The 144,179-nt window shown below is 41.2% G+C and overlaps 1 protein-coding gene across 1 annotated transcript; it reads right to left on the bottom strand.

The window, feature by feature from the left end:
• Nucleotides 1-46,485: 46,485 nt before the first annotated feature.
• Rab2a (RAB2A, member RAS oncogene family) lies at nt 46,486-126,133 on the bottom strand. The gene is made up of 8 exons (XM_004653331.3): nt 125,983-126,133; nt 94,210-94,281; nt 86,113-86,180; nt 77,479-77,561; nt 76,977-77,069; nt 73,769-73,880; nt 49,907-49,975; nt 46,486-47,792 (listed from the first exon to the last, which is right to left on the bottom strand). Exons 1-8 carry the CDS (start codon nt 126,026-126,028, stop codon nt 47,697-47,699), a joined length of 639 nt encoding a protein of 212 aa, XP_004653388.1. The 5' UTR covers nt 126,029-126,133; the 3' UTR covers nt 46,486-47,696.
• Between the last annotated feature and the right edge of the window lie 18,046 nt (nt 126,134-144,179).

Here is a 144,179-nt window from a genome sequence, read left to right as displayed (position 1 = left end):
CCATGGCAAACAGGATCATGGGAGGTGGAAAAATGGCCTGAGAGGAGAGAAATACAGCAGTCCAAATACAAGGGACACAGTACGCAAACCTGAGTCTCATGAGGTAATGATGTGACCTTTACCTGGGTGGGGGAATGCAGTGGTGTTTCGTTGACTTCATGTATAGACCACTAGCACATACCTAAACGAATTAAGAAGCTTAGAAGAGTTATAGCAACAGTAAGTCATCACAATAAAAACAGAAGCTGAATTGGGACCTAGGGGAACATATAACATGTCTATCCAAAGGGTTGACCAGTTAGTGAGCATCAAAACTATAGCATCTTCAAGTTAAAAGGGAAACTATACATACAGAGCCCTCACTGTGAATTTTTCAAGGAAATGTAGCATAGGAATACACTTGGGAACAGCACGTTGTGGGTGTCAGCAGGATCATGCTACAGAGTATCTTGCCTGGAGGTGTGCCATGACACAGGTGCATACTGATCTATCAAAGTTCTTGAGTGAATGAGCATCATGTCTCCAAGGCAATTTGCCCAAATTGCTCTCTCAGCTGGGAGTTCCCTATGTTGCTGGTTTCTCGCCGATGCCATTTGTTATGATGGCCCGAGAGCCCATGCTAGCAGGCCAGAACCCATGGGGCTTGGCATTCTACACTGCTGTTCCATGGGGAGTCGCATCCCAGGAACTGGAAAAATGAGCACAAGTGCAAATACCCTCCGGTAAACATCAAGAAAGCTAGCAGCCAGTGTTGTGCCAGGATGGCAACTTCACTACCCCTTGGTCTCCCCTGAGACAGAGCAAGCGTTATTCTCACAGAACAGTTCGGGGTTTATCACAGCTCTTGAGTTGGATGGCTCATCTGACTCTCAGTATTTCTATTGGTCGAAATATGGTAAGGAAGTTGTTTTCCATTTCTATTTAAAAAACCTGGGCTGGAGAAATGGATTAGTGATTAAGGTGCTTGCCTATGAAGCATAAGGACCCAGGTTCAATTCCCTAGGACCCACATAAGCCATATTCATAAGGTGGCTCATGTGTCTGGAGTTTGCAGTGGCTAGAGGTCATGGCGTACCCATTCTTTACATATATCTGCCTCTCTATATCAGCCTCTTTCTCTCTCTCTCTCTTGCAAATAAATAAAATATGTCTTTTAAAAAATCTAATGCTGTGGCTGGAGAGATAGCTTGGCAGTTAAGGTGTTTGCCTGCAAAGCCAAAGGATCCCAGTTCCACTCTACAGGACCCACTTAAGCCAGATGCACAAGAGGACACATGCACCTGGAATTTGTTTGCAGTGATTGAAGGCCCTAGAGCACCCATTCTCTCTCTCTCTCTCTCTCAAATAACTAAATAAATAAATAAAATATATTTTAAGCCAGGTGTGGTGGCGCACGCCTTTAATCCCAGCACTTGGAAGGCAGAGGTAGGAGGATCACCATGAGTTCGAGGCCACCATGAGGCTACACAGTGAATTCCAGGTCAGCCTGGGCTAGAGTGAGACCCTACTTAAAAAAACAAAACAAAACAAAACAAAAATATATATATATAATATAATATATATTAAATAATGTATAATATATATTATATGACATATAATATATATTAAATCTTATATAATATATATTATATTACATAATATATATTAAATACACACACACACACACACACACACACACACATATATATATATATATATATATATATATATATTTTTTTTTTAATCTAATGCTGAGCAACCAGATCCATGGAGACAGGTAGGTTGGAACTAAACTGGGTTGGTTTAGTCTCAGTAGCTTGCACATTCTTCAAGCAAAGGCTAGCCAGTGAAGGTTCATGAGCGAGGAAGTTCACAAAATGACCTCCAAGATACAATGGGTGATTTTACAAGTGGTGGTTTTCAGGCTGTAACAGGCTCTGAGATGTTATTGTCACATACTAGAGCTTGTACTAGAATTGTGGGTGTGAGAATCCACAGAATAGGAGGCTGAAACTCTACAAAGACAGGTCTTCACAGTTGAGCATTGGAGTATCAAGCATGGTGTCACAACCTAAGACTCAGTTACTTGAGAGGCTAAGGAAAGATGAGCCTGGAAATTCAAGATCAGCCTGAGCAACGTAGCAAGACCCCATGTCTAAAATAAAAAGAATATTGGAGTGAGGAAAAGTGGAATGCAACTGAGACTTGAGATCCAAGTGATTTAAAAAGATTAAAGAAATATAAAAACAGGAGGGAGTGTTTGATGGGATAAACAATTAAATGCAAATGAATAAGTAAATAATAAATTTCATACATGTGACTTTCACATGATGACTGAATATTTAGAAGTTAGCTACAGATAAAATAATCACTGGGTGCTGGGCATGGTGGTGCACACCTTTAATCCCAGCACTCAGGAGGCAGGGGTAGGAGGATTACCATGAGTTCGAGGCTACGCTGAGACCACATAGTGAATTCCAGGTCAGTCTGGACTAAAATGAGACCCTACTTCAAAAAACAAACAAACAAGCCGGGCATGGTGGCACATGCCTTTAGTCCCAGCACTAAGGAAGCAGAGGTAGGAGGATCACTGTGAATTCAAGGCCACCTGAGACAACATAGTGAATTCCAGGTCAGCCTGAACTAGAGACCCTACCTCGAAAACAAACAAGCAAACAAACAAAAAAATCGCTGTGTGTGGTGGCACACACCTTTAATTCTGGCACTTGGAAGGCAAAGGTGGAAGGACTGCTATGAGTTTGAGGCCAGCCTGAGAGGCTACATAGTGAATTCCAGGTCAGGTTAGCCTGGGCTAGAGTGAGATCCTATCTTGTAAAAGTAAACAAACAAACAAACAAATAATCAAACTGAGCTGGACATGGTGGTGCACAGCAGAGTTAAAGGCAGAAGGATCACAACTTCAAGGCCAGCCTGTGTCACATAATGAGACCTAGCCTAAAGAATCGATCTGAACACCAGCTGGATAAATGAGAATTCCAGTGTCAATGGCCCATTCAATCCCATAAGTATTACCTTACCTATGAAGTTGTCTTGCCATAAAAGGAAACTTAGATCAGGTGCTTTGATGTCACTCCCACTTTAGTGGCTACCATGAGGGACAAACAGCAGGGTGGGGCCTGGATCAGCTGAGTGTAGAATGTGAGTTTGTTCACAGGAAGAGGACTTGGGTACTGTCAACAGAATGATGGCAAAGAGAGCAGGGGCAGAACCTGGAGAGGAAATGAACCTGGAATAGCCACATCAGCCAGTGGCATCTGTGGAATTTATTTGAACCCTAATCTCAAGAAACTCAGCTAGGGGCTGGAGAGATGGCTTAGCAGTTAAGGCACTTGCCTGCAAAGCCAAAGGACTCAGGTTTGATTCCCCAGGACCCACGTAAGCTAGATGCACAAGGTGGTGCTTGAGTCTGGAGTTCATTTGTAGAGGCTGGAGGCCCTGGTATTCCCACTCTCTCTCTCTTTGTCCCCCCTCTCAAATAAATAACTGAAAAGAAAATATTTTCTTAAAAAAGAAACTCAGCTAGGAAATATCTGCTCGTGTTAAATTCTTTTTAGTGTTTTAGGCATACTAATGCTTTTTAGAGTAAAAGCCTATTTTTAAATTTTTTTATTAACTTTATTTCAGAGAAAGAGAGAGAGAAAAAAGTTGGTATGCCAGGGCCTTAAGCCACCATAAACAAACACCAGATGCATGCTCCACTTTGTGAATCTGGCTTATATGGGTCTTGAAGAATTGAAGCTGAATCCTTTGGCTTTGCAGGTAAATGCTTTAACCCCTAAGCCATCTCTCCAGCCCCAAGCATGTTTTGTTTAAATATTTTATTTTTATTTATTTATTTGAGAGAGAGGGAGAAAGAGGCAGAGAGAGACAGAAAAGGCTACTCCAGGGCCTCCAGCAGCTGCAAATGAACTCCAGATACATGTGCCACCTTGTGCATCTGGTTTATATGAGTTCTGGGGAATTGAACCTGGGGCATTTGGTTTTTCAGGCTAGTACGTTAACCACTAAGCCATCTCTCCAGCCCAAGTAAAAACGTTCTAACATGTGTTTTTAAGGTATATACTCAAGGGCAGTCATGCACTGCTTGGCCACCAGGATGCATCCTTAACAGCTCATCATTGGGCAATTCTGTCATCGGGTGAACACAGCACAAAGGTGCAGTGACTTAGAAGGTCTCAGCCAGTCACTCAACATGACCTCCTGATGCAATCTCCAGGTACAGCCCACATTCATGGGAGGCTGCCGCCAGCTCCACCAGACATGTTGTTTCACAGAAGCTCTGTTCAGGAAGTAGGGCAACACTTCCTAAACCAGCAGCATAGCAAATACATGAACCAGTAACACAGTTCATTATCAAGTACTGTGCTGTACACAATTATATGTACTGGAGTCTTTTTGGACTTTTGTTTTTGCATGTCTGTGTGTTGTGCATGCATGCATGTAAGTGTATGCATGTTTATGTGTGTGTGAGCATGTGGTTGCACATGTATGTGCACATGCATGTGAAGGTCAGCAGGTACCCTCAGGTGTCTTTCCTCAGGAATCCCATCCATTATCTTTGAGACAGACCTGGAGTTCACCAGTTAGGCTAGATTGCTTCCAGAGAGCCCTCTCCACCTCCCCAGCACTGGGAACACAGGTGTGCATCACCATCTCTGGCATTTTTACATAGGTTCTAGGGGTTATATTCATGTTCTCAAGCTTAAAAGGCAAGCGCTTTACTGACTAAGCTATCTCCGTTTATTTTTGATTTTGATTTTATTTTTTGAGAGGTGGTCTTCCTTTGAAGCCTCAGCAGGTCTTGAACTTGAGACCTCCTGCCTTAGTGCTGGGATTATAGGCAAATAACATCACTCCTAGTTACCTCCCCTCCTTCTCCCTTTCCCTTTTCTTCTCTCCCTCCCTCCCTGTCTTCTTTTCTTTTCCTTCCTTTCCTTTCCTCCTTCCCTTCTTCCTTCCTTCCTTCCTTCCCTCTTTCTTTCTTTCTTTCCTTCTTTCTTTCCCTCTTTCTTTCTCTCTTTCTTTCTCTCTCTCTCTCTCTCTCTCTTTCTCTCTCTTTCTTTCTTTCTTTCTTTCTTTCTTTCTTTCTTTCTTTCTTTCTTTCTTTCTTTCTTTCTTTCTTTCTTTCTTTCTTTCCTCTTCAGTGCAGGTGATCAAAGCCAGGATCTCGCACATGCTAGGAAAGTACTCTTCCACTGACATACGTTCCCTGTCCATGCTGTTTATTTTCCTATGACTGGCAGTGAAGTGCCTGTGCTTGTACCAGCATTGCTGCAAACATAGGTAAGACATTGTGCTATGATATTAGGATAGCAGGGACCTTTCCGCTCCATTGTAACCTCAGGGGATGACCCTTGTATTTGTATATGTATATGTAGTCTGTCACTGACTGGGCCATCATTATGCCACTCGTGAGTGTACTTACAGTTGAATTGTTAGGATTTCTGGGATTTGCTTCAAAATAACCCAGTGGGGTTAGGGAAGTGGAATGATGGGGCACAGATGAAACAAGAGTGGCCACAAATTGATGTTTGTTGGGTGTGTGTTATGTCACCTAGGAAGTGGTGTCATAATTACATAGTTCTTTCTACTTCTGTGTATATTTAAAATGTTGAACTCTAAAAAGACAAAGGAACCAAGCACTTCCTGTGAAAGTAAAATATGTGAAGGTGGGCGAGCAGGTAGCCTAGAGGTGAATCCTCAGACTCATACTTGAGTAAACTGTGTGGAGACAGGCCATCGGGTAGCCCAGAGGTGAATCCCAAGAAAGCCTCAGATTTAAGAAGTCACAGAAACCACCATTTTCGGGAAGAGAAGCAGTGTTCTCTATAGGAGAAAGAACTCGCTGTGCCGAGATTCTGTACCCCTGGGTTTGCGTCTGGCTAGTACTCACTCGCTTTATCTTGTCCAGTGTGTCACTTACCTGCACACCTCCAAGCCTCAGTGGTCTTACCTGGGAAGATGGGAGAGGGACTGCTTCCCCTTTGTTAAATGCATTAGAAGGATTAAATGAAGCCAAGCATACAGATCACTCTGCCTGATGCAAAATAAGTGCTCATTAAACATTCACTATTGGTATTGTGTTTCATTCCCGAATACAATGGTCACAAGAAGTAAGGACAGCTAGGGTATGTAGTGTGACAGAAGGCAAGAGAAAACTGTGATGAAAGGGGCAGCGGTAGTGGTGTCATGCTAGAATCAAGGAATGGGATGCTTTCATCAGATTAGGTCATTTGGAGGTCAATGATGACATCATATTGCAGAGTGCAATCAGATGACAAAGAATTAAACTAGAGGTGGTGCTGGGGCAATGGGAGCAATGGGTCCTATGTGTTTCCTTATTTGGTGATGAAAGGACCAGGGCAATGAAGACAAGAGAGCCCTTTTTCCAAGTCTGGGAGCTCTCCAGAGTCTGCAGGACGGGAATCAGTTTGCTGAGCGATGGAAGCTGAGGGCCAGGAAGTGTGTCCTCAGCCAAGAGGGGGGGCTCTGCTAGAGAACCCCAGAAGTTGATGTACAGTGGAGTAGACTTCACAAATAAAAACGGGACAAAACCAAGAAAGCAATCTGGATTTCTGAGTACACAGTGGAAGGGTTTGTGAGGGAGGAAAAATACTAGAAGGAGAAATGATTGAGAGAGAGGACAGAGGCAACCGAGAGGCATTGTGGGTGAGAAGTGGACATAGGATTTGATGGTGGGCTCGTGGCTGAGGGTGGCAAGGGTAGGGAGCAGAGACGAGTCCGAATAGGTCCTGTTGGGTAGGGTCACATCGTGTCAGACAGCCAAACAGGTGGCAGCTTGCCCTCTGCCCTGGTGAGGAGACTGTCCGGCGACCTTTGAAATCACCCCCTGACACCCATGAATTAATCTGCCTGCACACTGGCCCGTGGTGGAATAGAGCCCCCTAGCAGCTTGGGGTGGAACTGCAGATGCCCCATTCAGCACAGAGAAGGATGGGCCACACAGGACAAAGCAAATCCAACAAGTGAGATTCAGGGGTCATAATAGAGTGTTAGAATGTCTAATATCTTTTATAGAGGGTCTTCTGTAGATCATTGTCTCTTAAAACTTTATACTTAACTGAGAATGACTTTAAACTTCCTTTTTCCCCCTTAAAACTTCTGATCCAGAGTATGCCTGGTTTTATGCGGTGCTGGGGATGAAGCCCAGGGCTTTGTGCATACTAGGCAAGCACGCTTGACAACTAAGCTACATCTCCAGCCGCGTGGAATTTCTGTGTGATCGCTGAGCCCTTCACTCAGCTTATGTCCTTGGCTCCATTATTCCTCACCCATCTCCAAAGCTCATCCTACTGTTTTCAGAGTGTTGGCTGAGGCAGGGGAAACATACATTTGGACCCTTAGTCACTTGCTTGATGTAAAATCTACTTGATCCAGAAGTCATGACCTGACAAGGGTAACAGTTGGAAGAATACATCAAAAAATCTAGATTTAACTAGTTATGATTTTCATTTTTATTCCTCTCCTTTCCCTCCTCCTCCCCCTCTGCCTTGGTTAACCTTCTGAGGAGCTGGGGTTACAGGCCTGCATCACCATGGTCAGTTTTAGATATCTTTTTAAAAGAAGACATGGTCCATCATGTTTTTATTCCGGAGTAGCCCTGGCTACTCAACTTTTGGGATAAGAGAATGCCTGGCTAGACATAGGGCTCTCCAAAATAAGGACGGCGTACCTCAGCCTCCCCCAGCAAGGTGGGGCTCAAGTTTACCCAGTGAAATGCAAGAAAAATTAATGATGGTACACTTGGGGGAAACTTTCTTTCTTTTTTTTGGGGGGGGGGAAACTTTCTAGAAAGGTAACTGGTGCGTATATACTACCCTCTCCTTTAGCCTTTCTTCATTTGTGGTATCTGGAATCTGAGTTTAGCTTACATCTTGGGCCAGCAAGACAGTGGCACAGCCTTGGAATGAGTAAGTGAGGCTGGAAGAGGGCTGGTTATGACATGGAGCAGAGACGTATCTGAGCAACACTGTCTGTCCTGGAACTTGTATAGAACTGGAATAAAACTTCTATTTTTCCAAGGTGTTGTGGCCTATGCCCAGTGATTTGGAAGGCTGAAGCAGAAGGATCACTTGAGCACAAAAGTTTGAGACTAGTCTGGGCAACATAATGAGACCACATTTCATAAAAATATTTTATTTTATTATTTAAAATATTCACTTATTTATTTGAGAGAGGGAGAGAACACAAGAGAATGGGTGCACCAGGGCCTCTGGCCACCACAAACGAATTTCAGACCCGTGTATCACCTTGTGACTCTGGCTTTATGTGGGTACTGGAGAGCTGAACATGGGCCATCAGGCTTTGAAAGCCAGTGCCTTTAATCTGAGCCATCTCTCTAGCCCCTCTATTTTATTTATGCTAATGTTATTTCAGTATTTTTGGTTACTTGCAGCCTAACCTAATTCTAATTGATATACTAAATATTAAATTAACCAGTCACAGTGGGGTGTTGGTGGGGCTTAAAAGGTAATAATTTGGTACTTATAAGAAAATAATAAAATCAAAGAACCAGAATTGGTAGCTAAATTGTAATTAGCTAGACCAAATCTATAAAAGTGTCTTCTTGAAAATATATTCAACCAACATTTATTGCATGGGTCTTGTGTCAAAGTCTAGAGATGTCAAAATAAATAATAAGCCACAGTCCATCACAGATGGTCAGTGTGCTACTGTGCTGTAGAATTTCATCTCATCCCAAGGTTAACATTTCACTGTGTGGACATAGTCCATCTTGTGCATCCATTCATCCATTGGTGAACATTAGGTTTTGTTCACATTTGAAGGCTATGAAGTCTTTGCCTGCCTATGATACAGGCTTAATTACAGTGAACAAGAGTGAGGGTTGAAGGGAAGCTAGCAGGGCAAGGGAGAACCTCAGAGCCATCCACCTCCTTCATGTACAAATGTGGAAAATGAAGTCTGTAGAAGGCATAACTGGCTCAAAGACACAGAGAACTTAAGTCTTCTGACCTTCAATATTACTCTTGCTTCTAGTGCCCGTGTTCATCCCATGCTGGTCTGAGTTCAGCTGAATTCCTCAACAGACAGGGATAAGGGTAAAACTAGACTCTATAAGTCAGAGTGGGGACTCTACAATATGATGTTCCCAGTGGAACAGAAATGGAGTGGGTAAGAGATTTTTTTCAAGTGATACTAATTGTCCTTGGTCACCTCTCTTTGTTGCTGAGTTTTTTCACATCCACACCACTGATGCTGGTTGCTTCATTACATACTTGCCTTATTCTGTTTAATGGCCTCAACAGGGTATGAACAATCTTTGCTGAGCAGGTAAAAAGATTGCATTATGTGTTAGACATCTACACTTCTCCTAGGAAGATTTGTATTTAATTTTTAAAAATATTTTATTTATTTATTTGAGAGAGGCAGATAGGGAGAGAAAATGCACACAGCAGGGCCTTAGTCACAGCAAGCAAACACCAGATGCATGTGCTACCTTGTACATCTGGTTTAGATGGGTACTGGGAATCAAACCTCAGTCCTTAGGCTTCGCAGGCAAGCACCTTAATAGCTAAGCCATCTCTCCAGCCTCAGAAGATCTGTATTTTACAGGCAACTTTAGATAACTGAAAATGTTAAAATGAGACTATAATGATAGTGGCAGAAGGTGAAGGCGATGGCTGGATTCAGGCATAGGCTCTCTTCTGCTGCTTGCTGGAAAAGCTTGTTAGAGGTGCAAAAAAAAAAGTACCTGGGACTTCCTACCCAGCTCTCCTTCCCTTGCAAAGAATGGAAGCTCAATACTAAGCTGGGTGGTGGGTGTCTATGTTCCCAGCCCTGTGGGGCACAGACAGGAGGAACAGGAGGCCTCCCAAGGGTAATATCACAAGTTTGAGGACAGCCTGGACCATAACAAGATCCTGTCTTAAAAGAAACAAATAAAATAGAATTAATATGGAATGACAAAATAGACAATTTAAAAATGGGTGGGTACTGACAAATGTGTTAGGGCTTAAGTTTTCCTTTTTTCCCCTCATTCTTTTTACCATGTGATTTTAGTTTCCTTGAAAAAGTACAATCTTATATTTGCTTTGGTAGCCATACAGCATCAAACCACAGGACTTTGCACATCACAAGTTATCAGTCAAAATGCTGAGGGTGGTGAGCTGCTGGCCAAATGCTTTAAACTTGGTTGGAAGCATAAAGGGTCATAGAAGGAGCTCGCTCTGCCCCCTCCCTCCGCCATCCCTCAAGTTTACATGAGTCAAAGCAGCCAGCGGACACCGTCAGTGATGATATCCTCCTGTCTTAACCCTTGACAGTGAATGCTGAATGTGATACTTCATTAAGTATTTTTCTCAAGTATCCATTCTGTTAGTTTCCTCTTCATTCACAAATATCTACTTGCTCTTGTAGAATACTTACAACATCACAAAATCAAGAACGGATTCTATGTAAATTTACTGAAAATGATTATTTTGAGGGGTAGAGGACTTCCATTTCACTAACATCAGTTATTATCTATGAGTAATTGCAAGTACATATAAATACCCTTAGAGAATCAGAGCTTGTGAAAGGGTAATTTATTTCCTCAGAGTATGTTCTCCATTGCTTGTATTAAACATGACATATGTACAGTCATCTATCATTTGATGACAGCAAACATTGTGCAAAGTACCTTGTTGAATAATTCCATCCTGATGTGAATAGCGCACAGTGTGCTGACACAGACTAAGACGGCTACACCTACATTGTAGGTGACACAATCCACAGAACTACCACTGGATATATGGTTCCTTGTTGACCAAAACGTCGTCATGTGATGAATAACTGCGCATGTGTGTTAGTTATTTTTATTGTTTCTGCGAAAACGAAATGTCCCCAGGTCCAAAGTGGAGTATGTAGAAGAGTATCAGTAACTGCAATTTGTCCAGGATGTTAAGGTGTACAATATCCATTACCCTCACTTGATGCTTATGTCAGCACTGTGTGGTGGTCAGAACAGTAGCAACTTTCCCAGTTTATAAAGGTGGGAACCAAGTCTTGGGTATGGCTGGTAGGAAGGACAAAGCTGCCTGATTCAACCGGAGTCTTTCAGTTCCACATCCTGCCCATCTTTATCTCCCCTAGATTGGCACCTTCTTTTAAATGCCCAATTAATTGAACCCTTGGCTAAAGCCAACGTATGTAGCAAATGGTAACCTTGGATGTCATCTGCACTGTGTGCCTCATGCAAGTGCCACGTTACCAGGCTTGACAGGCTTCAGCAAGGCTGCTGTGTATTTTCATTGCGCAATACTGGTCAGCATTGTAAAATAACTTTACAATAAAAACAAACATTAAAAAAATTCCTCATTCCAGTAAGTTTTAAAAAGTGAAAAAATGCTGTTAGCTAAAATATAACTAGAATGTATATTCTGTATGTCTCTTACAAAGCACAGTGTCTTAAATGTTTTCAAAACACAAAATTATGCAAGCCTACAGGCAAAAGAGAAGTCATCTCTTTAGCATTTATTTTTCTCTTATCATTTGTTTAAAGTAGACATTTGGCATGCTCTGTATGTAATCAGATACAACACATGCTTGTAGGATACTTTCTGTAGAAACAGCAAATAAATAAAATGCATAGCTCTTCTGCTTTAAATATTGTTTTCATTAAATTAACAAGGCCATAAATGATCATATGTTAATTTTAACACAAAAGCATGGAAACAAATTTCTAAATGTTCTTAGCCCAAAGTACATTATCGCTTAACTTTGTATCTCATTTATTCTGTTTGTTTTATTAAACAATCATTACTACTTTCCTTTTGATTTCTTTTTTTTTAATTTCTGTTTCTTAAATGAATTCTACTCCTTACCACCTACCTGTGACAAGATAAACAGTTGTACAGTCCCGAGAAAGCTACAAGAATCTTCAGAGAAAGGCTGAAGGAAACAATTGGCAGTGGTTAGGGCTTACTCACTGATCCTCCCCTCAAACTACATGCTTAAGGAAGAATTCCTGTTTAACATTATTGGGAAGTGCTTAGCCCACAGTCACGTGCCAGCAGTGCTAGCTGGGGGTAGCACAAGAAACGAGGGTTCCAATCTGTTAGCCTGACATGTCGTACAAAGGGACAGTAAGAGTGCCGGGTATTTCTTCCAAAGTCGGTGGCACAGGCAATTTCTTAGCATACTGATAATTGCTGCTCCGTGAAACAACAGCAACCCGGGAACTAGAATTCCCAGCTTGGTATTCTTCCACCCCTTCTCTCTGTCATTACTAGGCTCCAAGTTCCAGCTTAAAGTTTCAGAGTCTAGGGCTTAAAAATGAACATTTCCTATTTGTGCTGAACAGCAAGCTTCACTCTGAAATTCATCTTACAAACCACAAACATGATTGTTACTAAAAGAGATTTATAATTATGATAAAACATCGTATGATTTTTAAACCTGTATCATTTAAGAAAACAATAACTTACAGAAAAGTTTGTAACAGAGGAGGATTCAACATAGAAAATTGTAGCAGCATAAATACGATAATACCAGAGAAGTCTTGGCTACTCGTTCTTTGGTTTTCTGCACCCATCACTGTGCCTTCTAGACTGGTTGCTGGCCTTGAACCAGCACTGCCAAGGCCATCCTCAGAAATGGAAGCAGTGGTCAGCCTGGACAGGGTGGTGTGGGATGGAAACAGCTAGGCAAGAGGTTTGGCCACCACCGTACACTGTCTGGGGCTAAGAACAAGACTGCGTTGGGCAACCGTGTGTTGCAGAAGAAGGTGCAAGCACAGAAGGGAGCCATCACACAGGTCTGGGAGCCAGGGAAGAGCGGGTAGCAACAGCTGGAGACTCGCAGGGAGAGTGAACTGAAGGCAGTTCAGGTTGGCTGGAGCTAAGGGAAGAAGGCTAGGAATGACCAAGCTGGACTAAGAGGAAACAACATTGGATGGGGGTTATAAAGCGAATTTTAGAAGTTTATGCTGAGGACCACAGGGAGCCCATAAAAGCTTTGAACCGGGAACAGCGCGGGATTAGGAATAACGCTTCTATACTCTTGCTCTGTGGAGGAGGGGGCAGGGCATAGGCGCAGGCGAGAGCAGTGGGTAGCTCGCCACCCTCGTCCCGGTGGGAGACGCTGGGGCGCGCACGGGGCAGGCACAGCCTGGCGGGAGCCACAGCCAGACCAGCAGAAGTGACGATGTAAAACAGGTCTCCGGGCTGGGTGAACTGGGGTGGGGGCGGGGTGAGGAGACGAGCCGGTTGGAGAGACGCCCTTCTTTGCTGAACTAGGAAACACAGACGTGTAGAGGACACACGTGCGGAGCTCCGCTTAGAATGAGTAGGTTCTGAGATTTCTGGGGCCTCCAAGTGAAATATGCCTGGACTTTAGGACAGGGAAGCCGGAGGGCGCTTGGCGGGGGGGACGAGGTCACCCACTGAAAGGATGCACCGAGGAGAAAGTGGCCTGGCAGCCAGTTCCCCAGGGAACCCCGCCCCGGGCGGACGGCGATCAGCTTCTTCGGGTCTGCTGGGAATGTGCAGCGGTGCAGTGCATCGGCAGAGGGTCCACGAGTCAGCTTTTGCAGGGAGGGAAAATGAGACGGACACAGGCGTCTGCACTGTCACCTGACAGCGAATCTTGGCAGGAACCTAGGGCTGCCTACAAAGAAACTCACCGCATCCGATCGTTAACATGTTGTTATTTTTTCAAATTTCCCCTTGGTAAAGTAGATCACAGCAATGGAATTTATTGTTTAAATGCCTTTTGTTTCTGTTTCTCCCAATACCTATGTGTTGCATATTAAGTGAGAAACTTTCAATAAACATCACATTAAAATTAGCCACCCAAAACCCGATGGGGTGACAATTTTACTCCGCCCGCAAGTACAAACTTTCTCAATTCTCTATCTACACAAATACCCCGAGGAAGTCTACGGCGGATCGCTTGTGGACGCGGCCCGTCCGCCCCCGGTCTTCCCAGCTCCGGGACGTGCCAGCGCCCTCCTCGGCCGCACCACCTGCTCCCCGCGCTTCCGCCTTTTCGCGCGTGCGGGTTCTCACGCGCGGCCGCAGCCCGGCCCGCCGCTCCCGCCTCCTTCGCCGCCCAGAGGTGTCGAGGCGGAGCCCGAGCCAGGGCCGGTCCGCTACGCTGGGAGCGCAGCTCCAGGTCGCGCCTCCTCCCCCCCCACCCTGCCGCCCCGCGGAACCCCCCCGTGGCGTCCCCCTATCCACGCCTCCCTCCCCCCCCAGCAATACTTCAGGAGGCGGGCCCGTGACTCCTGGCAGTGATTGGCTGGCTCCGCGGATCCCCGCCCCTCCCCGGGCACGCGCAAGGAGGGATGGGGCGGGCCCGAGGCGGGTGCGCGCTGCGCCGTCCCGCGGGCTGAGTGTCCGTGACCCGCGTGCGGGCTAGGCGTCCTGGCCGGGGCGTCCTTGAAACCCGACCGTGACGATGGCTACCGGCCTCTCCAGGCTGGGAGCGCGTGGCCCCCTAGGGTTCCGTCTTGCTCAGTGGCGCTCCCCAACCATGCGAGCCGGGCATTCCGTGGCGACCGGGAACTGGCCGAGTGGTCGTCGCTAGCCCGGTAGCCCGGATGTCGCTGCCCCCCGCCGCGGGGCCGCCAACGCCGCTCCTCGGCCCTGGAGGAGGCTACTTTTAAAGGGACAGCGTCGAGTTCCATCCCCGCGCCACCCCAGCCCCGGGATCCCTGGGGCGCCCGCCCGCAGCCACTCCTCGGCCGGCCGGGTGCAGCGCGACGCCCCGGCCCGTGTGGCCGCAGCCGGCCGCCCCGAGGCCAGGCTCTCCTGGGCCGCAACGGTGGCCGGTGGCGCCGCGCGGGGCCGGGAGGCGGCGGACTGTGATTGGTCGAGGCCGTCGTGAATGCAGGACATTGTCTGGTCGTGGCCGTCCCCGTCCCTGCCCGGCCGCCCTTCGCGGATCAAAATGGTGCGGGGCGAGGGTCCTGCTGGGCCTGCGCGCCAAGGCCTTCCCCACAGGACCCCAAGGGGGAAAAGCGAACTTTTTCAGACGGATTCCGGGAAGGGCATCGAGCTGTCCCGCCGGCTTAAAATACAGACTCATCCTCAACAGGGGAAGAAAACCATTGTGTCTGACATAAAGATTTCCTTTGAAGTGAATAATATTAAGGAAATTGAAAAGACTAACTTGTAAAAAGAGCTTAGTTTAGCCTTTTAGAGTCCTTTAGTTAGAACCTGATGCAAGGACAGTACAAACTTTCCGGGTCTTATTGTCTACATGGGGTTAAAAAGAAGACACTAGTGAATAGAGTTTCACGTTTGCTTCCATTGTTAAAATTCATCGAGTTTGAGTCTAGACTTAAAATTTTAATATGAACCGGGCGTGGCGGCGCATGTCTTTAATCCCAGCTCTCGGGAGGCAGAGGTAGGAGGATCATTGTGAGTTGGAGGTCACCCTGAGACTAGTGAATTCCAGGTTAGCCTGGGCTAAAATGAAACCCTACCTTGAAAAGCCAAAAAAAAAAAAAAAAACACAAAACAACAACAACAACAACAACAAAAAACTTACATTTTGGATCACATCAGAAGTCTTTGGAATAGGTTACACCTTTTAAAGAGTCCTTGAGTAAATTATAGTCCTCAGATTGTCTTTGGAAATATTTAAATGGGCTTGGAATTATTAATTTTTTAGTAAAGGAAAATCAGAAACTAGAGAAGTTGGGAAGGTGGATCAATTATTTGTCAGTGTAAAGAGGGCTTAAAGAAGCCTTTTGGATAATGAACATTAAAATAATAACGTGGAGGGAGGGTCTTGAATAAGAGCAGAACATGCCACGTATGAAAATGACATCATGACACCCACTACTTTGTATGCTAGCTTTAAAAATAAAACAAGTAACTGGTTTTTCTATTTTGTTTCTAGTATCAAAGCAATGGTTTTTTTAAATAAGCAGAGGCATGGCAAAGAAGAGAAGATGTATGAAAAAAATCAGTGGTACACACATGGAAAATGTTCGAAAAGCTTTGAATAAAATTGGTATTTGCTCTAAAAAAAACTGAGAAAAATCATTGTAGAGTTAAAAGCAGACTTATTAATTTTTTTCAGTTTAAGTTAAATGCCTTTTTCAAAATTTAAAAAAGCACTGATCTCATTTACTTGAGTAATCTACAACAATTAAAGACTTGGAAATGACAAAGGCAGGAACAGAAGCATCCAGAAAAGATGAAGTTACTGACATGATTCATTGCAAGAGACATGACCTCATTTCTTATTAGAGGGATTCCTAGTAAACCAGATTTGATGTTAAGTAAATTGATCTTACAGACTTTCCTTAAATCTGTACTATTGCTTTGCTATGGAAAAGGGAAGAGATACAAGGGTAAAGTCTAAAATGTTGGGGCTTCCCCATCTTATAGTTGTTTGGGGCCCCTCACCCACCTCAGTGTAGGAATTAAAACAACAACAACCTGCAAAAATAGGCTGAGTGTGGTGCTTCAAACCTGGAAACCTTGCACTTGGGACACAGGCAATAGGATTGATGACAGTTCAAGGCCATATTTGGATGAAGATTAAGAACCTGTCTCAACAAAACAAGAAAACAAATGACAGAAATCATTAATATAAGGCTTTTAACTCATGGCTGGGCATGCCTGTAATCCTAGCACTGGGGTGGTTGAGGCAGGTAGATTGTGAACTTGAAAAAGAAAGCAACAATGCATGTACCTCTTCCTGGAAGTGAAGCATGAACAATTACGTGAACAAAATAAATTTTGTTTAATTAAAATATGTATGTCGGGCTGGGAAGATGCAGTTAAAGTGCATGCCACACAAATTTGAGGATATAAATTCAGATCCCCAGCACGTGGGTGTGGTGGCATGCACCTGTAATTCTAATTCTAGGGAGGTGTAGCCAGAAGGAGTCCTGGGCTTGCTGGCCAGCTAGTCAGTGAGTTCTAGGTTATGCGAGATTCTGTCTCAAAAATATGATGGAGAGCAATGGAGGAAGATATCTGAAGTCGACCCATTGCTTCCAAATGCACGTACACGCTCTCATGCACATACACTTGGGCATGCAACCCTGCAAACAGACATACATGCATTAACATGATACACATACACACTTTACCACACCCAGACACATACTCATGCAAAGCAAAGTCTAACATTTATATTGTTGATTTTTTGTTATTAAGCTGATTTTTTTTACGATTTTCCTTTATTTACTGACGATTTTTATGCATGTATATAATGGATTTTGATCTCACCTCCCTTTACTTTCTCTTATCCCCTCCCTCTTCAGCTTGACCTCTGCCCCCACCACTAGTACTCTTTCTGCTTTGGTGTCTGTTTTTCCTGTGATCATTGAGCTTAATTAGGGTTGCATGCATGAACGTGGGTGGAGAGTTATTTATCAGATTACAGGCAGCTTACCAATAGCTACACCAGTAGAGAAAATGTCTCCTCATTCTCCAGCAACCATTATGTGTCAATAACTCCTCAGGGAGGGATGGGAGCTGCATAGCCTCCTGTCCTGGATGGTGATTCATGACAGAAGGGTGGCCCATACTTTGCAGGTCTTACATGGGTAATGAGGGTTTCTGTGAGTGCCACAGTCATGTCATGTCCAGAAGCCAGTCACCTACAGCACACCCACCTCCCCATCCTCTAAATCTTACTTTCTTTCTGCCCCATTTTCCAAAGTATTCCCTGAACCTTAGCAGGGATGTCTCATTTGCCACTCAACAGCTACTTATTTTCACCACTTTGATATGAGTTTTTAAGAAAATATTTTATTGGTCTAGAGAGAGGGCTTAGCAATTAAGGCACTTGTCTGCCTTAATTGGCAAAGCCAATGGACCCAGGTTCAATTTCCCAGAACCCACGTAAGCCAGATGCACAAGCTGGTGCATGCATCTTTTGCACATCATTTGCAGTGACTGAAGGCTCTGGTGTACCTATTTCCCCCCCCCACCTCTCATTTTCTCTCTGTATCTGTCTCTCTCTCTCTCTCAGATAAATAAAAAATGAAAAAAGAAAGGGTATATGTTATGAAAATATTTTATTTATTTGCAAGCAATGAGAGAGAGAATGAGAACATGAATGGGCATGCCAGGGCCTCCAGCCATTGCAAATAAACTCCAGATACATGTGCCACTTTGTACATCTATCTTCATGTAGGGACTGGGGAATGGAACCTGAGCCATAGGCTTTGCAGGTAAGTATCTTAACCCCTAAGTCATCTCTCCAGCCCCTTTGATGAGTTTTACTCTCCCCAGTAGTCACTGCCCACTGAAAAAAGAAGCTTCTCTGACCAAAGGTGAGAGCAGCACTAATCTACGAGCACGCACATAAATATTTAGAGGGTAATTTGATGAAGTCTTCCTGTCTAAGTTTTAATTATGCATTATTGTATGCAGCATTAAAACTTGGAGGCTAAACTGAGTGAGATTAACTGTTGAAAATAGATACAGTGTGCATGCCATGATGCACAGGTGGAGGGCAGAGGACAACTTTTGCACAGATTACAGCGTAGTGCTCCCCCTCCCCAAGTAAGCCTGAGACTTTTGGTTAGGAGTTTCATCTTGGTACCTCATACCAAAGTATGAACACATCTATGTATGTATAGTGACACTATTTATAGAAGCCTTGGCATATGTCAAACAATGTTGTTAGTATCTCTTTAGGTATTCACAAAACTTCAAGTGTGTGGGTGTAATTCCTGAACCCATCAGAAATACTTGGAGGCAGAAGCTCTGGAGGCTGGGCATTTGGCCTTCAGCCCCACCATTGATGGATATAGAGCCAGAACTCCTCCCTTGGGTTTATGTGCTTGCCACCACAGAGTTGCATATTTTCAATCACTCACTAAGCATATATTTCTGTGGGTTTGAGGATTTATTTTCCAGTTGTATGGCAAAATTCCTCCACATGAAAGCAGTGAACAGCATTGCTGGCTTTATCATAAGCAACTGGGACAACTCGGGAGAAAAGGCCTGAAGAGGGTTGTCATACATCCACCTGAGATATCAGACAGCCCCTGTACCAGCTGTATGCAAATAATATACGAGATCTCTTGATCTCAAGGTAAAATAGAGTATATAAAGGGTATAAGATCAAGAAACAAAGAGCTCTACCCAGGTGGTTTCTCTGGAATCTTGGTGCTCTAGAAGTATCCTCACCCCGAGGCAGAGGGAATAGCATCCAATGGGGTACTCCCAGTATAGTGAGGCCCACTGAAGTGCTGCTCTGGGGTCTGCCTCCCCAATGCGGCTGTTGCAGATGTATGACACTACATGAGACCCTTAAACATCCATGTGATTTTTAACAGAAACACCTCCTCAAATTTGTATTCTGTCCTCTTGTAAACAGACTTTTGGCATGAACTGTGACACACGTGGTAGTCTTCTCATTATCTGCTTGCTTTCCCACCTACTTACACTCTTTTCCCTTTTTTCTATTTTTCTCCTCTCTTTGGGCTACTGCTCCTTGGAGCCTTCTTCCTGCTGACCATGTGGATGAATGGAGGGGCACCCTCACAGCTCACACCTACCCAGCCCTTCAAAAGATGAGGGAAGTAGGAGGAGCCAAGGTTACAAGACAAGAATTTTGGGTCCAGTAGGATAAGCTGAGGCTTATGCTTGTGAGCCTTTATTTTTAAAATATGGTCTTAGGGTCTTGCTGGATCTCAGGCAAGCCTAGAACTCAAGTAGTCCAGGTGGCCTACAATTTCTGATTCTTCTGTGTTATCTCTTGAATCCTGGAATTATAGATGCACTATCAGGCTTGCTGAGACCTTAAAAAATAGGTATTTATTTGAGAGAGAGAAAGAGAGGGTTTCCAGCCACTGCAGACAAACATGCACCCCTGTGCATCTGGCTTACATGGGTCCAGGGGAGCTGAACCTGGCTTGGTTGGCTTTGCAGGCAAGTGCCTCAACCACTAAACCATTTCTCCAGCCTGACTTTTTGCTTGTTTGTTTTGCTTTCTTTAGTCTGTTCCTTTGGCTAAGTGGCATAGGCTCACAGACAGCTGTAACTGCTTTTTCCATGCACTCCAGGCTCTGCTTATAAAGCAGGTACTAGTGTAGTGTTAATGTGCAGCTCTGCCAAAGGCTGAGCAAAAGAGCTAGTCAGTCTCAATCCATACTGGTGGCTGCGTGTTCACAGGGTAGAAGGAAGATTCAAAAGTTAACAAAAAAATATTCTGAAGGAGATCATTTGTGATTCATTAACTCATGAGTTTTATTATTTATTTATTTTTTGTTTTTTTTTTTTCAAGGTAAGGTCTCGCTTTAGCCCAGATTGATACGAAATTCACCATGTAAGCTTAGGGTGGCCCTGAACTCACAGCAATCCTCCTACTTCTGTCTCCCAAGTGCTGGATTAAAGACGTGCACCACCAAGTCCTTAACTCATGAATTTTTAGCAATTATTTTTATTTGTTTGCACATGTATTTGTGTGTGTGAATGAGTGTATGGGTATGCCAGGGTCTCTTGAGGCTGCAAATGAATGCCAGATGCATCTGGCTTTAGGCTTGGGACACCGTTTTGCATCTGGTTTCACATGGGTCCTGGAAAATTGAACCCTAGCTAGAAGACTTTGCAAGAAAGTCCCTTTAACCACTCAACCTTCTTCCCAGCCCACCTCCTGTGATTTCTGATATTCATTATCATGGGAAAATTAAGTGGTTACGTCTGTTTAACCTTAGTGATTAAACATTAGTGTCAGAATTTTATCTTATGAGGGCTGAAAGGGACAAAAGTGTTTTTTGTTCACTCACCAGCTTTTCTATCTGCACCTGTTGCTCACACTTTTCCTTCTTGCCCAAGTGGTTCACCAGGCCACATGAAACACCCCCAGAGGTGCACACAGAGTAGAGTATGTGTGTGTGTGTGTGTGTGTGTGTGTGTGTGTGTGTGTGTGTGTAGGGAGGGGGGGAGACAGGATCTGCAAGCCTGATCTATCAAACCACATGCTATGGGTGACCCATGCAGCTGCGTTCAGTGTCAATATTCAGGTGCACTTGGTGGCACACCCCCAAACAGAAAACTACCTGACCTCTGATTGACTAGTGGTTGTATCTTAAACAAAACACCACCACAACAGAAAAACCTAGTTCCATAAATAGGCTTTTACTATCCTATAGTTCTCAAGTCCAAATACATGCTCCTTGATTTATGATGGGGTCCATCCCACAACATCAAGATAGGATGAAAAAGCATAAGTGAAAATGATACTTAATTCACACAACTTAGTGAACATTATAGCTGAGCCTAGCCTCCCTTAAATATGTTTAGAAAACTTACAACAACCTACAGTGGTGGAAAGTCATCTAATATAAAGGCTGTTTTATAAAATACTCATATAATTTATTAAATACAATATTAAAAGTAAAAAACGGAATATTTACATGAGCATGATTTTTCTGCCATTATCCACTTGCAAATCATAAGTTGAACTGGTATGGTGGTGCATACCTTTCATCCTACCACTTGGGAGTCAGAGGTGGGAGGATCATTGTGAGTTTGAGGTCAGTTTGGGACTACAGAGTGAGTTCAAAGTTAGCCTAGGCTACAGTGAGACCATTTCTTGAGCAACCCCCCCCCCCCAAAATACCTTATAAGTTTAACCATGATAAGTTGATGATTATTTTAAAATATTTTACCAATGTATAGAGTTTTAAAATCTAATGGCCAGCACATAGTTTTACTTTTCTGTTTTCCTGTATTTTTTTTTTTTTTTTCTGTTTTAGTTTTTCCAAGGTAGGGCCTCTCTCTAGCTCAGGCTGACCTGGAATTCACTATGTAGTCTCAGGGTGGCCTCAAACTCATGGAAATTCTCCTACCTCTGTCTCCTGAGTGCTGGGATTAAAGGCATACGCCACCATGCCCAGCTGTATTTCTTTTCTTTTTTTTTTTTCAAGGTAGGGTCTCACTCTGGTCCAGGCTGACCTGGAATTAACTATGTAGCCTCAGGGTGGCCACCAACTCATGGCGATCCTCCTACCTCTGTTTCCCCAGTGCTGGGATTAAAGGTGTGCGCCACCATGCCTGGCTCTGCTGTATTTCTTAATACTCTATTTTTCCTTGATGCTAGCATAGGGTTAGATTCTGGAAATATTAACCCCTCAGGCTATGGATGAAAATGGCTAGTTCTATGTGCCTCCCGTTACCTGTTTCCTTATCTCTGACCACATTCTTAAAACTCTTCAAAAATCCCAAATGAATATGCATCCTCACCTGATACTTTGTGATGTTTAATCTTGATGGCCAACTTCACTGGATCTAGAATGACCTAAGAGACCAATCTACATGTCTGTGAAGGACTTTCTAGATTAGTTAGTCAATGTGAGGAGACCCACACTAACTATAGGTTAGGGTTGGGGTTCAGCATTCATCACTCTCTGCTTCCTGACTGCGGACGTGGTGTGCTCAGCTTCTTCCTGCTCCTGCTGCCAGGCCTGCTCCACTATAATGGGCTGTGTTCCCTGGAACTGTAAGTCAAAAATGAACCCTTCCTTCCTTCAGTTGCTTTTTGTCAATTATCTGATCACAGCATCAAGAAAAGTAACAAGGGCTGGAGAGATGGCTTAGCGGTTAAGCGCTTGACTGTGAAGCCTAAGGACCCCGGTTCGAGGCTCGGTTCCCCAGGTCCCACGTTAGCCAGATGCACAAGGGGGCGCACGCGTCTGGAGTTCGTTTGCAGAGGCTGGAAGCCCTGGCGTGCCCATTTTCTCTCTCTCCCTTTATCTGTCTTTCTCTCTGTGTCTGTCGCTCTCAAATAAATAAATAAATAAAAATAAAAAAACAAAAGAAAAGTAACAAACACATGCTTGAATTAGACATGTATCTTCATTTGGCCCTTTCCAGAACCTCCAGTTCAGTGTGAACGCTTCCCCTCTGCACCCTGTTCTCTAATACAGAAGACACCCTCCCTCTCTCAATGCCTTCCCCACACCCTCTGAATCTTGAGTGTGCTGTTCTTTCTGACAAAAAAAAAAAAAAAAAAAAAAAAAAAATCCATGAAGATTTCCTGGTGTTCCTTCTACAAGGACTCCCTCTGTTCCTATATTTAACATCTTGCATTTTATTGTTTTTGTATGAATTTCTTACTTCAGCACATCTTTTAGATTCTTAACTGTTTTTTTTTTTTTTAATTTGAGAGCGACAGACACAGAGAGAAGGACAGATAGAGGGAGAGAGAGAGAATGGGCGCGTCAGGGCTTCCAGCCTCTGCAAACGAACTCCAGACGCGTGCGCCCCCTTGTGCATCTGGCTAACGTGGGACCTGGGGAACCGAGCCTCGAACCGGGGTCCTTAGGCTTCACAGGCAAGCGCTTAACCGCTAAGCCATCTCTCCAGCCCTTATTTTACAACTTTGAGAACAGAAGTCATGTAAGAGCAAGTCAGATTGTGTTTTAATCTACTCTTTCCAAAACAGATGTTCCTTAAAAGCCAAAGATCATGTCTGTCCTGGTGACTTTTCTTAATGCTGTCACCAGGATACCTGACAGAAACAACCTAAGTGAGAGCATACCTGTTTGGGCTCATGGCATCAGGGGAGTTCCATTCTATTGTGACAGGGAAGGCAGGGTGGCTGGAATGGCTTCATCCAAAGTAGGTGGAATTTGAGGCAGCAGCTAGTTCACTTGGGGCACACAGGAAACAGAATGTGGGACAGAACTAGGAATGGGTAAAGTCTTCACAGGAGCCCCACTCCTGTCAGCCAGGCACACCATTTAAGGCCTCCAAAACCTTCCAAAACTCAGCCAGCAGCTGGGAACCAAGCGCTCCAGCACAAGGGCCTTGGCGGAGCTGTCACGCTCATTTCACACTATGTATCAACATCTTCCTTTCCTAGTACTGCCTCACATGCATTAGAACGCCAAAAAGTCATCATAATTGAATTTGAAAATCAAGTTTGCCTCGTCCACTGACTGTTTTTCTAGATATACTTTCTAGCTTTTCAAATTTAATAATTGTGGTGGTTTGATTCAGGTGTCTCCCATAAACTTAGGTGTTCTGAATGCCTAGACCCCATCTGGTGGTAATTTAACAGTTGAAGCTTCCTGAAGGTGTATTGTTGGGGGCAGGCTTATGGGTGTTATATCCAGCTTCCCTTTGCCAGTCTCCTGCTGCTGTTGTCCATCTGATGTTGGCCAGGAGGTGATGTCCACTCTCTGCTCATGCCATCATTTCCCCTTGCCATCATGGGACTTCCCCTCGAGTCTGTAAACCTAAATCAACCCTCTCCTCCCACAAGCTGCTCTCGGTCAGAAATATTCTGCCAGCAGTGCAAACCTGATTGCAACAATAGTCAAAATTGAAGAATCCTTTATTCTAGTCTTCTCAGTATTTATGTAAATAAAATTATATCCCTTAATCCATATTTACATGATTCATATGCTTTTTACTACACTGTATATAACAGATAATACTCCTAAAAGTTCAGTGAGTTAATATTTGTAATTTAAACATTTTAAAATTTAATGCAATTTCATTTTCCTATTGGTGACAAAGCTTTTTCTTTCTTTCTTTGTATAGCAAATAATTCTTTTAAGTTATTTGCTTAGGAAATACTTCTTCCCCCTTATTGCAGTCAGTTTAGCATTGCTGGCAGAAAACACTTGACCAAGAGCAGTTGTGGGAGGAGAGGGTTTATTTTGGCTTACAGACTTAAGGAGAAACTCCATGATGGCAGGAAAATGAGGGCATGAGCAGAGGGTCAACATCATGTCCTCACCAACATCAAGTGGAGAACAGCATTAGGAGAGGGTGCCAAACACTGGCAAGAGGAAGCTGGCAATATGGAGACTCCTGAAAAAGCTGACTATAGAAATACCAACAGACCCAGTTATACCCTTACTGGGCATCTACCCTAAAACCTTCAAACCACAGGCCAGAGAGATTTGCTCAACCATGTTTTAGCAGCTCAATTCGTAATAGCTAAAAGCTGGAATCAACCCAGATGTCCATCATTAGAAGAATGGATAACAAAGATGTGGTATATCTACACAGTGGAATTCTATATAGCAGTAAGAAAAACGACACAAAGAAATTTGAGGAAAAATGGTTGAACCTGGAACAGATCATTCTCAGCGAACTTACCCAATCACAGAAAAAAAATCGACACATAGTCTCACTCATCTACAACACCTAACCTGAATCTACCTAAGATACCTTACATACTCAGCAAGCACCTCATGGACTAGACAATAGGATGGATGGGGAGGGCGGGGAGGGCATCGAAGGGTGGAAAACAGTAATCTGGACCCAAACGGCAATGGTACCATAAAATTCTACTTCCTAAAAGACAGACCAAATGGCTGAACCTTCACTAGATCCTTACAGGAAACACCTGAACCACAAGACACTGGAGAGGGTAGAATCAAGACTGACCTAAATCTCCTACATCTTCCCTCCCTGCCTCTCCCCCCTCCCCTCTCTCCCTCTCCTCTCTAACTCTTGTATATTAGTTATGTTTTTCCTCAATTTCTTAGTGGGCACTGACCTGTAACCCCCACTTCCAGCTTGGGGCCACCATCCACAATGAGCTTTTGATCAGAGAAACCTACAAGGTTTCCCAAAACAATGACAGACTTCTGTCAGAGTACTTGATGACCCACCAAAGGCCAGTGGTAAGACCCTATTGCTGAAGACTCCATATGCAGCTGACACGTAAAATGGAATGACATGCCTGGAAGCCAGGAGAGAGTCAGTCCCCAGACAGTCAGCATGTCTAGTGCCAGAAGGTGCTACATGGGCGACTGGGGGTAATGACCAATATCTGTCCAAGCAACTCATTGTCTAACCTAATAAGCAACAAATAACCTGATGTGATGCCCACACAAGTGCAATAGTGGCACACAGCCATGGTGAGGAACCAACTGCTCTTGATTTGGCTAACTGATCACCTCAGTGGTACTAGACCCATAGCTGGAGCTGGGAAACAAATCAGAACCATACCCAAACACAAGCCCACTCTCCAATATCAAGCTACCATCAATCATGGGGTACAAGAGGGCCTACACCTATCAAACTCTCTATCAAAAAAGTAAGGGTTATCTCATTTGTTCTGGTGCTAACTTACTCTCCGTTGGAGAATCTGCTTCTCTTTTTCAGATAGATGCAGATCCTAAGGAGAGAGCCAGCCCATCATACCTCAAAAGAGCTGCGGTTGAAATTAAGAAAAACTGGCAAAACAAGCAAGGGTGCTGTTTTCCTGATAAACCAGATACCAGCACAAGGGAGAAAGAGACCAACACAGAGAAAAATCAACTCCTACCAAACCAGAGAGCCAGAGCCTCAGAGGCCCCCAACACCTCAGCACTGAAGCAGACCAAAAATGAACCCAACATGGCTCGGGGAAATTTTGCGGAAGAGGGGCCAGAAAGAATGTCAAAGTCACATGTTGGGTCATGATATGCAGAGACATTTATTGTACCAATAACTGTGGGCTAACTCCACAATGCACGACCCATTTACATCAACAAGGAGGGTCCAATGGGAGGGGGTAGATCATAGATGAGCCTAAACAATGGTACCAAACTGCCTGTATTTGCTGAAAAGAAAACTAATAAATTAAATTAAAAAATAAAAATAAAATAAAATTTTAAAAAGAGGAAGCTGGCTATGACACCCATAAGCCCGCCCTCAACAACAATACACTGCCTCAAGGAGGTGTTAATTCCCAACTTGCCAGAATATCTAAGTTTATGGGGGACACCTGAATCAAACCACCACACCACTGTATTAGATTTAACTAAAAAGTGACATAGGGGGCTGGGAAAATGGCTTAGCAATTAAGGTGTTTGTCTAAGAAGTCTAAGGACCCTGGTTTGATTCCCTAGGACCCACACAAGCCAGATGCACAAGGAGGTGCATGTGTCTGGAGTTCGTTTGCAGTGGCTGGTGGCCCTGGTGTGCCCATTCTCTCTCTCTGTCAAAAAAATGAATTAACTAAATATTTTAAAAAATTTAAGTGACATTGGGCTGGATAAATGGATTAGCAGTTAAGGCATTTGCCTGCAAAGCCAAATGACTGAGGTTTGATTCCCCAGGACCAATGGCAGACAGCTGCATGTGTCTGGAGTTTGATGGTAGCAGCTGAAGGCCCTGATGCACCCATTCTCTCTCTCGCAAATAAATAAAATAAATTCAAAAATCTTATGAGAAGATTTAACTAAGGAATAACTTTTTTCGTAAATTGAAAAATGAAATGAGGGCGAACAGTATTTTTCGGTTCTGTGAATTCACTGTCTATATTTTGAGCAGGGGAGAGGGAAGCCTTCTTCCCTTCCCTCCCTCATGTTACTCTAGCTCTCGCAGGGTGTTTTCTGAAATTGGCTTTCCACATTTGCCAAGATTCTGTTTCTTCTTAACATTCGATATGTTTAACAGAAGTCTTGTAATAGTTCCAGTAATAATAAAACCAGTCCCAAGAATAAAAATGATACACACACAACACACTGGGTTTTCTTTTTTGGGAAGGGGGGTAATGGCTTTGGTTCTGTCAAATTCTTTCAATATTTTTTAGTGTCAAATCATGTGGTAGAAATAAAAATGTTTTCTTAAGTAATAAAACCAAAGAGATGTACTTGTGCAGGGGGACAAGGAGGGCTGTCAGCACAGTAGACCTTGTTAAAGACACTCCCGGTGTGGCAAAGCCACCTAATATCTATAAGGGGACGGTCACATGACATCTTCCTGGATTCTAGACAAACAAGAGCGTATACATCTGATGTATCATATGAACTGATCTGAATCTGAGGAAATTCATTTCTCTCAAGGACAAAATATTAACACAGAAAGCAACATATGATTGTATTGTTCTCTTCCCACCATAACCTCTTAAAAGGTAGTCAATTGCCCCAACAATAAATTTCTTTGCTTTAGTAAGTGAATGACAAGTAAAAATAATATACTTCCATGAAAAATTCTATTTAATTTCAATATTATTATTAAAGCATTCTTAAGTGTTCAGGCATCTGGACTTAGAAGGCTTTAAAATCTCAGAGAGAGGTCAGTACCCATGTGCCCATATAAGCCAGATGCACAAGGTGGTGCATGCATCTGGAGTTTGTTTGTGGTGGCTGGAGGCACTGGTACACCCATTCTCTCTATCTGTCTCTTCCTCTCTCTCTCTCTTAAATAAATAAAATAACCTTGCATCTGTACTCAACATGCATAGTCTATTTCTTTTATTTTTCTGTAAACAATACTGTATAATTATTTATGTAGCTCTGACATTGTATTAGGAATTACAGGTCATCTAGAGATGATTTAGTGTATACAGGAGAATAAGAGCAGGTTGTATGCAAATACTTCAGCATTTTATTTTATTTATCTAATTTATTTTTTCAAGGTAGGGTCTCACTCTAGCCCAGGCTAACCTAGAATTCACTGTGTAGTCTCAGGCTGGCCTGGAAGGCACAGTGATCCTCCTGCCTCAGCCTCCTAAATGCTGGGATTAAAGGTATGAGCAGCAATACCCAGCAGCATTCAATATAAGGGGGTTGGCATATTGGTAGACAATTTGAGAAACTTTGGAGTCCTGGAACTAACCATCCCACTGAAAGACAATGTCCAGCAAGATGTTTGGTTGTTTTCTCTGTATGGGGGGAGTCTAGGCTTAAAAAAATATTTAACAACAGACTGGTCTCAAACTTGATATGTAGCTGACCTCGAACTTCTATTCCTTTTGTATCCACCATTGTTGGGCCTTCAAAGGCCCAGACGCGTGGCCTAGTGGAACTTCCTGAGCCTAGCTGAAGTTTGGCGAACTGCCTCCGGACAGCTATGACTCAGCAGGGCGCCAAATGGCCTCTGGCCTGCTACTTCATCATAGGAAGTTAGAGTTCCCGCCCATGCCTGCTTAGAACCAATCATCTCAAAAGTCGTGGTACGCTATTGGCCCTTACCCCTCCCCCATCCTAAAAATTCCCATCCTCATTCTCAACACTATATAGGCAACCAACTGTAACAATAAAATGAGTTCCTGCTTCCACAAGACTCCCAACTCAGTGTAGTTTCTCTTCTGTGACTAGGAGAGGTTCTGAGCCCTGGACACTCATCCTCCTCTTCAACCCCTTGGGAGGAACCAGCAGGCCTGGTCCTTCCTCAGCACTACCTGCTGGGGGAGCCCGGCACCTGGCGCCCAACATGGGGCGAGAGGAACCCAACAGGCTAGTGCCCCTTGAGAGGCATTCTCAGTGTGCGTGTGCAAGTGAGTGTACCCTCATAAGTTATGAGGCAGTCTTCATATTTTAATTTAATGTGCTAACTTTATTTAATTTATTATTTAATTTAATGTGCTAAACTTTGCTTCTCTAACCTGTGCTTGTTTGCCAACACACCTTGAGTGTTTGGGTTATAGGCCTGGACCACCATGCCTGGAATATGTGGTTGTGAGGATCCAAGCCACGCTTCATGCATCCAAGGAAACCAACTAAGCCATAATCCCAGACAAAGCCCAGGTCTCTGGAGTAAATGTGGGCACCACTGTGAGTTCCTGGTGTTCTTGCCTAGGGACATCTCAGGGCAGCTACATAGCCAGACCAGAGTTCCAGGGAGCTGATGAGCAGTGCTCCCTGGGCGAGCCCTTCCCGGTGTGTTGGAGTTGCCAGTGTCCTAAGGCACCTACAGCAGTGAGAGCATCTCATTAGCTCTTCATCTCCCTCCTGCCCTCCTCCAGTGTGCTTCCCCCAAATTCAGAGACTGTCTCATCCCCAAAATGACTTGTATCCAAAGCATATCAGTGTTAGTTGAGGAACCTCAACATCCAGGTAAATCTATCTCCTTTTATGTTTTCTGTAGTCAAAGTACTGCAGTTTTTATAAGTTAAAGGTTACTTATTATTAAAACGTAATTTACTGAAATGAGCATCCATTTACCTCCTTCCTAGCACCACAATAAATGACATCAAAGTAGTAAAGTGTATTAATACACAAATATAAAGAACATAACAAAACAGCTAACAATGCACTAGAGTGCAAGTGATTACTGGACTTAGCAGAGTGGAATGCTATTCAGTTCACAGGAGACAGTGTCAGAAATGGTGAGTTGGGGTATGACTTGGCCTTCGCGTCCATCTTATAATTGTGCAGCCAATGGGTCCCACCTCTGTTAATTCTTACACTATGGCTGGACCTGAGGTCAATGGTCATTGGCTTCAGACAAGTCATGTCAGGTCAGGAAAGGAGCAGGTAAGAAATGGGCTGATCTCTGAGGTCCAGGGACCATTGAAGAAGTGGCAGAAAGAATGTAAGAGTCAAAGGATGGGGAGGCTTGCTTTGGAGTGCTGTCTTCTGACACAAAGTGGCCTGTGGCATTCATGACCTCACAGTGGCTGTGGTTATCTGCACAAGACCTGCATAATACTGGGCTCATGAATATGTTGTTATGAGTGATGGAGGAGGGAAAAAGAAACATGATAATCAAATAGAAGAGGCACTAGTTAGAAAGAGGAGGGGTTTCAGTGAAGGTGGAAGAGGAGACAAAGAAGGAAGGGTGGTAGAAAGGGATTATGACTAGGGCACATTGTGTACATGTATTGAGGTCCTCACTTAATAAAAGTTAAATGGGTTGTGAATTCTAGGAAGCAAACTGTGACATGGGGAAGGTCAGAACAGGTGTTTTTTTTTTTTTTTTTTTTTTTTTTTCCCCAGGTGGGGTCTCACTCTAGCTCAGGCTGACCTGGAATTCACTATGTGGCCTCGAGCTCATGGCGATCTTCCTATCTCTGCTTCCTGAGTTCTGGGATTAAAAGTGCGTGCCACCACACCTGGCAAGTTTTTAAAAATTATAAGCCATAATTTAATTTAAGAACCATAAGCTTTTAAAAAACTGTGTATACATATATTTTCAATATAATTGCAAATATTATATTTAAGGCATGTTTTTGTTAAATTTTGAAAAATCGGAAGTAGATAGGTAAAAGAGAGACTGATTGAGAGGGTGAGGAGATATGATGGAGAATGAAATTACAAAGGGGAAAGTGAGGGGGACGGAATTTTCATAGTTTATTGTCTATAATTATGGAATTTGTCAATAAAAAAATAAAAATAAAAAGGTGTGGGTCCAGTTGTGGTGGTGTATGCTTTTAATCCCAGCACAGGGAGCAGAGGTAAAAGGATTGCTGAGAATTTATAGTGAGTTTCAGGTCAGTCTGGGCTATAGCAAGACCCTACCTTGAAAAAAATTGAACTTGTAACTTGGGCCTCTAGCTTGGCAGCTGGAGAAGGTGTCACCGGGGGTGATCTTGAGTCCAGCCCTGCTAGGTGTGTAGGGAGCAATTGGAGATCTGGTGGTTTTGTGGTGCTGGCTGTTTGGTGATTCTCTCTGCTATGATCTATGGAAAGGAGCTGGCTTCTTCCATAGTCGATGGCATTCTTGAATTTGTAAGCCTGAAATAAACTCCTTTCCTCCTGCCATCTGATTTTGGTCGGATGTTTGCCCAGCAACATGAAGCTGACTGCAACACCATGTGACACATTTTCACATTTCATTTTCATGTGCTCATGGCACGTGGCTCTCCAACCAGGCAATGCAAAGGAGACACCCCACCCTGGTCTTGTGACATGGAGAGGTTCCAATGGTCCAGGGCTGGGTGCCGAAGAGTCTCAAGCAAGGGGAGACATGCACAATTAGGAATGGAGTTGCCCCATGTGCTGAACTTCTGAGATTCAGTCAACACAGATAAAACCAAAGAACCTTCAAGAATGACAGTGTAGAAGGCTCTCTACACCTGCCTTGCTCAGGTGTCACCCAAATCCCTGCCTCATCCTAAATGCCAATCGAGCCATAGCCACATTTGATACGGGCTGAACAAGAAGCGGGCACAGACGAAATTCCATGTTCAAAATCTTCAGGACTAAACCCAAAAAACAAAACAAAACAAAACAAAAATCTGGTCATGGTGGCACACGCTTTTAATCCCAGCACTCAGGAGGCAGAGGTAGGAGGATTGCCATGAGTTTGAGGCCACCCTGAGACTCCATAGTGAATTCAAAGTCAGCCTGGGCTATATCTCCAGTCTCTGCCTTGGGATGGGGTGGAATGGTGTGGAATTTCCTCTGTCTTCACACTTGGACACCTTTCCCTACCCTTCCTGATTGGCGATGCTGATACTATAAAGGTAGCTGCTCTGTGGTGAGCCACACCCCCAAGCCCTTTGCTTGGTCATCTTCTTAGAAGGACAGACATTTTGAATTTGGGCCCTGCACTCTTCCAGTATGACCTCATCTAATGATGGCTGCAGTGATCCTGGTTCTATCCATAGCCAGATTCTGAGGTATTTTGGGGGCTAAAATTTCAACATAACTTTTTTTTTGGGGCAGGGGTAGGGAGAAGCAGAAGTCACAATTCAACCCATATCAAAGAGAAGAGGTAAGTTCACTTATGTCAGTTTTTAGGACAACTCACAAGGTAACATTCTTATCTGTGAAATGAAGATAAAAGTTTATTTACATGAAAATGCATAAACCACATAGGCATAGTTTCAAGAATTAGGCAGGAAATATTGACGTAAATCTCATTCAGGCCAGAAAAGAACATTGCTAGTACGTGAAAATGACCCAGTGTGGCCCTCCTAAATGGAAACTCCTCTTACCTGCTACAGGTCATGGCTAGCTTGACTTTTGGGATAATAATTTCTTTGTTTAACTTTAGAGTTAGGACTGCTGTGCTGGCCAAATTGACTCCATGGCCAAGCTGCCCTCCACAGTCAACTTCAGAGATTCTTTTTTAAAAATATTTTATTTTTATTTATTTATTTGAGAGAAAAAGGGAGAGAGAGAGAGATTGAGAGAGAGAGAGAGGGAGGGAGAGAGCGAATTGAGGAGAGAGAGAAGGAGAAAGGGCATTCCAGGCATCCAGCCACTGTAAACAAACTCCAGATGCATGCACTACCTGTGCATAGCTTACGAGGGTCCTGGGGAATCAAACCTAGGTCCTTTTGCTTTACAGGCAGGCACCTTAACCATTAAGCTATCTCTCCAGCCCTCAGAGGTTCTTTTGTTGATAAAGATTTTGTATGTATGTATGTGTGTGTGGGGGGGTGTAAAACCAATCCATCAGTTATTTAATTAATTTTTAGTACTGGGTACTGGGTATTAAATGTAGGGCCTTGAGCTTGTTAGTCAAGTGTTCTGTCACTAAATTATATCCCTAAACCATGTTTTACACTTTTTATTTTCAAAAAGGGTCTTACTAAGTTGCTTAGAAGGGCCTTGAACTCACCCCATAGCTCAAGTAGCCCTTAAAATGAAAATTCTCCTGCTATAGCCTTCTGAGTAGCAGTGATTTCAGGTCTGAGTCACTAGGCCTGGCTGAGTTAAAGGGTTGTTTTTTTTTTTTTTTTTTTTTTAGTTTTTTCAAGGTCTCACTTTAGTCCAGGCTGACCTGGAATTCACTATGTAGTCTCAGGTTGGCTTTGAACTCACGGTGATCCCTCTATCTTTGCATCCTGAGTGCTGGGATTAAACGTGTGTGCCACCACACCTGGCTTCATTTTCAATTAAAGGTATTTTTTAAAATTTTGTTTCAAGGTATCTGTGTTTTGTGTGTTTTGGTTACCATTGAGATAAAACCCAAACCTCAAGTTTAGAGGTTTTTGTTTTGTTTTGTTTTTGTTTTTGCTTTTCAAGGTAAGGTCTTGCATTAGCCCAGGTTGACCAGGAATTCATGATGTAGTTTTAGGGTGGTCTTGAACTCTCTTACCTCTGCCTCCTGAGTGCTGGGATTAAAGGCATGTGCCATCATACCCAGCTCAAGTTTTGCTGTTGTTATTGTTTAGAGACAGAGTCTCAACAGGTAATCCTGGCTGACCTTGAGCTCATGATTTTCCTACCTTGGTGTCTCTTGGGTGCTGGGATTCCAGATGTGCATTTCCATGCCCAACCCAAGACTTTTATTTTTTTGAGGTAGAGTCTTGCTGTAGCCCAGGCTGACCTGAAATTCAAGTTTCAGGCTGGCCTTGAATTCACAGCAATCCTCCTACCTCAGCCTCTTGAGTGCTGCGATGAGATAAAAGGCATGTGCCACTATGCCTGGCCAAGTTTAGTTTTTAATTATACATCTGGTGATGCAAACCTTGAGATAATTGAATTAATTATGGTGATCTATAAAATACCATATATATATATATACATATATATATATATATATATATATATATATATATACATGCAGTGAGAAAAGAAAGACAGAATTGTCCATGCCAGGGTCTGTAGCCCCTGTAAACTAACTCCAGACATATGCACCACTTTGTGCATCTGGCTTTACATGGGTCCTGGGGAATTGAACCTGGGTCATTAAGCCTTACAGGAAAGCACCTTATCTGCTGAGTTATCTCTCCATTCCCCAAATCCTTTTTGATGTTTATCTTTGTTACATCTCACAGAAGTTATTTACTTTTTTTTCTGCTCCTTTGTGATGGGAAACTTCTGGGGGAACTCAGAGAATTGAAAGGCTGGTCTCCAAAGAGGCGGAGATGCTATCCATATTCAAAAAGACTTAAATCTGGGGCTGGGGTAATAACTCAGTTGGCAAAGTCCTTGCAGTATAGACAGGAGGACCTGAGTTTGGATTCCACAGCATCCCTGTAACAGCCAGACAATGCAGCACATGCCTGTTTCCCCAGCACTGGAGAATAAGAGACAGGAGCATCCCTCCGGCTTGTTTCCCAGTAGTCTAGCTGAGTCATTGAGTTCCAGGTTCAGTGAGAGACCCTGTCTCAAAAAAGAACAACAACAACAAAAAAAAAAAACAAAAAACAAAACAAAACAAAACAAAAAAAAAACCCAAAAAAAACGGTGGAGCCAGGCATGGTGGCACCGCGCCTTTATTCCCAGCACTCGGGAGGCAGAGGTAGGAGGATTGCTGAGTGCGCGAGGCCACCCTGAGACTAGATAGTGAATTCTAGTTCAGCCTGAGCTAGAGTGAGACCACACCTCGGGAAAACAACACCACCACCACCAATAAACCCCACAAGGTGGAAAGCAACCAAGGAAGACATCATCAACATCAACCTCTGGCTTCCACATGCATGCATAAACATGTGCACACTCATCCACACACATGTGAAAGGTGCTCACACAGCACACAACACCAAGGTACATATGCAAATAAAAAGTTGAATTCCATCGAGTCAAAAGCTCTCTAGTGCAAAGCATTATGCTTTCCCTGTGTAGAACTTAGTGTGGCACGTACATGGTCTCTCTAATATAAGGTGGGAACTATGAGTCTTTGTGTGTGTGTGTGTGTGTGTGTGTGTGTGTGTGTGCAGGCTGGCCTCAAGCTTCCTGGTTACCTGAGGCTGGTGTTGAACTCCCCATCCTCCAGCTTTTGCTTTCTGAGTACTGGGGTCACAGGTATGCGCTACTTTACCCAGTCTTTTTTTTTTTCTTTTTTGGTTTTTTGAGGTAGGGTCTCACTATAGCCCAGGCTGACCTGGAATTCACTATGGAGTCTCAGGGTGGCCTTGAACTCACGGCAATCCTCCCACCTCTGCCTCCCGAGTGCTGGGATTAAAGGCGTGTGCCACCACGCCCGGCTCCCAGTCATTTTTTTAAGGACTCATAAGAACACAGAGGAATAATCTCTAAATATTAAAAAGTTTATGCTGATTTATATACATTGCTGTACAGTTCCTCCTCCTTTAGGAGTAATTCCACTGTAGTGATTAAATCAGAGGTTCTCAGGGGAGTAAAGAAAAAGAAAAACACCTATGTATTCTTGGCTAGAGTTAACAAAATCACTTTTTTTTTTCTTTAAAAATCTGACTAGTAAGAAATTAGGAAGTGGGGATGTAGCTCAGTTGGTAGAATGCTTGCTTAGTATATAGGGAGCCATCCCCAGCGCTGCATAAGCCAGGTGCAGTGGTGCAATCCCAGAATTGGGGAGTTAAAGGCAAGGATGTGGAGTTCAAGGACAGCTTAAGCTACATGGGGAGTTGGAGGCCAGCCTGGGCAAAATGAAACACTATTTCAAAAACAAACAGGCAAAAAACTTGGTGAAGTGGGCCAATCCTGTGAATTTGTGACCATCTTATGCTACCTAGCAAAGGGCATGTATAGTGGAATTTAGATGGAACTAAACTTGGAAATCACTTGACCTTGAGATATGGAATGTTTTGGACCCAAGGTAATCACAAGGGTCCTTTATAGTGGAGGGAGGAGAGAGAGAGAGAGAGATAGAGAGAGAGAGGGGGGCGGGAGGGAGGGAGGGAGAGAGAGAAAGAGAGAGAAAACAAAAGACAGTGCTAGAGAGATGGGATTTAAGAAAAATGACTGGCCACTCAGTGGTGGTTGAACGTGGAAGTTGGGGCGCATGCTTGGACAACACATTTTGCCTTTAGAAGCTGGAAAAGGAAAAATTGACTAGGCCCTAGAACCTCAGAAAGAAACACGAACTCCTTGATTTTAGTTTAAGCCTCCAGGACTGTGTGATAATAAATTTGTGGGTTTTATGTTGGATTTGTAATCTCTAACAGCAGCAGTTGAAAATGGCTATGCTGGATGAACACAAATTGAGAAGATTTATTACAACCTTCGTGCAGGATAATGGTATCAATTCCTCAGGAAGGCCGCATGCTTTCACATGCATGAAAATAAACATTGGTTTATGAGTCCCCTGAGGGGCGGTTCTTTGGTATTAGAACATTTGAAAACAATTCAGGAAAGATTATTTAACAGGGGTGGTGGCTCTAATCCTGGCAGCTCATGGGAGGCTGGGGCAGGAGCATCTTGCATTTGGGCTACATAGAGATCCTGTCCAAAAACCAAATGTTTTTCTGCATGTTCTTTTTGCTAACCATGAGATGTATTTGAAGATAGGGACAAGTTGTATGAGGCAGTTAGCATTAGAAGGGAAAAAAATGCCATTGCAATTTTATTGTGTTAAATGTTTTTGTGAGCCTCCTCAATTTTAACCTGTCATTTTGAAATCATTTTAGACCCAAAGAATAATTTCAAAAGCATCAGTTTCCATATACGTGGGGCTTACTTCCTCCAGTGTTAGTTAGTCTTTTAACCACAGAATTGCCATCAAAGCCAGGGAGTTAAATGGACGTGCTCATCATTCACCATTTTTGTGGCGTTTTTTTAGGTCCAAGATCGAATGTCGCATTCCACACTGCATTTGGTTGTCATGTCCTGATCCACCCCAGCCTGTGAGTCCCCATTCTTGATGGCTCACAACATGGTACTCATGGGGTTCTGCACACTAGACTGCTGCTCCCCCTGCTTGGGTTCTATCTATGCTTTCCTCATGACTCCAGTGAAGCTGTACATTCTGGATAATGGCTGGACAGTTGCCCAGGGCACACCATTACTAGTAACTTGCTGACCTCAGGCCTTGCTCCTCACTCAAGCCCGTCCAAGGCTTTCTCACAGAGACACTGAGACCACACACTTGCCATTTCCTGTCATGTGTGTGTGCTGATTGATTTTACCAGACTGACTTCTTACTTTAACTTTTGTATTACTTGGTGCTCCTTTTCATCATGCTGGTAATCTCTCTCTCTCTCTTTTTTTTTTTTTTGAGGCAGGGTCTCACACTAGCCCAGACTAGTCTGTAATTCACTACATTGTCTCAGGGTGGCCTTGAACTCATAGTGATCCTCCTACCTCTGCTTCCCAAGTGCTAGGATTAAAGGCGTGCGCCACCATGGCCGGCATGCCTGTAATCTTTGTCAGCTTGTATTTTTTTTTATTAACAGTTTCCATATTACAAACAATAAACTATGATAATTCCTTCCCCTCCACTACTTTCCACTTCACAAATCCATACTCCATCATATCCCCTCCCTCTCTCCACTAGTCTCTCTTATTTTGATGTCATCATCTTTTCCTCCTATTATGAAGGTCTTGTGAAGGTAGTGCTAGGCACTGTGAGGTCAAGGATATTGAGGCTAATTTCTGTCTGGATGGTTGCATTGTAAGCTCTTACATTCTTTTTTCCACTTTTTCCTCAATGGTCCCTGAGCCTTGGGGAGTGTGATAGAGATGTTTCAGTTCTGAACACTCCTCTGTCACTTCTCAGCACTCTGGTGCCTTTTGGGTCACCCCAGTGGCCACTGCCATCTGAAAAGAGAAGCTTCTCTAACGAAAAGGGAGAGCAGCATTAATATATAGTTAAAAAGGCAGATAGATAGAATGGGTGCACCAGGGCTTTTAGCCACTGCAAATGAACTCCAGACACATGTGCCACCTTGTGCATCTGTCTTACATGGGTCCTGGGGAATCAAACTTTGGTCCTTTGGCTTTGCAGGCAAGTGCCTTAATCACTCAGCCATCTCTCCAGCCCTAATATATGGTTATAAATGTTAAGTGAAGTGCTTACAGGGCAGTTTGGTGAGCACAATATATGCATTTAGCCAGATAAGAGTAGGTATTACACACCTAAGGCTCATGACCACCTCACCATAAGCTTTTTTTTTTTTTTTTGGTTTTTCTGTTTTTTGAGGTAGGGTCTCACTCTAGCCCAGGCTGACCTGGAATTCACTATGGAGTCTCAGGGTGGCCTCAAATTCACAGTGATCCTCCTACCTCTGCCTCCCGAGTGCTGGGATTAAAGACATGCGCCACCATGCCCGACAAGCATTTTTTTAAAAAATTTTTTTGTTCATTTTTTATTTATTTGAAAGCAACAGACACAGAGAGAAAGGCAGAGATAGAGAGAGAGAGAGAGAGAGAGAGAGAGAGAGAGAGAATGGGCATGCCAGGGCCTCAAGCCACTGCAAATGAACTCCAGATGTGTGCGCCCCCTTGTGCAACTGGCTAATGTGGGTCCTGGGGCTCACCTAGAACCAGTGTCCTTAGGCTTCACAGGCAAGTGCTTAACCACTAAGCCATTTCTCTAGCCCCACCATAGTTTTTTTTTTTTTTTTTTCCGTTCTTCGAGGTAGGGTCTCACTCTAGCTCAGGCTGACCTGGAATTCACAATGTAGCCTCAGGGTGGCCTTGAGTTCACAGTGATCCTACTACCTCTGCCTCCCAAGTGCTGGGATTAAAGGCGTGCACCACCATGCATGGCCCACCATAGGTTTTTTTTATTAGGTTTTCAGTACCAGGCATGTATTCCCTCCCATAGAGCAGGTCTGCAGTTCAACTAGAGAGCAGCTGGTTTCCCCATAAAAGACATGCCACTAGTGCACCCATTTGGTCATTTAGCCTGGCTGGCCAAACTTGAGGCTTGCAGTGTCTACTGTTTTCACTGCTGAGGCCTTCTGTCTCCCACAGGGCTGCACACTCCTTTTACCAGCTTTCTGTGAGCTGTTCTACATGGAGGAGGCTTTCAGCTCAGCCCCAGCTTGCTTCCTTGGTGACCTTGCAACGCAGGCATGTGCAGTCTTCAGCAATAGGGTCTTATCATCTATTTCTAGTGGGAAACCAAAATCCTTGGAAATAGCCTATGATGTTTGGAGGGAATCATGGACCTCCCTGGCCAGGAACTCATGGGAAGGTATCCCATCTCTGGCACTGAAATTTTTCTAGTGAAAACCTATGGCTTCTAGGTGTGTAGTTATCCAAAAAAGTGGGTTTTCATACGGCTTATCACAATATCCTGAATTTTGATTACTCCTCCCTCATCCTTTTTTAATTCAATCTCTTCCCCTGACCTCACTTAGGCCATTCCACCCCCAGGAATCTGTTTGTCTTGTTACATATATACAAGACCATCCCCTTAAGTCCTCCCCTTCCCTCTCTCCCTTATATCCCTTTTCTAGCTAGTACTGGATGCTACCGATTTTTACTCCAACTCACACCCAAATGTAAACATTTGTAGCAAGGATCCACCTATGAGAGAGAACATATGATGTTTGGGTTTCTGGTCTTGGGTTAAGATCCATCCAGTTCACTGCAAATTTCAAAATTTTATTTTTCTTTACCACTGCATAGAACTCCATTGTATAAATGTACCATGTCTTCATTATCTATTCAGCAGTTGAGGGCTCCTAGGTTGGCTCCATTTTCTGGCTACTGTGACTAGAGTAGCAATAAACATGGTTGTACTAGTATTTGTAAGGTAGTGAGAAGTGTCCTTAGGATATATGGCAGGAATGCTACAGCTAGGTCATACGGTAAATCTATTTTTAACTGTCTTAGGAGCCTTCACACTGATTTCCATCATGGCTGTAACAGATTACATTCCCACCAACAGTCTTGTAGGCTTCCTCTTTTTTCACATCCTTACTGTATTTATTGTCATTTGTTTTCTTGATGATAGCCATTCTGACAGGAGTGAGATGGAAACTCAAGTAGTTTTAACTTGCATTTCTCTGATGGCTAAGGATGTAGAGCATTTTTTAGAGGTATTTCTAAAGTTCTATATTTCTTCTTTTGAGAACTCTCTTTAATTCCATAGCTCATTTTTAATCGGGTTGTTTAATTTATATTATTTAGTTTTCTGAGTTCTTTGTAAATCCTAGATATTAATCCTCTGTCAGATGTATAGCTGGCAAAGATTTTCTCCCATTCTGTAGGTTGTCTCTGTGCTCTATTTATAGTGTTCTTTGCTGTACAAAAGCTTTGTAATTTCATGAGGTCCCAGTGGTTGATTAGTGGTTTTATTTCCTCAGCAACTGGGGTTATATTCAGAAAGTTATTGCCTATGCCAATATATTAAAGGGTTTCCCCTACTTTTTCCTCTAGCAGTTTCAGAGCTTCAGGTCTGACATTCAGGTCTTTGATCCATTTGGACTTGATTCTTGTGCATGGAGAGAAATAATGATCTATTTTCATCCTTCTACATATAGATCATACTTCTATATATAGATATCAAGTTTTCCCAGCAGCATTTGTTAAAGAGGTTGCCTTCTTTCCAAGGAATATTTTTGGCATTTTTGTTGAAAATCAGATGGTTCTAGCTGCCTGGATTTACATCTGGGTCCTCTATTCTGCTCCATTGGTCTATGTATCTGTCTTTGTGCCAGTACCATGCTGTTTTTGTTACTATGGCTTTGTAATATAGATTAAAATTGGGTATGGTGATATTGCCAGCCTTATTTTTGTCATTCAAAATTATTTTGTCTATTCAAGGTTTTTTATACTTCCAAATAAATTTTAGGATTGTTTTCTCTATTTCTGTGAAAAATGCCATTGGAATTTTAATGGGGATTGAATTAAATGTGTGGATTGCTTGTGGTAAGATTGACATTTTCGTAAATTGGTTCTTCCAATCCAAGAACATGAGATGTCTTTCCATTTCCTAGTGTCTTCAATTTCTTGCTTGAGTGTTTTAAAGTTTTCATTGTAGAGTTCCTTTACTTCCTTGGTTAGGTTTATTCCAAGGTACATTAGTTATTTATTTTCAAGGATATGTGAATAGGAGAGATTCTCTGTTTTCATCCTCCACTGTTGGGCCTTGAGAGGCCTGGGTGTGAGGCCTAGTGGAACTTCCTGAGCCTAAATAAAGCTTGGGCGACCTGCCTCTGGCCAGCTAGGACTCAGCAAGACGCCTAATGGCTTCTGGCCTGCTACTTCCACGCAGGAGTTGAAATTACCATTTCAATAGTCACAGTTTACTATTGGTCCTTACCTCTTCCCCCATCCTAAAATCCCTGCCTTTGTCCCCAACATTATATAGGCAACTGCTTTTAACGATAAAGCAAGTTCCTGTGAGTTCCAGCTTCCACAAGACTCCTGACTCCGCATGGTTTTTCTCCAGTGACTAGGAGAGGTTCTGAGTCGTCCTATGCTCATCCTTCTCCTCAGCCCCTTGGGGGGAACCAGCGGGCCTGGTCCCTCCTCAGCACTACCTGCCTGCGGGGAGGAGCCCGGCACTCCATGCGTTTGTTGTTAGAATACAAGAAAGCTACTGATTTATGTGAATCTATTTTGTATTTTGTACATTGCTAAAAGTGTTTATCAGCTCTAACAGTTTGCTGGTAGAGTCTATAGGCTCCTTTATGTATAGAATCATATCACCTACAAATAATGATAATTTGATTTCTTCCTTTTGCATTTGTATCCCTTTTATGAGTGCCTTTTGTCTTATTGCTATAGTTAAGACTTCCAGTACTACTATATTAAATAAAAGTGGGGACAGTGACCACTCTTGTCTTGCTCCTAAATTTCGTGGAAAACCTTCAAGTTTTTCCCTATTTAGTATTATGTTGGCTGTAGATATTTTATAATAGCATTTATTATGTTGAGATATGTTATTTCTATTCCCAGTTTCTTTAGGGCTTTTACCATGAAAGGATGTTGAAATTTCTTGAATGTCATTTCTACATCTATTGAGATGAACATGTGATTTTGTCTTTCAGTCCATTTATATAGTGTATTACATTTATCAATTTGCATATGTTGAACAGTCCCTGCTTCTCTGGGATAGTCTATTTAGTTGGGGCGAAATTTTTTTTTTTATATCTTCTTATATTCTGTTTGCTAATATTTTGTTGAGAATTTTTGCATGTATGTTCATGAGGGAGATTGGTTTGTAATTTTCTTCTTTCGTTCTGTCTTTGTTTTTGGTATCAGGGAGATGCAGGCTTCGTAGAAGGAGTTTGGTAGAATTCCTTCCCCTTCCATTTTATGGAAAAGTTTGAGAAAGCAGTGGTGTTAGTTCTCTCATCAAGGTATGGCAAAATTCACCAGTGAATCCATCTGGGTCTGGACTTTTTTTAGTTGGGAGATTTTTTTTTTTTTAAATAATTGCTTGGTTCTCCATACTTGTTATAGCTTGTATTTTTTTAAAAAAATATTTTATTGGGCTGGAGAGATGGCTTAGTGGTTAAGCGCTTGCCTGTGAAGCCTAAGGACCCCGGTTCGAGGCTCGGTTCCCCAGGACCCACGTTAGCCAGATGCACAAGGGGGTGCACGCATCTGGAGTTCGTTTGCAGTGGCTGGAGGCCCTGTCACGCCCTTTCTCAATCTCTCTCTGTCTCTTTCTCTCTCTCTCTGTCACTCTCAAATAAATAAATAAAAAAATGAACAACAAAAAAATTAAAAAAAAATATTTTATTATTTATTTAGGGGGAGAAAATGGGTATGCCAGGGCCACTTTAGGCCATTTACTTACATGGGTATTGGGGAACTCGGGCTGGCAGGCTTTGCAAGAAAGTGCCTTTAACCATGGAGCCACCTCTCCTGCTCTTCCAGCTTGCATTTTTTAAAAAAATATTTTATTTTTATTTATTTATTTGAGAGAGAGAGAGAGAGAGAGAGAGAGGGAGAACAGGTGAACCAGGGCCTCCAGTGATTGTAAAGAAACTACAGATGCATGTGCTGCCTTATACATCTGACTTACATGGGTCCTGGAGAATTGAACCTGAGTCTTTTGGCTTTGCAGGCAAGTGCCTTAAATGCTAAGCCATCTCTCCAGTCCCCAGCTTGCATTTCAATGTAAGAAGTTCCTTTCGCTTTTTACCAATCCATCATTTTACCCTACCATAAGCTCATAAGCATTTGTTTCCTTCCACAGATTGCAACCATTACCAGCTTAGTTTCTTAAATTTTCCACATTGGTCACAAGAAACAAAAGAATGGCTTTTTCATCCTTCTACATACCTGTCCTTTCCCAAATATGTCCTTCTTTCTCCTTGTCATCACCAGACATTCCAGTTTATTTTCTAATTTCCCTCTTCCAGCCCAGGATTATCTACTTCTATAAGGAGTTTTGGTCTCCACATGGGAGAATGTTATTTAGAGACCAGTATCAGGGCAGGAGGTATGCTACATGGGTCTTTGCTCTGGGCGTCTCAGTGGAAAAATCTATGCTACCACTAGTAGGCTTGTGCATGTGAGCCCCTGCAGGTACAGTATTATCAAGGTCCGGTCTAGAAGCGGGACAGCGGTCACAGCAATGGGTGTGTACTTTTATTACATCACCAAGCTCCCACAACAAGTGTAGCTCGTCTGTACTTCAACCCGGGCAGGCCACCTCACCAACACAGGTTTGAAGGCAACATGGTCTTGACTTGCATTTCTCAAATGACTTAATGTGCTTTTGTACTTGTGTATGAGTGTGTGGACTGAGGCCAGAGGACAGTCTTTGGGGTTACTCCTCAGGAAAACGGTCCACCTGATTTGGAAGAGAGGGTCTCTTATTGGACTGGAACTTTCCAATTTGCACTGGCTGGTCAGTAAGTCCTAGCTAGGGATTCTGTCTCATCTATGGCATCATTCTCCACAGCATTACTATTACAGGCATGTGTCTGGCATTTTCATGGAGGTTCTGAGGATCAAACTCAAGTCTTCATGCTTGCAAGAGAAGCACTTTATGGTTCTTGCTCCAGCCTTTAGATTTGAAATTTTAACACTCAATTTCATTGCATATAAAATATTATGACATATATAAAATGTTACTAAAAGTGTTGAAGCAAACCAACCTATTCATCAACTCACATTATGTTTAAAGCAGAATTTTCAGTGCCAAGGTTTAACTCTGAGCCTCAAACTCACAACTGAGCTACATCCCTAGACCCCATGCCCACATTTCAAAAATACCCTTGAGAATTGTCTTCTCATTTCTCTCCCCATTTTTCTATCAGATTTTTAGTCCTTTAATATTTGAGTGGGTCTCATAGTTTTGCAAAACTAATATTTAAGTGTACACTGGCACACTGTTTCCTATCCTGACTTCAACCAAGGCTGATTTACTATGTAGCTACGGCATGAGCTATAGTATAGAGCAGGCCCTATTTTAATTAAATAACAAAGCATATGTACACTCTTAAGAAATACAAGCTGTTCTATCTACCCCAACTCACATTTATGAGGTTACTTTTTTTTTTTTTTTTTTTGGTTTTCTGAGGTAGGGTCTCACTCCAGCTCAGGCTGGTGTGGCCTTGAACTAGTGGCAATCCTCCTACATGTGCCTCCTGAATGCTGGGATTAAAGGTATGCACAGCCATCCCTGCCTGAGGTTGATGTTTGTGTGTGTGTTTAGAACCATATAATTGATGCACAGTAAATGGAGATAGGATTTTGCTACTTATGAAAGGAACTATGCTCCAAAGCCAGGTATAACTCATTTTTCCTGATGGATTAGACATCTTGTGCTACCATTTACCTCCCTATTCTTGTGGTAGAATGTCTTTAACAACAAATTTTGAATGTTACATTTCAGCTCCATGTGGTGGTACACACCTATAATCAAACTACTTGGGAGGCTGAGGCAGGAGAATCATGAATTTGAGATCAGCCTGAGCTAGAGTGAGACCTAGTTTGAAAACAAAATGCCAGTTCAGCTGCTCTCTGCTGCTTGAATCATACATCTGATTATGTCTTATTTTGCCCTACCCTGCCAGCCATGCGCCTTAAATTTAGGAGACAAATGAAAAGATGCCTCTGTGAAGACTGCAATTTTATAGTGTTACATTGTTATGTGTTGAGCTATTGGAGCTGTATTTATTTTCTCCATAACTGATTCTTATTAAAACATGTCTATAGCCGGGTATGGTGGGGCACACCTTTAATCCCAGCACTCGGGAGGCAGAGGTAGGAGGATCGCCATGAGTTCGAGACCACCTTGAGACTCCATAGTGAATTCCAGGTCAGCCTGGGCTATAGTGAGACCCTACCTCGAAAAACCAAACCAAACCAAACAAAACAAAAAACAACAACAACAACAAAAGAATCATGTCTACAGATGCTATTAAAACTGAGCCAAGGTCAACTGAAAACACAATTACAGAAGGAAAGATTTGATTGCAGGCATCACCAGTGCGCTCTTTCTGAGAGGTAATACGGTAAGGAGCAGACACCACAGACTGTAACACTGTCAATTCATAAAGGGTCTGAACTATACACTCAATGGCAGATGAGCTCTGAAGATGGGATGGTGAGCTACAGAGCAGTCCACCTGGGGCTCCCACAGCCATAGCAGGAGCTGTCCTTGTGGAGTCTTTTGCTAGGGTATTAAAATATATGCACTGGCTTTGCTGGTGCTTGACTTCACAACACATTCTCTTGTATTTGATTTACAAAAGAAGTATGGGAGAAGGTATAGAAAAATGCACTGACCTCTTTGGCAAAGTTAACTGGTATTAAACATTTCCAAAGAATTATTCTCTTCTTGACATACAGCAGAACACCCACTAGTTGCTGTGCCTCTCCATACCAGGGGTGACTAGGGAGGTCAGTGAATTTGTTATAACAAATTTTTCAAGGGGGAAAAAAGCTCATAAAATTATTCATGAAATTGGATCTCCTCAAACTTCCTTTCCTCTGCCCTCCAGCAGTATGATCCAGCAGCTATGATAGCACCTACAACTTCCCACAGGAGCTGGATCACAGCTCGACAGCACTGTGCTACCTTCAGGAGAAGCCTGGAGAAAGTGGGATCACTGAGGGAACTGGCAGTGGCATTGAGTTTCTTTGGCCTTCGAGGCACATGTGCTTCAGCACTTGGGCAGAAGGTACTTGCTCACACCACCACCGTCAAGAATATCAATGTGGTGCATGTTCTATTACATTCTTCATGCAGTTCAAGTGTTAAGCATTCTGACCTTTAATAAAACACATTGAAGTACATGTAAAAGCTATTAATGGAGTGAAAGTTATATTTTAAAAATGTGGCCATAATAAAAAGGGGACACTTTTATACATAGGATTTTATTTTGCACTGCTGTAACAATTTCATTATAGACCAAGGGAGAAAAAGAAAAAAAGGATAAAACCACCACAATGAGTAAACACTAAAGCTTTTCTACTTTTTAACAGGATTTTCCATCTGCTAGATGTATTTTCATATCCCCTCAAAACAGACAAGATGCTTACCATATTTTAAAGATTATAGGTTGTCACTGAAAAAAAATTTTACACAGTCACTGTACATCAAGGTTGAAAAACTGTCCTGCATGAAAAAATACCCTTAGAAATCATGTGAGTAAAAGAAAACATTATTGTGTTTAAGGAAAGATTAACGTCCTCATAATGTGCCATCTAAATGTGGGGACTCATTCTTGGAGTCACTGAGATGCAGGGAATTCTGCTTCTGCCCTTCCCACTCATACTGTGTTTTAACCCAACTGCATTCATTAAGGCAAACAAATCCTTTTCTAAAGAGGTTTTAAGGAAATTGTGGACAGATAGCAAACTTTTGGCATTAAAACAGGTTAACACACACCTAGCCGTTAGTAATATACATTAAGCATATTTTTCTTGGACTAGTGACAAGAAAAGATGAACATGCTTGTTAACAATGTCAAAAAGTTTAAAATTCAGTGTCCAAGCAATTCCTAACAACGCTTCTGTAGCTTTAAGCTCTAAATGGTATAGAATTTATGCAAATGCATTAAAGAATTCAAGCTTGGCAAGTTACACCCAAGCAAGTTAAACTATATATACAGAAAGTAAATGATAAATACAGAATTAAAAGAGTCCTTCTGTTTTTTTTTTTCCTTATACCTTGAAAATGGACAAACTTTCTGAGACAGTCCTATAATATTAAACATTAGGTAACCGTAGGTGTTAGGTAACCTAACTACAGAAACTGATTTGAAATACTCCAGATGACTTTGTAGTGTTTAATACAATTCAGCTTGTAGTTAAGGGCACAAGACAACATTTAACAAAAATAATCACATCAATTGACCTAGAAATCAAATTCAAATAGATATGAATACAATCTCCAAAATCTGTCTTTTTAAGTGAACATTAACCATTTATTCAAAGTTATACAAGAATCTGAAGGATTAAAGTCTTCTGTGACATAAAGCCATCTGTAATAGTTTCCTGTCTCAGCTGAGCAGGAGAGAGGGGAACAGGGTGAGCAGCTCCACTGGGCAGCTAGACGTGAAGAGACTCAGCAGCAGCCTCCCCCAGCCTGCTGTCCCCCCTGGTTGCCTGCGTGGGTTGCATTAGTAGCAGCATGCTGAGGGCCAATTTTAATGCCATTTGCCTGAAATGAAAGAGGACAGGATAATAAATACAAGTAGACCCAATTAACAAGATTTCTGAAAAATTCAAGTAATTCTTAGCCATACAGCTTTACCAAACGACTCTGAAAACTATATTTAAGTAGTTCCAGAAACAAGATTAAAAAAAAGAAAAACACACACAGTAGAAATGTTCCTGCAAAAACCTATTATCATACTAGGTAAACAGCAATCAGGTAATGATGCTTTTCAGGGGACTCTCACAATGAAGAAAACAATTATTACAAGTCTTTAACGGATGAAATATCCTGAGCCCCTGCTGCTGTAACAGGACGTAAAATCTTTCCACTAGCCAGCATTTCTGTTCCATGTTGAATCAGCTGTACAGGCTAAGGGCATACGAGTGTTCTGTGTCATCAATAATTTCTATGATCCCCAAAGACATGGCAGGTTGCCAAGAACCCACACACAGAGTACTTCTTTCATTCATCAAGCTCACACTTATGTCTTAACCCTCACTCCCTCAAGTGGATTTTACCTAAAAATACAACACTTTGAGAAAAGTAATACAGTAGCTTCAGAAATTAAGCTCTTAAGGAAACTTTACGTCACAGTAAATCTCAGATTTATGGTGCTTGGCAGTTGTTCTGCAACAGTAGTAGCCTTGGGGTTTCTGGCACTAGCTCAGTATTGACAGCAGCTGATGTGGTTTCTTTTCGCTCTTTTGACTCCTCTTTAATAAAAAGCATGCCCTATGGCTCATTGGTTTTGCCCCCTCTGGGCTGGTAGCAACTTCTTGAGGAATTGAGGAGTCGGCCTTGGCATTATGCCAAATAAACAGCACGGCCTGTTGGCTCCTGACAGCACATTACAATCAAAACTGCATAGGACACAGTAAAGCAGTCAGCTACTATATGAAACCAGACAGAAACAATGAACATGCCCTTTTAAACAGAGGACCAATTACTGTTCAATTTATAGGGCATTAGCTTCTGAATGCTGCCACCTTTAAATTAACTAAGAAGTACGGCCATGTAAATCTAAGAGATAACATTTAGAAACTATATTATCCCAAATAAAAAGGAATGAGAAAATCAAGTACTTTTTGGAAACTGTAAGCAAGCTGCTGTCTGCTTACCAAAGAACCAGTGAAGCAAACAATAGTCAAGCCTCATCTCTGTACAGGCCAGGAGGAACAATCACAATAGCTTTCTAGTACAATGATTTTCTCATACAACTGGGGAAGAGAGCAAGGCTTCTCCTCTTGGAAGAAGTCTTGATACAGATTAACAACAATGCTATATAAAGGTAAACAATATGCTCTTAAATATTTTGAAATAAATAAGGATAAATACAGAGTGAAGATTCAGGTAAAAAGGATAGCTAGTGAACATGCTTCAAAGCTTTGCATATTATCCTAATCATGTTGACAAAAATGGGCTCAAAACATTTCAGAAAAACCATCATATCCAATTATATACAGTATTTTGGTCTCTTGAAAACTATACGAGAATAATTTCCAAGTTAGGACTACTGCCTTCTTTCATGCCAGGAAAGAGAGCATCTTGCATTAGTACCATAGTACATGCATTTATACACTAGAATATTACTCCCCAAAGCAGATAAAATCACATGGACATGTGGGATCAGCATGGACTTTCTTTTTTTCTTTAGGGAATTTATATTATTTTGTATTGTGTGCAATAAATAGATAAGGCCACTTTGTTCTAATTTCATCAAATAATATTCTACTAGAACATAAGCATTTAACTACTGTCTGGAATATATCAGGGTTTCAGTTAGATGATAAATTAACTAATGTGTTAACTAATTCTATTTTAGGAATTAAGAGAATCATTAATCCAAATAAGTAAAAGCCAATTTAAAAATAGTATGAGTCAGGGCTGGAGAGATGGCTTAATGGTTAAGCACTTGCCTGTGAACTCTAAGGATACTGGTTTGAGGCTCGATTCCCCAGGACCCACGTTAGCCAGATACACAAGGGGGTGCGTGCATCTGGAGTTCGTTTACAGTAGTTGGAGGCCCTGGCGCACCCATTCTCTCTATCTCAAATACATAAATAAAAATAAAAATAAAATAAATATAGTATGAGTAAGTAATATTTGTAGGTGCATACCTCATTATTAATGTCAAAGACTCCTTCTTGGATTTTTTCATAAATTTCTTTTGCTGTGTTAATAAATGCCTGAAATAAAGTATAGAAACTAGTTTATATTATTTAAAAATCACAACAGTAAAAGAACATTACATAAAAGCACCAGAGAATAGCATACCATTTGACATATGAAAAAACTGATGACTATTAATAAAGGACAAAAACCAAACAAACATCATCATCTTAATAGATGAAGAAAAAGCATTTGACAAAATCCAACAGCTTTCATCCTAAGAACACTCAACAAAGTGAGGAATAGAAGGGAGCTTTCTCAAACTGACAAACAGCACCTAAGAGAAGCTGTACCTTCCATCACATACAAAGTTGAAGACTGAAAGTCACACTATAGAATCAAGACCATAGCAAGAAGCCAGCAAGGATACATGCCAGAGCTTGCCAGGATTCAAAATTGTTGATATGAACAAAAATTATAATGTGGGTTACTAGCATAGTGGAACGTTAGTCAGTCAAAACAGGTAATAAAGTGGTAATTCACTTTATAACACAGATGAACCTTGAAAACATGCTAAGTGAAAGAAAGCAGACATAAAAAAAATCACATATTAATATAACTTCCTTTATACAAAATTCCAGAGCAGGCAAATTTTGGGAGACAGAAAATGTATTTGTTGGCTTTCTGGGATCAGGAAGAGGAGGAAATAAGGATGGCTGATAATGAGTAGAGGCTTTCTTTGTGGGGGTTAGAGCATTATGCCATAGATAACTATAATTGCACAACCTTGTGAATAAGCTGAAACTTACCTAAATGTATACTTGAGTGAATTTTATTTTATCATGAATGAATTACATCTCAAAAGAAAAATATAGCCAAGCATGGTGGCGGATGTCTTTAATTCCCACACTTGGGAGGCAGAGGTAGGGAGATCACTGTGTTTGAGGCCAGCCTGGGACTTACGAGTGAGTTTCAAGTAAGCCTGAGCTACAGTGAGACTCTACCTCAAGAAAACAAAAACAAAAACAAAAACAAAAAGAATGAACGAATGAATTAACAATATCATGGTGAAGGAGGAAGGAAGAGTATCCTAACTAGAAGCAGTGCACATGAGAATTATCTATATCAACGAGGCAATAAGGTAACCTGCATCCTCCTAATAACTTACTCTGAAGGTTCCACACAGGGTCCCTTGGGTCATATATTATTTAACATGTTGTTTAAGAATAAAAGAGGGATGGCTCAGTGGTTAAAAGTGCTTGCTGGCAACGCCTGACACCTGGGCTTGATTCCTCAGTACCTATGTAAAGCCAGATGCACAAAGTGGTATGTACCTGGAGTTCATTTTCAGTGTCATGAGGCCTTGCCACACATATCCCTCCCCCTTAAATAAATAAACATTAAAACAACAGAGAGTAAAAGAATCAGGATGTATATGATAAAGAGATATAAGGCAGCTTAAGTACTGTTATATTGAATGTTTTTCCCTTTTCCTGCATAGTGTACTGGTACTGGCAGGAAGTTAATGTGAGAAAATATACGTCAAGTTAAGTCCAGAAGCCCAAAATTTATCCATAAGCAGTTTAAACTTATATAAAGCATGAAGGAATTTTATGTTAATATGATACAGAAGATATGCAGAAACTCTGGTATGTTCTAAATGATCAGATTTGAGCGAGAACAGCTATCAGTATAGTCAATATTATAAGCAAGGTCCTCTTTAATCAGCATTCTATGAAAATCCATAAAGAAAAGTTACTCTCCCGAACACCAATACACATGTACTTCAAATATGAGGAAGTAAACAGGGTTCATGAAGAGGAACAAATCATACCTTTCATCTTTCCTACATTGGAAACATCTGACTGCTGAACTTGCCATTGGAGCTTTTGTTTCCTAATTAACAGGACTGATATGTTTTCACCTTTAAAGGCCTTACAGCTCCCAAGAGTAATCAATCTAGTGCAGCTCAATTACTGCACCAAGCACACCCCAGTCAGCAAAGGAGACTTGAACGACGGTGGCAGGAACACAGAGATATGAATATGCATAAACTCTAAGTGGCTGATCGAATCATCAGAAAGGGTCATGAGAATTTGCAGCAAAATAATGAGAAGAATTAATCACTGCAGATTTGCAGGCACTTAGGATGTGAGCATGCTTTTCATGTGTGCTAGTGTCAAAGTGAAGAGAACTGGCTTTCGGCCAACTATGAATTGATTCACATTCTTTGAAATTGAAGTTACCCCTATAAATAAGGAAAATCTAACTTTATTTCTAATCACATGTTAATTACTTAATGGCCTTAGAAACCAGGCTAACTAAATATTGAAGTCAACAGATAAATAAATTTACAGGGCTGGACTTCCTTCAGCAGAGGCAGCCATGTGTGCATATTTTAATACAATGTTAGATGAAACTACAAGGCTCTGTGTCTTCAGACTTCATAAACGAGCAGTTCTATCACAGAAATTACCATTAGAAGTGCCAGTTTAAGCTGGGCATGGTGGCGCACACCTTTAATCCCAGCATTGGGGTAGGAGAATCAAATGAGTTAGAGGCCACACTGAGACTACATAGTGAATTCCAGGTCAGCCTGAGCTAGAGTGAGACGCAAAACTCCCCCCACCAAAAAAGTGCCAGTTTATTTAGGCAAACTGCCATTTTCAGCCAATTCTTTGATGAATCACTAAAAACTTGCTTAAGAAAAAAATATGTACTATAAAACTTCCTAACTCATACACTAATTTTATTACCTAAACAATATTTAATATTTTATGAAGCATTTATATTTTATTTACTTATCTGAGGGAAGAAGGGGGGAGAGAGAGAACGAATGAATGAGTGGGCATGCAAGGGCCCCTAGCTACTGCAAATAATGAACTCTAGATGCAAGTACCACCTTGTGCACCTGGCTTAACGTGGGCACTGGAGAAATGAACCTGGGTCCTTAGGTTAGTGATTAAGGTTCTTACCTGCAAAGCCCATCTCTCCAGCCCATATTAAGCACTTTTAAAAGCACACTTGTGCTACATGGATTTGGGATATATTTTATATTTGAAAGACAAATGACTTTCTTTAAATAGAAATATACTAATGGCTGTTCTTTTTCACTATAATTTCAGTCATCTGAATGAAGTAGTGTTTGGATAATGCCACTTTTGCTCTGTAGTGCTCTGACTACACAATAAATACACTAAAATATTTTCTATCCTTCTGAGCACATTATAGAGGATACTATATGACTATATTGCTTTGTACACTCCATGACAAAAGTTAACATTTAATACAATTAACAACTAATGACTAATTTTAATGAGTTCTTAAGAGTGTGAAACATGTTATGCAGACATTAGCACACCTGTGTTGACTATGTTGCTACAGACTGAAACTGCTCAGTTACCAAAAACAGTGAAGATCAACCAAGTAATTATTAAGGCTTATTAATGACCAAATAAACCCTATAAGACAACAGCATTGAATAGCATAGATAAACTCTCCCCACTTAAGTTGTAAAAAGTTTACATAAAAATGAGAGCTATACAATGATATAATAAGATATTGGCTGGGGAGTAAGAGGAGAGGATGAGAAGTTAATAAAAATTAAAGATGTTATAAATAAGACATATGGAAGCATATTTCTTTGCTAGCTTAAAAAAAAGTATGTTAAAAAAAAAAAAACCCACAAGGAGTCTGGGCAGAAGTAACCATGAGGGGTGGATAATGCTGAGCCTAGAAGCCATAGATTGTTATAGAAAACTTTTAGTGCCAGGAGTGGGCTACTCTGATATCCCCAAAACATCATAGGCTATTGTCAAGGTTTCTGGTTGCCCACCAGAAATAGATGGTAAGATCCTATTGCTGAAGAGACTACATGCTGTGGCTGTTGAACACTGAGAAATCAAGTTGGAGCTGAGCTCAAAGCCTGTTGACTATCTGTCAGGATGTTGGAAAGATTTAATGAGCCTACTAGGGGGAAACGTTATCAATGGTCTTAAGCAGAAGTGGCCTCTGCAAGCTACATGGATGGCTAGCCAGGCAAATGTGCTAATTGGTGTAATGGTGGCAAAACTGTTATGGGGAAAACCAACTGCTCTTTAGGTGGATTTGAAGCCCACTTTATGGGAGGGAATTCATGCCTGATACTGAAAAACTAGTCAAAGGGGGTGGTCATAAATACTGGGGCAAAGCTACTATTGTTGTTTGGCTAAATAGGTTTATTATGTCCACAAACTGCCTTGTCAACTACTTATGTTTATGTCCATATATTAATGCTACTCTCACTTTTGGTTAGACTAGCTTCTCTTTTCAGATGGTAGTAACTACTGGGAAGGTTCAATACTTGTCAAAGGGCTAAAAATAAGTGACACTGGAGTGTTCAGGACTAAGACATCTCTATCAAATCTTGCAAGGTTCAGGGACCATTGCAGAAGAGACAGCAGACAGAAAGTAAGAGCCAATGGATGGGAAGGAGTGCTTTGGCATGCTTTCTTCCAGACATAAAGTGCATTTATGACTTCACAGTGACTGACATTACCTATATAAGACCTGTGTAATATGAGGGCAAAACGTGGTGAGAGGGGTTTAAGATCAGGGTACATTGTGTATCTGTATGGAGGTTGTCAATAAAGTTAAAAAAAATGATACTTTCACTCTCTTCATTCACTGTCAATCCTCAAAGACATTTTAAGGTATAAATATTTGTTTAACGTTTTCTTCACCTTTTAAATTTAATTTAATTTTTTGTTTTTCAATGTAGGATCTCACTCTAGCCCAGGCTGACCTGGAATTCACTATGTAGTATTAAGGTGGCTTCTAACTCATGGTGATCCTCCTACCTCTATCTCCTGAGTGCTGGGATTAAAGGTGTGCACCACCATGCCCAACCCAATATTTGTTTTAACTTTTTATCTATAATGTTCATATATTTTCATAATATATTTCAAGCATAATTTCATCCTCCCATTGCCTTCCACTGAACTCTATGTGGGTACTTATAATCCATCCTTAGATTTTGACTTCATTAAAAAAATTATTTTTGAGATAGGGTATCACTATGCAGTCTGGGCTGTCCTCATATTCTTGTCTGTCTGCCTCTTGAGTCCTGTGTGCCTAGTTGAAATGTTGCTTTCTTTTTTGGGTATGTACACATCTCTTTGGCGTAAGTTCTTTTAAGCAACAAGCAAAATAGGTGTTAGTATAGGGGAAAAATCTGCTGAGAAACTGTTATCAAATTATTTCAATGTAAGTAGAGTAAGGCAATGTCTAGGCAGACCCATGATTGTGAAGCACAAACAGATTTCTTTGCAGCCAATTGCACTAATAATCTTATTTTCCATGTAGTAAGTGCTGTCCACCAGGTCTGCAAGTACCACCAGTTCTCCCCCGGCAACATCCTTTGATTGTCATGTTCAGTCCTGCACTTTCATTTTCTTCATTAGGCATTCCTTCTCTTGCCTTCTGCTTCAGACACTAACCTCTCATCACTTAGCACCAGTTATCTGAATGCTAACAGCAATGCCTAAACTTAGGACACATTTTCAGTAACTTTTACAGCACAAATTAAAATAAATATAACAAAATGCTACAGATGGGGTATAAATCAAATATATACTCTGCTAACACACATGCTGAATATATCTTAGATGTCACTGGCATTTCACTCAAGGACACTATTAAATTGCTACCACACACTCAGAACTTTTCTAGGTACCACAGAAATACAAACAAGAGGAGGACATAGCTTCAACTGTTGCTGAATTAAAAACAGTTGGTTGGGAGCATCAAGGCACAAGGACAGAGGGAAATTTCTGTATTAACTGCTAAAAGAAGGTGCCAGGCAAGAATATGTACATCTTACCACACCTCGCATCAAACAAGAGACTCAGAGATGACTGAAGAGAGGCAAGGGGAAGACAGAGCTCTTTTTTACTGTGCTTTAACAGCTTTTATGATAAAACACTGAAAATAAATTCTGTCTTCAACAGAGTAAGATATATGTTCTTATGTAACATACTGCCACCTGGTGGCAAGCTAAAAGATAAGATGTGTTAGATGTGACTTCAAAATTAACTCTCCTAGCCAGTTTCATTTAAGTATCTTGAACAGATGCTACAATACAAGGCAAACAACTTGTGAGTTTTCTCTTAGAATAGGAAACATGATGTAACTAAAATACATTTAATTTTTCTCTTGGTTGCTGAAATCATTTACAAGTTCTCATTGTTCAGGCTAACAACCAATATTTATCAATTACTTATTATGAGTAAGTCACTATAATACATGCTTTATAAAGTTTTACACTTATTTCCTAAAAAGTCCAATTATTTATATAAACACAGAAACTTAACATTTTCTTTCAAGAAAATTTATGGTTGTGGGGTGAAGTCAAGCCTATTAAACTAGCATACTGGTTAGGGGTAAACCAGGTTCTTCTGTTTCAAATTCCAGTGTTATCTCTAGTCCCTGAGACAGGGCCCTTCTCACTAACCCTTGCACTGATTTTTAAGCAGGGGTGAAGGGGATATAATCTAGTGGAAGAATGTGTGTCTAACACGCATGGAACCCTGAGTTCAATCCATAGCACCCTCCACCCCACGAAAGCTTTGAAGAACGAGGATGTGGTGTGTGTTGGGAGGTGGGGGAATTATGGAACTACTAGACCAGAAGGGTTTGGGAAATACAAGTACTTAAGAATTTTCTGTTTCTACTTTCTGTCAGACATTAACAAGACATGTTCACTTCCTCAGCAATGTAGATGTCCCACTCAATAAGCTTTTATTCAGGTCTCGTTTTGCACCAGACACTGAGGTAAATATGTGTATTTAAACTTCCGGGACATGGTAGCACGGGATAAATGCAGATTTGAAATTGAATCCTAGCATGAAAATCTGCACTTGCTTAGAGTTAAGAACAGAACCACTTCCGAGAACAAGTAAGCTTTGTGAGGGAAGGCCTGCAGAATAAACTTGGTATGAAATAGAGGACAGAAAAAGTTAAGATTTTCAACTCAGTTCACTTGGAAGCTGTAACAAGGGAGCTGAGGTTAGGCATCTTGTAGACCTGGAGGAACTCTCAAGGCTAGGAAGCAGGCAAGAGGCAAAGCAACGACAGCGCAGCAGGAGAGAGGAAGAGTTTGCAAAGCTGGTGACAGTTTGCCCACAAGGAGTTTACAAAAACAATCTAGGTAAGAAACACAGGCCTGAGGAATTGAGATGAGGGAAATATTAGATAGCATCTTCTTAGAAGAAATTAACAGGATTTGGTAAAAAATGGTGAGGTGCGCTTATAATTCCACTTTTGGTTTAATGAGATGGAAAAATATAGCATGAATTAACTAAAATGGAATAATATCAGGTTTTGAGGAGGGAATTTAGAGATCTGAGATGAAACTGTAATGCTTACAACATCTCCATGTGGGAAAGCCTGGGCACCTGGAACGCCATGTAACTGGATAATGAATATACAACACAGGCAAATGTGGAGACATAACACTGCCTTAGTTTGAAGTACATAAAATGGTTGCAACTTTCAAAAGTTAAGAACTGCAACCACCTAACAAGTTCCATCCTATGAAGGAGAGGCAGAGAAACTTAGACTAGTCAGCAAGTGTCCAATATGTGGAGCAGAATGGTAAGAATTAACTAAGTGATCCTCAAAGGACGCAAGCCTGATAAGACCAGTTCTAATTTTCCTTAGTCTTTGTAGGTCTTCAGCAATGGGAACCAGGTCAAGGATACACGGAAGGCTTCAGTTTCCAACATACCCCAGCTCTCTAAATGTGCTTATTCTCCCACTTACAGCCATGCACACAATTGTTTGCAGATATCCAAGTCTGGGGAAGAACACAGATGTGAGTGAGAGCCCGTGAATCAGTCCTCTTCCTACTTAGTAGGAAGATGTGTTATCCCCATCTGTCCTATCAGCTCAGGTGGCCTGGCAGGTTAGTGTCATCTGTTGCAGGGTTGGTAGGCTATTTCTGCTACTGTCTTGGTGCTATCTTTGGTGCTTTTGTAGCTAAGCCCAGCAATTTCTAACCCTAACCTGTCAACTAATTGATATGTTTTATTTCTACCACACTGGGCGTTATCGCGTGCGCGCGCGTGTGTGTGTGCGCGCGCGTGTGCACATGCATGATTGTGTGCATATCGAGGGCTGAGGACAATCTCAGGGTGTCTGTGTTCCAACTTCTGAGACAGGGTCTCTAGCTGCTACATGGACTGCTTCCATCTGGCTTTATGTGGATGCTGGGAAACTGGACCTCAGACCTCGGCTAAGCTTTGCAAACAAGTATATTCAATCCCTCCTGGATTTTAAAGGTATTGGAGCTTTAAAAAATTTAACTTAAACTTTAACTGATACATGAAAACATAAAATAATGCAAATTTATGGGATGCCATGGTATATGTTAATACTGTGTAATGCATCTTAAATCAGATTAAACATAATCTCAATTATCATTTTTAAATTAATTTTCAAAGTTATTTTACAAAATGATGTTTCATGGCATTTTTATGCATATATGTCATTATACTTTGTTTTTATTCACCTGCTTCCTCCTTGTTTCTTTACTTGAGAGTCTCTCCACATAGCCAGTTGGCCTCCAAGTCCTTCTTAACTTGCCTCTAGCTCTCAGCTGCCAGGCTTACATATGTGCACTACCATGCCTGGTTTACATTACCTATGGTGAAAACATCTAAAATTCTTTCTTCTGGTACTTGAATATACCACATCATCATTATATACTCACCCTACTCTGCAACTGAACATCATAGCTTCTTACTCCCTAGCTGTCCCTCCTTTCTACTCTCCTGTCTTTGATAACCACTATTCAAATTTCAACTTCTATTGCATTCTTTTTGTTTTGTTTTGTTTTATTGTGTTTTGTTTATGCTTTTTGAGGTAGGGTCTCACTGTGACCTGGAATTTACTATGTAGTCTCAGGCTGGCCTTGAACTCATAGTGATCCTCCTACCTCTGCTTCCTGAGTGCCTGGCAACATCACCATTTTTATATTCTACATAGGAGTGAGATGAAGACACTTTGACACTTATTGTAATGACTGCCAGTTCCATTTGTTATTGTAAATGACAAAAATTCCTTCTTGTTAGTGCCTTAATAGTAGTATTCCATTATATAATTTCTTTAAAAAAATATAGCAAATTAGTTACTTATTCACTACTGTGACTAGGGAAGAAATAAACAAGGTGAGTGCAGACATCTCTGTGACATACTGACTTACTATCCTTTGGGTATACTCATTGTAGTAGGACAGCAGCAGGGTAATACATGGGAGTTCGACTGTAATTTTCTGAGGAACCTCCATACTGTTTTCCACAACAGCTTTTTTAGTTAATGCTCCCACCAACAGTGTTCAAGGGTTTCTTGTTCTCCACACCCTCACTTGCATGTATTACAGTTACCAGATCTCTGTCCTGATGATTAACGGATTACAGCAAGCTAAAGAAAACAATCCTTTCCAAACCTCTCATGATTTTTGTGCTTCAAAATTTTTAGATGTTTCTCAGTATTTTTTTTATTTAACACAAATTTACAGCTTTTTTAAAAGGTAAAATTAATGTACACAGAAAAAGAAAAGGCTCAACAAATGGCTAAAAGACCAAGAAAAAAAAAATTACAACTGCTGTGAGATTTCATCTCACCCCAGTCAGAATGGTTCATCAGAAAACAAATGACAACAAATGCTGGCATGGGCGTGGAGAAAAAGGAACCCTTATTTAGTGTAGATGGGAATAAAAACAGGTGCAGTCACTATAGAAATTTCTCAAAAAGCTGAAAATATGGAATAGCATATGACCTAGGCAAATCACTCCCGGCCATATACCCAAAGGACTTTTAAGTCCTACCACAATGATACTTGCACATTCATGTTTTCTGCTGCTCTATTCTCATTTGGTAGGAAATGAAATCAACCTAGATGTTTGTCAATAGCTGAACAGAACAAGAACATGTGGCACATATACACAACGGAATTTTATTCAGCTATAAAGAAAAATGAAATCTCCACATTGATAGGAAAATGGATGCAACTGGAAATCACTGTTAAGCAAAATTAGTCTCAGAAAGACAAATACCCATGCTCTGTGTGATTGTAGACCCTAGACTCATGTGTGTGTTTTGAAATTAGAAAGAAGACAAAACAACATAATACATGTGACATGAAAGTGCATTTGAGGCTGCTGGGAAGAACGGAACCAGCAGGAAAGAGGCAGGGGATGGAAGGGCCATGGGAGAGCAAACCCATTACTTTATAGGCTAATTTAACAAGAGATGAAGCACAGTATCTGACAGTTACCACTGTTTGACAAATGTCAAGCTTAATGATTATTTATACCTTCATCACTTGTATTAAGCCTTCAGAAGTCCTAGAGGGGAGATAATACTATACTTATTAGTAACATAAAAGTGAAAGAATAAATTAGAGGGAAAACATAAAAAGAAAACCAGGGAAGGAATGAGAGAGGTAAATACATTGCTTCTGGGGAATTTTGCTGTATTCAGAAGGGTAGTATGAATCTGCTGGGACAGGGGGCTTTTCCTAGCCAGAGTCCTTGCTAACCCTCACCACACAGATATGCTCAGACATAAAAAGCTCTTTTCAAACCAAAGAGACAAAAGGCATCTACTGGAACACATACCTGCTCAGAGGAGGAGGAGAAAACCTGATTATCTAGATTTTATGTGATAGATTTCCTTCCATCTATGTGTAAGTGAGTGGCATGGCAGAATCCAAAAGTCTAGGAGGTGGGGGAGGAAGGGAGAGAGAGAGATAGAGGGGAAAGAGAGTGGTCTAGAAATCCAAAGCTAGGTCATCCTTTTATGAGTATCTGGTGGAAAGAGGTATGTATGGGTAGAGATTACATGAGAGAAGTCACAGACAAGGAGGACAGTGTGTGGGTGGTAAAGAAAGCACCTGACCCTTAAGTCTCTGAGGAGAAGGGGCTCTTCTGCTCCTGCTTGAAATGGGTGGGTGTTGGGCAGCATGCTCTAACACTATATGCATGTAGGCAGTGGTCAGCAGACACAGTAAGTCTGTCAGAAGGAACTCTAGAGAAGGCTTCAAACTAACCATATCCTAGAAGGAAGGGCATCTCAGGAGCAGAGGAAACTTTTTGTGGAGGGAGAAATGTATGAAACAGAACAGCCATCAACTCCTAGTTTATTATGAAGAACACCTTTGTAGGGGGTTAGCAACCAGAGGAGTATAACTGTCAGCTTACAAAGCCTGATGCTGAAACTGGAGACTACTGCACAGTGTTTTAAAAATTGAAGAGTGACATTCAATTTTAATTTTTTTTTTTTTTTCGAGGTAGGGTCTCACTCTGGCTCAGGCTGACCTGGAATTCACTATGTAGTCTCAGGGTGGCCTCGAACTCTCAGAGATCCTCGTACCTCTGCCTCCCGAGTGCTGGGATTAAAGGCGTGTGCCACCACGCCCGGCTCAATTTTAATTTTTTTAATGATCTCACACAATAGCTTGAAAGACTAAAAAAAAAAAATGAAAATAGTACAATTAGGAAGCAGAGATAGTTGAGAGAGGTATTTAGAAGGAAGGTAACAATATGGTGAAAAGCAGTGCATGGAGTAAATCCATGTGAAGGGATGAGGCAAAGGGAACACACAGGACAGAGTACTCAGAGGATGTGTGGACTAGAGCAGCAAAGGGCTATGGCCTAGTCTGGACGCACTATACTGGAAGGGTCTGAGAAACAGTAAGCTGAGCTGTCTGGGAGAAGCTGAACATACAACCTAAAAAAAAATATCTGAACATTACAAGGTATTCAGAAAAAAATGTGCTAGGAGAGGAGTTTAGAAAAGTCCAGAGAGGTATAAAGAGATGTTTTCACTGAGCTCAGGAAGCTGTTTATGAAAGCATAGTCGAAAGTAATAAAATATTCTTCAAGAGATTATTTAAGGTAAGAACAGAAAAGCATTTTGTAGGTGGACAATCAGGAAGCTCTTAGCCATGGGGGAGGAGGTCAGACTAGGAACCAAGATAATAATAGTCATTAAGGCAATAGAGAAAACTTAATGGGAGTAAAAGAGAGCAACCCATCCAGGAGAACAGGAGTGACAGGTTTTCATTTTTAAAACAGCTGAGACTTGATTGTGTAATTACAGAGCTGTTAGTCCAGAGCTGATAGATAGGAGGGGATGATGAAGATCAGAAGTTCAACAATGTGCCTGAGGAGATGGGAGGTAAGTGTATTTGGCCAGATCTTCCTATAACACAGCCCAAGGGACTTTTCCAGGCTCAACAGCCCCAGAGTAACTGCAGATTAGCAACAGCAGCAAATTAAAAATGCAGGCTCCCAGGACATACTACAGTTACTGAATTAGAATCTGCATTTCAACAGAATTCCTGGATGACCTGTATGCATAATAACATTTAATCTAAAAGAATTTTTTTAAAGAAAGCTTTGAGAATCTGAGCTTAAGAAGATGTAGTATTTTGTGTCTCATCACACAACATGACAGTCAGATGGCAGTCGTATGAGGACAGTAAGCAAAATTGGAGATACCAGTCCAAGGTACGTTAACAGATGCTAAAACATACTGTGAGGAACAGCTAAGTCATACTTGGAAAACTAGGCATTAAAAAAAAAAAACTTTGAAAATTTCCCTGCTCCCTGTTCCTATCCCAGACAGTGCCTTATCTTATAGCTCTGGCTGACCATGAACTTGAAGCAATCCTCCTGCCTTAGTATCTCTAGTTGCTGAAATGATAGGCATGAGTTATCATGCCCAGCTTCCTCAGTAAATGTCTTACTGCTGAATTTCCAGACATCAGTACACTAGCTTGAATTCTGACACCTTAAAATGTCTCCTCTAGTCTTGTTTGCCCATAGAACCCTATGCAGAAATGGTCATTTGCATTAAAGCCCTTCAAAGAAAGAAAAACCATACTCATTATGGGCATAATGTAAAGGGGAAGAGACAGGGAAATGTAACACCTGGGGTTGAGTCCTATCTATAACTAGGATGGTATTCATAAAGAACTTCCACAAAGTGCCCTACAAAAATCTGAGTACATTATTATTTTTTAAAAATATTATTTTCATTTTTATTTTAGTTTTTTATTATTGACAACTTCCATAATTGTAGACAAAATCCCATGGCAACCCCCCCCCCACTTTTCCCTTTGAAACTCCACTCTCCATCATATACCCTCCCCCCTCAATCAGTCTCTCTTTTATAAAATTGCTATACTCCTACTCCTGCCTCCCAAGTGCTGGGATTGAAGGCGTGCACCATCACACCTGGCAAGAATTGATCATCTTTTCATTGATATCATGTCTGCCAAAAACATAAAGGCAATTTTCCTTTCTGAAAAGAAACTCTTCTTTCTTTTTCTGGGACTGTTCTAGGATGGTATTGTATATATATAAGTACAAGAACAGATTAGTGGGGGTGAAAAGGCCTAAGTGAGGTCAGGGGAAGAGATTGAGTAAAGGAAAGGTAGAGGGAGGGCTAATCAAAATCTAAGAGAAGGGCTGGAGAGATGGCTTAGCGGTTAAGCGCTTGCCTGTGAATCCTAAGGACCCCAGTTCGAGGCTCGGTTCCCCAGGTCCCACGTTAGGAAGATGCACAAGGAGGCACACGCGTCTGGAGTTGGTTTGCAGAGGCTGGAAGCCCTGGTGCGCCCATTCTCTCTCTCTCCCTCTATCTGTCTTTCTCTCTCTGTCTGTCGCTCTCAAATAAATAAATAAAAAAAATTAAAAAAAAATCTAAGAGAATATAAATAAGTCATATGGAAACCTACTTTTTTGGACAATGAAACACTCAGAAGCCATAGATTGTCACTAAAAAGTTTTCAGTGCCAGGAATGGGATACCTTCCAGTGAGTTGTTGGCCAGGGAGGCCTGATACCCCAAAAAACATTATAGCCCATTGCTGAGGTCCTTGCTTTCCCACCAGATATAGATGGTAAGACCCTACTGCTAAAGACTCCACATACTTGGGCTACAAGGTCACTGAGAAATCCTATTGGAGCTGAGCTGAAAACCTCCTCCATGTAGACCAGCTGACAGAAAGCTGGAAAAAGCTATGCTGCATGCAGTTCAATGGGAGAGAGAGAAATCACCAGTGAAGATACTCAATAGTGGACACTGCAAGCATTAAACTTGGCCAGCCAGGCCAAATGAACCAACATGTGTAATAGTGGCATGTCTGTTATGAGGGAAACCAACCACTCTCTAATTGGACTGAAGGCCCATTCCATGGGAGGGAATACATCTCTGATACTGAAAACCTACAACAGGGGTAGTCATGAGCTCTAGGGGGTATACATCTGTTGCTGTCTGGCTAAATGTATATACTACTATGCTTACCAAACTGCCCAGTAAGTACTTCTCTTAATGTTCATACCCATATATTAATGCTACTCTTGCTTTTGGTTAGAGAAGTTTTTCTTTTCAGATGGCAGTGACTTGGGATGACTAAGAAGGCACCATGGTGGTGAGAAAGTGACAGAGGTGTGTTTAGCACTGAAATATTTCAATCACACCTTCCATGGCTCATGGTCCATTATGGAAGAGGTGGTGGAAAGAATGTAAGAGGCAAAGGAAGGGTAGAACTCCTTACAATATGCTCCTCCAGACACAAAATGGCCTGGATATCCATGACCTCACAGTTCCTGACACTACTTACACAAGACCATTGTAATAGGAGGAAAAGATCATGTATTTTTGGTTTTCAAGGTAGCCTCTCACTCTAGCCCAGGCTGACCTGGAAATCACTATGTAGTATCAGGGTGGCCTTGAACTTACAATGATCCTCCTTCCTCTGCCTTCTCAGTGCTGGGTTTAAAGGTGGATGCCACTATACCTGGCTATAAAAAAACTTATTTATTTGAAAGAAAAAGGCAGGGGGAGGAGGGAAGGAGAGAGAAAGAATATGTATGGGTATGCCAAGGCCTCTCGCCAATGCAAATGAACTTCAGACACATGTGGCCACTTTGTGCATCTGGGTAAATTTACGTGGGTACTTGGGAACTGAACCCAGGCCACCAGGTTTTGCAAGCAAGTGCTTTTAACTGCTCAGCCATCTCTCCAGCCCTGCATTATTACTATTAAGAATGTAAGCCAGGTATGGTAGTGCATACCTTTAATCCCATCACTTGGGAAGCAGAGGTAAAAGGATCATTGTGAGTTCAAGGCCAGCCTGGGCTACAGAGTGAGTTCCAAGTCAGTCTGAGCTAGAATGAGACCCTGCCTCAAAAAAAAAAAAAAAATGCATATGTAGCTGGGTGTAGTGGCACATGCCTTTAATCCCAGCACTTAGGGGGCAGAGGTAGGAGGATTGCCATGAGTTCAAGGCCACGCTGAGACTACATAGTGAGTTTCAGGTCAGCCTGGGTTAGAGCAAGACTCTACTTTGAAAAAAACAAGAAAAAAAAAAGAATAAATAGTATCTGAATATTATGTTTAACAGTTAGGGGCACTAAAAATGTAAAGGATGGGTTCCTACAGGAATGCTATATGACAAGAATATTTTGGGTGAAAAAGACTTCAACATGTGTGGAACCATCCCAGGCTGTATAAAACCAATTAAAATCTACTTCATAAGAGCAATGAATTCCCTTATTATAATTTGTAACTTGCAAACTACAACTTAAGCAACAGTTGTTTGCTAACACAGAAGTTTCATGTGTATCTTTCCATGTTTGTATGTAATCTGTGTGTGTGTGTAAAATACTCAGTTTAGGGAAACTGAGATATCATTTTGTTTTTATGTGTTTTAAAAATTATCTTGAGCTGGTTGTGGTGGCACATGCCAGTAGGAAATTGAAGAGGCAGAGTCAGGAGGATCAGAAGTGTGAGGCCAGCCTGGCCTACACATAAAAAAAAAAAAAAATATCTCTTGAAAGGATTTTCTTGGGTACTGTTTTAAATTAAAGATTCTAGTTCATGATAGATGGTATGAATTCAGGTAATCATAAACTAGATGGAACATCAAGGTTACTGTTAAAACCAAAAAACTATATCAGAGGAATAACTGCTCAATGATACTAGTGAGTGCCTGAAAGGGAAAGAAAGAGGGCAGTAGGGGCAGGAAGACAGTAACTTTGGATCCATGCACTAACATCACCAGTCAGAGGGTACTACTATTCCTTGTAGGAGTGACTTTGTTGCAAATAGTATTTTTCAGTCTTTCCTCCTTCAGGCCATCAATGAAATGAAGCATTTTTAATGTCAAAGACACAGCACTATCCTTCCTCCTAATCAATGAGCAATTCATGTATCATACTCTTTCTTGATGCCTTACTTCTTTGAGCTCAACTGCATTCTATTATTTGAACTCCATTTTTGTTAACTTTCATATAACCAACATGTGGACCAGACAACTTGTTGTGAATTGAGCTGTCCTCTGTAGCTTTCTCTAATCCTACTCTGTCTCGTCCTCCCCTCATAGAGCCTTCATGGATGAAATCATTAAGCTGACTAACAGTAAATAGTAAATCTCCAGATAATAAATTCATTTCTAGGAACAATATAGCTACTGCTAAAAGAATGAGTGTTATGTTGCAAGTAATATAATGATCCCTCAAGGAAAAATAAAGCTAAACCTCATGGTTTCTACTTGTGTTGTAGTAACTGGATCTTTGTTCCAATATACAAATATACTGCAAAACAAAATGAAAACAGATCCATTTCTAAACACCACCAGCATCCTCATCAAAAGTTTTAAGTTTCACAATCAGATGGTCCACTAATCAAATACTGGTATTTTATGTGCCATTATATCATTTATTAATTTTTCCTTGAGGAAGGATCTCACTGTAGTCCAGGCTGACCTGGATCTCACTCTGTAGTCCCAGGCTGGCCTCGAACTCACAGCAAACCTCCTACCTTGGTCTCCCAAGTGCTGGGATTAAAGATATGTGCCACCACACTTGACTTAGTCTACCTTTTAACACAATTATCTTTAATTGTGAAAGGCTTTTGAGATAGACAGATTATTTATTATAAGTAAAGCTGGGGGTTGAGCCTAGCCCCTTGCTCATGTCAGGCAAATGTTCTACCACTGAGTTACATCTGTGGCCCTCAAAACAAAATACTTTCTTTTCCTTTTTCTTAACATACAACACTGATTAACTGGCTTATTTATTTGAGAGAGACACAGAGAGAGGGAATGGGCACATCAGGGCCTCTAGTCACCGCAAATTAACTCCAGATGCCAGGGTCTGTTGCTGCTGCAGCAAAATCTCCAGATTCATGCACCACGTTGTACAGTTCTGGCTTTATATGGGTACTGGGAATCAAACCCAGGTCAGTAGGTTTTGTAAGTAAGCACCTTTTACCACTAACTCATCTCCCTATACCTTTTGAATTTTGAAATTTCCATTGTTAGCATTTAACAGAAACACAACTGATTTTCTATGTTGATTGTGTATCCAACTATCTTGCTGAACTGTCTCATTAGTTCTAGGGTATTTTAGTCATAACTTCCTGGAGATTTTCTATTATGACAATTATGCAATTCACAAATATGGTTTTATTTCTTCCTATCTCAGTTGTATGCCTTTCATTCCCCTTTTTCATGTTAAGTGTACAAGCTAAACATCCACCCATTTTCAACAGTGATGATAGGCAGACATCCTTTCATTGCTTTTGATCTGAAGAGCATAGCCTTTTATCATCAAATAGTCCCCATCAATTCACTTTTCTAAGTATTTTTTAAAAGTCTATGGATGTTATATTTTATCAATTGCCTTTTCTGTACGACTGCTATGATCCTATGTTTTTTCTTTTTGTATATGTTTATTTGGGAGGGTGCACATGCATAAGTGTGTGGAGACAAGACAACCTAAGGTATCCTCAGTTGCCATACACTTTTCATTGAAGCAGAGTCTTGCACTAGCCTACAATGTGCTGATTAGGCTAGTATGGCTGTCAGCACATCCCAGGTCCTTCCTGTCTCCTGTCTCCAGGACTAGGATTGCACACATGCTACCACACCAGGCCTTTTTATGTGGGTTTGGTTTTTATGTGGGTTGAAGTCCTCATGCTTACAAGGCAAAGTTTTACTGAATGAGCCATCCTCCCAGTGCCTGCTGTTTTCTTCTTTATCTTATTAAATTGGTGGACTATACTGATTCAGTTTGGGATTTTTTTTTGGGGGGGGGTTTCAAGGTAGGGTCTCACTCTGGTCCAGGCTGACCTGGAATTCACTCTGTCATCTCAGGCTGGCCTCGAACTCACGGCAACCCTCCTACCTCTGCCTCCCGAGTGCTGGGATTAAAGGCATGCGCCACCACGCCCGGCCAGCATGGGATTTTAAACAAGCATTGCATACTTATTCTTTTTTTTTTTAAATATTTTTTGTTCATTTTTATTTATTTATTTGAGAGTGACAGACACAGAGAGAAAGACAGATACAGGGAGAGAGAGAGAATGGGCGCGCCAGGGCTTCCAGCCACTGCAAACGAACTCCAGACGCGTGTGCCCCCTTGTGCATCTGGCTAATGTGGGACCTGGGGAACCGAGCCTTGAACTGGGGTCCTTAGGCTTCACAGGCAAGCACTTAACCGCTAAGCCATCTCTCTAGCCCAAGCATTGCATACTTCTAATAAGCGTTCTTGGCTATCATGCATGCATTATAATTTTATAAATACATGTACACATTGAAATTCTACTTGCTAGGATTTTGCTGGTGACTTGTTTATGTATTAATAAAGTCAATATTTAGTATTTTTCATTTATTTCTATCTTGTTTTATTTTCTGAAAAAGATGGTCTAGAGTTGGTGTCCCTTTCTTTCTTAAACATTTGGTAGAATTCTCCAATGAAACAACATAGACCTAAAGATTTCTTTTTAGGAAGTTTGAAAATTATGAATTCAAGTTCCTTAATAGTATATAGGGCTATTCAAATTAATTAATTCAGGAGTTTCCATGTAGCTGAAGACATGGATGTTCTTGGAAGGGGGGTGAGTCAGAAGAAGGAACTCTTCATCTACCTCACTATTTGTTTTCCTAAAAAACACTTTCATATTTTGTCTTTCCAGATTAATCACAGTGAAAGGTATGTAGTCAAGAATTTATGGATCTGGCAAAAAAGTGTCTGTGGCTTAAAAATTCTTATTACTTTTATCTCACCATGATTGGGTAATTCCACTAGAAATCAGAAGTCCTGACAACCTCAACTGATTTCTATGCTAATTTATAAGGCCACATTTCAACCACTTAAACCACTTGGTATTACTGAGTGACTGTTCCCACCTTACATAGATCATAAGGCCATAGAGCAACAGGAGGAAGGGAAAATGGGTCCTTGCTGATGTTGCTGGATGGCTGAATTCCCAACTCAGGAGCTACTCTTTATCTGGATCAGTAAGAAAAAAATAAAAGTTTTATTGGTTAGAAAACACAATTTATCTCATACTGGGTGGGTTGTGGTAGTTTCCTTTTTGAGAGATTGTTCTATTTCATGTACAATAGCATACTCATGTCAGTAGGGCTCTTGGTTTCTCAAGATCTATACTGAATCTTCTGTTACTTGTAGCTTTGTTCTTTCTGTCTAAGTTGTCAATTTTATTGATGTTTTAAAAATCTCTTTGTTTTACTGATTTTATTTTTATTTTTTTGGAGGCAGGGTCTCACTCAAACTCAGTAGCCCAGGCTGGCCTCAAACACAAGAGATTCTCCTACTTCAGCCTCCCTATAATGCTGGGATTACTTACATATGTGAGCCATCATGCCTAATTTTGTGTCATTAATTTTTGCTTTCAACAAAACTGATTTCCCCTCCCCACTTTCTTCCTTTAAAGGGTTATACCAACTAGCCTAGACTGGCTGTAAACTCGTGATCTTAATCTCAGCCTTCCAAGTGTGGTGATTACAGGCATGCACTACTATGCCTGTTTTGGTTATGGTTAAGTTTGCTTTAAGTTCTTGAGGTAGGAGTTAAGATTGATTTGAAACTTTTTCTGCTTTCTTTAGGGTGCATTTCATGCTAACTACATTTTTCTCACAGGACTGCTTTAATAGTTTTCCAAAAATGGTTTTTATGTTCATTTGGTTCAGTGAGCTTTCGTATTCTGAGACTTATTCTTTGATATGGGAAGTGTACTTAGTTTCCAAATGTCTACACATTTTTCAAGTTATCTGCTATTAATTTCTAGTTAATTCTACTGTGATTGGAAAATATACTATATGACTTCAATACTTTAAAATCTATTCAGGTTTACTTTATGGCACAAGATATGGTCTATTTTGGTGTACAGTCTGTGAGCATATGAGGGATACCAAAATTTCTTACCATAATTTTGGACATGGCTAATTATCCTTTCAATTCTATCAGTTATGGCTAATTATCCTTTCAATTCTATCAGTTTCTGCTTCAGGCATCTTATACCAGTGTGTGGTAAAGATTGTTATGTCTTCCTGGTGAACTAACATCTTTATGGAGTACCCTATATTCTCTGGCAATTATTATTTGCTCTTAAGTGTACTCCATCTGCTATTAATTTAGCTACTGTCTGCTTTCCGATGATTAATATTGAAATATTATTTTCCCTGCCACTTTACCTTGTATTGTTATAATTTGAAGAGTGTTTCTTTTTAAAATTTTTATTTATCTAAGAGAGAGAGAGAGAGAGAAAGGGCACACCAGGGTCTACAGCCAGTGCAAATGAACTCCATACACATGTACCACCTTATACATCTGGTTTACATGGATCCTGGGGAACTGAACCTGGATCCTTTGGCTTTGCAGGCAAGCGTATTAATTGCTAAGCCATATCTCTAGCCTGACAAGTGTTTCTTATAGACACATTACAGCTGAGATAATTATTTATCGTAATCTTTTTTTAAAAATATTTTTTATTTTCGTTTTATTTGAGAGAGAGAAAAGCAGAGAGAGAAAGCAAGAAAATGGGCCTCCCAAGGCCTCCAGCCACTGCAAACAAACTCCAGACACATGTGCTGCCTTGTGTATCTGGCTTACATTGGTCCTGGGGAATCGAACCTAGGTCCTTTGGCTTTGCAGGCAAGGGCCTTAACCGCTAAGCCATTTCCCAAACTCCCAAGATACATTATTTAATCCTTAAACTCTACCTTTCAAGGCCTCACATACATCAGGTTAAAAACTCTACCATTATAAGACCCTACTGCTGAAGGCACCATATGCTGAAAGCACGGACCATAGAGAGATCTGGTTGGAATCTGGAAGAGAGCCAGTCCTCAGACAGTTAGCCCATCTAGTGCTGGAAGGCGCTACATGAGCTATGGGGGAAAGTGGCCAACATCTATTCAAGCAACTCAAAGTCTCAGTGACTCAGAAGTAAACAACCTGACAAGTGCAATAGTGGCACACAGCCATGGTGGGTAACCAACTACTCTTGGATTGGCTAACATATCCTCTCAGTGGAAAGGAAACCATATGTGGAGTTGGGAAACAAGTCAGAATCATATCCAGATAATGATTCTACTTTCTATTATCAAGCTCCCAATAATCTTGGGATATAAGAGGGTCTACACTCTTTAAATTCTCTCTATATTAATAATGGTTATCCCATTTAACTGGTACTAACTTCACTCTGTTGGAGAATCGGTTTCTTTTTTTCAGAGGGGAGCTGGACCTGAGGAGATAAACAACCCAGTGCACTCCACCCCAGCCCCAGCTGAAACCACAGAGGAATTAGGGAAATGAGCAAGAGTGCTGCTTTCTTACTGACTCTGGTATTAGCACAAGGGTGAAGGAGAAAGACACTGTGGACACTCAACAGCTACCAAGCAAGAGATCCAGAGGCTCTGAGGTGCCTATCACTGAAGTAGATGTAAAATGCCTCCAGCGTGGCTCAGGAAATTTTGCGGAAGAGGGGGTGGTGGAAGGATTGTTAGAGCCCAAGTTGGGACATTTTGCACAGAAATATTGCTTCTCCCCCATAATGGACTGCTGTCCTCATGATGCATGACCCACAATACCCATGGGGCTGACCTGCATCCCAATGAAGAAGGCCTCTTGAGAAAAGGGGCAGGGAGAGAAAGGATGGTACCAACATGTATTGTTTACATACTAAATATGTCCATATCTAAAAAACAAAAACAAAAATCTATACCATTAGGGCTGGAGAGATGGATTAGCGGTTAAGGCGCTTGTCTGCGAAGCCTAAGGTCCCAAGTTCAACTCTCCAGATCCCACATAAGCCAGAATCACAAAGATTCGGCAAGTGCAAGGTTGCACATGCCTACTAGGTGGTGTAAGTGTCTGGAGTTCGATTGCAGTGGCTGAGGCCCTAGCATGCCAATTTTCATTCTCTCCCTCCTTAAAATAAAAATAAAATAAACTCTACCACTAAGCCAATCCTTTTTGAAAATTTTATTTTGAAACAAAAGCTCCATTAATTTTCCCAGGCTAGCTCTGAATGTGTGATCCTGTGGTCTCAGCCTCCCAAGTAGCAGGAATTACAGGCATGTTTCACCAGACTAGCTTCCCTACCTTCTTGTGAGAGAATCAAACATTTGGGCTGGAGAAATGGCTTAGCGATTAAGGTGCTTGTCTGCAAAACCAAAGGACAAAGGACAAAGGTTCGATTCCCCAGTCACCATGTAAGCCAGATATCCAAAATGGCACATGCAAGTGGAGTTCTTTTGCAGTGGCTGGTGGCCCTGGCATGCCCATTCTCTCTCAATCTCTATCTGTCTCCTTCTATTTCTCTTAAATAAATAAATCTTAAAAACAAATCAAACATTTGTTAGAATTGTAATCTGATTTTTCTATTATTTCAGTACATCTCTTTGTATTATGTATAGTGACTCCAGATATTACATTATGTATACATAACCAGTATACTACTAGTGGTATCAGTTTATCAAATCAAGCGAAGTACAGAAATCTTACCTCCCTTTACATTTCTTATGGCTTAAAATACCTTGTCTACCCTGAGAGTCATGTTGAACAGTGTTACAGCTTTTGCTTCAACCAGCAACCAAGCTGAAGCTGGAGGTAGACCTAAGACTCTTGGCACTACATGCCTTAGTAAGCTTCTCAATCCTGGAGTACATGACATAGGCACATTGATTGAGCCTGATGCTGCCTTTCTTTGGAATCTTGAGTGAAACTTCGTTGGATATCACGAAGGCCTTGGTAGCCTTGGCACATGTCCTTATGTCTTGGTATTATTGGTTTGTACCTTCTTTATGTACATTCTTCTTGTGCTTCTTGGTAAAATGTGTATTCTGCAGGAACTTGGGAGACTACCCACTAGGAGATCTATATCTTTGTGACTGGAGTGCATAGATGACCTTTTAGAGCTGGGTGTGTGTTATGAGTCTTGCACATGGCCATGTCTGCACCATAACCTGCCTCTTATATTCCTGTTGTTGAGACTTTCTACCTGTTTGTCAAGATTATTTATTTTTCCTTTGGTTCAAGCATGTTCCCAACTAAGGCAATTTTATGATAGCTACTTTAAAATTCCACCTTGATAATACTAATCTTTCTCATCTCATTCATCTATCAATCAAGCTATTTGTCTATCTAGTTTCTAAAAAAAATGTGTTAGGGCTGGAGAGATGGCTTAGAAAAGTTAAGGCACTTACCTGCAGAGCCTAAGAACCCATGTTCGATTCCCTAACAACCACGTAAGCCAGATGCACAAAGTGGTGCCTGTGTCTGTAGGCCCTGGTGCACCCATTCTCTCTATCTGCCTCTTGCTTTCTCTTTCTTGCAAATAAATATTTAAAAACATTTAAAAAATATTTTATTTGCAAGCAATTTTACTTTATGACATTCAACAACTACCAGACACTATTGAACTTATGGAATTAGCACCAGTAATAAAATGTCAAGGTACATGAAACACTTCTATGAGCAAAAGAACAAAACATATTAAAAGGCTTCTTACCTCTTCTACATTGGAAGCAGTCTTGGCAGAAGTTTCCATGAAGATAAGTCCATGTTCTCGTGCAAAAGCTTCACCTTCTTCTTTTTTTACTTCTCTTCTAGATTCTAAATCACTTAATAGGAGAGAAAGGGTAATATTGTACTTACATGGTACAAACAGAGTATCGATGGAAAGTGCACCATAGGATTCAAAGTTGTATGGACATTCTTTCAATATTTTGTGAAAAAATTATTAACTACATTATTTAGGGCATTATGAGTGCCAGAGTGTTTGGAATACACTGCCTACTCTCAAAGAATTAAAGGCCTAGAAGAAGAAATAATCTAAGTTAGAGTTCCACAATGCTAAAATGAGCAATGCCATGAAGGGAACTAGACTCTTAACAACCTGCCTGCAAGCACAGTGGATACCAATGAAGAATATCGTTTGGCTCAAAGTAGCAGGTAGAAAGAGGAGTACTACACAGGTTTCATCCTTTGGCAATACTGCCAGTTTCTGTGAATGTGATCACTCAGCTCTGAAAAGCTGTTAAAAAATTGTTTCATAAAATCTAAAGTGCTAAAAAAAAATCTAAAAAAGTGCTAAAGAACCAGTGATTCAGTTATTAATTTTGGTTTAATTCTCACTTCCTTCTTAAAACACAACCATTGGGAAAAAGGTAGGGATGGACAGTTGGGACAGATAAACAGAAAGAAGACTAAGCTAGACTGTTCAGTTTTATCATATTAAGAACTGTGTAAGTGAGGAAAGAAAAAATAAGACTTTTTTAGAGTGCCTTATGGTAAAAGTTTAAAAACTACTATTATGTAATATTTATTATTTATGATATAATGTCCAAGAACCTCCATCTAGCCTTGCCATTTTATTTTGCTGAATTTATTTCACATTTCTTTAAAGGAACTAAAATGAATACAGGTGAATTTGCTCCCATGAGACTTTGGGTGTCTCTGGTCCCACAAGTGTTCCTCTTATTCTCAAACGGTAAACACTGGTCAGGCATGGTAGCTCACATGTGCAACCCCAGGACTCAAGAGGCTGAGCCAGAAAGATTGCTGTATGAGGTCAGCTTGGGCCAAAGTGAGATTCTGTCTCAAAAACCAAACCAAACAAAACAAAACACTGCTTTTATATTTATATTTAACAGAATAATTTTTCCATGTTTAAGAAAACTTTTATTAATTCCAGCACTTGGGAGACAGAGGCAGGAGGATCACCGTGAGTTCAAGGTCAGCCTGGGACAAGAGTGAGTTCCAGATCAGCTTGGGCAAGAGTAAGACCCTACCTCAAAATCCCACCCTTCCCAAAAAAAATTCTAGGTGTAGCCACTGTTCTACAGCTTGTTAGCTTTGTTATCCACACTATATATGGAGGTCTAGTTTCTAATTTTTTTCTGCTGTATTCTTTTTCTACTGAATAAATGCAACACAACTTAAACATTGACTTCTCCAATTTACTAAATAATAAACAGTGTTATAATGGATATTATATATGCATATGTGCCAGTTTTTCCAGGGTATATTATTCAAGCTGTGTCATGACTCAGTGAGTTGTGTAGAAGTGTAGAAGGCCACAGCCAGGATTTGTTATTAAAGTGCATGGGCCACACACAACTGCATACACACACATGCAGACACCACATATACACAGAAGAAAAACGAATCAAAACAAACATCAAAGTTGTTTTTTTTTCCTTTCCTTTTCTGCTTTTGTTTTTTCAAGGTAAGGGTCTCACTCTAGACCAGGCTGATCTGTGAGCTCAAATTCACCTAACCATACTACCTCTTCCTCCTGAGGGTGTGCACCAATACACCCAGCTCCAAGAAGTTTTTTAAACCAATCAAAACCCTTGTAATCTATATTGCTAAAACAAGTAGGTTTCTATTTTTGTTCTTTTGGTCAAAATTGTTATGACTAGACTATGATTTTCACATTTTAATATAAAATTTAAAATCAGCTTGTCAAGCATGTAAACTCTGACTGGGATAAGAATGACTTTAGACAAATCCTGGAAGAATTGGCATCTTAAATATATGGGCTGTAGGGGTGATGGCTCAGTGGATAAAGCAGTTGCTGGTCAACTGAGCACCTCTGTTTGGATCCCTGGATCACACATAACAGACTAACCTCCCCTGCCGTTCCCTTATTTGGTCCAGGAAATCACCCTTACCCTTCCTGACTTGGGAATCAATATAATAATTTAATGAAGAACAGCATTTTCAGTCTGGTTTATCCAATTCTTTGGTTAAAAGCAGATCTGAGCTTGGGTTTGGGGTTTGCATTTTAACCCCCAAAATAAAGTAAGTCCCATGATTGCCACACATGCATAGTGGGATACATGCTGTGGCATGAACAGGCCCACATTCACACACTTGAATACTGTCTTAAGTTCAAGGTCAGCTTGGGTTATACAGCAACTACTAGGTCAGCCAGAGTAAGACCCTTTCAAAATTCCCCACCCAATACAAACAAGCAAATCTAGCTTTTGGTTTCACCATTTCTCCTCTATGTCACTTTGTTTACCTTGGGTTAAATTTGCTTGTATTCTTCTAAGCTGTTTTTTTTTTTTTGGGGGGGGGGGTGGGGGTGTTGTTAGAGAAGGTTTTACTGTGTAGCCCATGCTGGCCTTCAACCTGTGGTCCTTTTGCCTAGCCTTCCTGAGGGCTGGAATTACAGGCATGTATCACTGTATCTTTCCTATTTCTTAAGGTAAAAAGATTGATAGTTTTCCTGACATGCACATTCAGTGTTATACTGCTTTCACTACATCTAACAAATTTTAAATGATGAATTCTTTTTTAGCTTTTTTTTTTTGGTTTTTATTTATTTGAGAGTGACAGACAGAGAGAGAAAGAGGCAGATAGAGAGAATGGGCACGCCAGGGCTTCCAGCCACCGCAAATGAACTCCAGACACGTGCACCCCCTTGTGCATCTGGCTAACGTGGGGCCTGGGGAATCAAGCCTCAAACTGGGGTCCTTTGGCTTCACAGGCAAGCGCTTAACCGCTAAGTCATCTCTCTAGCCCTAATGATGAATTTTTAACAGAGATCATCACTATATTCTAAAACCAAAACACCTTTGAATTTTCAAAAATTTCATTTATAAAGCCAATAAATTCCATTAAGACAAATTACACAAAAGTAGTCTCATAAACAAAAATCTCCAATGTTCACCATTAATGCAAACTAAGGTCTGAATTAACCCTTTTACCTTTTATTTCCAATAAGCATAATGACCATGTTGGAATTGGAATGCTGGCGGGCATCCTCTAACCAAGTTGTCAGGTGGTTGAATGTGTCTCTCCTGAACAAAAATGATAGTCTGATTATAGTCCTCAAAGTATTTCCTCACTACTACACATGGAAAAGATATATTTTGTTAACATTAGCTGCTTTTAGCCATATCCACTTATATGAGAAACCCTTTTCAAATACAGTATCTAGGTTTAAAGTTGACTGATTACACTTCAGTTTAGAAATGAAATGTAATCAGTTTCAAAAGTGCCAATGAATAAATGATATTAATAAATTGATCAATGTATATAAAAAGAATATAGTTGCAGATTTTAGTGGTAAATTTAAATTTAATTCAAGACACACATTTTTAAAGATGAGTAGGTTAAGTATTAAGGCAAAACTACAGTTTTATTACTGGCAACCATACTTATTTAGAAACATTTCCTGCACTGTACTGAAAATGTACAAGTACTCACCTTGTAATATCATACACTAGTAAAGCCCCAGCTGCACCTCTGTAATATGACCGTGTGATAGAACGAAAGGACTCCTGCCCTGCCTGTGAAGAAAGAAAATGGTGATCAGTTTCTATTAAAATGGTACTATCTCATATAGATACACAAAAATAAAATACTTACAAATAAAATGATATCCTTTATGTTTCCATATTATACCTATAAAGAGTATGAGTGAGAAGGGAAGGAGGAACATAAAGAGGGAAGGAACCCACCAGCCTCAGGAAAACGTCACACAATACCACTACTGCTCAAGTCTCCCCCACCCCAAACAAGACCCCTAACCCTTTTTGGCAATCCCTGACAACCCAATTTACTGAATGGCTCCACCATACATGAATCATTATCAGAGCACAGAATGGACTCCTAGCAACTAAGCTCTGAAGACAAATTTGAAAGGAAGCAAATGACGGGAGAGCCTCACATTTGAATTCAATAACCCACTCCCTGGGGCAGCTGTTGACACTAGAATAAATAAAGCCCATTGTAAATAAATGATGAATGACATCTTTACGCCCACCATCTGCTGGTGTAAAGGTTGTTGGAAGGCCAAGGATGCAGATTTTATCAGTTATATCATAAACTGCAGTGAGCTTTCAACAGTCATGAGATAGAACTCTTTCAGCAATCATTTTATTATGAAAAACAGAAAAAGGTTTTGACTTTAATTTATATTATTTTCTCCACTCAATCAATTTTCTCTGTATTTGATATAGAATGCTCATCAAGAGGCAACAGGATATGAAAGTCATTGTTTCCTGTGAAGCAGGCACTAGAGATTATGTAAAGTTTAGTAATTTCTCTAACCCACATTATCAACATTCTATTTTATAAAGAAAGACCAATGAGGAGTATGACTTTGTCTCTGAATTTGAAACAAAGACAATTTTTTAAGTTATTTTACATTTTTATCACTTTTATCTTGAAAAGATGGATGGAGGGCTAATCAAAATCTAAGAGGATATGAATATATCATATGGAAACCTACTTTTTGGACAATGGAACACACAGGAGCCATAGATTGTTACTAGACAATTTTCAGTACCTCCTTCCAGTGAGTTGGCCAGGGAGGTCCCTGATGTCCCCAGAACATTACAGGCCATTGCTGAGGCCCATAGTTTCCTACCAGGAATAGATGGTAAGCCCCTATTGCTGAAGACTCCACATACTTAGGCTGCAAGGTCACTGAGAAACCCTGCTGGAGCTGAGCTGAAAACCTCCCCCATGTAGACCAGCTGACAGAATGCTGGAAAAAGCCACGCTGCATGCAGTTCAATAGGAGAGAGAGAGAAATCACCAGTGAAGATACCCAACAGTATTATTGTATTTGGCCAGCCAGGCCAAATGAGCCAATGGGTCCAACAGTGGCTCGTCTGTCATGGGGGAATCCAATCACCCTCTACTTGGACTGGAGGCCTGCTCCATGGGAGGAAATACAGCCTTGAAAACCTACAACAGGGGTAGTCATGAACCCTAGGGGTATAATGTCTGCTGCTGTCTGGCTAAATGTATGTACTATGCTCACCAAAGTGCCCAGTAAGCATTTCTCTTAATGTTCATATCCATATACTAATGCTACTCTCACTTTTGCTTAGAGAACTTTCTCTTTTCAGATGGCAGTGACCTTGGAATGACTCAGAAGGCACCATGGTGCTGAGAAGTGACAGAGTAGTGCTCAGCAATGAAATATCTCTATCATACTTTCCAAGGTTGAGGGCCTATTAAGAATATAAGAGCCTAAGGAAGGGTAAGACTCCTCAGGATGTGCTTCCAGACACAAAATGGCCTGGATATCTATGACCTCACAGCGTCTGACACTACCTACCTCACAGTGTCTGACACTACCTACACAAGACCATCATAACAGGAGGAAAAGATCATGACATCAAAATAAGAGAGAGACTGAGAGGGGGAGGGGATATGATGGAAAGTGGAATTTCAAAGGGGAATGTGGGGGGGGGGGAGGGAGGGAATTGCCATGGGACATTGTTTACAATTATGGAAGTTGTCAATAAAAAAAATTTCAAAATAAAGTAGACTAGTGTTTGGCATTCTTTTGCACTGGTAAGAGGCCCTGGTGTGCACATGTGTGCACACAATTTTTTTTAAAGCTACATGATATTAGGAACAATTATATATATGTATGTTTATTGAGATACATCTCTCAAAAATTCAAATTTAAAATGGAAATAAGTGAGGTATTCTTTATTTAATTGCTTAGTATGGAAAATTAAATACTAGATCTTAAAAAAAATTAAATTTATTTGTGTGAGGCGGGGGGGAGAGAATATGTGTGTATGGGCATGGCAAGGCGTCTTGCTGCTACACGTGAACTTCAGAGGCATGTGAACTCTGTGCATCAGGCCTATATGTGGGTACTAGGGAATCAAACTTGGTCAGGCAAGTTTTGCAAACAAGTGCCTTTAACTTCTGAGATATCTCCTCACCCCAACAGTAGATCTTTTTTACTGTGAATTATGTATATAATGTAAAGGTTTTATGACAAATAATACATAAAAGACACACATAAGTTCAAAATAAAATCTTGAGTGATCTTGTATCTCCCATGGCTAACCATTCATCAAAAGTAAAAGTCCATTAAAACAATTTCTTTGCAATATTGTGGGATGAATGAACATGTTACTAGAAAAACATTACAAGGGCAAAAATGTCAAACATTATTTACAGCTCAGTAAAAGGAAAAATGAACTTAGGAAAAGGAGAAAAGCAAACTTCTGTAAGTCACTCCCACTGCTCTCAAACTGTCCCCATATGAGAATAACAGATACAATGAACCACTTCATACTGAATCCTGAATCTGGGTACTGTCCATCTATATAAAATTAGACAAAAGCTCAAGCAAATAAGAGTGCCCTGCATTCCAATCAAAGACTCCTAGTGCAGTTCGTGATTAGTACAACAGATGAAGATCCACATTTCAAAGAACATCCAGAGTTGTGAGACTTGACTTATACAGGAGTAATGACATACTCTGGTCTGATCTATGCTAGTGGCATTGGCAGCCTTGAAGTATAGCTTGCTCAAGAAAGAGGTTTTTTTTTTTTTCTTTTTAAAGTAGTCTCTCTCTAGCTCAGGCTCTCCTGGAATTCACTATGTAGTCTCAGGCTGGACTTGCGCTCACTGTGATCCTCCTTCCTCTGCCTCCCAAGTGCTAGGATTAAAGGCGTGCACCACCACACCCGACAAGAAAGTATTTTTTTTTAAAGTATATATATATATATTTTAACTATTTATTTATTTATTTGAGAGCGACAGACACAGAGAGAAAGACAGGTAGAGGGAGAGAGAGAGAATGGGCGCGCCAGGGCTTCCAGCCACTGCAAACGAACACCAGACGCGTGCGCCCCCTTGTGCATCTGGCTAACGTGGGTCCTGGGGAACCGAGCCTCGAACCGGGGTCCTTAGGCTTCACAGGCAAGCGCTTAACCGCTAAGCCATCTCTCCAGCCCAAGAAAGTATTTTTATTATGCTTTCTTTAGTTATAGAAACTAGTGGAATAAAACTAGCCCAGTAGTTCCCTCTGTTCAGCATATTAATGCAAATAAGTTATTTTGTAAGAAGTATTTTAAAGCATACTTGTCTAAATGCTAATTGGAACTATGTTATAAAACAGAATGCTAACTTAGGGGTGGTGAAGAGAGCTTGGTGGATAAAGCACTTGCTATACAAGAGTGAGGCCCTGAGGTCAGATCCCCAGAAATCACGTAAAGCCAGATATGGCAGTGTGATCATCTGTAATCCTAGTTCTTGTACAGTGAGACAGAAGGTAGAGACAAGAGAATCTCTGAGAGCCAGCTCACAGGCCAGTTAGCCTGGCATACATAGTACAGAACCACAGAAAGACCCTAGCTCAAAACAAGGGATACCTGAACATAGTGGTACACTGCGCTTTTAATCCTGGCACTTGGGAGGCAGAAGTAGGAGAACTGCTTTGAGTTTGAAGCCAGCCTGGGACCACATAGTGAATTCCAGGCCAGTTTGGGCTAGAAAAACCAAGAAAACAAACCACTAAGGTGAAAGCAAGGACTAATGTTGGGCTCTGAAAGGCCCAGGCATGAGGCCTAGTGGAACTTCCTGAGCCTAGCTAAAGTTTGGCAACCTGTATCTGGCCAACTAGGACTCAACAAATACCTAATGGCTTCTGGCCTGCCACCTCCGCGTGGCAACTGTAATTACCATTTCAATAGTTACAGTTTACTGTTGTCCCTTACCTTTTCCCCCATCCTAAAATCCCCACCTTTGTCCCCAACATGATATAGGCAACTGCTCAGAGTAATAAAGCGAGTTGTTTCTGAGAGTTCCTGCATTGAAAAGACTCCTGACTCAGTGTGGTTTTTCTTCGGTGGCCAGGAGAGATGTCTGAGTCATCCAAATGCTTGTCATCCTTCTCAACCCCTAGGGAGGAACCAGCAGGCCTGGTTCTTCCCTCGGCACTACCTACCTGACCGGGAAGGAGCCCTGCAGACTAACACCTGAAAGCTGTCCTCTAACCCCCACCAATGTTTCGCCACCTTCTCCAGTATTAAAAAGAGAAAAAAAAAAAGATCCTTTGTGTCATTTAAAACTTATTTCCAATAGTCTATAAATGAAGATTTTCCAGGCTGGAGAGATGGCTCAGCAGTTAAAGGTACTTGTACTTGTAAAGCTTAGCCTAGGTTCAATTCCCTAGTACCCACATAAAACCAGATAGAGTGGCACAGACATATGGAGCTCATTCCATATTCCATATATAAGGTGGCAAAATGGCCTGACATGCTCATTCATATTCTCTCCCTCCCTCCTAATAAGCAAATAAAACATTAAAAAATATTTTTCTAGTTGGGCGTAGTGGCACACGCCTTTAATCCCAGCACTCAGGAGGCAGAGATAGGAGGATCACCAGTGAGTTCGAGGCCACCCTGAGACTACAGAGTGAATTCCATGTCAGCCTGAACCACAGTGAGACCCTCCCTGATAAACAAAACAAAACAAAGCAAAATTCTAAATTTTTTTTGTAACCTGTTTAAGACTCTATTGACAACAGTTCTGTAGTAAGTGGTAGTAAACTCAGCCTACTTTCCACTATCACCTACACCAAACTTAGCTCCACACATTATATATAGAACTGCTCAAAAACTTAGAAATAACTTGCATTCACGTTCTAAGCTTTTGAGAATTTGACCTCCAGAATGTTTCCTTAATCAATAATGTCTTATAACTAGGCATAGTGGTACACACCTATCCCAGCATTGGGAGGCTAAGGCAGAAGGATAATAAGCTCAAGGCCAGCCTGGACTACATAGTGAGACCCTAACTCAAAAACCAAACAAGGTGGTGTGATGGGTAAGCAAAATTAGAACACTAAGGAAAAAAACACAGGGAATTCCACTTGTATGTGTGTGTGTGTGTAAGTATGGGGGGGGGGTTGAAACACAAACCCTAGTTAGGGCAGAGATATCCTATGGAGTATAAGAATGGGATACGGGCTGGAGAGAAGGCTTAGCGGTCCAGCGCTTGCCTATGAAGCTTAAGGACCCTGGTTCAAGGCTCGATTCTCCAGGACCCACGTTAGCCAGATGCACAAGGGGGCACACACATCTGAAGTTCATTTGCAGTGGCTGGAAGCCCTGGCATACCCATTCTCTCTCTCTCTCTCCCCCTCTGCCTCTTTCTCTGTCTGTCTGTCACTCTCAAATAAATAAAAGAAAAAAAATTAAAAAAAAAAGGGATACCTCACAGTGAATTGTTGGTCAGGGAAGATCCTGAGGCCTTGTGGTCATTTGATTCAGGTGCCCCAGGCCCCCACCCCCATAAACTTCATTGTTCTGAATGATAGGGTCCCAGCTGATGGAGATTTGGGAATTAATACCTTCTGCAGGGAGTGTATTGTTGGGGGCAGGCTTATGAGTGTTATAGCTAGTTTCCCAATGCCAGTGTTTGGCACACTCTCCTGTTGCTATTTTCCACCTTATGTTGGCCAGGGGGTGATTTCCATTCTCTGCTCAAGCCATCATTTCCCCCTGCCATCGTGCAGCTTCTCTTCAAGGTGTAAGCCAAAATAAACCTTTCCGTCACAAGCTGCTCTTAGTTGGGTGATTTCCACCAGCAATGTGAGCCTGAATGCAACAGTAAAGTGGTTCCAGGGTGTGAGGTTGCTGCTAGACACCTGACTGTGTGGCTTTGGCCTTTTGGAGCTGATTTTCAAGAGAAATGTGGAAGGATTTGAAACTTTGCCTAAGAGACACCTTGCAGTGCTGTAAGTACAGCTTGACAGACTATTCTGGCTAAAGTTGAAAGACCTGGATGCAGTAAGAGCTATGGACTCTGAGGTTTGGCTTATGAGGGTGAGAAAGAGCTTCGCTTGGACTGGGCTAACAGTTTGTGTGAGAAGCTTGCTGTTATGCCCAGGTTATGAGAAGTTGTACTGGGTTGCTTTGCATAGAAATGAACTGGTATGAGCAAATTATGTCAAAGAAAAATCTTTTAGTGAACTACTGCCCATTCAGCTGCAATTGAGATTACAACCTTTGAGATTGGGCCAGCTGACCTGCACTGGGACAATAGGAAGAATGTAGACTATTTTGAAGGGGCCTGGGTGCTCAAGGAGTGTCCTGTTCTTCAAAATCTGCTTTATTCTTCTCTGGATTAACAAATTGTCACCCTACCTGGTATTGTGGAGTATAAGAAATACAGGAAAAAGAAGGTAACTGAGTTTGCAACATGGTCTTGTGTTTTGGAAATGGCCATGGCAGTGTGAAGCAGGTTTGCTGGATGACCCCATGGGGCCATGAGGGTGAACCATGGATTGTAGTGGAGACCCAGTGGAGATGCCAGGATCACTAGATGGATGCTAAGGAAAGCTGCCAGGCCCAATGAAGTCTTCCAGGACTGTGAGTAGCCTAGCTGGAGGGGTGGAATTGGAATGCCAGAGACTTATTGCTGGTTAAAATTAGCAGACTTGGAGATTGGTTGCTGGCTACAGTTGTTGAACTTGATGCTACAGAGTTTGATATTTTTGCCCTGGTGGTTTAAATCCTGGATTGGCCGAGTATTTCTTTGTTATGCCCAATGTCATCTTTTGCAGTGTGAATGTTTATTCTGTGCCATTATGGTTTTCTGGGGGACTTTTTGGTATCATGGCTCAGTTAAAAGATCTTGGACTATGGGGATGTTTGAACATCACTGAGACTGATAAAAACTATGGGGACTTTTAAAGTTGGACTGAATACATTGTATTTTACATCGTGTATAGATATCAGTTTATGAGGGTCAGGGGTGGAATGTGGTAGTTTGATTCAGGTATCCCCCATAAACTTTGTTGTTCTGAATGCTAGGTTCCCAGCTGATGGCGATTTGGGAATTAATGCCTTTTGGAGGCAGTATATTGTTGGGGGCAAGCTTATGGGTGTTAGAGTAGTTTCCCCATGCCAGTATTTGGCACACCCTCCTATTGCTACTGACCACCTTATGTTGGCCAGGGGGTGATATTCACCTTATGCTCATCCCATCATTTTCCCCTGCCATCATGCAGTTTCCCCTCAAGTCTATAAGCCAAAATAAACCTCTTTTTCCCAGAAGCTGCTCTTAGTTGGGTGATTTCTACCAGCAATATGAACCTGACTGCAACAGGTCTCCACAATAATACAAACTATGGCCAAAGCTTCTGGATGCCCACCAGAACTAGATAGTAAAACATTATTACTAACGACAATACATGCATCAGTTTCAGGACACTGAGAAATCAAGCTGGAACTGAGCTGGAAGCTTCCTGGTTAGGTGGCACAGCACTGGCAAGTGTTATGCAGGCTGCTTGGGGAGAAAAGTCATCAATAGGTTTAAGCAACTGTGGATGCAGCCTGTGAGCTACACAAATGACTAGCCAGGCAAGGGGTGCCCACCAGTGAAATAGTGGCATGATTGGTATGGGGGCAACCAACTATTATCTGAATGGATCTGAGACAGGCCCCATGGAAGAGAATACATGCCTGGCACTGAAAACTTAGTCAAAAGTCTATGGCAGTGGTGCCAATTGGGAAGGTTGTAGAATCTTGAGGGGTGGATTCTTGCTGGGGGAATTGAGGAAGTAAGGGCAGGCCATGATGCTTTATAGCCTGGTCCCATTCTTGTCCACTTCTTGCTTCCTGACTGTTGATGCAATGTGACCAATTGACCTCCTGCTCCTGCTTCCATGATGGAAATTAAGTTCTCAAAACTGTAAACCTGAATAACCTTTCTATCCTTAAACTGCTTCTTACCAGGGATTTGGTCACAACAATGAGTACTATAACACACATTTTAGTATCTAAAAATACTTTACATTAGGGGCTGGAGGGAAGGCTAAGCGGTTAAGGCGCTTGCCTACAAAGCCAAAGGGCCATGGTTCTATTCCCCAGGAACCATGTAAGACAGATGCACAAGGTGGTGCATGTCTGGAATTCGTTTGCGGTGGTTGGCAGCCACCCATTCTGTCTGGCTCTCTGCTTCTTTCTCAAATAAATAAAAAAAATTAAAACACTTAATATTAAACAAGTATACAAAATGTTTTTATAATGCAGCTTTGTAAAGACCATATCAATGTACTTTTATTGTACTTACTGTATCCCATATCTGAAGTTTTATCTGTTTCCCATCAATTGTTATCATTCGAGCACCAAATTCTACACCTGAAGAGAGTAGAAAATGATTCATTAATCAGTTGAAATATATTTCACATTCAAAAATTAAAATACATCATGTTTATTTTATGCTATGTGATATACAGATCAACTTTAACAAAATATAGGTGCTACCCTCAGAAAATATATAGGCTAAGACCAAAGTGCTAAGACATAAAGACATGTTATTAGGGCTGGAGAGATGGCTTAGCAGTTAAGGCACTTGCCTGCAAAGCCAAAGGACCTAGGTTTGATTCCCCACAACCCATGTAAACCAGATGCACAAGGTGGGGCATGCATCTGGAGTTTGGCTGCAGTGGCTGGAGGCCCTGGTCTGCCCATTCTCTCTCTCTATCTGTATCTATCTCTCTTTCAAATAAATAAATAAAAATAAATTTTAAATTTAAGACATGTGACTACTTTAAGTCTAGTGGTCATTATCAAGAAACCAAATGTGGTCTTCCTTTTTTCAAAGGCTCAGTAACATAAATACAACTAAAAAGGTAATTTAAGAATCATGAATGGGCTGGAGAGATGGTGTAGTGGTTAAGCGCTTGCCTGTGAAGCCTAAGGACCCCGGTTCGAGGCTCAATTCCCCAGGACCCACATTAGCCAGATGCACAAGGGGGCACACATGTCTGGAGTTCATTTGCAGTAGCTGGAAGCCCTGGCGCGCCCATTCTCTCTCTCACTCTCTATCTGCCTTTTTCTCTCTCTGTCACTCTCAAATAAATAAATTAAAATCTTTAAAAAAAAAAGAATCATGAATATTAGGGATGACTATTAAATACTAAAAGTTATGTAAAGCCACATTACTATGGCATACAAATCAACAGAAGGGAGAGAAAGATTTCAGCATCACAGTGTTGGTTTCCAGGATGGTCAGTCAATTAGGAACAAAACTCCAAATCTACTAAGCATAATCATGTTTTTCAGTTTTTTCTTTTTTAGAGGTCGGGTCTTACTCAAGCCCAGGCTGACTTAGAATTCACTATGAAGTTTCAGGGTGGCCTTGAACTCACAGCAATCCTACCTCTGCCTCCTGAGTACTGGGATTAAAGGCAAGCTCCACCACGTCTGGCTCATTTTTAATTATAATTTCAGACAATGTTCCATGAATTCATACACATGCAGAAATAAGTAAACAATTTTACAAGAGAATCTATAAATGTTGTTTTGCAAAGTATGTTACAGGCATTATTCTATGTCATTAACACCTTGCAAATCAAATAAATAAAACCACACTTATTCTTAATATCTACTTATTATTCTTTGGGTATAGATAACTTTAAAAAGTTGTACTCTATTGCTACAAACTGTTTCTAGTTTCACTAAATATTGAATTTTAACATACGTTTTTCTCTGTTGCTTGGGTAGACCTTGAACTCATTTTCTGTTTTGGGGTGCTGGGGACTGAACCTTGGCACCTGTACATGCCGGGTCAAGTACTTTAACACTGGGCTACAGCTCCAACCCTTTATTTAGGCTTCTGTATTTCCAGACAGGGTCACTGAATGAGTTACCCAGGAAGATCCTGAAATCATAATCCTTCTGCCTCATCTTCCAGAGAAGTTGGGATTAAAGGCCTGTAATACCAGGCTCAGCTACATTTTTCATTTTACTATAGCTCTAGAGAATTTCAGTTCAAAGAGAATACAAGCTTTACACTTACAAGTTTATTCCTTTGGCTTTTCACACCTGCATTATCATATCTTTGGAAAGTACTCATTTGATCAATAGTAACAGGAAAAAAAGAGAGGGTAATTTCAGCATTACAAACAGATGGCAAGAAGCATCTAAAGGTTGTCTATATTTAAACAAATCATTACTGCTTGGAGTATGATCCATCGGCACGAAGACCAAAGTCAAAGTGGGCCAGGAGTTGTGCTACATGCTTGTAATCCCAACACGTGGAATGCTAAGGTGCAAGGACTACTCTGAGTTCAAGCCCATCTGGAACTATATAGAAAAACATCCTAACCAGGCATGGTGGTAAATGCCTGTAATCCCAGCACTCAGGAGGCAGAGACTGGGCTATAAGAGACTATCTCAAAAAAAGAATGAAAATTCAAATCAATTTTAACAACCCCTAAATTCCTTTCTCTATGTTTAGGAGGTACATGACACTAATCCCAGCACACAGGAGGAGGAAGCTGGAAAACCAGATTTAAGATGATCTTCAGTTATATGGTAAACTAGAGGCTAGTCTGGGTTAGATAAGACTAGGGAAGAAGGGAGACAGGGGAGCAGAGGAACTGAGGGTCTAGGATGTATGTGGGTGAAGTTCTAATGGGTGCACAGGCCAGACAGTGTGGAACATACTTCTAGCTGGGTAATCAGTATTTAAGTCATTGCTCAAATGTTTCTCAAATTTTAAGGTTCATATAAATCACCAAGGGAGTCATCAACATGCAAATTACAATTCAAAAGATTCTTTAACAAGTTCTCATGTGAAATGGGTGCTAGTGGTTCAGGGCTTTTGTCTGAGCTGTCAATGAAATTGCGCCCATAAAGTCATTCATAAAGATCTCCTTTGGTTTATCTTAACAATTCTTCTTGAGGCAAAGAGTAAATGATATTTTAAAACCTTGTTTAATATTTTATGATCATTCCTTTCATCTTTTCTACCATTTAGGACTTCCTTGATCATGACCCAAGCTTAAAATTTTCACCATGTATTCGTCAAAGGCAAATATACAACAGAGTAATGTACTGCCTTAGCAAACAATGCAGTATTTTCAGTATTACTAAATGTACTTACCCTTAACACAAAATATGTTACAATGGAACTGCCTACATCTGTCGTCTATAAGACTTACATTGTCTTTCTAGGAGAACTGATCCTAATCATAACAAAATCCTATTGACCAACTATCATTTTTATCTAAGCTGGTACTAGGGATCACACTAAAACTCAGATCCTTTATGATGGCTGTTTTCCAGCACGGTTTTTCCCTTTCCTGTCAACAAGAGTTCATCCCAAGCACAGGCATACAAAATTTCCTTCCTAAAATGGGGGAATAACAGTTTGGAGTACACAATTGTTCAGAAAGAATTTCAAGAAGCAGATGTCAAACCAATGGCACATAGTGATATATGCAAAAGTACTGGGTACAAAGGGCAGAGAAGCAACTATGCTTTGATGGGATATGCTATGGTTATGTGCTAGGGAAAAGGAAAAGAGAAAGTGAGAAGGCCGACTAAAAGGAAATATGAGTAAGAGTCAGCAGTTTATAAAACAGAGTATAGAATGAATTACTGCAATAGACCCAAGCCAAGGACTCGCATTGGAGGCTGGGTGTTAGGGAATTATGATGGTAACTAAATATGACTATTCATCCAAATTGGCACCTACCACTACAGTTTGGTAGAATATTGTACAAATTGACTCTGGTACCACGGCCAAAGTTGATAAAACAAGTGTTAAATAGGCCTGAAATAAGTTGAGACAATGAACTTTCCTTCCCATGAAACCTGGATGTGAATTTCAGAAAACCTCTAACTCTCTTGAAAGTATCATTTTGGAGATGTTCAGAATGACCATTTCCCACAGTGGAGAAAAGAAAACTTTGGCAGAGAGAACATGAAACAGGTACAAGGAAAAAACAAGAGGCAATAGGTTATCATGTGAGACGAGAGGTAGACTTTCCTGTGTTTCCCCCTTCAAAGCTCTAATTCCCATTCTAGGCTGACCCAGCTGCCTTCCTCCTTCCTGCAATTTCTGTGGGAAAAAAAGAAATAATTAAAATAATAAAGTCTCCTTTTATTTAAGCCAAGTTATATGGATTCTGTTATTCACAACCAATTTTGAGAGGTAGAAATGGGTATCAGTGTCTTCAATAGAAAAACATAAACCACACTCCTATTTAAGTGGAACTCTTTACAGTACCGGCACAAACTCAGAGAAGACATGGGAACTCAGCCCAGAGATTGGCCATAGGAAGAAGCTGCTATTATCTCTTCAGGGAAGAACAGAGGCAAAATGGCATCAGCAGAGCTCAGGAGCCACAGTACCGATGAGCCAGCCAGGCAAGGGGCAGGAGCCAGGATAATGGAGAATGCACTGTCAATCCAGGCTGAGAGAAAAGTATAAAGGTCCGATCCCTGACTTCTGTTTTACCTGCTGATTTTCTGGGGTCTGCCATGAACAAACCTAGAGTGAAGCCATCTGGCAGCTATGAGGTACAGTTCTTCAAACAACTTTGTTTGGTCTACTTCCTCTCTTCACAAGTATAGCCCATACCAAGTGATTACAGCAGGCTCAGGTCCACCCTCTCCATGGGATGTGTCATGACTCAGAAAGAAAACATTTAAGGGGAGTGACTACTTAACCAATCAAAGTGCTGAGGATAAGTGCTTTGTCCTGATGGGAAATAAGTATCACCAACCCCCAATCTCAGGGTTTCTGCCTTGCAGAAGAAGGGTGTAATGAAAGAAAGAGGAATGCTGTGGAATGTTGTCTTCTGGATATGACATGGCTATTGCACTCATGGACTCACAGTTGCTGTAGTTACCTGCATGAGATTGAGTCTACCAACATTCTACCATGGTTGGAGAAAAGGCTCATAAGCTCTACCCCACTATCTGAGGAGCTTTGGCAGTTAATGGTTGCTAGGAGCAAGGAAACCATTTTCTTCAGAGATGCAACCAGTGATAAGCTACCAGTGCTCCAGTAAATAAATATCCACTCAAGCTCATGTAAGCAACTCTAATTAAACTCAGCGACCAACTCTCTCCCAAAGTCATCAAAGTACAAGTACTTCAACCAGGAGTGGGAAGGGAACAAGAGAAGGTAGCATGGAGGGTCAATGTGGTCAAAGTACATTATACATAGCTATAAAATTGGCAAAAAATAATTAAGAATCAAAACAAACTTTTATTTGTAGTCTATATTAAAGACAACTGTTTGGCTGGTTGCTTTTTGACTTCCTAAAACTGATTTATATGGCTTCAAATCAATTAACGAAAGAGCAGAACTGTATACAAAAATAAGTTCAACAGCCAGGGAGATAGATGGCTCAGTTGGTGAAGTACTTGCCCTTACAAGCATGAAGGCATGAGTCTGGATCACCAGTAGCATGTAAAATGCTGGTGTGGTGGTACACACCTATAATCCCAGTACTGAGGAGGTGACAAAGGAGGCTCCCTAGAGATTACTTGCTAGCTAGTCTAGCTGAATCTGTGAGCTCTAGATTCTGTGAGACCTTGTCTCAAATAGTAAGGTGAGAGTAACTGAGGAAGTCACCTGATGTTGACTCTGGTCTCCATGTGTGTATGCAGACACATCTATCTGCATGTGTACTTCCACATGTACCTACATATGGGTATGCGTCTACACATGCACATTTACCACATATACACACACACAGAAAGAAAAAAGTAGCCAGGTGTGGTAGTGCATGCCTTTAATCCCCACACTCAGGAAGCAGAGGTAGGAGGATCGCCAGGAGCTCAAAGCCACTCTGAGACTACATAATGAATTCTAGGTCAGCCTGGGCTAGAGTGATAGTCTACCTTAAAAGAGGGGGAGGGGAGGAAGGGGAGGAGAAAACAAGCTCAAAAAAAAGCTGAATTAGTATGAAACAATATCATCTACTTTATACATCATTATATACTTAAGACTGAAAATTGTGATATTCTTACTGGCATTCAGTTTGTTATTTTTGAGATAAGGTCTCACATAGCTGAGGCTGGCCTTGAACTTCTGATCCTCCTGTCTTAACCTTTAGGATTATAGACATGTTTGGCTCAATATGACTTCAATATATTCACAAGTACACATATAATGGTTTAAAAAAACTGATAGGCTAATCTTATTCATAGATTCTATCTTTGATTTGGTATTTTGAAGAATACCAAATGTGGGGCTGAGGAGATGGCCCAGCAGTTAAAGGCACTTGCTTGCAAAGTCTGGTGGCCTGAATTCAATTCCCCAGGACTCACGTAAAGCTAGATGTACAAAGTGGTGCATGTATCTGGAATTTTCAGTACCAAGAGACCCTGGTGTACCCACTCACTTTCTCTTTCTCTTTCTCTCTCTCTCTCCACCCCCACTCTGCTCCCAAATAAATTAATAAAATAGATTTTATGCAGGGCATGGTGACACACGCCTTTAATCCCAGCACTACAGAGGCAGAGGTAGGAGGATCGCCGTGAGTTTGAGGCCTACATAGTTAATTCCAGGTCAGCCTGGAACAGAGTGAGACCCTACCTTGAAAAACAAACAAAAAAAACCTTTTTTTAAAGTGGTGCAGGCATCTGGAATTCATTTACATTAGCAGGAGGCCCTGGTATGCTCATACACACACACAAACACACACACACACACACACACACACACACACACACACACACACACTGTCTCTCTCTCTCACTCACTCACTCTACATCTTTTTTTTTTTAAAATGTTTATTTATTTGAAAGAGGGGGGGGGGGACACGGACAGAGACAGAGAATGGGCGCACCAGGGCTTCCAGCCACTGCAAACAACTCCAGACGCGTGCGCCCTCTTGTGCATCTGCCTAACGTGGGTCCTGGGGAATTGAGCCTCGAACCGGGGTCCGTAGGCTTCACAGGTAAGCACTTAACCGCTAAGCCATCTCTCCAGCCCTTACTCTACATCTTTCTCTCTCGGTCTTGAAGCCCAGGTTGTCCTTCGGCTTATGTTAATCTTTTGGCCTTTCCCTCCCAAGTACTGGGATTATAGTTAAATGTCACTATGTCTAGTCATAAATATAATTTTTAAACAAACTGTGACTCCCTAAAAATCATTAGTTTTTCACTCACCTTAATTTTATACCTTTAAAAAAAGTCTTTTATATTTTATTTAGCTATTTATTTGAGAGTGAGGGCAGGCAGGCCAGGGCCTATAGCCACTGCAAATGAACTCTAGATGCATGCATGCTTCACCTTGTGATCTGGCTTGTGGGGGTACTGGGAAACTGAACCTGGGTCCTTAGGGTTAGCAGGCAAGCACCTCAACAGCTAAGCCATTTGTCCAACTCAAATTTTATATCCTTATATATATAAACAGAGTTATAGCAAAATAATAATAGCTAAAACTTGCTGTTATTAGTAACTTCCTCCTGACTCTTCACCACTGCCTAATGGTAGCTTTTCTTTTCTTTTTTTTATTTTTATTTATTTATTTTTTTAAATATTTTTTTTTTGTTGTTCATTTTTTATTTATTTATTTGAGAACGACAGACACAGGGAGAAAGACAGATAGAGGGAGAGAGATAGAATGGGCGCGCCAGGGCTTCCAGCCTCTGCAAACGAACTCCAGACGCGTGCGCCCCCTTGTGCATCTGGCTAACGTGGGACCTGGGGAACCGAGCCTTGAACCAGGGTCCTTAGGCTTCAGAGGCAAGTGCTTAACCACTAAGCCATCTCTCCAGCCCTCTTTTTTTTATTTTTTGAGGTAGCGTCTCACTCTAGCCCAGGCTGACCTGGAATTCACTATGGAGTCTCAGGGTGGCCTTGAACTCACAGTGATCCTCCTACCTCTGCCTCCCGAGTGCTGGGATTAAAGGCATGTGCCACAACGCCCGGCTAATGGCAGCTTTTCTAGGTTAGTAATTGTAGAAAAGTCTGAAGCACTCACCATGATACTGGGCACTGCTTCAATGCTTTATGTTAACTATTTCTATACTGCTCAAACTAATACTGGTAGATTGGCACTATGCTTCTCACCATTTGATAGAGGAGCTGAAAGCTTTGCCCAGACAGTTTCCGCCAGGGACTTACTTCCATTTATGGCAAGCTCCCATCATGACACAGTATTGTCTCAACAGTATGTTATGTTCCATCATTAGAGGACTGAAATCTCCAATATTAAAGTCTTATGCATTCTAGCTACTTGAGAAAAGTTGGATAAATTATTTTACTATACATATTTCTAAAACATGATTGAGACTAAATGTTGCATAACAATGAATCTAGTTCCACTGATTTTAGGATGATCACAAACAGGACATATCCTCTGACATTCTACATTTAAACTTGACAATATGATGATTTCCTCATGCATAAAACTTACCAATAGTGAGGTCATGCACTGGCTGAAACCTTTTATCTGTGAACTGCAGCAAAAGGCACGATTTACCAACACCTGGAAGTAAAAACAACCGGATTAAGAAGAAACACCTTACAAAAACAGAAGTTAAAGGGGGAGCAGGAATTTCTGGTGCTTTGAAGCATTAGTACTATAACTTAAAAAATATTCTTTGGGCCTATTTTTTACTTGAATTTCCATGTAAAACATAAATGTGGCAACTAAACTCCCCCAAAAATAATAAGTAGGTTTTCTTAGTAGCCTTTCACTGTACTACCATTGTGGTGGTTTTGCATTAGGTATCCCTCATAAATTCTTGAATGCTTGATTCCAAGCTGATGGCAATTCTGGAGGCAGAGCCCTGCTGGAGGAGATGTGTCACTGGGGGAGGATCTTAAGTCCAACCCTAAGGTGTGTGTCTAACTGCACCCATGTGCCTAGTAGCAGCCTTTCAGAACTGCTTTGCAAAGGGTCACTCTAGGAAGAATCTCAGATCATCCCTAATTCTTCCCCATCTTTTATCATCAATCTCATCAATTCTCTCCACAAAGTAAAGGCTGTCCTCCTTCAAACTTCCATATTTTCATCAATTAGACACTCAAGTGGCAAAGATGATTAGGCAAGTTTGGATAGGTGATTCAGTATCTCAGGAAGGATGTTCAAAAAGAAGACATAGATTTAAGACTGCTCAATGCAGGATGGCAATTAAAGCCATAGGAAGAAAATAAGGGCTGACATATTTAACATGCTTTTCAGGGCCAGAGGGATGGCTCAGTAGTTAAGTGTGCTTTCTGACCAAGCATAGGGACTTGAGGGGGCCTGAGTCTACCAGAGTTCGGATCCTCAGATTGCATATAAACAGCTGGGCAAACCCAAGTGTGCCTGTAAACCCATTGCCAGAGGGAGGCAAAGACTTGGTGATCAAAAATTGCAGGAGCCACACAAGCTCTACAATCAGTAAAGAAACTCCAGCTCAAAACAAAGGCCAAACTGGGCTGGAGAGATGGCTAAGTAATTAAGGTACTTGCCTTCAGAGGCTAACAACCTGAGTTTGCTACCCCAGTACCCACATAAAGCCAGATGCACAATTTGGCATGTGAATCTGTCTGTCTCTCCTCTCTTTCTCTCTCTGCTTGCAATAAATAAAAATAAACTTAAAAAAAAGGCAACAAAAGACAGAGACCAAGCTGTAGAGCAATGTTGTGGAATACCCAAAATTCCCCTCTGGACAGCAGAGTCCTATGAGGCACCATACTATACCACACCACACAAGCAAAAAATTATTTATTTATTCATTTGAAAGAGAGAAACAGAAAGAGAGAGAAAGAAGAAGACACCGAGAAAGTAAGCATGGGAATGTCAAGGCCTCCTGCCATTGCAAACCAACTCCAGACATGTGTGCCACTTTGTGCATCTGACTTTACATGGGATCTAGGGAACTGAACTTAGGCCATCAAGGCTATGCAAGCAAGTGCCTTTAACCACTGAACCATCTCTCTAGCAACCAAACCTTTAATTTTTTAAAATAAGGAAGGATGGACAGCCAAGATTTAAATCTTTACAAAAACTTTCTGAAATGGAATCCCTTTCCCAACCCCAGGCCTAACCACATGTTCTGTCACTAAGTTTTAATCATCCTGAGGCCCAAGTAATCCCTCTTAAATAGCTGTTGTCTTGTTGCTAGTTTGTTTTTTTCCTAAATAGAATATAAAACTGAAGAAAAATTAAGTTTTCTTTTTCTTTAGTATTTTTTATGTTGGTGTCTCTCATAAACCCAAATCTGACTTTAGTCTTCCATCCAGACTGTGTCATATCTTTGCAAATCCTCTCCCTTCTCTCCACAAAGACAGACTTCCAGAGCTGGCATCTCACCATCACAGACACCTTCCCCTACCATTCCATGTGAAAGAGCTACCATCCTAAACCATCTTCTAGTTTTCAACCTCTTCTCAAAACTCCCAAATTGGAGGCGGGTGTGGTGGCACACGCCTTTAATCCCAGCACTCTGGAGGTAGAGGTAGGAGGATTGCCATGAGTTCAAGGTCACCCTGAGACTACAGAGTTAATTCCAGGTCAGCCTGGACCAGAGTGAGAGCCTACCTCGAAAAACCAAAAAACACCTCCCAAATTGGGCTGGAGCTGGAGGGATGGCTTAGTGGTTAACGTGCTCACCTGCAAAGCCAAAGGACCCAGGTTTGATTCCCCAGGACCCACATAAGCCAAGATGCACAAGGTGGCACATGCTTTGGAGACTGTTTTCAGCAGCTGAAGGCCCTACTGCTCCCATTCTCTCTCTCTCTCTCTCTGCCTCTTTCTCTTTAATAAATAAAATAAAAATTAAAAAACAAACAAAAACCCTCCCAAACTGATGCTTACGCCTCCTACCTCTAGAGAGTGCACTGTAGTATTTGTGTAGTGGCTAAGAGTATAACCTGGTGATGTTGGATCAACCATGCTTTCAGTATTATTTTCAAAATGAGAAGAATATACATTATAGAGTTGTAAGAACTAAACCAGTTGACATACATAAAGCACTTACTTAGTTCATACAGAAATAACAAGTCAAAATCCAACACAGGTTTAAAGGTTTTTTTACATTTTTATTCCAAGCTTTCTTTAGACATCTATGCTGTCTAATGTACTTTTATTTTATAGTATCACTTTACTGTTTGGTAAAACTAGATTTCATCCGTTCTGCCAGCTCTGACATCTATCATATCCTTTTCTTGTTATGTGAATCTCTTTTTCTCAGTGGTCACCTGTAGCAGACAGATTCAGGTTCACTAAGATGAACTTTCAGACCAGGCACAGTTATGGAGGAAGGGATTTATTGAAGCAACTTACAGATCCAGGGGAAGTTCCATAATGGCAGAAGAAGCTGGCCTGCCTTCACAGGCCCAAGCAGACAGAGAGAGAAGCCTAAAGGTCAAAAGCCACAGCACACTTCAGGAACTCCACCACCACACCTTAAGATTACCCAGTGACATTGCCTCCTAGCCAGCCGATGCAAATTACAAACAACTGAATATATTGGGGGCCATCTATTCTATTCAAACCACCACATCAACTAAGCTCAACTCTCCCAGGTTCAGAACACATCAACTTCTCTCAACAAAGCTCAGAATTATTCACCAAACTCTGGGATGCCACAGATAGGATCTATCACTAACCACAGGCAGGTCTAAGGCTGAACCTTAGCCTTATTTGAGATGACCTGAGGGGAAAGAAAAAGTCCAGTTCTTGAGAGTTTGGAGAGAAGGGTTAAGCTGGCAAAGGCTATCTGTTTTCCTCAAGGAATAGAAAACCACTGCCTACCCCACCTATCCCTGAGTTCTACATAGCCAACCACCTTTAGAAGTCTTCTACTTTATTTGTTTTTAAATTTTTTCTATTAGTTGGATGTAGTCTTTTCCTCAATGGACTTACACAACGGACCTTTACCTCTGAAAAGGCATTTATTACTTTTATCTTCTGCTATCAGTTATTTTAAGGCCTGTTATTTACAAAACTCCTGAGGGTAAGACTGTATCTTATTCATCTTCAAAATGTCTTTATGTGGACAACACAATTTTTAAGGCCTTGAATTTAGATAACATTACCTCTCTGTAACCAATACTAATGATTACACTTAACAGAGACAGTCTTGCTATTCTAGATAGCCCTGGCTGACATTTACTACTAAGTAGCCCAGGCTGACTTTAAGATCCTGTCTGTATCATTTACAATATTGAAGTGACTTCAATACAGTTCTTCTGGTATATAAAAAGATGTAGACACAAAAGTGAACAAAGCCGGTAACTTCAGCTGAAAATTTAAGTATCCTTTCTGCCAACCTCTTATACAAGGGGCCTTTGCTTTTTTAAAATTAGTTTTGAGACAAGGTCTTACTTATTGTGTGGCCCTAGTTGGACTACAATGTGGAATCCTCTTGCCTTGGACTCTCAAGTGCTGCAATTAGAGGCAGATGCCACCATGCTCAGTTTGCACATATTTACTTAACATTCTTGATGCCCAGTGAGTCCCCCATTCCACATAATTAATGGCTATTCTTCCTTACTTTCTTCATAGTCTACATCCTCTATGAAATGTTCCACACCACACACTGAGGAAGTATATAAAATAATTGATTTCATTGTCTAGTTTCAGGAGGAAAATACAATATCCTTTACAGTCAAGGTTAGAGTGGAAGGAACACTGACAGAATTCTGTGAGTATCTTGCTCTCCCTGAGTGTGGTATCCACTCCAAGAAAAGCAATCAAGACCTATATTCTGGCCAAGAAAAGAAGTGAGGCCTCACTGAAGGGAAGAACTTCCCTTAAAGAGCAGGATTTTGGAGAGCTACAGGCTCACTACATACTCAGAGACTGTTTGCAAGTACCCACACTGGATGGAGAAATTGCCAGTTTATTCCTTCCCATGCATTTTTTCTTTAGTGTGCATGTTAGGCAAGTGCTTTCTTACATACCCAGCTCCTCTTTGTTCTTTATACAACTTCTCTGCCTTTACCATTCCCATTTCTTTTCTTCTTCCTCTTTAGTTTCTACCCTTAGGATTACATCCAGGATACCATGACACATTTGGCTAACATGTCTCCTTAGGCTCCTCTGACTGAAAGTTTCTCAGACTTTCTTTGTTCTTGATAAGGTTGTCAGTTTTGAGGAATGCTACTCAGGTATTTCCTTGTTGAGACTTTTTTCCACAATTAGACAGGGGGTTTGAGTGTCTTAGAAGAAACTCTTCGAGATAGTAGGCTATTTTTACTATTTATTTTGGACTTTTTGAGGTAGGGTCTCACTCTAGCCCAAGTTAACCTAGAATTTACTATGTAGTTTCAGGATGGCCTTGAACTCACAGCTATTATTCTACCTCTGCCTCCCAAGTGCTGGGATTAAAGGTATGTGCCACCATGCCTGGCTCAGAAGGCTGTTTTGGATATGTCACATAAAGGGCACATTCTACTGACAATCGTTGTTGGAGTTAACTTTTGTAGCCTGGTGGTTGTTCAGTTTTCTCCACTGTAAAGAAACTTGCTCCATCTTGCATGTGCACCTCATTCTTGAGGTGGTAGTTCATCTTTTAAGCTTTAGCCACCTTATATCTGAGTACTCTGAATAATGTCAACCCTTTACACTGTCTCAGTATTCTGCTATTTTAAAATATTTTATTCATTTGAGAGTGACAGGGTAGAGAGAGAGAGAGGAAGACACAGTGAATATGGGTGCAGGTGGGCCTGGGCCTCCTGATGTTGCAAAGGAACTTCAGACACATGTGCCACTTTGTACATCTGGTTTTACCTGGGTACTGGGGAATTGAGCCCAGGACTTTGCAAGGAAGCACCCTGAACCACTGAGCCATCTCTCCAGCCCTGTTTCAATAGTATGCATTTTATTACAAAACTAAATGAAAAAGAGCCTGTATTTGAATGAAGTGTGCACTCTAAACATAGAAAGGATCTGAATATTATTTTCACCATTCATTTTTCTACTTCCTATAACATCTTGTTAATTACAACTCTTAAATCTCCTTTTTCATTTTTAACACAATTACCTTCTACTTCTTATCTTGACCAATGTAATAACTACCTCATCTTTCTAATCTATAGTAAGTATGAGTACTACAGAAGCACGAGAAAAGAGGACAAAAGAAAAAGTATTGCCTTTAACACCCAATATCTCTGCTACTATTATAATATAAATATAAAGTCATGTCCTACATATTGGTGTTTCAGGGAACATATAGAACTGTGGTCCCACAAAATTATAATGAGGCTGAAAATTTCTTATTGCCTAATGACATCACAGCTGTTCTAATATAATGTGATGGTTTGTGCTGGTGTAAATAAACCTGCGATACTAACAGCTGTATAACAGGATAGCACACACAACTATGTACAGCACACACTATGTAACACCAATAGTAATCATGATTATATCCTTAATCATTACTTTAGTTTGCTCCTAATTATTAAAAAAGGTAAAACTGGGAAACAGTCTCAGGCAGTTCTTTTAGGGCTCATTCCACTAGAAAGGATGAAGGCTTAGCAAGAACTGCTGTCCTTGAACATGGAGGTGATGGTGATACTGGTGATCCTGATCTTTTGAAGGCCTAGCTAGCATCAATTTAGTGTTAATGTCTCAGTTTTTACAAAAAAGTTAAAAAAATTTTTAATGTTTCTTTTTTATTTGAGAGAGAGAGGCACATAGAGAAAGAGAGAGAGGGAGAGAGGCAGAGAGAAAGGGAAAGAATGGACCTGCCAGGGCCTCCAGCCACTTCAAACAAACTCCAGACACATGTACCACCATATGCATCTGGCTTATGTGCATACTAGGGACTCAAACCTAGGTCCTTAGTCTTCACAGGCATGTGCCTTAACCACTCCAGCCCTAAAAAAATTTAAATAAAAAACAGCTTATAAAATAAGAATATGAAACAGTTCAGCCTGGGCTAGAGTGAGACCCTACCTTGAACCCCCCCCCCAAAAAAAAATATGAAAAAGGAAGCAATCTGGGCCATTATAGAATATGTTTGTTTTTCAAGCCATATATAAAAATTCTGGGTTGGGGAAACAGCTCCAGCAGTTAAGAGCATGGCTTAAGCATAAGGGTCTGTTTACAGGACGGAGACCATGCTGGACAATTGCTGGGGCTCACTGAAGGTCAGCAACTCCAGGTTGAGGGAGAGAGCCCATCTCAAGGACATATGTGGATGAGTGACAGAGAATGACAGCCAATGTGTTGGCCTCTGCATACACATGAGTGGTGTGTATTTGCACATACATGTACATACACTACAGCATATATATATATATACACATACACACACACATATACTCTTTACATAAATATGTGTCAAATATGAGTTAAAAATTGAAAAAATTGCTGGACATGGTGGCACATGCCTTTAATTCCAGCATTCAGGAGGCAGAGGTAGGAGGATCACTGTGAGTTTGAGGCCACCCTGAGACTACATAGTGAATTCCAGGTCAGCCTGGGCCAGAGTGAGGCCCTACCACAAAAAACAAAAAAACAAAACAAAAAAAAAAATTGAAAAAACTAAAACGTGTAGTAAGGGTATGGGAAGAAGGCTAAGCAGATGAAGGCAGTTATTTGCAAAACCTGCTGGCTGGGGTTCAATTCCCAAACCAGCCATGTAAGCTGGATGCAAAAACTGGTGCCAGTGTCTGGTGCTCATCTGCAGCAGTAAGAAGTCCTGGTGTGCCCATACGCATACACACATGTAACTATTTTAGCCAAAAATCCATTATAAGATTCAAACTCCATCAGTCTCTTTTCTAATACCTTAAAGCAGACTCTTGAGTGTGGACTGGCAAGAACCTCCAAAGCAATGCAGAGTGATATCCAGATTTCTCTCTCCTGAGGGGGTTCAAATTGAGCCACAGGAGATATTTCTCTTCCTCTCCTCTCTCTCTTCCCCAGCCCTAGGACTGAACCCAGGACATTGAACATGTGCACGAGTACTATGCCACTCAGCAGTATCACTAGCCCTTACTGTTACTTCCTCCACATTTGGACATACTGAGATACATAAATATTATTGCTACAAATGTCTATAGCATTCAGTACGTTAACAATCTGTATAGCTTTGTAGTCTAGGAGCCATAGGACATACCATCTAGTTTTGTGTAAGTATAATCTATGATGTTCACACAATGATATAATTGCCTAGTGATATATTTCTTAAAATGTTTCTTAGATTATTTCAATTAAGTAGCTTAAAAAGAAAACATGCTTTTCCATGATACAGTGGAAGGAAGGCACTTAGATAACATGTACATTATTATTTAGTAAAAGCTATTGTACATAACCTGAAAGTAGTATATGAGGACATAGTTTGTTAGGAAGCCAAAGGCTGTAAGCAAAACAAAACTGTTTCATGCAAATGACAGATTAAACTAATAAAAGCCAAAGAATCAATTTATCAATAGTAACAAAACCAAACTGCTAAATAAATAATCACAGACTAGGTTAGTATATACAGTTACCATTGAAGTTAGCCTGTTGAATATAAGAACATAAGTTTATAGGAAGCTAAAATTAAATACGTTAAGACTATATTTTAAGGAAGGTTGTGTGGTATTATCTACTAAAATATAAATGTAGCTGGGCACAGTGCTATACACCTTTAGTGCCAGCACACAGAAGGTTGAGGTAGGAGGTTCACACTGAGTTTGAGGCCAGCCTGGAGCTGCAGAGTGAGTTCCAGGTCAGTATGGGCTAGAGTGAGATCCTGTCTCCCCCACCCCCAAAAAAGGCAAATGTAAATAGTACTTGATCAAGACATTTGACTTCTTACATAAATATACAAAAATCATAATAGCAGCACTGTGTTTAACATGTATCAAAAGGTCTAAGTGGACACTTGTCGCTGGCAACCTAGCATTAACCTAGCATCCTTCTTGACCCTACTACCAAAAATATCACAATGCTTGAGAGGCAGGTCAATGAGAAATCAAGTTGTAGCAGAGCAGGAAACCTCCTGCCTCTTGACTAGTTGGTATCACACTGCAAAGAGGTATGCCGCCTGTTGGGGTGGGGGAAACTTCATCATTAGTTTTAGCCAACAACAGACCTTGCAAGCTGTAAATGTGGCCAAAGGTGACAACTGGTGAAATGGTGGCATGTCTGTTAAGGGGGAAACCAACTGCTCTCTGACTGGACTTGAGGTCTGCTCCACAGGCGGGAGGAACTCATGCCTAGTACTGAAAACCTCATCAAAAGCCAATTTATTTTGTCTCTGAATTAAGAATATGGCTGTGTCCTGAACAACTGGCATTGATTTCAGAAGCATGAAAAATGCATGTAGTGGTCATGAGATGCAGGTGGTTTCATGAGCTACTGCTGGAGATGCAGCATACAGGCACAGCATGACGACCCTCATGAATAGGCTGGAAGAGCCTTTGGAAGAAGGACCGTGGTTTGCATGGAGACCTGAGATGTTTTGGATATGCCAGGACTGTGCAAGGGCTACCATGGAGGCTACTGACAGGATGGAAGCTGTACCTTACTACTTAGCCTAGCTGGAGGGGTGGAACTGGAAAATCCGGAGACTCAGTCACTGGTTATATGGGACTTGGAACTCCAGAGGTTTGATGTTTGCTTGATGATCACTGAGTATGCATTGTTGTAGTCTCTCCTTGTTATGCCTTATAGCAGTTGAAAATGTTCACTCTGTTGTTATATGTTGAAATTATGTAACTTGTTTGATTTTACAGGACTCACAGCTAAGAGATAATCTTAAATCTGAGGAGACTTGGGACTATCCAAAATTGGTATAAACTGTGGAAATCTTTCAATTTGGATTAAATACTATTTACAATGTAAGATGGTGCTGAATCTATTGGGGGCCAAGGGTGGAATGTGCTAGTTCAAATAAATGTCCCCCAATAGATTCAGGTATTTTATTTAAAGCTTCTTAGATTTCCAGCTACCTAGCCAGAGGAGATGGCACTGGGTGGATCTTAGGGTCCTGCCCTAAGGTGTGGTGGTGGATTTGGAATTCCAGTCTAAAGAGTGCCTGAGTTCTGCCTGGAATTCCTAGGTGTGCTTGTGTGTGGTGTGGCTTTTGTGGCTTTTCTCTTTCTCTCTGCTTGGCCCTGTGAAAGCAGGCCAGCTTCTTCTGCCATATGGAACTTTCCTTGGATCTGTAAGCTTCAATAAATCCCTTCCTTCGTAACTGTGCCAGGTCTGGAAGTTCATCTCAGTGATGTGAAGCTGTCTATGATAGCCCCCAAAATATTCAGGTTTTTACTAAAAGTTTGTAACTTAGATCTGTGGAGGAGGTGTCACTGGGTGCATTACAGGGTCCAGTATAAAGATATGCAAAGTTCCTGAGTTCTGCCTGGGTTTTCTGAAGTGTGCTTGTTTGGTGCTGGTGCTGGTGGTGGATTGTGGCTTCTCTCTCTGTGTTTGGACCTGTGAAAGCCAACCAGCTTCTGCTGCCATTATGGAACTTCCCTTCTATCTTCAATAAATCCCTTCCCAATTAAAAAAAAAAAAAAAGCCTATGGCTTGATGAGGTCATAAGTCTTGCGGGGGGGGGGGAACTACTACTGTTATCTGAGTAAATGGACATATTATACCCACCAAACTGCCCTCTAAATGTTTATGTCCAGAAATTAATGTTAGTCTTACTTTTGATGAGAGAAGCTTCTCCCTGAGGAGACTCAAACTTGTTAAAGTGTGGAGAAGTGACAGCGGAATGTTCAGTGCTGAAACATCTCGAAACATCTCTATCATACCCTACAAGGCTCAAGAACCATTATGGAAGACATGGCAGAAAGAATTTAAGAGCCAAAGGAAGTGGAGTGTTGCAGTCAGCTTCACATTGCTGGCAGAAAACACTTGACCAAGACTAGCTTGTGAAAGGGTTTATTATTTTGGATTATGGACTTGATGGGAAGCTCCATTATGACAGGGGGAAATGATGGCATGAGCAAAGGGTGGACATCTCCTCCTGGCCAACATCAGGTAGACAACAGCAGCAAGGGAGTGTGCCAAACACTGGCATCATGAAGCTAGTTATAACATCAATAAGGCCACCCCCAATAATACATCATTGCAGGAGGCTCCAATTCCCAATTTGCCACTGGCTGGGGGCCTAGCATTAAGAACACATAACTTTATGGGGGACACCTGAATCAAACCACAAAAGGGAGGAACACATTGCAATTTGATACAAAGTAGCTGGTGATATTCATAGCCATACAGTGGCTGGTGTTACCTACACTTCAAAATAGAAGACAGACTACCTGGAAAGAGATTCCAGTGGAGGAGGTATAGGAGAGAAGGGGAGAGGGAAGGTGTTCAGAGGTGTAGTGGTTTGATTCAGGTGTCCCCCATAAACTTAGATAGTCTGAATGCTAGTCTCCCCAGCTGATGGCAATTGGGAATTAATGTCTCCTGGAAGTAGTTTATTGTTGGGGCAGACTTATGGGTGTTATAGCCAGTTTCCCCATGCAGTGTTTCACACACTCTCCTGTTGCTACTGTCCACTTTATGTTGGCCACGGGGTAATGTCCAACCTCTGCTAATGCCATCCTTTTCCCCTGCCATTGTGGAGCTTCCCCTTGAGCCTGTAAGCCAAAATAAACCTCTTTTTCCCAGAAGCTGCTCTTGGTTGGATGATTTCTACCAGCAATGCGAACCTGACTACAACATTAAAGAGGTACCAAGGAGTGGGATTGCTGCTAGACACCTAACTGTGTGGCTTTGGCCTTTTGGAGCTGATTTTCAAGAGGAATGTGGAAGGATTTGAAACCTTGACCTACGAGATGATTGCAGTGCTGTAAATACAGCTTGATGGATTATTCTGTTCAGAGTTGAAAAACCTGAATGTAGTAAGAACTATGGACTGTGAGATTTGGCTTATGAGGGTGAGAAAGAGCTTTGCTTGGACTGGGCTAGAGGCAAATTGTGTGAAAAGCTTGCTGTTATACCCATGTCCTGAGAAATTGTGCAGAGTTGCTTTGCATAGAAATGAATTGGTGTGAGCAGAGGGATATGGCATAGAAGAAATGAAATCTTTGCGCCTGCATTACTGCCCATTCACCTGCAAATTGTTTGAGAGATTACAACCTTTGAGATTTGACCAGCTGACCTGCACTGGGGCAACAGGAAGAATGCAGACTCTTTTGAAGGGGCCTGAGTGCTCAAGGAGTGTCCTGTTCTTCAAAGTCTGCTTTATTCCCCACTGGATTAACAAAATGGCACCCTACCTGTATTGTGGAGTATAACAAAGGCAAGAAAGAGGGTCATTGAGTTTGCAACACTGTCTTGTGTTTTGGAAATGGCCACGGACAGTGTGAAGCAGGTTTGCTGGATGCCTGCATGGAGACCTGATGGAGCCATGAGGATGAACCGTGGGTAGCAGTGGAGACCCAGTGGAGGTGCTGGGACACGAGATGGCTGCTAAGGAAAGCTGCCAGCCCAGATGAAGTTTTCCAGGACTGTGAGTAGCCTAGCTGGAATTGCTGGTTAGAATTATCAGACTTGAAGATCTGTCACTGGCTACAGTTGTTGAACTTGAAGCTACAGAGTTTGATGTTTGCTCTGGTTGTTTTAAATCTTGTATTGGTTGAATATTTCTTTGCTATGCCCAATGCCATCTTTTGCAGTGTGAATGTTTATTCTGTGCCATTATTATTATTATTTTTGGTTTTTCAAGGTAGGGTCTTACACTAGGCTCAGGCTGACCTGGAATTCACTACGTAGTCTCAGGGTGGCCTCAAACTCTCAGCAATCCTCCTACTTCTGCCTCCCACGTGCTGGGATTAAAGGCATGCGCCACCACACCCAGCCCATTATGAGATTTTTTTGCTATTATGGCTCAGTAAAAGATATTGGACTATGGGGATGTATGAACATCATTGAAATTGATAGAAACCATGGACACTTTTAAAGTTGGACTGAATGCACTGTATTTTATATCATGTATGGATATCAGTTTATGCAGGCCAGGGCAGAATGTAGTGGTTTGATTCAGGTGTTCCCCCATAAACTTAGTTATTCTGAATGCTAGTCTCTTCAGCTGATGGCAATTGGGAATTAGTGTTTCCTGGAAGCAGTGTATTATTGGAGCAGACTTATGGGTGTTATAGCCAGTTTCCCTATGCCAGTGTTTGGCACACTCTCCTGGTGCTATTGTCCACCTTAAGTTGGCCAGGGGGTGATGTCCACCCTCTGCTCATGTCATTGTTTTCCCCTGCCATTGTGGAGCTTCTCCTTGAGCCTGTAAGTCAAAATAAACCTCTTTTTCTCAGAAGCTGCTCTTGATTAGGTGATTTCTACCAGCAATGAGAACCTGACTGCAACAGGAGGGGATTATGAAAAAATATAGATACATGTATATGTATATGTATGTGCGTGTGTGTGTGTATGTATGTGTGTGTGTGTGTATGTATATATATATATACATATACATACACACACATACATATACATACACACACACACACGCACATACACACATACATACACATACATATGCTGTCAATAAAAAGGATTTTCGGGGCTAGAGTGATAGCTTAGCAGTTAAGGCGCTTGCCTACAAAGCTAAAGGACCTCCGTTTAATTCCCTAGGACCCATGTAAGCCAGATGCAGAATGGGGTGCATTCATCTGGAGTTTGTTTGCAGTGGCTGGAAGCCTTGGCGCACTCATTTACTCTCTCTCTTTTGCTCTGCCTCTTTCCCTCTCTCAAACAAATAAATAAATAAAACAAGGCATTTTGGGGGTGCTGGAGAGATGGTTTAGAGTTTAAGGTACTTGCCTGTGAAGCCTAAGGATACTCTCCAGATCCTACGTCAGCCAGATGCACAAAGGTGAGGCAAGCTCAAGGTTACACAAGCCCACTAGTTGGCACAAGCTTCTGGACCTCAATTTCAGTGGGTGAGACCCTGGTGTGCCAATTCTCTCTCTCACTCTCTTTTTAAGTATTCAAGCCGAGAATGGTAGCACATGCATTTAATCCTGTTACTTGGGATGCAGAGGTAAAAGAATCACCATGAGTTTGAGGCCTGTCTGTAGCTAAAGAGTGAGTTCCAGGTTAGCCTGGGCTAGAGTAAGACCCAATCTTGAAAAAGAAACCAAACATACCCTTCTTTGAGTTCTCCAGAAGCTAAGACAGAAACATGTGAGAGGCCATAGCCAATCAGATGCTTCTGTTCAGAACTTGGAATTCTGAGGGAATACAGCAATGCCCAGGACCATCTAGATAATGTTTGGTAGTTAAAGTAGAGATGAGAGCCCAACAGAGTGTAATACCATGTACCTAGCATCTTAAGTAGGTTGAATTGATACCAGGAATCTGATGGTGCCTTATCTTCCCCTCTCCCATTTTCAACCACAGGTGGTTTCTACTGTGACATAACATAGCCATAGACCAGCAGATTCAGAAACTACGTAGAAATTTTAGAAAAATGAGACAGACTTAGAAATAGTATCATGGAAGGTCATCTAAGACTTATCCTTAGGTAAAACAGTACTAATTATAATTCCACTGGCAGGATCAGTACATTCACATATGCATATGTGTTCCTGCTACCCCTTCATTAGTTTATAGATGCACAGAAAAATTTAGATAGGATATATAAGCTTTTATCATAAGCTTTTATCAATCTTATATACATAAAGCACAGAGAATGTTAAAAAGCTGTATTTTTTTCAAAGATGCACTTTAGCATCAGTACTCCCTATAAGCAGTATTTTTACAGACCTCCAACTACCTTCAGGGGATGTGGCATTTATTTAAGCAGAAATGGTTTTATGTGACCAAAAAAGAAAAAGGAAAAGAAAAAGATTACATTAAATGTAGGTCTGTTAAGGAAAACTCTGGGACTACTACTCTCTATTACTTTGTAACAGAATTCATCCATAGCAAAGGCTGAAAATTCACAAACACATATTTAAATTCAGTAAGAGCTTCCCATTTTGTCCGTAAATTCCCCAAGAAACTTAAGCCAAAAAGAAGGGGGCAAAGGGAAAGAAAGACAGAGTTGGGGAGAAAGAGGAAGGAGAAGTGAGTCCAAATCATAGAAAGGGCTCATAAATGGATTACTGAATTATCTTGAGTTAAGGTTAGAAATTCACCCCATTTAAAAAAGAGAGGATAAAGCTTCTTCTTGGAAGCTACCCAGAGGTTAAGCTAGCCCCTTATCCTATGTCACAGAATGTTTCCCACAGGGTAGACCCAAAATTCCTTTTGTCTTTTAGTCTTGTTCCCTCTTTAATTTCCTCAAATTCTGACAAAATCTATCAGCCATACTTTGTATAGCTTTGCAGGCATAAAGTCATTATGCCATCATGGCACAATGAAAGTAGCAGCTCTAGGAAGGGGATTATTCAAAGGTTAGAAGCGTCTAAATGTTCCATTTGTGAATTTGGGATAGCTACCCATTAGGGTTACTTTGAAACCATTTATCAATGCCACACACAGCACTCAACACACAAACGCTGCTCAACAGAGCCAGGCATAGTGGCACATGCCTGGAATCCTCACTCTGGGAGGCTGAGGCAGAAAGATATGAGTTCAAGTGTGAGGTTAGTCTGGGCTACACAGCAAGATACTACCTATCTTAAAAAAAAAAATAATTAAAAAAATACAGGCTGGAGAGATGGCTTAATGGTTAAGGCACTTGCCTGTGAAGCCTAAGTACACAGGTTTAATTTTCCAGAACCCACATAAACCAGATACATAAGGTGGCACATGCATCTGGAATTTATTTGCAGTGGTTAGAGGCCCTGGCACGCCCATTCTCTCTCATAAATAAATAAAGAACAAGCAGACAAACAACAACAACAAAAGCAAAGCAGTGTGCAGTGAGTGTTTGCTGAAAATCTAGATCTATTATGAGTCATTCACTCCAATTAGAAAGACAACTCTCCATGATCCTATAGTACTTTGCACCTATCTCTATTACATTTGCTCATAATTACTGCCCCAAGCTGATCTTCTTTTAGGGAATGATAATCTTGTTCAGTTTTCTAACCCTAACACAGAAACTTACAACAAGAATATCATGTTCTTTTTAAAAAAATAAACTCCAACCAAATCTCATCACTGAAATCCTAGTATCAGTCAAACCCCCACTTGAACAGTTCTAGTACAAATCAACACACTTTAATAAGCTCTTTCATTTCATAAGGACTTTGATTCTATCTTCTATGCAGGGGCCTGGTTCTGCCCATGAATATACATGAAGGTTAAGTCTAAGCCCTATTTTACATGACACTCAGAAAGCCATTATGCTGTCTTTTAAAATATTTCAGTAACTCAATGTTCCTAAAATGCCATGGCTGACAAGCTATTCTTTTAGTCTCCTCACACAGACTCCACAGTTTCTAAAAGTCCCTCTGAAAATGGGCTTCCATAACTGACTGGCAATCAGGTCTGGCAAGGTGGGGGAGCTATGATCTGCCTTATCTGTGCATCATTCTTCCATGGATCTAGCATTGCTTTTATTCTTCTGTTAGATGTGCTCACTTTGGCAGTACATATCCTAAAATTGGAACAATATTCTTCTGTAGCTTCACTAAATGAAATCACAAAAAACTTTATAATAAAGCTTTAGACATGCGCTGCTATATCACTGGGGACATTCATCTTATAGCTATAAGAGTTACTTTTAATTGCTAATTATAAAAGAAACAGTGCTTTATAACTTCCTTTTCATTTAATTCTATTTTGCTAAATTCAACCAATCACTCAGGTTATCAAGGTCATTTTGGATTCTCTTATAAGTCATAATAGACATTAGCTCTTTCAACCAAATTGGACTGTATCCAAATTGTTTCTAATGATATATGCGAAAATGGAGGACATGAGGTAGCAGCATTCTCACTCCAGCATCCCTAGAAGGGAAGACTGTAATGAATACAGTCATTCAGTCAGTTAACAATCCACTTAGCCATGAAAACAGTAAAATTTCTTCACCTCAAACTCCAAGTTATTGTGACAAAGTACAACAAATACCTTCTCTTAGAGAATGGTCAGTCAACTCACTCACCAGAAATAAAATTATTATTATAACTGTTACTTGTCTCTTTTAAAAATATTTTATTTACTTATTTGCAAGGAGAGAAAGAGAAGAAATGGTCATGCCAGGGCCTGCAGCCACTGCAAGTGAATTCCAAATGCTTGGACCACTGTGCATCTGGCTTTACATGGCTTCTGGAGAACTGGTCCCAGGTCCTTAGACTTTGCAGGCAAGCACCTTACCTGCTGATACATCTTTCCAGCCCCAAGTATTTTATGTATTTATCTATTTGAGAGGGAGAAAGAGCGAGGAAGAGGCAGACAGAGAATGGGCATGCCAGAGCCTCCAGTCACTGCAAGTAACTCGAGAAGCATGTGCCACATTGTGCATCTGGCTTACATGGGTAATAGAGAATCAAACCTGAGTCTTTAGGATTCGCAGGCAAGGGCTTTAACAGTGAAACCATCTTGCCAGCCCCACCCCCTTTTTTTAATTAGGGTCTCGCTCTAGCCCAGGTTGACCTGGAATTCATTAAGTAGTATCAGGCTGGCTTCAAACTCATGGTGATCCTTCTACCTCAGCCTCCCGAGTGCTTGGATTAAAGATGTACACCACCATGACTGGCCTCAATTATTTTTGTTTGAATTTGTAATTGATAATTCCTTCTGTTATTAATTGCTCTATCAATTTAAGAAAGCTTTGAGCACAAGTAATTAGAGACATGTACATTTTTACTTTGCTTTTTGTAACTGAAGGAATGCTTTATCCAAAGAGATAACTGGTGACTAACAGATTCACTTATATTGAAGCCTTTTGGAGATTTATAAATGCCGTTTCCAAAGGGGTTCAAAATTGAGAGAAATCAGGCGGGAGAGATGGCTTAGCAATTAAGGCACTTGCCTGAAAAGCTTAAGGACCCAGGTTTGATTCCCCAGCACCTACATAAGCCAGATGCACAAGGTAGCACATATGTCTGGAGTTCATTTGCAGTGGTAGAGGCCTTGACGTGCGCTTGCTCGCTCACTCCCCCCCCACTTTCTATCTCTCTCTGAAATAAATATTTTTAAAAATTGAGAGAAACCGGGCTGGGGAGATGGCTTAGTGGTTAAGCGCTTGCCTGTGAAGCCTAAGGACCCCTGTTCAAGACTCGATTCCCCAGGACCCACGTTAGCCAGATGCACAAGGGGGCACACGCATTTGGAGTTCGTTTGCAGTGGCTGGAAGCCCTGGCACGCCCATTCTCTGTCTGTCTCTATCTGCCTCGTTCTCTGTCAGTCAGTCCTAAATAAATAAATAAACAAAAAAAATTGAGAGAGCGGCCGTGGTGGCGCACGCCTTTAATCCCAGCACTCGGGAGGCAGAGGTAGGAGGATCGCCATGAGTTCGAGGCCACCCTGAGACTCCATAATGAATTCCAGGTCAGCCTGGGCTAGAGTGAGACCCTACCTCGAAAAAACAAAAACAAAAAAAAAATTGAGAGAAATCACTCACAGGATATCACAAAACTGCGAGGGTAGGCATAGAAGAAATCTATAGGTAGAAGTTGGCTATTCCCTATCAGTTCTTTCTAGAGACTAATAAAACCTAATGTGTCGTTTTTGAGTCTTTTTCCTCTCATGTGACATCTGAACTAGAAAAGAACTGTTTCTTTTATTAAGTCCAAGGGGACAGCAAAATCAAATAGCAACTGTTTTTTGGTTAGCACATGATCTTGTTTTCTATAATTCAAGCAGTTAGTTTGAATTCAACTGTGACTATTACTTTTAGGATGCTCAATGAAAGGGGATAATTAACTCCATGGCTTAGCAAAGCCTTCTGGCTGGGACTCGATTCTCCAGGACCCACACAGAGCCAAACAAGTGATACATGTGTCTAGAATTCATATGTAGAGGTAAGAGGCCCTGGCATACCCATGCTCACTCACACTTTCTTCCTCAAATAACTAGATAAATATATTTTTAAAAAGAAGTTAAAAAGTCATGAAGTAGGTAAGCCAGGTATCACTGCTAGGTTTCCTATATATGAAAACTGAATATGAAAAGGTTTGAACTTTATCTAGGTGGTAGGTAATGGAGCAACCACACTGATCGAGACTTTATCATTACAAATACTTTCCAAAAATGCCATCTAAGCTAAAATAACCAGAGAGCACTGTGGATAACATATTATTTGATTCCTAAATGCATACCAGTTGTTGCTAAAGATGGACAAATGTAAAAGTCTTCCAGAAATTTTTATTCATTTATTTATTTTAGTTTTTTGAGGTAGGGTCTCACTCTAGCCCAAGCTGACCTTGAATTCACTATGTAGTCTCAAAGTGGCCTTGAATTCCACAGTGATGCTCCTACCTCTGCCTCCTCAAGTGCTGGATTAAAGGTGTGCACCACCACACCTGGCTATATTAAAAAAAAAAATCTCTTTGCAAGCAAAGGGGGGGGGGGGAGAAAGAGAGTGAATGACTATGCCAGGGTCTCTAGTCACTGCAAATGAATTCCAGATACATGTGCCACTTTGTGCATCTAGCTTTATATGGGTTCTGGGGAATCAAACCTGAGTCATTAGGCTGTGTAGGCAAGCCCCTGAACAGCTATCCCATCTCTTGAGCCCAACAATTTTTTTTTTTTTTTTTAGTTATTCAAGATAGGACCATTTTTTAAAAAAAGATTTTATTTATTTATTTATTTATTTATTTATTTATTTATTTATTTATTTATGACAGAGAGAGTGAGAATGGGCATGCCAGAACCTTTAGCCACTGTGAACGAACTTCAGATGCATGTGCCACCATGTGCATCTGGCTTACATAAGAACTGGAGAATCAAACTGAGGTCTTAGGCTTCGCAGGCATGCACCTTAACCACTAAGCCATCTCTCCAGCTCCCCCCAACAATTAATTTTTTAAAATCTTTAATTAATTAATTTATTTGCAAGGAAAGAGGGTGGGGGAAATGGCCATGTTACTGCAAAGGAAATACAGATGCATGTGCTATGTTGTGCAGCTGGCTTGTGTGGGTACTGAGGAATCAAACCTGGAGCATCAGGCTTGCAAGCAAGCACCTCAAGCCACAGAGAAATCTCTCTGATCCCAACAATTTTAATTAATTAACAATTAATTACTTTTGAGGCAGCACCTCATACAGCTCAGGCTTGCTACAAACCCCAGGCCGGCCTCTAACTCATGTTAATCCTGCCTCAGCCTCTCAGATGCTGGGATTACAGATATATGCCACCACCCCTGATCATCCCTAAATTTTAATGCTTGGGGCAGCAGAACAAGTATGAATATACTACTTAAACTGACATGCTGACTGTACATAAATGAAAAAACAGATAACTGATGAATAAATTTCAAAGGATATATGGGCTTGAATTTTGGGGAGTAACTCTAATGACAGATACTATATATCAACTTTACAGTCAAAAAACTCAGGAACTGTTTAATTCCACAAGCTAACAGACTACAATGCTCTGTAAGGAACATGTGATATTATGCCTCTTGGGAAATGTGACCACCACTTGCTTCCTGTATGGAATGTGCATATACCACCCAAAAGCTCATAGTGAGTATGCATGCTTGTAATCTACATTTAACCCCTGCCTAGTTGACTGAACAACAGTGGTATTTAATAGTAGAAACAAAACCAAACAACAATGATTATAGCACATGTAATGACATTAAATTCCCCACTAAAAGGGCTGAAGATGCAGTCTAGTTGGTAGGGTATTTGCCTAGCATGCACAAGGCCCTGGGCTCAGTCCCCAGCACTGAATGAAATTCAGTGTGGTGGCATATGCCTGTAATCCCAGCATTCAAGCACAGGATGGAGGGTAGAATTCAAGCTACATTTCAAGTTTGAGGCCAGCCTGGGCTATATGAAACCCTGTCTCAAAACCCAATCTCAGATTGATTTTTTTTTTTTAAATTGCAATGGGTTTTAACTTAAAAAAAAAAAAAAAAAAGATGACCCTGTGGCTGGGAGAATGGTTCAGCCAGGTATGTGCTTGCCATGCAAGAGGGAGGGCCTGAGTTCATATCCCCAGGATCCATGTAAATATGACATGTGATACACACCTGTATTCTCACAGCTTGGAAGGTGGAGATAGAGGAACCCCAGGGAAAGCTAGATAGCTAGCTCAACTAGCAGAACCACTGAGTTCTGAGTTCAGTGAGGTGTTCTGTCTCAGAAAGATGAAGAATGAATGAAGATGACATCTGATTTGACTTCTGGCCTCCACATGCACAAAGGTATACCACACACACAAATACAAGATGATTCTTGTCAGGCATAGTAATACATATCAGTCATTCTACCACTTGAGAGGTGGGGGCAAGAGGATCCCCAATGAAAGGCCAAGCTGGGTTATACAGCAAGATCCTGTCTGAAAACAACAACAACAAATGAAAAGTAGACACAATCAGAACTAGCCTGACAGTCACCTAAGAAGTTGACATGTGATCTAGATCAGCTGGCAAGGCTGATTCCTTCCACCCACAATTCTACCCCGAAAAATATTTTCAGAATGATACCAGAGCTCAAGGAAACAGGCACAGAACATCTATGCAGTACTGCCTTTACAACAAAACAAATAATCATCAGAACAGAAAACTGGAACCACATAAGGGCTTAATTAAAATTAAATCAATTAAGCAGTTAACATTGATGAAATAGAGCTAGATGCATTAGTCCAGGTAAATCCTTCAAAATGGTGACCAAAAAAGCTTCAGAATTATATTAATATATAATTGAACAAAAACCACAAGACCTGGGCTGGAGAGATGGCTTAGCGGTTGGGTGCTTTCCTGTGAAGCCTAAGGACCCCGGTTCGAGGCTCAGTTCCCCAGGTCCCACATTAGCCAGATGCACAAGGGGGCGCACACATCTGGAGTTCATTTGCAGAGGCTGGACGCCCTGGCGCACCCAATCTCTCTCTCTCCCTCTATCTGTCTTTCTCTCTGTGTCTGTCGCTCTCAAATAAATAAATAAAAAATTTAAAAAAACCTTAAAAAACCCCACAAGACCTACTGCATATATAGTGTGTGTGTGTGTGTGTGTGTGCGCGCGTGTGTGTGTGTGTGTGTGTGCGTGTGTGTGTGTGTGTGTGTGTGTGTAGAAGCTTGTATGGAAACTTTTGCAGGAATTATGAACACTAAATTCGGATTACATTTATGGAGAGGTGTAGAAAAATGCAACAAATCTCAATTCTAATATCTATTAAATAAACATACCTTTTTTAAAAAATAAGAAACTATACTAGACAAATGAGCCAAAAATTAATATTCAAAATTAATAAACATCTGAATACCAAAGACTATGTTAAGTAATAAGTTGAGGGAAGCCTAATGACAGTGGAGTGACTCATCAATAAGATATAGCATATCCAAGTGTATAGGCACCTTACAAATTAGAGGCCAAAACAGGAAGGAGGCAATCAGACAGAATAACAAGAAAACTATTGCCATAATAGAAGATTTTAAAATAACTTTCAGGGGCTGAAGGAATTGCTCAGTGGTTAGAGGCACTTGTATGCAAAGCCTGTCAACCGAAGTTCAGTTAATCAGCTGCCTATGTAAAGCTAAAAGGGCATTCATTTGCAGCAGCAAGAGATTGTGGCACACCCAGCACACACAAAGTATCTTTCCTCAGAGCTTAAAAACCATATAGACAAACCTCTACATAACACAGAAGATATGATCCATATCAAGAGTAGATCCAATGAACAAGCATGGCAATTTGAACTCACCACACCCCCAGAGTGCACATTTCAAACACACAGGAACATGTACAAAACCGATCAAGCAGTCAGCTACAAAATTAACTGTCAAATACTGAAGAATCAATACATATAGTCTTTATTCTCAGACTGATTTAAGTGAAATAAAGCCAGAAGTCAATAATGAAAAGCTTACAGCACTTGGGAGGCAGAGGTACAAGGACTGCCATGAGTTTGAGGCCACCCTGACAATAGAGTGAATTCCAGATCAGCCTGGGCTACAGTGAGACCCTACCTCGAAAAACTACACCCCGCAAAACAACCAAAACCAAACCACACCAAAACAAACCAAAAACACCAAAGAAAACTTACAAAACAACATGCTTTTAAAAACTCAAGTATGCATTTTAAAATATCTCAAGGATCTGGAGAGAAGCAAAGCTTTCAGAGTAAACAAATGCTCAAATGTGCTTATAGTTTTTCTTGATTTTCCTGACTGTGAAGCCCAGACTGGCCTAGAACTTGTGATGTTCCTGCCTCAGTCTCTAACATGCTGGGATTACAGGTATGTTCTATCTATCTACCTGCTTGTGTTAATTCTTACTACATTTATTTTCTGAGCTAGCTGGGATGGGTTTCTGTTTCTTGTAATTAAACAGTTTATTCCTAAAATCCCAAGCCTTTAAAAATGACTAGTGGACTTCGATGGGCATTCACACTCATGTTAACTTTAGTTGCTACAAATAATGATAAACTATCTTCATAGATGTGATTGCTCAGAGGTAAGAAGAGAATGCCCTTTACAACAGTGACAGCAGCTGAGTGTGGTAGTGCCTGTGATTATAGCACTGTAAGAGGCTTAACTTAAGCAGGGGACTGCTAGTCTGGCAACACAGTGAAACCTTACCAAATTAAGTAAAAAAAATAAAAAAATCAAGGGCTGGAGAGATGGCTTAGCGGTTAAGTGCTTGCCTGTGAAGCCTAAGGACGCCAGTTCAAGGACTGATTCCCCAGGGCCCAAGTTAGCCAGATGCACAAGGGGGCGCACGCATCTGGAGTTTGTTTGCAGTGGTTGGAGGCCCTGGTGCGCCCCCTCTCTCCCTCTCCCCCGCCCCCTCTCTGTGCCTCTTTCTTTCTCTGTCTTTCGCTCTCAAATAAATAAAATAAATAAAAAAAAAAGATCAAGACCAGGAGATGCAAAGATTATTCTGGACTTTCTAGGTGAGCCCAATGCAATCATATTAAGCCTCAAAAGTGAAAAATTGGGCTAGAGACATGGCTTAGCAGTTAGGGCACTTGCCTGTAAAGCCAAAGAACCCAGGATAGATTCCAGAGGACCCACATACATCTGGAGTGTGTTTACAGTGGCCAAAGGCCCTGGTGTGTCCATTCTCTCTCTGTCTGCCTCTTCCTCTCTTTCTCTCCCTAATAAATAAACAAATTTTAAAGTGACAAATCCTTCCTAGTTTGCCAAGAGAAAAGACAACCTAAGAAGAGATAGAAAGATGGGACATGAAGAGAATGTGGGCAACTTTCGCTGCCTTTGAAGATGGAGAAGAAGGCTACTGACCAAAAATGTGAACTGTGTATGCGAAGGTGGATTAAGCCCTCAAATGACAGCTAGCAAGGAAACAGGGATAACAAAAGAAAGAAAGAATATAGATGGAAGTCACAGCTCCTGGAATTAAACTCTACCAATCCCCAATGAGTAGGACTCTCAGAACAAAACCCAGGCTAAGTTACACAAACCAGATTGAACTAATACTGACATAAATGTATATTGTTTGGGCTGATAATTTTCTGACAGATTGTTATGTACTAATAGAAAATTAATATATAAAATTATGTGTCCTTAAATCCTTTTGGAAAGCAGTAAGTAGTAAATTGGTCATGCAGCAGGGCCCGCCTACCACAAACTCCTCATTCACTGAAGCACTATCTCTGCCAGGCACCATCCTGCCTTCAAGGAGTTGGCTGCAGCGACATAGCCATGAACATTTATTCTTCTCTTTCTCCCCTAGATTTGGCAAGACACAGTAACTGTCAGCTACACCTGAAGTTGGGAACATTTTGAGAGACAGGTGGAAGAACCCTAAGTTTCATCATAGCTATGCAAAGTAAAACTGAGAGGTAGAGGCAGGATGAGAAATGGGTATGAAGCCTGGCCACCTTACTGTCAAGGGTATGGTCCTTGAGTAAGCAGCTCTAGGTCTTCATTCCACTTGTTAAAAAGAACTGGATCAAAACCACACAGAACTTACTTTCTTCATTTGTAAAACAGTAACTTCACACATGCTGAAAGCCTCAACAATAACAGGTCTCTGGTGCTGAGCCTGGTGGTACACACCAGCAAACCCAGCACTTAGAAGGTAAAGACAAAAAAACAGAAGGGGGCTGGAGAGATGGCTTAGTGGTTAAGCGCTTGCCTGTGAAGCCTAAGGACCCCGGTTCGAGGCTCGGTTCCCCAGGTCCCACGTTATCCAGATGCACAAGGGGGCGCACGCGTCTGGAGTTTGTTTGCAGAGGCTGGAAGCCCTGGCGCGCCCTTCTGTCTCTCCCTCTCCCTCTATCTGTCTTTCTCTCTGTCTGTCGCTGTCAAATAAATTTAAAAAAATTTTTTTTAAATAAAAAAAAAACACAAAAAAAACCCAGAAGGATCTCAAGTTGAGGCCAGCCTAAACTACATAGGAAGCTGGAGCTACACAGGTGGTGCCCATCCGTAATCCCAGACCTTGGGAGGCAGAGGTAAGAAAATCACCTCAGCATCTACCTTTGCTACCCAGAGAACTTGGGCAACAGGAGACCCTGTCTCGAACAAAAACACGCCAGGACAAGATGAGCTAGCTATAGCACAATTCACACCTGTCAATCTCACCACTTGGATGCTGAGGAAGGAGACCCACAGCCGTAGGCCAGCTCAAGCTATGCAAGGCAACCTTTTCTTAAAGAAAAAATAAATAAATAAAAAGGCCAGGTGTGGTAGCACACACCTTTAATCCCAGCACCCTGGGAGGCAGAGGTAGGAGGATCACCATGAGTTCGAGGCCAATGAGACTATACAGTGAATTCCAGGTCAGCTTGGACTAGAGTGAAACTACCTCAAAAAACCAAAAACTAAAGACAAAGAAATTTTTTTTTAAAAAAGGAGGGCTGGATGTGGGGAGATGACACCAGGCTGTTGATACAGTGTGGGAACCATATGACAAAGTCAAAAGCTAATGTGACAAAGGTCCACACAAATCCAGTCTGGATATACCTTAAGAGATTACCTAAATAAATCCCACAAAGCAGAAAATCTGACAGCAGGAAAAGCATTATTAAAACAGTATCTGAGAAGAGTCACATAGCTTGAGCTGGGAAACATTGTACGAATTAAAAGCAGATGACTACCTAAGTATGGTAGCACAGATTCTAACAGGTTTGTAAAGAGTAACAGCTCAATGTAGAATAGTTTAAAACTTGTAAATAAACAAGGCTGATGAACTCAAATGGGGATGTTTAAAGCAAAAAACTAGAATTCACAAAGGAGACGGTGCACATGTAGCTCACAGAGAAGCAGCACAGAATAAGAAATGGTGCAAGCCCAACTGGCCCAGGAGGAGGGCAGCTGAACTAGGGAAATCAGAATTTGCTTTAAAAAAAATGCTGGTTGCTGCAAGAGGAGGAGAACTGGAGAGATAAAAGAGGGAGGGAGGTAGTAGGGGAGGTAAAAGAGAAAATTTCACACTGGAACAGGAGTGGACTGGGACAAAGAGGATGAGCACTGTAAGAAAAAGGGGAACTGTTTTGAGACAAAAGGACTGTCCAACAGGAGAGGTTAAAAAAGGGAAAAAGGAATGAGAACAGGACCAACAACTCCCATAGGCCTATATCAAAGTACCAGAGCAGAATTAGCTAACAGGGAGAGGAAGCAATAAAAGGGAAGAGCTAGGTAAAAATGTTGAGATGACCTATGATATGAATAAAACAGAAATTTAACACTAAGAAAGCTGTCTAAATTTTAGATGCTGTTGAAAGGTATGTTTAAAACATGTTTCAACTTCCATTTGATAAATTAAATAGCTAGACACATCTTAAAAAATGGGCAAAGCTGCCAGGCTTGGTGGCACACACCTTTAGTCCCAGTAGGGGGGCAGAGATAGGAGGATGGCCATGAATTTGAGGCCATCCTGAAGCTACAGAGTGAGTTCCAGGTCAGCCTGAGCGAGAGTGAGACCTTGCCTTGAAAAAGAAAGCAAAAAATAAAACGATAAAACTTAAAAAGGGCCAAGGTGAGTAACATCAGGATAAATAAGTGACACAAGTAGGAAGAAGAGCAGAGCTGTGTGCATGACACCCACAGTTCCAGCACTTGGGAGGCATAGGCAGGAGATCACTGTGAATTTGGAGCCAGCCAAGGCTACAGTGAGAGACCTTGTCTCAAAAAGAACAACAAAAAAGAGGAATTCCACTTTACCAACACCAAGCTCAATTCTCCCCTCCACAGGGACACTTAAAATGTGGATTTTTTCCATGTATTTATATATATATTTTCAAATGCCTTATAAAATGCTTTATAAATGAAACTATGTTTTACTTTTCTATAAAGTGCTCTCTCCCCCTCATTCACCACTTAATCCAACAATGTGGCAAAGCACACCTCTCTACTAGTTGAACCAGCAACTCCTGACTTCGGCATTTGACACTGGTGACCACTGGTGAGTAGGGTGTACCTTCTCTGTGGACAGGCACCATGGCATGTACTGTTCAAGTATCTTTGTTTCTGGTTCTTCCTCACTAGTCTCCTCTTCTGATAACAGTCTCCACTATCACACTTCTGTCAATATACACTCATGAACGATCAATCCTACCCTATCAGACTGCCATTTGTCAATGGTTTTGCATTGGAGCCAAAACACCAAAATCTTTTCACCAAATAAATAAGAGTTTGCCTTTTTTGGTGTGATGTGTAACTTCACTTTGCAATTATTTGAACCATGTTATAGTCAGCTACAAGAGTCCAAGCACCATCTCCTCCAATCCACCATCTCTCCATGCTGACTAGGTGTGAGATTTTCAAACTACCTATTCTTAGGATAATTGAAGTACTGATAGGAGGGAATGCCATCTCCTGTACAGATTCTACCTCATCCAAATCAGGCAAATCCCCTTCCTAGCAAAGCTGTTCCCCACCTCCTTTTTCTCTTCCTGCCCCCCATAGCCTTAACAACCCCCTTCTTTACCTAGAGTTCCTGAGACATCCTCCCCTGCCCAATAGCTTTGGATCCCACCAGTCTCTCCTGGTGTTAAAAAATTTTTGAATCCAAGAAACAGGTTGTATTTCTTCTTTATCTTGAACCCAGAACCTAACATCAGCAACTCCAACTGCCAAAATAAGAGTAGAAGGGATTGGGCTGGAGAGATGGCTCAGAGGTTAAGGCGTTTGCCTGTAAAGCCGAATGACCTAGGTTCAATTCTTAGTACCCACATAAAGCCAGATGCACAAGTGCCTATCTGGAGTTCCTCTGCAGTGGCTAGAGGCCCGGCATGCTCATTCTCTCTCTCTTTCTGCCTGCAAATAAATAAATGTTGTTTTTTAAGAGTATAGGGATAGATAAGGAACAAAGTTTGGAAAGAATTTCATAAGAATGATAAATTATTAATAAACATATTCATGTTATCATTTTGCTTCCCTTATAAAGCTTAGTAGTTCCAACAGTTCAAATGATGAGTGGTCAGAAAATAAGGATTCTATTTTGTTATTAGCTTCCAAGTCTCTAGCCCAAGTCACTCTCTTGAACAGCAAACATGAACTTCCCCTGAACTATAGACATTACCTTAGGCTCATCATTCTAATTTCAAGTATCACCTCCTCAAGCAACAAGGATACAACAAAAATTACTGAAAGTAACTAAAAGTCAAAAGTCTTCCTAGTAACAACAAAGTTGTTTAAAATGCAAGTGGGGAGGAACAGAGAACCAGGGGCAGTGTAATGCAACTGGGAGAGGTGGGGTTTCTTAAGATCTTAAAAGGAAGGAAGGAGTTGGTCAGGTGATAAAGTTAACATAATCTTTTTTGGAAACAAGGCAAGAAGGGACATTTCAGCTAGAAATAAAGGCTTGTGCGGCTCACTGTGTGCCTAGTTCAGAAGGAGGAAAAGTGATAAAGTCAGCTGGGTGTGTTGGTGCAAACCTTTAATCCCAGCGCTCGGGAGGTAGAGGTAGGAAGAACACAGTGAGTTCGAGGCCACCCTGAGAATAAAGAGTGAATTCCAGGTCAGCCTGAGCTAGAGTGAAACCTACCTTGAAAAACCAAAAAAAAAAAAAAAAGTGATGAAGTTAAAACATTAGATAGACACTAGGATTTTAAACAATTACAAGTTTTTTTTCCTTGATAATAGGGCAGGTTTACCAAAATTACCACTTTTTACTTTAGATATGAATATTGCACATATATTTAAATGAAATTTTCTCAATTATTTTTCAAAAAGACACTACAAATGAAAATCAAAGTTATACTTTAGCTGCATTTGGTCTTACAGTAAGAAACAGCATCTTGCTCATATGAAAGTATTAAAAACTCTTCTGTAAAGAGGAATCTCTGAGAAGGAAAGATATATGGTTCCTTCCTTTTGAGAAATGGAAATGCTTTCACATTTGTTCTCATTTTTTAACACATTTTACTGAAAATGACTATTGTAAAGTGTAAGAGAGGAAATAAGTGATTTCTTTCATTCCTAAGATGAATGTTTTTCATACTATGACTTTAAAAACAATGGTATGGGTCTTCAGCTATTGATATATTAACACCTCCTGGGGAGGAAGGACCACATTACACACATGAGTATACATTGAAATAAATCAAACGGGAAAGGTTTCTGGACAAAATCACTAAGCAAGAAAGTAACAGAATTAGGCTAAAGACTCTGAATTATTAATGTATAATAAAACCAATACAGTAGTCTATTTGAATCCCAGTTCATTATTCTAAATATATTAGCTACACCTTTTATTAAGCTCTGCCTAAAACACAAGCACAGAGGAAACCTTTTCTGCCCTCAAGAAGGTTATATAATCAAACATAGATGCATACACAAGTATCTATACACAAGTATCTATAAAACGAATCTGAAATTAATATCAGAATAATGATGCAAACTGAGAAATATGTATTCAAAGTAGTACTCATTTCTAGCAAGGTCACCAGGAAAATACTAGCATATAGTAAGCAGTCAAGATTTATGTTGACTCTGCAGGCTTCTGGAAGAACAGGTTAATTCTTTAGAAGACCCACAGAGCTTCACAGAAGACTATGACAGGCACACCAAGGGAGAAAGTCTCACCAGGGAAAAACCAGGACCTGAGCCCTGTCTCCTTCTGCTCTACTTGGCCAGACACTGGGGCCTCACCAACAGAAGGTGAGAAGCAGTGGGAAAGAATGCTAGAAAAGTAGCTGGGTACAAAAATATGCAGTTCATTGAAGGTCAAACTAGCAATATGTTAATGAACTGAGGAGCTGCCTCCTGACACTGATAAAACTGACAGTGAACTACACTAGTTACACTGGAGTGGGGACAAGTGCTATTCCAGTTCCTGGTGTCTAGGAAGGTACCTCAACTAGACAAGAAAGGCAGCAAGCCCCAGAAAGGAGAGTTCTTCCTTTTGAACTGCATTGGGACTATTTTTTATTTATTTATTTATTTATTTGAGAGCGACAGACACAGAGAGAAAGACAGATAGAGGGAGAGAGAGAGAATGGGCGTGCCAGGGCTTCCAGCCTCTGCAAACGAACTCCAGACACGTGCGCCCCCTTGTGCATCTGGCTAACGTGGGACCTGGGGAACCAAGCCTTGAACCGAGGTCCTTAGGCTTCACAGGCAAGCGCTTAACCGCTAAGCCATCTCTCCAGCCGGAACTATTTTTGGATAGGGACCATTTCCACGAAAATGGAGCCTCAGCCTATTAATATTTGCAGCCTCACTATTCTCTGCACAATGCTTTACTTGCCCACAGGAGATCCTCAATTATAAACACAAAAAGGGGCTAGAGAGATGGTTCAGCCATTAAAGGAGCTTGCTTGCAAAGCCTGATAGCCAAGGTTTGATTCTTCAGTACCCACGTAAGCCAGATGCACAAAATGATGCATGCATATGGAATCTGTTGGCAGTGACAAGAGTCTTTGGCATTCCCATGCCCCATCTTGCAAATTAATAAAAGCATTTAAAAAAAAAAAAAACACAGACAGGCAGCAAATTCCAAGTAGAATCTTGGCTACTGCTGAGACAATCAAGGGGTCATACTCATTTGTCTGTTTCACAAGCCCATTCATATTGTAGTTAGCATGACATCTCCTTCTGATTATTTTATGGCCTGAATGGTTTCAAGTAGTCCACAAACCACTGCTTTACTCAGGGCATGACACACAAAACCAGCTATCATCCATGCACAGGCATATGAAAGACCCTGCTGGAAAACTCTACTTACAACAGGAAGTTTTATTTTAGGCAGCAATCTTAGCTTCCACGGTTACTTATGGAGGCTACTACATCACTACAACTACAAGCTGCTGCTTACATTTCCAAAGTTGTGCAAAGGGTCTAGAATTGTGCAAGTCACCACTGAAATCAGACTCTGGTATATTAATAGTTGTAACACCTGAAAACATCTCAGGTTTATTATTAGATTCTTAATGCCCCAAATCACAGGTATTACTAAACATCACAATAAGATTGTTTTCTTGCCTGTGAAATTTATTAGAATTACTATTGGTAAGCGAGAAATTTTTTCCCCACTTCAAATGGACACGAGGTCAGCTGAAAATGAGCAGTTGTGACCCTGGGCTGGAAACAACGGAAAAAGCATATCCCGCATACACTCACCATAAGCTCACCCACAGCACTGACCGTCCTTGCACTGCATTACTATCAAGTCAACCCCCGTTTCCACGTGGCAAAAGTCGACCCAACTCTTTGGTGCCTTAATGACCCCCGAAAGAAATTGTCCAAGTCGACAGATCACATGATCTGATTTATACTGACTTGGGAATTATGGATGCTTAAAATAATTTTATCAAATGGTTTACTCCCTTAAACTGGCTTCCCCACACCAGGGTGCGCCTCGCCCGGGCCCGGGAGGATGGGAGCAGGTCAGCGACACAGTTGGTCCCCTTCTGCTCTACTGGGCCGGCCTCTTCCTTTCCCGGGGTGGGGGGGACCGCGCACAGATCCAGGGTGAGGGGCCCTGGGGGACACGGTGGCGGCATCTGGCCGGGCCCCGAAGGCTGCACCGGGTCTCCGTGCTGTCACACACTCCCGAGGCCGCCTGGCAAACGGCTGCGGCGGTCCTGGGCTGCAGCGGCGGTCCGGGCGGGGGCCGCCGCGGTGCAGGCCCGGCCAGGCCGCGGCCACTCTCGCAGTGCCCACGTCACCAGCTCCAGCACTGCGGAAACGGAGCGGCGCGGCCGGGAGGAGGCGCCGGGCGGAGTCGGGCCCGCGCCGCCGCCGCCACCGTCACCGTTTGCCCCTCGGCCCCGGCCCGGGGACCGCGACAGCCGCCGGGAGCGCCCGGGGCCCTCACCTGTGTCGCCGATGATGATGTACTTGAAGAGATAGGCGTACGCCATGGCCGCGGCCGCTCCGTGCCAGGGCTCACGGCTCCTCCTCCCGCTGCTGCTCCTCCTCCTCCTCCGCGCCCCTCACCCCAGCGCCGCTCGGCCGCCTAACGCCAGGCCCCGCCCGCCGCCGCCGCCGCCGTCCGTCACCCGCACTCCGGGGCCGGGAAGGAACCGGACAAACTGACAGCCGCCGAGCCCAGGGAGACAGCGCCCGGCCCAGCCCTTCGGAACAATAACAGCCGCCGCGGAGCCTCCGCCCCGCCTCCGCGCCGACCCGGAAGTGCTGCAGCCGCCGGCGCTGGAGGAGAGGGGAGGAGCCGCGCCCCGCTCGCCGAGACCCCGCCCACCGCGGAAGCCACGCCCACCGCCCCGCCGGAGCTCCGCCCCGCTCTCTGCGGCCAGAGCCTGGGCCACGCTAGGTTCTCCGCGGCGAGCTGTTGTGAGGACGTGGGCTATCGCTCCGGCGCCTTTGAGCCTCTACCCCCGCGGCCCAGAGACGCTGGCCGAGGGAGCGGGGTGGGTTCCGTCGCCGCCTCACGTGCGGGCCACGGCGTGCCCACTGGGCAGTCGGGATGCGGGCCTCGCGGTGAGGAGGCGTTCGGTGCCAGGCCCCCCGCCCGCCTGCTGAAAGATGCTTGGACCTGCGGGAGCCCCATAGTAGAGATGGGGTGGGGAGTTAGTACTGGAGGGTGCTTTTGTTTGGACACCTCAAAAATGGAAGTATTTTTGTAAACTGGAAATGAAATCAGCAAGTGGCATGATACTACTATGTCCCTGCAGTGGAATGCTATGCTGTACTTAAAAAGTTAAATAAGGGCTGGAGGGAAGGCTTAGCGGTTAAGGCGGTTGCCTGAAAGCCAAAGGACTGAGGTTCAATTCCCCAGGACCCACGTAAGCCTGCTGCACAAGGTGGCGGATGTGTCTGGAGTTTGTTTGCAGTTTCCAGGAGGCCCTGGCACATCCATTCTCTCTCTCTGTCTCTTAAGTAAATGAAAAAAATAAGTTACATAAAGCCTGGCTTAGTGGCACACGCCTTTAATCCCACTACTTGGGAGGCAGAGGTCATTGGATGCCTTTGAGTTCAATGTCAGCCTGGGACTAAGAATGAGTTCCATGGACTAGAGTGAGACTCTACCTTGAAAAGAATATTTGTAGTTTCATAAAAACAAGGCAAGTCTGTGTGTCAGATATGTCAAATATGGCCAGATGACATTATACATTTACATGTTATATATCATAGAAAATAATTATATAAATCACATAACGTGTACCTACCTAGTTTAATCATGTTCAATAAGAAATCAGACCCATATGATACTCTAAAACTTACGTTTCTATTGTATAAGCCTTTACCAGGAAGACAGCATGATCCTGACTCCTCCCTATCTATACAGCTGCACCTTGCTTGTATGTTGCCCGGTTAGTGCAGCCATAGACACAAACACCCCTGAGCAAACAGCTTTGTGTTCCACATTTGTACTTTTTTATTAAATATTTTATTTATTTATTTACAAGCAGAGAGAAAAGAGAGACAGACAGAATGGATGGGTCAGGGCCTCCAGCCACTGCAAAGGAAGTCTAGACGCTTGTGCATGATTTAGTGCATCTGGGTTTATGTGGGTACTGGGGAATCAAACCCAGGTCATTAGGCTGGGCAGGCAAGAGCCTTAACTGCTAATCCATCTCTCTATCCCTCATTTGTACTTTCTTACCACTGACTTATTGTTAAGGAATTTTCTATTGGTGCCCCAAAATCATGTTACCTTAGAAACTGGCAGCCCACCAATACTATAAAGAACTCAAGATGACATCAGACTGTAAAATCTCTGAGCCATCAGAGCTTATTACTTATTATTTATGTTGACATAAATAAATTTCCTGATTCTCCACTGTATCTCTGGTGCCATCTGTGTGTGACTCAGTTTCCCGTAACATCTTTATAAAACACTGAAATATCCCTGTGTGCATAATCTGAAAGGAAACATAGCTGATGTTAAGTGAGGAGATGGAGTTGGAAAAAGTGTTCATTGTACTTTTTTGTACAGTTTGACTTTTTTTTTTTGCAGTGTTCATGAATTACCTATCAACACAAACTCAATGGAAAAATTCATTTAACCGATATTTATTGAGAATATACTGTACTTCTAATAGCTACAGGCAGACCAGGCTTTATATCAGTGCAGACTTTAGAAAAGTTAGAGGACAGAATTGGTTTAAGTATCTCAGAAAAGCTTCTTAGAGCTGACATCTGAACCAGACACGAGCAAAAGTGTCAAAAGGACAAAAGTTACAAGCTGAGCCTGTTGGTGCAGGCCTGTGATCCCAGCACTTGTGATGTAGAGGCAGTAAGGTTAGGAATTCAAGGTAATCCTTGGATACATAGTTTAAAAAATTAGAAAGGAACAGAAATTTCAGTCAACAAGTTTCAGAAGATAACCAAAGTGTAAGCATAAAGAAAGCAATATAAAAAGAGTGTGTATGTGGAATTTAAAGTTGCCTGAGGAAGCTAATCGTTCAGATCTTCTGTTGGCAATGGAAAGAATCACTGCTGATAAAGTGAATAGCCCTGTTTTCTGCTAATATTTTTTCCATTGGAGAGTCTGTCATGTGTAATTACTGCTGACACCATCATGACAGGCTAACTGTAAATGGTTGCTGCATTATTTGCATGGATTCAACAAGTGGGGATTTGCAAGGTTTATCTGGAATATTTGGAGGTTGTTTTCCTGAAGGGTCAGAGATAGGCCATGAGTTTGACATGAAAAGTTTGAAATTCAAAGTTGGGTTTGATGACTCTTAGTTTGCAAGTGGGTAGCTTCTCACAAGGACTTGAGGCTCCAAAGGCTGTTTGTTCTTCCAACCTAAGTGGCTTTATTTGCCTTTGCTGGCTAGTGGACCAGAATCTCAAGGCCTTACTCTCAGGGGTGTGGCCTTTCCCCTTCTGGCCTCATCAGGACAACTTGAGTGGGTGTATGGAAGCCTGGCCTACTTAGGAACCAGGAGCATCCCTGTTGTGAGAGGAGATGGCAGGCTTGTGCCAGGCCAACAGGGCCTTGTGTGCTATGTCAGTATGCAGGTAGAATTTTGCTCCGTAGACACAGAAGTGGTGAAGGGAAATGGTCAGAACTGGTTATGTAGCAGAAATACAGAAGCATGCATACTACACTAGAAACAATGTGGTATGAAAAAATGAATTTTGCAAATGTAGTCTGTGGTCTTGAAGGCTCCAGCCTGTGCCTGGCAGTGCCCAACAATTGTTCTGTTGTGAAATATCAATGCTGTGAGCACCCAAGGTGCAATGCTCTTGTACTGAACTGTTAACTATTTGTGCCCAGCACTTGCCTAAGTCAGTTACTGTGCAGCAGCATATTCTAATGAAGAGCAAGGGCTTGATTTTCAAGTCCTCCTCTGAGCCTCAGTTTTGTTCCCTGGACAATATGAATGATAATGGCCCAACAAAAATCAACTTAGGACCAAGTAAGAAAATAAACATGAAAATCTTTTGCAAATTTTATTAACGGCTGGAGAGATGGCTTAGTGGCTGAGGCACTTGCCTGTGAAGCCTAAGGATCCAGACTCGATTCCCTGTACCCAAACAGATGGACAAGGTGGTGCATGCATCTGGAATTCATTCGTGGGGACTAGAGGTCCTGGGGCATCCATTCTTTTTCTCTCTCTCAAAAACATAAATGATATATTAAAAAATAAAAATTATATTTAAAGAATAAGGATAGGGCAGTGGCTTAGTGGTACAGTACTTGTCTAGCATGCTCATGGCACTGGTTTCTATCCTAGAACAACAAAAATGTTATACTTAATATGGAATAAACTTAGTCTTGAAAAAGTTTTGGAAGTGGCTTTGAGGAAACAAAGATCTAATTACTATCAAAGTTTTTGTTTTAAAATCAACTTCAGGATTCTTTTTTTTTTTTTTTTTTCTGATGGCAGTGACTACTGAGGTGACTCAAACTTTGTCAAAGTGCTGAGAGGTGACAATTGAGTGCTCAGCTCTAAATGAGGCATCTTTGCCATAACCTTGAAGGTTCAGGGAACATTGCAGAAAAGATGGTGGAAAGAATGTAAGAACCAGAGGATGTGAAAGAGTGCTATGGAACACTGTTTTCTGGACAAAAGATGACCATTGTACTTATGACCTCACACCATTTGTTGTTACCTGTACAATACTGGGCCCACCAATATGTCATCATGGATGATGGAACAGGGTTAAAAAAAAAAAAATCCTGACATCAAAATAGAAGAAAGACTAGTTGGAAAGAATGGGCTCAGTGGAAAGGGAGAGGGACATCAAAAATAGTAGGAGGAGTTATAATCAAAGTACATTATGTACATGTATGAAAATTGTCAGGGCTAGGGAGATGGCTCAGTGGATGAGACACTTGGCTGCAAAGCCTAACGACCTGGGTTCGATTTCCCAATACCCACGTAAAGCCAGAAGAACAAAGGGGCACAAATAGTATTTAAAAAAAAAAAAAAAACTTAGCAAAAAAAAAGAAAATTGTCAATAGGAAGTTAAAAAAATATATCAGTTTCAGAACTGGGCACACTACTATCATACTAGTATTTTGAAGACTGGTAGGAGGATACTGAATGTGAGGGTGGATTGAGTTGCATGGCAAAACATACAAAACAGCAACAACAACAAAAAGTTAGGGTCTTGCCTGGTTCTATGTCTTTCTTTCTTATTTATGTATTCATTAATATTTTGTCATACTTTCTCCAAATGTGTAAATTTCCTTAAGACCTCTTGTAAAGGTACAATATAAATGAAACCACACAAGTGTCATTTAAAATATTTTATTTTAAGCCAGGTGTGTTGGTGCATGCCTTTATTCCCAGCACTTGAGAGTCAGAGGTAGGAGGATGACTACATTGTGAATTCCAGGTCAGCCTGGGCTAGAGCTAGACCTTACCTAGGAAACAAAACAAAACAAAACAAAAACAAACAAACAAAACACAAAAAAATTTTTAAAAAATTATTTTGCATATCAAATCTAAATGTGATTTTCAAGAAAAATGTCCCAGACTGAATGACAGAAACAACTTCCTCTTAAGTGGTAGTATACTTTCTGGGATTTTCCACTAAATTTAATTTTCATTTACTTTCATTCTCTTAGAGGTAAATTCCAATAAGCTCATCTCTCAGTCTTACATCATATGTGGTCTGAATGTCATGACTTAATGTAAGTCAGGACTACACTTTTCAGTGTGTCCTTATTCAAGTTCTCCATAACACTTTATAGTGTAATACTATATTAGAATTTTGCATTTCTTGCCCCCAAACTCATGTTTCATTTTTTCTGGTTTGGATTACTCTCAAAATGTGAGAAAAGGGGAGGGAATGTGAAACAGGGGTGGGAGTCTGAAATTCTCAGTTCCTTCCTTTGGTGCCCATGGTTCCTTAGCCAGTCCTTCTCAAATGCTATGCAAAATGATGTGTGTGTTTGCATATGTGTAGTTTTGTGGGAGAGACTGTTAGAGGACCATGACCCACCAATAATTAACAAGCATTGTAAAATGCCTTCATGCACCCATTTCTAAGTACTAAGACAGAACTACTTTGTCAACACAGACCTAATAATCTTAGTACCAGTTTAGGAAGAAGAATGAAATTCAGGGACTGGGGAGATGGCTTAGCAGTTAAAGAAATTTACTTACAAAGCCTGAAAGCTTGGGTTTGATTCCCCAGTACCCACATAAATCCAGATGCACAAAGTAGTGCATGTATCTGGTGTTTGCTTGCAGTGATAAGAGGCCCTGATGTGACCATTCTGTGTGTGTGTGTGTGTGTGTGTGTGTGTGTGTGTGTGTGTGTCTCCTCTTCCCTCTCTCTTTCTCCATCTGTCATCTATCTCTTTCTGCCTGCAAATAAATAAATAATTTTTTTAAAAATGTGACAGAGAGAGAGAGAGAGAATGGGCGTGCCAGAGCCTCCAACTTCTGCAAATGAATGTCCAGACACGTGTGCCCCTTGTGCATCTGGCTAATGTGGGTCCTGGGAAATTGAACATGGTTCCTTTGGCTTTGTAGGCAAACACTTTAACCACTAAGCCATCCCTCCAACCCTAAAGTACTTAAAAAAAAAAAAGAATGAGATTCAAGTCCCTACTTTATCACCTTATCAGTTGATGATCTTATATGTTACTAAAACTAAATCTTCCTTTCCCATTGACACAAATGGGAAATGTTTTTTGCAGTGTCAAGCACACAGTACATGATGAACGTAGCACTTACTTATGTCCTCTGTCAACTGTCACTCAGAACTACAGGAATTTAATGAGCCCAACAAGGACATTAGTGTCTCTCTGCTCTGGTCAGGTGTAGCTTTCACTGATGGAGGGTGATGGGAGAGTGTTGTATTGTTTTAGAGGATTGAGCTCTCCTCTGGGAAATGAGAGTGAGTTTGGCAGAGTGAGAGCCTTCAAGGCGTGACTTCCATAGTTCTTTTTTCTCCTTCTAAGTGAATCACCACCTTTTCATTGGTTTGTTCTCATCCTTTTGTGTGCTGTTTCTAATATAGTTGGGCAAGCCTCTTAATATTCCCTGATTCAATTTTCACAACATATTTCAGATCACTTGTCAAAAGTAGAAATGGCTCCTTTCTATCTTCTTTTCCATTTCAAAGGTCTACCCAAAGAGTAAAAAATGTGCATGTATTTTTCCTTTATGTAGTGCCAGGGTCTTGCGTATACTAGACATGTGATCTACCACTAAGCTATATGTCCAGCCTGGAGTCAACAATGAGTGCTGGCAAATGCTCATCCTTAGTCGGCAAGTGTTCAGGTGTGAGAAGCACTCTTAGATAGAGCCTGTTTACTTATTAAAAAAATTTTTTTTGAGCAGGGCAAAAGTAGATTTAAGGAAAAGGACTCCCAAGAAAGTGGGAGGCGTCCCCACAAGAAAGAAAAAGGGGTTGTTGTAAGTGCTGGGATTAAAGGCATGCACCACCACCCCTGGCTGGCTTTTAAAAAATACCAGTAAACTGATCTATGGATTAGCCTAAGTGCATAAATTAGAAGGACAATTACTAATAGAATAAAAGTAAGTTCATTTAAATAAACCAATGCTTTATAACTATATTTTGAAGTGATGGTCGAAAAACCTTAAAATTACATTAAAAAGTGGTACTAAGACTTTTTTTCTAAATCCTTAAGATTTGCCTGTTGATTTCAGAAGAGAAGCGGCCTGAAGCTGACCAATTTTGGATTCCAGGAGGCTGGAAGTGAAGTCTTTTGCCAATAACAAGCTGACCTTAGATGACACTCTTAAACTTTTCATACATTGCTCAATAGAAATAGGCTTTCTAGCTACAGAATTACTGGAGATGGAGTGGAGGACACTCTGTAAAACACATTACTGCTAGGAGAAAACATGTGGTAAGTGCAGATATAGGATTATCTACAGTGTTCCGGAGTATACCAAGAATGAATAAATAAAAATAAAAACCAACTTCTTTCTTTTTTTAAAAAAGAAATGGGTATGTTAGATGCACATGGGATTTTTTTTTAAATAAAAAACTGTGATGAGGTCTAGAGAGATGGCTCATCAGTTAAGGCACTTGCATGCAGAGCTTAATGACCAAGGTTCAATTTTCCAGTATCCACATAAAGCCAGATGCACAAAGTGACACATGCATCTGGAGTTCGTTTGAAGCAGCTGGAGACCCTGACATGCCCCTGCACTCCCTCTCTCTCCCTCTCCCCCTAACTCCTCGAAAATAAATAAATAAATAAATAAAATATTTTTAAAAAAAAACACCTGTGGCTGGGGAGATGGCTCAGCAGTTAAAGGTGCTTGCTTGCAAAATCTGCCAGCCCTAGTTCAATTCCCCAGTTCCCATGAAAAGCCAAATGCACAAAGAGGTGCACATGTTTTGAGTGTTTGCAGAGGCAAAGGTCCTGGAGTGCTCATTCTTTCTCTGTGTCTCTTGTCTCTCTCTTTTTGCAAATAAAAAAATAAAAAATATTAAAGAGAACCTGGAGAAATGGCTTAGTGGTTAAGATGCTTCCCTACAAAGCCAAAGGACCCAGGTTTGATTCCCCAGATGCACAAGGTGGTGCATGCATCTAGAGTTTTTGCAGTGGCTGAAGGCCCTGGCATGCCCATTCTCTATATATGCCTCTTTCTTTCTCTCTCTCTCAAATGAATAAAATAAATAAAAATAAAATAAAGAGTAAAAATTCTTTAAAAATTATTAAAATTTATATACCTCTCCCCCACCACTCTTCTTTATCTTACTCTCCCTCCACTGAACCCCTTCTGTGTTCCTGCTATTTCCACTTATGTTTTAATGTTCAAAGGACCAGTTTCTATTGGGTATGGTGGTATGTACTTATAATCACAGCCCTCAAGAGACTGTGACAGGAGGATCTCAAGTCCCAGGCCAGTCTGGGCAGTATTGTAAGACCTTATCATTAACAAAGAAAAAAAGAAAACAGCAGGATGAAGTGGGGATATAGCTCAATTGGTTAAGCCTTTGTGGGCTGAGAGATGGCTCATGGATTAAAACACTTTTTGCAAGCCTGATGACCTGGGTTTGTTTCCCCAGTACCCACATAAAGCCATGTGCACAAAGTGGTGCATGCATCTGGAATTTGTTTGCAGTGGCTCGAGGCTTTGGAATTTATTTTTCTCTCTAATAAATAAATAAATATTTAAAAAGTTGAGTGTTATGGCTCTTTAGGGGCTGGTTTTAAATAAAATGAAATAAGAATGCCCTTGCCTAGCATGCACAAAGCCCTGGGTTTGATCCCAGCCTCATAAGACATGGTGGCACACAACTGTAACTCTGCAAAATGGTGCTTGTGAGGATTGGAGCCTTAAGGCCGGCCTCAGCTACATGAGCTCTTGCCTAAGAACAAAACCAAAACAAATAACAAAAAATTGACTTCTACAGAGCCTTGTGACATCAGGAAATGTTTAAGTTCTGAATTGTTCTTTTATCAGCAAACACCCAACCTCAAATATTTTAGACCCTACTACCCACTGGCCTTTTAAAATTATTATTTTCTTTCTTTCTTTCTCTCTTGCTCTCTCTCTTTTTGTTTTAAAAGGTAGGGTCTTACTTTAGCCTAGGCTAACCTGGAATTCACTATGTAGTCTCAGGCTGGCCTCAAACTCACGGCGATCCTCCTACCTCTGCCTTCCAAGTGCTGGGATTAAAGGCATGTGCCACCATACCCAACTAAACTTGTTGTTTTCTCTCTCTCTCTTTCTCCCTCTCTCCTTCTTTCTTTCCTTCCTTCTCTTTCCCTCTCTTCTTTTCTCTTTTTCTTTTTTTCTCTTTCTTTCTTTCTCTCTTTCTTGGTGCTGGGGATTGAGCCCAGTGCCCCATACTAAGCATGTGTTCTACCATTGAGTTATCCCCTGTAACTCCTTTTATCTTTAATATGTTCCGTGTTTTGTGTGAATTTGTACATCTTTTCTTTCTTCCCTCCCCCCTTCCTTCCTTCCTTCCTTCCTTCCTTCCTTCCTTCCTTCCTTCCTTCCTTCCTTCTTTCCTTCCTTCCTTCCTTCCTTCCTTTCCATTTTTGCTTTTTTTGAGGTAGGGTCTCATTCTAGCCCAGGCTGACCTGGAATTCACTATGTAGTCTCAGGGTGGCCTCAAACTCATGGTGGTCCTCTGCCTCCCAAGTGCTTGGATTAAAGTCATGCACTACCATGCCCAGCTTCTTTATTTATTTATTTATTATTTAAAAAAATTTTTTTTTTAGCATTTTCCATGATTATAAAAAAAATCCTGTGTTAATTTTCTCCCTCCCCCCCACTTTCTCCTTTGAAATTCCATTCTCCATCATATTACCTCCCCTTAACAATCATTGTACTTACATATATACAATATCAACCTATTAAGTACCCTCCTCCCTTCATTTCTCTTCCCTTTATGTCTCCTTTTTAACTTACTGGGCCTCTGCTACTAAGTATTTTCATTCTCACGCATAAGCTCAGTCATCTGTAGCTAGGATCCACATATGAGAGAGAACATGTGGCGCTTGGCTTTCTGGGCCTGGGTTACCTCACTTAGTATAATCCTTTCCAGGTTTTTTTTTCTGCAAATTTCATAACTTCATTTTTCTTTACCACTGAGTAGAACTCCATTGTATAAATGTGCCACATCTTCATTGTCCACTCATCACTTGAGGGACATCTAGGCTGGTTCCATTTCCCAGCTATTAAAAATTGAGCAGCAATAAACATGGTTGAGCACGTACTTCTAAGGAAATGAAATGAGTCCTTAGGATACATGCCTAGGAGTGCTATAGCTGGGTCGTATGGTAGATCAATCTTTAGCTGTTTTAGGAGCCTCCACACTGATTTCCACAATGGCTGGACCAGATTGCATTCCCACCAGCAGTGTAGAAGGGTTCCTCTTTTTCCACATCCCCGCCAAGATTTATGATCATTGGTTTTTATGATGGTGGCCAATCTGACAGGAGTGAGATGGATGGAATCTCAATGTAGTTTTAATCTGCATTTCCCTGATGACTAGTGACGTAGAACATTGTTTTAGATGCTTATATGCCATTCGTATTTCTTCCTTCGAGAATGCTCTATTTAGCTCCATAGCCCATTTTTTGATTGGCTAGTTTGATTCCTTATTATTTAACTTTTTGAGTTCTTTGTATATCCTAGATATTAATCCTCTATCAGATATATAGCTGGTGAAGATTTTTTCCCATTCTGTAGGTTCTTTGCCTCTTTGCTTTTTTCACTGTGTCCTTTGCAGTGCAAAATCTTTGTAATTTCATGAGGTCCCAGTGATTAATCTGTGGTTTTATTGCCTGAGCAATTGGGGTTGTATTCAAAAAGTCTTTGCCAAGACCAATATGTTGGAGGGTTTCCCCTACTTTTTCCTCTAGCAGTTTCAGAGTTTCAGGTCTGATGTTAAGGTCTTTAATCCATTTGGACTTAATTCTTGTGCATGGCGAGAGAGAAGAATCTATTTTCATCCTTCTGCAGATATATATCCAGTTTTCCCAACACCATTTGCTGAAGAGGCTGTCTTTCTCCAATGAGTATTTTGGGCATTTTTAATGAATATCAGGTGGCTATAGCTACTTGGGCTTACATCTGGGCCCTCTATTCTGTTCCACTGATCTACAAGTCTGTTTTTGTGCCAGTACCATGCTGTTTTTGTTACTATGGCTCTGTAGTATAGGTTAAAATCAGGTATGGTGATACCACCAGCCTTAGTTTTGTTGCTCAGTATTATTTTAGATATTTGAGGGTTTTTTGTGATTCCAAATGAATTTTTGAATTGTTTTTTATATTTCCATGAAGAATGCTTTTGGAATTTTGATAGGGATTGCATTAAATGTGTAGATTGCTTTTGGTAAGATTGCCATTTTCACAATATTGATTCTTCCAATCCAGGAACAGGGGATGTTTCTCCACTTTCTAGTGTCTTCTGCAATTTCTTGCTTGAGTGTTTTAAAGTTCTAATTGTAGAGATTCTTTACTTCCTTGGTTAGGTTTATTCCAAGGTACTTTATTTATTTATTTATTTTTTGATGCAATTGTGAATGGGAGCGATTCTCTGATTTCATCCTCTGTGTGTTTGTTGTTAGCATATATGAAGGCTACTGATTTCTGTGTATTTATTTTGTATCCTGCTACATGGCTGTAGGTTTTGATCAACTCTAACAGTTTGCTAGCAGAGTTTTTAGGGCCCTTTATGTATAGAATCATGTCATCTGCAAATAATGATAACTTGATTTCTTCCTTTCCAATTTGTATCCCTTTTATGTGTGTCTCTTGCCTTATTGCTATGGCTAAGACTTCCAAAACTATATTAAATAAAAGTGGGGACAATGGACACCCTTGTCTTGTTTCTGATTTTAGTGGAAAAGCTTCCAGTTTTTCCCCATTTAGTAATATGTTGGCTGTAGGCTTGTCATAAATAGCTTTTATTCTATTGAGATATGTTCCTTCTATTCCCAGTCTCTGTAGGACATTTATCATGAAGGGATGTTGGATTTTGTCAAATGCTTTCTCTGCATCCAATGAGATGATCATGTGATTTTTGTCCTTCAACCCATTTATATAATGTATTACATTTATAGATTTGCATATGTTGAACCATCCCTGCATCTCTGGGTTAAAGCCTACTTGGTCAGGGTGAATGATCTTTTTGATATACTCTTGTATTCTGTTTGCCAATATTTTGTTGAGAATTTTTGCATCTATGTTCATGAGGGAGATTGGTCTGTAATTTTCTTTTTTTGTTCTATCTTTGCCTGGTTTTGGTATCAGGGTGATGCTGGCCTCATAGAAGGAGTTTGGTAGAATTCCTTCTTTTTCTATTTCCTGGAAAAGCTTAAGAAGCAATGGTGTAAGCTCTTCCTTAAAGGTCTGGTAAAATTCAGCAGTGAATCCATTTGGGCCTGGGCTTTTTTTAGTTGGGAGATTATTGATAACTGTTTGGATCTCCATGTTTGTTATAGGTCTATTTAAGTGATTAATCTCATTTTGATTTAATTTAGGTAGGTCATATAAATCAAGGAAAGCATCCATTTCTTTCAGATTTTCATACTTTGTGGAGTATATGCTTTTATAGTATGTCCCTATGATTTTTTGAATTTCTCTGGAATCTGTTGTGATGTTACCTTTTTCATCTCTGATTTTATTAATTTGTGTCTCTTCTCTCTTTCTTTTGGTCAGATTTGCTAAGGGTTTATCAATCTTGTTTATCCTTTCAAAGAACTAACTCTTTGTTTCATTAATTCTTTGGATTGTTTTTTTTTTCTATCTTATTTAATCAATTAATTAAATTAATTATTTAATTAATTATTTTTGGTGAGGCAAAGTTTTATTGGGTAAAAAGAAAGAAAAAGAAGAAAACTCTGGCATCCCAGAGTTCGGGATCTCAGAATGCAGCTATAGGTGTTTCTTGCTTTGGAAGATGTGGGAGTGAATGAGAAAGGGGATATATGAGCAAGATTCCTCATATTAGGCTAACATGTAAAGCACAAATGTCTAACTGTATTTTAATTTATATCTTTAGACATATTTAGGCTTTGGTTCAGCAAAATCTATTTTGTCTTCATTTTGTTAGTAAATGTTAGGTAGCTCTATCTCAGTGGGAAAAGTGGACACAAAAAGCCCTGTGTCACTGATGCCTTTTGTGTAAGATGATATCTTGGGAAATTAATGGGAATAAATTTGGGACATCACACCTCAACCCTCTTGTGTATCCTCTCCTTCCTGTGTAATCTTTATCTCTGTTTCTAACTGTCCCATTATCAAAATTCTTAGTACAGAAAGCCAGAGACAAATTTGACAAAAATCAAATTTCCTTTGTAACTCAGAGAAAATAGGTGCCATAATTTCCAAGCTTTCTTATTTATAAACTTAAGTCGTATTAACAGAATAAATCTGCATCTGCAAAGTTAATTCAGGTTTGTGTCAACGGTCTCAGTCTTCTCTTTCTCTCCTATATCTCTCTGGCTCTCCCGATCCCTGTCTCTGAGGGCTAGGATTGCAGGTGTTTATCATTACGACTGGTGCCATTTCCCATGTAAGGAATCGGAAGATCAATTCTTAAGAACCCCTATAGGGCTGGAGAGATGGCTTAGCGGTTAAGCGCTTGCCTGTGAAGCTTAAGGACCCTGGTTCAAGGCTCGATTTCCCAGGACCCACGTTAGCCAGATGCACAAGATGGTGCACGCCTCTGGAGCTCATTTGCAGTGGCTGGAGGCCCTGGTACACCCATTCTCTCCCTCTCTCTCCCTCTTCCTCTCTCTATCGCTCTCAAATAAGTAAATAAAAATAAACAAAATAAATTAAAAAAAAAGAACCCCTATAAAGCTGGGTGTGGTACCGATATTTTGGAGGCTGTGACAGAAGGATTGCTATGAGTGCTACATAGTACCAGGCTAGCTGTGGCAATATATGGAAAGATCGCCTCCCCCTCAAGAACTTCTGCAAATAAACAGATTATAAAGAAGTATAGTATAGCCTTTAAACAACAATAAGAATTTGCTCTTTCACATAATTTTGTGAATTGGAAATTTATGCTGGGCATGGTGGTGTATACCTCAAATCTCAAAATTGGGAAGGGTAGCAGTGGAATCATGAGAGTTCAAGGTCATTTTCAGGTACATAGTGGATTATGGGCCACCAGCTGGCACTATATGAGACACTTTCAAAAAAAAAAAAAATCAAGACCCAAAGCCAAAAAATAAATAAATTTAGGAGAAGCTTTGCTGGGGTTGTGGTAAGGGGCTCATGGGATCTCAATCTTTCTGCCAGCTTGCAGCCATCTGAAGGCTTGACTGGGCTGGAGGACTCACTGCAAGACGAGGATGGGACACACAGGAGGAGGCTGTGCAGGTCATTAACACCAGAGGCAAGGGCACTGAGAGTCTGACAGTTATCTTGCTAGGTGGAGAAATATAAATTGTCATTTAGAAAATGTCTAGTCATCTGAAATCAGATAAGTTGTGGTAAAGTCTAACTGGGCTCATTTAATTTGTTGTCTACGTACAATAAAATTAGTCAGTAAAGAAGTTCATTGTGAAAGTATGGCCTGGTGATACACACCTCAACAATCTGGATTTAAATAGGAGGGTTCCTAGTTCAAAACTTTCCTAGACTACACCTCATAAACAAAATAAGAAACAAATGAACCTTATCCTGAGAAAACTTTAAAAAATAGTGTATGTGCTTGGGTTTAAACATTTCTATGTGTTTTTGAGAGGGATGGGTTTGAGACACCATCTTATTCTGTAGGTCACAATGACCTTGAACTCATGGTAGTCTTCTTGCTCCAGCCTTTGTTTGGATTATAGACATGAGTTATCATGCTCAGCTAAGGTAGTTTAGATAATGAACAGAAAAATAATATTTTACAACAAGAATAAAAGCATTTTTTAAGTGTATTTCAAAGCACCCTTTTGAGGGTACAACACAATAACAGTAAGCTCAGAATGGTTTCTAAAGATTCTGGTTCTTTCCTAGGTCCATAAGGATTCATTCACATGAACAACAGAATAAACCATTTATTCCCACTTATTCATAAATATTCTTGAATCCTTTCATAGGAACAAAATGTTTTCTGATTTGTGAAAATGTTTATATACAAACTACACAATTGATTATGTATCCAAATCTTACAATTGATTATGTACTGTAGGTTTCAAGTTAACATCTACTTTGAGTAGAGGCTGTGGGAACACTGTCTAAGTTGAGCCAAACTTAATTATTTTATTCCTCAAAGCTACTTCCTGAGACTATAGTTGAGAAATTTTGCTAGAAGATTTTTTATGATATTCTAAAATCTAACCTTTAAGTTTCTATGACCAGACTTATAGACTACAGTTATTGAATTATTAAATGGAACACAAAAACTGAATTATTAGCCTTTTATTACTCAGGAAATAAAAGTACAGATAAGGAAGCAACACATACACCCACACACACAAATTTGTTTCATTATAAGTAGTCTAGAATAACATGGTTGAAAGTAGACTCAGTTACTAAGGCATCCTCCAATGTTATTTTACTTAAGACAATGCTAGCTGGACATGGTGGCTCACATCTGTAGTCCCAGTGCTCAGAAGGCTGAGATAGGAGGAGTGCCATGAGTTCAACATCAGACTGGGATAAATAGCAAATACCGGGCCAGACAGGACTATATAGAGAAAGACCCTGTCTCAAAATGAATTAAAAAATAATAAAGAGCTGGGTGTGGTGGCACATGCCTTTAATTCTAGCACTTGGGATTAGTGGTAGGAGAATTGTTGTGAGTTTGAGGCTGGCCTCAGACTACAGAGTGAGTTCTAGGTCAGCCTGGGCTGGAGGAAGGCATCCCTTCCAAAGTAAATATAAAATAATATAAGGTCTGGAGAGATGGCTTAGTGGTTAAGGTGCTGGAGTACAAAGGCTGAAGACTCATATTTGACTCTCTAGGTCCCACATAAATCAGATGCACAAAGTGACGCAAGCATGCAAGGTGACATATGTGCACAAGGTGTGGACACATCTAGTGTTTGATTTCAGTGGCTGGAGGCCCTGGTGTACTATTTCTCTGTCTCTCTCACTCACACACACTGTCTTGCTCTTGTGCATAAAAACGGCCAGTAGGTTGGGCTTGCCTCAAAAACAAAATAAATATAAAGGGCTGGAAAGAAGGCTTAGCTGCTTAGGTGCTTGCCTACAAAGTCTAAGGACCCCAGGTTCAGTTCCCCAGTACCCACATAAAGCAGATGTACAAGGTGGTGTAGGTGTCTGGAATTTGTTTGCAGTGGCTGTAGGTACTAGTATACTCATTCTCTCTATCTGACTCTCTCTCTCTTTCTATATATGATAAATAAATAAAATATATTTTAAAAATAAAATTGATTTTCAATTAAGTAGACAATTATTAAATGTTCTAGTATACAAAAAAAAACATACAAAAAGCATATTTGGGCAGGCCATGGTGGCACACGCCTTTAATTCAAGCACTGAGGAGGCAGAAGTGGTAGGATCACTGTGAGTTCAAGGGCAGCCTGACACTACATAGTGAATTCCAGGTCAGCCTGGATAAGAGTGAGACCATACTTTGAAAAAAGCAATGCAAAAAAAATAAATAAATAAATAACCGCATACTTGAGACCTGACATTCACTTGCCGAACACTATACTAAGGTCTGAGGATTCAGAGAGAAGTTGATTTACAATGATGTCAATGAAGCTACAACTCAGCGGTCCTAAGTTGTAGATATATTTTCTAAGACAAGTGTACTCCCATACTCAATATTTTAAACTATAAATTTTGAAAACATAGAATATTTAAACTTTATTCAATTAATTTTGTTGTCTTTTCATTCTAACTTCTTGCTGATCACACTTCCTCTCTGGTTGGAAGTTGTTGATTTCTTTAGATTTTTAAGACAACAAGGAAGAATTGAGTTGGGGATATATTTCATTTTGTAGGATAGATTAACTTGGTCCCTTATATGTATAGTTACATTATTCTGAGGAAAGTTTTATTGTAGAAATTGAATACTGGAACCCTGAGCTACTGATTCACATGACTTCTATGAGGTAGGGGTCACATCTTTATATAAACATGTCAACATTTCCTTTGTTGTCTTTCTTTCAGTTCTCCTCCCTCTCTTTCTCTCTTCCTCTCCTCCTTCCCTCCCTTTCTTCTTTTTTTTCTTTTTTCTTTTTAGACAGGATTTCTCTAATTTGCTCAGGTTTGCCTCATGCTATGACAGGAGCTAAGGCTTAAGCTGGCCTTGAAATCGAATTTGTGCTCCACTTACCTCAACCTTCAAAATGCTGGGATTATGGGCATATGGCACCTTGCCCAGGTAAGAATACTGTCACTTTAAAGGACTAAACGGATAAGGTTTGACCTTAATCCCAGCCTTGATCCATGACCATTAGAGTACCTTGCCAGTCATAAATACTAGTGCACACAGATGTAGTCATTCCTTGGTTTAGATGGAGTTTGGTGCTAGGACCTCCATGAATAGCAAAATCTGCAGATGCCTAAGTCCTTTATATAGCATGGTGGACATAAAATTTGCACATCACTTGTGTGTGTCTTCCTATATACTTTAAATTGGCTCTACAGTATGCTCAAAACTTAATACTATATTTTTTGTGGGATAATGAAAAGAAAAATGTCAATTGATGTTCAGTACAAATGAAACATTTTTCTCTCAAAAAGTTTTGGACTAAGGTGGGTTGAATTCATGGCTGCTGAATGCTGAACCCATAGACGTAGAGAGCAGACTTGATTTTTTTTTAACCTCATGGCCATAGAAGGTTTACCGAGAGTAGAAGAGAATGGCTTGGAAACCAGAAAAAGAAGAGCTGCATCTATTTTAAGTTTGATCTCGAAGTCACTCAGGTGGGTGGATGGGTAAAATGAGTTACTCAATTCTTGCTCTTTTCTGTCTCACTTCTGTTTGACTGATACTATTTTGAGAAGCGTATTAGTTAGTTACTTTTTGTGTGGCTGTGACCAAGTGGCTGACAAGAAGCAGCTTAAGGAAGGGTTCATTTCAACTTACAGGTGGGAATGCATGACAGCAGGATTGGGAAGCTGGCTGGTCACATTTCATTCACAGTTAGGAAGACAGGGTGAACAAGAAGTGGGGCCCATCCCTAGTGACCCTCTTCCTCCAGCAAGGTTCCACCTCCTAAAG

The sequence above is a fragment of the Jaculus jaculus genome, chromosome 2, assembly GCF_020740685.1.
Source record: "Jaculus jaculus isolate mJacJac1 chromosome 2, mJacJac1.mat.Y.cur, whole genome shotgun sequence".
Classification (NCBI taxonomy): domain Eukaryota; kingdom Metazoa; phylum Chordata; class Mammalia; order Rodentia; family Dipodidae; genus Jaculus; species Jaculus jaculus.
Note: the sequence above shows the minus strand (reverse complement) of the source record. Positions and strands in the feature narration are given on the sequence as shown.

Coding starts and splice junctions, on each gene's coding strand:
- Rab2a (XM_004653331.3), bottom strand. CDS start 126,028: ATGGCGTACGCCTATCTCTTCAAGTACATCATCATCGGCGACACAG. Junction 86,181..94,209: donor AGTGCATGACCTCACTATTG/GTAAGTTTTATG, acceptor TACTCTCTTCAG/GTGTAGAATTTGGTGCTCGA. Junction 47,793..49,906: donor TCTTTGACATTAATAATGAG/GTATGCACCTAC, acceptor CTTTCATTTCAG/GCAAATGGCATTAAAATTGG.